This window comes from Pelodiscus sinensis, chromosome 8 (genome assembly GCF_049634645.1).
Source record: "Pelodiscus sinensis isolate JC-2024 chromosome 8, ASM4963464v1, whole genome shotgun sequence".
In the NCBI taxonomy this organism is placed as follows: domain Eukaryota; kingdom Metazoa; phylum Chordata; order Testudines; family Trionychidae; genus Pelodiscus; species Pelodiscus sinensis.
The window spans coordinates 4,567,388-4,686,196 of record NC_134718.1 but is presented as its reverse complement, the minus strand read 5'-3'; the positions used below and the strand labels follow the sequence as shown (position 1 = coordinate 4,686,196).

The 118,809-nt window shown below is 48.1% G+C and overlaps 2 protein-coding genes across 5 annotated transcripts; both read right to left on the bottom strand.

The window, feature by feature from the left end:
- Nucleotides 1–24,766: 24,766 nt before the first annotated feature.
- LOC102454024 (uncharacterized) lies at nucleotides 24,767–113,469 on the bottom strand. 4 transcript variants are annotated; one of them, XM_075935726.1, is made up of 8 exons: nucleotides 110,719–113,469; nucleotides 79,136–79,941; nucleotides 53,685–53,846; nucleotides 48,549–48,702; nucleotides 39,938–40,092; nucleotides 38,763–38,789; nucleotides 35,330–35,448; nucleotides 24,767–32,090 (listed from the first exon to the last, which is right to left on the bottom strand). In XM_075935726.1, the coding sequence occupies exons 1-8, from the start codon at nucleotides 110,765–110,767 to the stop codon at nucleotides 31,994–31,996; spliced, it is 1,569 nt and encodes a 522-aa protein (XP_075791841.1). In that variant the 5' UTR covers nucleotides 110,768–113,469; the 3' UTR covers nucleotides 24,767–31,993. The 4 variants fall into 4 exon arrangements, with proteins under 4 accessions (XP_075791841.1, XP_075791842.1, XP_075791843.1 ...); XM_075935727.1 differs by having other exon boundaries at nucleotides 79,136–79,938; XM_075935728.1 differs by lacking the exon at nucleotides 110,719–113,469 and adding an exon at nucleotides 81,383–85,870.
- LOC142830474 (uncharacterized) lies at nucleotides 43,138–46,156 on the bottom strand. The gene is made up of 2 exons (XM_075935739.1): nucleotides 44,499–46,156; nucleotides 43,138–43,827 (listed from the first exon to the last, which is right to left on the bottom strand). The coding sequence occupies exons 1-2, from the start codon at nucleotides 44,794–44,796 to the stop codon at nucleotides 43,205–43,207; spliced, it is 921 nt and encodes a 306-aa protein (XP_075791854.1). The 5' UTR covers nucleotides 44,797–46,156; the 3' UTR covers nucleotides 43,138–43,204.
- Nucleotides 113,470–118,809: the final 5,340 nt, after the last annotated feature.

The following is a 118,809-nucleotide window of genomic DNA, read 5'->3' as shown; positions in this document are numbered from 1 at the left end:
GAAAAACTTTTCCGTTAAAAGTATTTGCGCAAAAAAAAGGCAGTCTAGACGCAGCCTTTGGGTTGACATCAGCTTATAATAATAAAGCTTTTAAAATCAGATAAATACTTCTGTGTTTGTGTCCATTGTCCATGTCTAAACCCATTGCTCTGAATTTGTTACCCACTTGACTAGAGGGCATGAAAGGCAGCTCTTGACCAGCAAGTTGCCAGAGGGTGACAATGTCAAAATCCTGGCACAGGAATCAGGGCAGACAGATAACAGTTAACACAGAGGGACTGGGGGACCCAGATCCCCCCTCACCAGTCACCACTGCTTAGACAGTACACTTATAAAAGCTGTAAATCAATGGTCTCCAAAGTGGGGTGCGTGAGATGCTCCGAAGGGACGCATGCCACCACGCAACAGCTGAGAGGGGAGACGCCAGGTTCGCAAGACAGCCAAGGGAGTGCATGCGCGGCGTGTTCAAACCCCCGCGCAACAGCTGAGAGGGGAGACACCTGGGCGTGCTGTGACATCACAGCCCAGGACTTTCAAACTGCGCAGCCCAGCTCCAGGCCCGGCACGTGGTCTGGGGCCACAGAAGCAGCTGCGGCCAGGCCCAATCACAGACTCAAACTGGAAGGGAGGGGGTAGGGGTGCAGGAAAAATAGGGGGAAAGGGTGGGAGAGGAAGGGGCTTGTGCTGAGGGGAGGGGGACAGGTCAGGAGAAGAAAGGGGAAGGCACCCAGGGACAGCGTGGAGGAGAGAAATGCCAGGGGGCCAAGTGCAGCCAATGAGGAAAAGCGCAGGAGGGGAGGTGTCAGTAGGAGGAGGGGACAGGGTGATGCTGGGAGAGGAGAGAGAAAGGGCACTGGGGGCTAGAGGCGGGAGGGGCAGGTGCTGGGATAAGGCTTGAAAGAAGGGGTGGGCATGAGGAAGCCGGAGATGGAGCAAGTCATGTGTGAGGGCACAGGGGCATGAGGGGAATAGGGGAAGAGAGAGTGGTGAGGGGGTGGGCATCAGGGAAAAGATGGCAAAGGGGGCAGGGGCAGTGAGGGAAGGGGGAGGCACCAGGAGTGTGCAGGGGTAAGGGAAGGTGCAGGTGCCAGGGGGTGAAGCAGAAGGGCAGACACCTGCAGGGGAGGGACCAGCACCAGAGGAAAGGGGCAGGGCAGGTGTGTAGAGGGAGCTAGCTCACATGATCAGAATGGCTGCACTGGAGGAGAGAAGGGCTGGTGGAGGGGGGCAGGTCGCAGGAGGGCTGAGGGCAGTGAGAAGGGCAGGAGTCAGGACAGCAGAGGAGGGTGAGGGGTTGGGGGCACAGGCATCAGGGGAGCTGATGGAACAAGGGGAGGAGACATGGCAGCAGAGGGGAAAGGGAGAGGTTTATACAATATTTATTAATAGCTTGGGTGCCACAGTGGCACATCCACACAAGCCACATGAACTCAGTACTGGTGCACAACACAAAATTCATTCTGCTCATGGGAGGAAACCAAGGGAACACTTCCCCCAGCCTCTCCGCCCCCGAGTTAATATCACACACATTGGGTTAATGCAATTGCAGGTTAGTTGCATGAGGGGGTTTGGTGGGGGCCAAACTAATCCCTGTTGGTAGGAGGATGGTGGGAAAAGTCATTAGAGAGGAGTCACATGACACCTTTTACTTCTGGTCATGTGTCCATTTTGCCCTGAGTGTGTTACCTCCTGAGGCCTGGCTAATGGGAGTCAGGGGGTGTGGCTAATGGGGGTCAAAGAGTAAATTTAAAAATATATAAATAAATAAATATACATATATTGGGGGTGCATGCTCAAATAGTTTTTACTGATAGGGGTGCGCGATCAAAAAAGTTTGGAGCCCACTGCTGTAAATAACACATTGGGAGGGGTTTGCAAGTGCTTTGGACCACAAGCTAAATACAATTCAACAGCGTAAAGCTCCTACAAAAAAAGCAAACCTCAGTGTTGTAAGCAAGACACAAGAAGTAATTTGTGTGCTGTACTCCATGCTGATTAATCCTCAACTGGCACACTGGGAGAAAAGTCTGAAATATGACCACAATCACTGGGCCTACACAAATTTGCTAGATCTGGTAACAAATTAGTGTTTTACAATAGCAGTTTTTTTACACTTGACTACGTAACTGCTCCCTGTAGAACTGTACTACTTCAGTAGCAATGTCTTAGAATTATGCTGACCACGTGTCCCCTTTTTTCCAGGATTGTCCTGAATTTAAATGCTCTGTACTGGTGTCCCATCAAGTAATGAAATGTCCCAGAAAGCCCTACCAGACATTTCACTACTTGATGGGACACTGGTGCAGTGCAGCAGCCTCTTCCGCCTCCCCTGCACCAGGGCACGTAGGGCAGCTGGATCGGCTTCCACATGGTCCCTTCCTCTCTCTCTCTCCCCTGCCTCCCCTTGTGGGACTGCCTCTGCCATGCAGGGACCTGATCTGGCAGCCCTGCCTCCTTCTCCTCCAGGCCACCTTGGAGTCCAGCGGGAGCCACACGAAGCCTGGCTGGGGCGCTGTGGGGCAAGGCACGCTAAGCTCAGCAGGTGCCAGGACTGGAAGTGGGGCTGCCCAAGGTGCTACAGTCCGGATCCCTGTGGGCAATCCAGACCAAGCTGAAGTTAAGTGGCAGCTGGCAAGAGGCACGTTCCAGTGAGGCTGCCCCAGCTGGAATGCGCCTCGCGCAAATGCTGCGTGACTCCAGCTGGAGTCAGGGCCGCCTGTGGGGACTGGACTGCAGCACTAAAAATAGCACCGCAGGCAGCCCCAGCTCCAGCTGGAGCCAACGGGCAGCCGCACAAAGCATGTTCCAGCCAGGGTAGACTCAGCAGGATGTACCTTGCGTGGCTGCCACTTGACTCCAGCTGGAGCTGGGGCCACCCACAGGGATTGGACTGCGGCACTAAAATAATACTGCGGGAAATATTACCACCCCGGGAACAGCTGGGGCCTTCTGGGGCCAGACCGCAGGCTCCAGCTCCACAACCTGGAAGGCAGAAGGTGAGAGAAGGGGGGCAGGGAGAGGAAGAGGTTTGTGTTGAAGGGAGGGGGGCAAGGCAGGAGAAAAAAGGGGCAGAAACCAAGGGGCAGGGTGGAGGACAGAGAAATGCCAGGGGGCCAAGAGAAGACAATGAGGAAAAGGATGGGAGGGGACAGGGTGAAGCTGGGAGAGGAAAGGGGAAGGACAATGGGGGAAAGAGGGCTGAAGAGGAGAGGGGAGGAGGGGGTGCCTGGAGAAAAAGCATTGAAAGGAGGGGTGGACATGAGGAAGGCAGGGGATGGAGCAAGTCATGTGTGAGGACACAGAGGGACGTGAGGAAAACTGGGGCAAAGGTGGTGAGGGAGTGGGCAAGGAGGGCAGGGGCAGTCAGGGAAGGGGGAGACACCAGGAAGATGCAGGGGTAAGGGAAGGTGCAGGTGCCAGGGGATTCTGGAGGTGAAGCACAAGGGCAGACATGTGGAGGGGAGGGACGGGCACCAGAGGAGAGAGGGAGCAACAGATGCCCAGAGTGGGGCTAGAGGAGTGCGCACTGGGGGAAGAGAAGAGCAGGTTCGGGGGCAGGGGGACAGGTCTCAGGAGGGCTGAGGAGAGTGAGAAGGGCAGGAGTCAGGACAGCAGAGGAGGGTGAGGAGTGGGGACATCAGGCACCAGGGGAGCAGATGGGGATAGAGAAGGGGCATCAAACATGGCATCAAAGGGAAAAGGGAGAGGTTTATAAGATATTTATTAATAACTTGTGTGCCACAGTGGCACACGTCCAAACAAATGAACATGAACTCAATAGTAGTGCACAAGACAAAATTCACTCTGCTCATGGGAGGAAAATTTTAGAGGGAACAAACACTTCCTTTAACCTCTCCCCCCACCTCAAATTAATGCAATGAAAATTGGGTTAATGCAATTGTAGGATGGTTGCATGAGGGATCCTGTAACAGCCAAACCCATCCTTAGTGGTAGGAGGACAGTGGGAAGAATTCTTAGAGGGGTCACAGACACCCTTTACTTCTTGTCATGTGTCCATCTTGACCCCGACAGTACTACCTCAAGGGCTGTGACTTCTTGTGGCAGGGAGTATGGCTAGCACGGTGGTGGTGGTGGTGGTTTCAGGGGGGTCAGAGGCATGGCTAAGGGGGGCCGTGATTAATGTGCCCCTAATTTTGGTTCAAAAAATATGGTCACCATATTTATAACAGCACAGGGAGCAGTTCTACATAAAGAAATGCACGGAAGTGCTATCTGTAGGGTTGTGCTACTTCCCAGAGCAATGTATCTTACAGGAGCAGTTCTACATAACGAAATGCACGGAAGTGCTATCTGTAGGGCTGTGCTACTTCCGAGAGCAATGTATCTCACCGGAGCAGTTCTACATAAAGCAATGCACGGAAGTGCTATCTGTAGGGCTGTGCTACTTCCCAGAGCAATGTATCTTACAGGAGCAGTTCTACGTAACGAAATGCACGGAAGTGCTATCTGTAGGGCTGTGCTACTTCCCAGAGCAATGTATCTCACAGGAGCAGTTCTACATAAAGCAATGCACGGAAGTGCTATCTGTAGGGCTGTGCTACTTCCCAGAGCAATGTATCTCACCGGAGCAGTTCTACATAACGCAATGCACGGAAGCGCTATCTGTAGGGCTGTGCTACTTCCGAGAGCAATGTATCTCACCGGAGCAGTTCTACATAACGAAATGCACGGAAGTGCTATCTGTAGGGCTGTGCTACTTCCCAGAGCAATGTATCTCACCGGAGCAGTTCTACATAAAGCAATGCACGGAAGTGCTATCTGTAGGGCTGTGCTACTTCCCAGAGCAATGTATCTTACCGGAGCAGTTCTACATAACGAAATGCACGGAAGTGCTATCTGTAGGGCTGTGCTACTTCCCAGAGCAATGTATCTCACAGGAGCAGTTCTACATAAAGCAATGCACGGAAGTGCTATCTGTAGGGCTGTGCTACTTCCCAGAGCAATGTATCTCACCGGAGCAGTTCTACATAAAGCAATGCACGGAAGTGCTATCTGTAGGGCTGTGCTACTTCCCAGAGCAATGCATCTCACCGGAGCAGTTCTACATAAGAAATGCACGGAAGTGCTATCTGTAGGACTGTGCTACTTCCCAGAGCAATGTATCTCACAGGAGCAGTTCTACATAAAGCAATGCACGGAAGTGCTATCTGTAGGGCTGTGCTACTTCCCAGAGCAATGTATCTTACCGGAGCAGTTCTACATAACGAAATGCACGGAAGTGCTATCTGTAGGGCTGTGCTACTTCCCAGAGCAATGTATCTCACCGGAGCAGTTCTACATAAAGAAATGCACGGAAGTGCTATCTGTAGGGCTGTGCTACTTCCCAGAGCAATGGATCTCCCAGGAGCAGTTCTACATAAAGAAATGCACGGAAGTGCTATCTGTAGGACTGTGCTACTTCCCAGAGCAATGTATCTCCCAGGAGCAGTTCTACATAAAGAAATGCACGGAAGTGCTATCTGTAGGACTGTGCTACTTCCCAGAGCAATGTATCTTACCGGAGCAGTTCTACATAAAGCAATGCACGGAAGTGCTATCTGTAGGGCTGTGCTACTTCCCAGAGCAATGTATCTCACCGGAGCAGTTCTACATAAAGCAATGCACGGAAGTGCTATCTGTAGGACTGTGCTACTTCCCAGAGCAATGTATCTCACAGGAGCAGTTCTACATAAAGCAATGCACGGAAGTGCTATCTGTAGGACTGTGCTACTTCCCAGAGCAATGTATCTCACAGGAGCAGTTCTACATAAAGCAATGCACGGAAGCGCTATCTGTAGGGCTGTGCTACTTCCCAGAGCAATGCATCTCACAGGAGCAGTTCTACATAAAGCAATGCACGGAAGTGCTATCTGTAGGGCTGTGCTACTTCCCAGAGCAATGCATCTCCCAGGAGCAGTTCTACATAAAGCAATGCACGGAAGTGCTATCTGTAGGGCTGTGCTACTTCCCAGAGCAATGTATCTCACAGGAGCAGTTCTACATAAAGCAATGCACGGAAATGCTATCTGTAGGGCTGTGCTACTTCCCAGAGCAATGCATCTCACAGGAGCAGTTCTACATAACGAAATGCACGGAAGTGCTATCTGTAGGGCTGTGCTACTTCCCAGAGCAATGTATCTCCCAGGAGCAGTTCTACATAAAGCAATGCACGGAAGTGCTATCTGTAGGGCTGTGCTACTTCCCAGAGCAATGTATCTTACCGGAGCAGTTCTACATAAAGCAATGCACGGAAGTGCTATCTGTAGGGCTGTGCTACTTCCCAGAGCAATGCATCTCCCAGGAGCAGTTCTACATAAAGCAATGCACGGAAGTGCTATCTGTAGGGCTGTGCTACTTCCCAGAGCAATGCATCTCCCAGGAGCAGTTCTACATAAAGCAATGCACGGAAGTGCTATCTGTAGGGCTGTGCTACTTCCCAGAGCAATGTATCTTACCGGAGCAGTTCTACATAACGAAATGCACGGAAGTGCTATCTGTAGGGCTGTGCTACTTCCCAGAGCAATGTATCTCACAGGAGCAGTTCTACATAAAGCAATGCACGGAAGTGCTATCTGTAGGGCTGTGCTACTTCCCAGAGCAATGTATCTCACCGGAGCAGTTCTACATAAAGCAATGCACGGAAGTGCTATCTGTAGGGCTGTGCTACTTCCCAGAGCAATGTATCTTACAGGAGCAGTTCTACATAACGAAATGCACGGAAGTGCTATCTGTAGGGCTGTGCTACTTCCCAGAGCAATGTATCTCACAGGAGCAGTTCTACATAAAGCAATGCACGGAAGTGCTATCTGTAGGGCTGTGCTACTTCCCAGAGCAATGCATCTCCCAGGAGCAGTTCTACATAAAGCAATGCACGGAAGTGCTATCTGTAGGGCTGTGCTACTTCCCAGAGCAATGTATCTCACCGGAGCAGTTCTACATAACGCAATGCACGGAAGCGCTATCTGTAGGGCTGTGCTACTTCCCAGAGCAATGTATCTCAGCGGAGCAGTTCTACATAACGAAATGCACGGAAGTGCTATCTGTAGGGCTGTGCTACTTCCCAGAGCAATGCATCTCCCAGGAGCAGTTCTACATAAAGCAATGCACGGAAGTGCTATCTGTAGGGCTGTGCTACTTCCCAGAGCAATGTATCTCCCAGGAGCAGTTCTACATAAAGCAATGCACGGAAGTGCTATCTGTAGGGCTGTGCTACTTCCCAGAGCAATGTATCTCACAGGAGCAGTTCTACATAAAGCAATGCACGGAAGTGCTATCTGTAGGGCTGTGCTACTTCCCAGAGCAATGCATCTCCCAGGAGCAGTTCTACATAAAGCAATGCACGGAAGTGCTATCTGTAGGGCTGTGCTACTTCCCAGAGCAATGCATCTCCCAGGAGCAGTTCTACATAAAGCAATGCACGGAAGTGCTATCTGTAGGGCTGTGCTACTTCCCAGAGCAATGCATCTCACAGGAGCAGTTCTACATAAAGCAATGCACGGAAGTGCTATCTGTAGGGCTGTGCTACTTCCCAGAGCAATGCATCTCCCAGGAGCAGTTCTACATAAAGCAATGCACGGAAGTGCTATCTGTAGGGCTGTGCTACTTCCCAGAGCAATGCATCTCACCGGAGCAGTTCTACATAACGCAATGCACGGAAGCGCTATCTGTAGGGCTGTGCTACTTCCGAGAGCAATGTATCTCACCGGAGCAGTTCTACATAACGAAATGCACGGAAGTGCTATCTGTAGGGCTGTGCTACTTCCCAGAGCAATGCATCTCCCAGGAGCAGTTCTACATAAAGCAATGCACGGAAGTGCTATCTGTAGGGCTGTGCTACTTCCCAGAGCAATGTATCTCCCAGGAGCAGTTCTACATAAAGCAATGCACGGAAGTGCTATCTGTAGGGCTGTGCTACTTCCCAGAGCAATGCATCTCCCAGGAGCAGTTCTACATAAAGCAATGCACGGAAGTGCTATCTGTAGGGCTGTGCTACTTCCCAGAGCAATGCATCTCCCAGGAGCAGTTCTACATAAAGCAATGCACGGAAGTGCTATCTGTAGGGCTGTGCTACTTCCCAGAGCAATGTATCTCACCGGAGCAGTTCTACATAAAGCAATGCACGGAAGTGCTATCTGTAGGGCTGTGCTACTTCCCAGAGCAATGCATCTCACAGGAGCAGTTCTACATAAAGCAATGCACGGAAGTGCTATCTGTAGGGCTGTGCTACTTCCCAGAGCAATGCATCTCACAGGAGCAGTTCTACATAAAGCAATGCACGGAAGTGCTATCTGTAGGGCTGTGCTACTTCCCAGAGCAATGCATCTCACAGGAGCAGTTCTACATAAAGCAATGCACGGAAGTGCTATCTGTAGGGCTGTGCTACTTCCCAGAGCAATGTATCTCCCAGGAGCAGTTCTACATAAAGCAATGCACGGAAGTGCTATCTGTAGGGCTGTGCTACTTCCCAGAGCAATGTATCTCCCAGGAGCAGTTCTACATAAAGCAATGCACGGAAGCGCTATCTGTAGGGCTGTGCTACTTCCCAGAGCAATGCATCTCACAGGAGCAGTTCTACATAAAGCAATGCACGGAAGTGCTATCTGTAGGGCTGTGCTACTTCCCAGAGCAATGTATCTCCCAGGAGCAGTTCTACATAAAGCAATGCACGGAAGTGCTATCTGTAGGGCTGTGCTACTTCCCAGAGCAATGTATCTCACAGGAGCAGTTCTACATAAAGCAATGCACGGAAGTGCTATCTGTAGGGCTGTGCTACTTCCCAGAGCAATGTATCTCACCGGAGCAGTTCTACATAACGCAATGCACGGAAGCGCTATCTGTAGGGCTGTGCTACTTCCGAGAGCAATGTATCTCACCGGAGCAGTTCTACATAACGAAATGCACGGAAGTGCTATCTGTAGGGCTGTGCTACTTCCCAGAGCAATGCATCTCCCAGGAGCAGTTCTACATAAAGCAATGCACGGAAGTGCTATCTGTAGGGCTGTGCTACTTCCCAGAGCAATGTATCTCCCAGGAGCAGTTCTACATAAAGCAATGCACGGAAGTGCTATCTGTAGGGCTGTGCTACTTCCCAGAGCAATGCATCTCCCAGGAGCAGTTCTACATAAAGCAATGCACGGAAGTGCTATCTGTAGGGCTGTGCTACTTCCCAGAGCAATGCATCTCCCAGGAGCAGTTCTACATAAAGCAATGCACGGAAGTGCTATCTGTAGGGCTGTGCTACTTCCCAGAGCAATGTATCTCACCGGAGCAGTTCTACATAAAGCAATGCACGGAAGTGCTATCTGTAGGGCTGTGCTACTTCCCAGAGCAATGCATCTCACAGGAGCAGTTCTACATAAAGCAATGCACGGAAGTGCTATCTGTAGGGCTGTGCTACTTCCCAGAGCAATGCATCTCACAGGAGCAGTTCTACATAAAGCAATGCACGGAAGTGCTATCTGTAGGGCTGTGCTACTTCCCAGAGCAATGCATCTCACAGGAGCAGTTCTACATAAAGCAATGCACGGAAGTGCTATCTGTAGGGCTGTGCTACTTCCCAGAGCAATGCATCTCCCAGGAGCAGTTCTACATAAAGCAATGCACGGAAGTGCTATCTGTAGGGCTGTGCTACTTCCCAGAGCAATGTATCTCCCAGGAGCAGTTCTACATAAAGCAATGCACGGAAGTGCTATCTGTAGGGCTGTGCTACTTCCCAGAGCAATGCATCTCCCAGGAGCAGTTCTACATAAAGCAATGCACGGAAGTGCTATCTGTAGGGCTGTGCTACTTCCCAGAGCAATGCATCTCCCAGGAGCAGTTCTACATAAAGCAATGCACGGAAGTGCTATCTGTAGGGCTGTGCTACTTCCCAGAGCAATGTATCTCACCGGAGCAGTTCTACATAAAGCAATGCACGGAAGTGCTATCTGTAGGGCTGTGCTACTTCCCAGAGCAATGCATCTCACAGGAGCAGTTCTACATAAAGCAATGCACGGAAGTGCTATCTGTAGGGCTGTGCTACTTCCCAGAGCAATGCATCTCACAGGAGCAGTTCTACATAAAGCAATGCACGGAAGTGCTATCTGTAGGGCTGTGCTACTTCCCAGAGCAATGCATCTCACAGGAGCAGTTCTACATAAAGCAATGCACGGAAGTGCTATCTGTAGGGCTGTGCTACTTCCCAGAGCAATGTATCTCCCAGGAGCAGTTCTACATAAAGCAATGCACGGAAGTGCTATCTGTAGGGCTGTGCTACTTCCCAGAGCAATGTATCTCCCAGGAGCAGTTCTACATAAAGCAATGCACGGAAGCGCTATCTGTAGGGCTGTGCTACTTCCCAGAGCAATGCATCTCACAGGAGCAGTTCTACATAAAGCAATGCACGGAAGTGCTATCTGTAGGGCTGTGCTACTTCCCAGAGCAATGTATCTCCCAGGAGCAGTTCTACATAAAGCAATGCACGGAAGTGCTATCTGTAGGGCTGTGCTACTTCCCAGAGCAATGTATCTCACAGGAGCAGTTCTACATAAAGCAATGCACGGAAGTGCTATCTGTAGGGCTGTGCTACTTCCCAGAGCAATGTATCTCACCGGAGCAGTTCTACATAAAGCAATGCACGGAAGTGCTATCTGTAGGGCTGTGCTACTTCCCAGAGCAATGTATCTCACCGGAGCAGTTCTACATAAAGCAATGCACGGAAGTGCTATCTGTAGGGCTGTGCTACTTCCCAGAGCAATGCATCTCCCAGGAGCAGTTCTACATAAAGCAATGCACGGAAGTGCTATCTGTAGGGCTGTGCTACTTCCCAGAGCAATGTATCTCCCAGGAGCAGTTCTACATAAAGCAATGCACGGAAGTGCTATCTGTAGGGCTGTGCTACTTCCCAGAGCAATGCATCTCCCAGGAGCAGTTCTACATAAAGCAATGCACGGAAGTGCTATCTGTAGGGCTGTGCTACTTCCCAGAGCAATGCATCTCCCAGGAGCAGTTCTACATAAAGCAATGCACGGAAGTGCTATCTGTAGGGCTGTGCTACTTCCCAGAGCAATGCATCTCCCAGGAGCAGTTCTACATAAAGCAATGCACGGAAGTGCTATCTGTAGGGCTGTGCTACTTCCCAGAGCAATGCATCTCCCAGGAGCAGTTCTACATAAAGCAATGCACGGAAGTGCTATCTGTAGGGCTGTGCTACTTCCCAGAGCAATGCATCTCCCAGGAGCAGTTCTACATAAAGCAATGCACGGAAGTGCTATCTGTAGGGCTGTGCTACTTCCCAGAGCAATGCATCTCACAGGAGCAGTTCTACATAAAGCAATGCACGGAAGTGCTATCTGTAGGGCTGTGCTACTTCCCAGAGCAATGCATCTCCCAGGAGCAGTTCTACATAAAGCAATGCACGGAAGTGCTATCTGTAGGGCTGTGCTACTTCCCAGAGCAATGTATCTCACAGGAGCAGTTCTACATAAAGCAATGCACGGAAGTGCTATCTGTAGGGCTGTGCTACTTCCCAGAGCAATGTATCTCACCGGAGCAGTTCTACATAAAGCAATGCACGGAAGTGCTATCTGTAGGGCTGTGCTACTTCCCAGAGCAATGCATCTCACCGGAGCAGTTCTACATAAGAAATGCACGGAAGTGCTATCTGTAGGACTGTGCTACTTCCCAGAGCAATGTATCTCACAGGAGCAGTTCTACATAAAGCAATGCACGGAAGTGCTATCTGTAGGGCTGTGCTACTTCCCAGAGCAATGTATCTTACCGGAGCAGTTCTACATAACGAAATGCACGGAAGTGCTATCTGTAGGGCTGTGCTACTTCCCAGAGCAATGTATCTCACCGGAGCAGTTCTACATAAAGAAATGCACGGAAGTGCTATCTGTAGGGCTGTGCTACTTCCCAGAGCAATGGATCTCCCAGGAGCAGTTCTACATAAAGAAATGCACGGAAGTGCTATCTGTAGGACTGTGCTACTTCCCAGAGCAATGTATCTCCCAGGAGCAGTTCTACATAAAGAAATGCACGGAAGTGCTATCTGTAGGACTGTGCTACTTCCCAGAGCAATGTATCTTACCGGAGCAGTTCTACATAAAGCAATGCACGGAAGTGCTATCTGTAGGGCTGTGCTACTTCCCAGAGCAATGTATCTCACCGGAGCAGTTCTACATAAAGCAATGCACGGAAGTGCTATCTGTAGGACTGTGCTACTTCCCAGAGCAATGTATCTCACAGGAGCAGTTCTACATAAAGCAATGCACGGAAGTGCTATCTGTAGGACTGTGCTACTTCCCAGAGCAATGTATCTCACAGGAGCAGTTCTACATAAAGCAATGCACGGAAGCGCTATCTGTAGGGCTGTGCTACTTCCCAGAGCAATGCATCTCACAGGAGCAGTTCTACATAAAGCAATGCACGGAAGTGCTATCTGTAGGGCTGTGCTACTTCCCAGAGCAATGCATCTCCCAGGAGCAGTTCTACATAAAGCAATGCACGGAAGTGCTATCTGTAGGGCTGTGCTACTTCCCAGAGCAATGTATCTCACAGGAGCAGTTCTACATAAAGCAATGCACGGAAATGCTATCTGTAGGGCTGTGCTACTTCCCAGAGCAATGCATCTCACAGGAGCAGTTCTACATAACGAAATGCACGGAAGTGCTATCTGTAGGGCTGTGCTACTTCCCAGAGCAATGTATCTCCCAGGAGCAGTTCTACATAAAGCAATGCACGGAAGTGCTATCTGTAGGGCTGTGCTACTTCCCAGAGCAATGTATCTTACCGGAGCAGTTCTACATAAAGCAATGCACGGAAGTGCTATCTGTAGGGCTGTGCTACTTCCCAGAGCAATGCATCTCCCAGGAGCAGTTCTACATAAAGCAATGCACGGAAGTGCTATCTGTAGGGCTGTGCTACTTCCCAGAGCAATGCATCTCCCAGGAGCAGTTCTACATAAAGCAATGCACGGAAGTGCTATCTGTAGGGCTGTGCTACTTCCCAGAGCAATGTATCTTACCGGAGCAGTTCTACATAACGAAATGCACGGAAGTGCTATCTGTAGGGCTGTGCTACTTCCCAGAGCAATGTATCTCACAGGAGCAGTTCTACATAAAGCAATGCACGGAAGTGCTATCTGTAGGGCTGTGCTACTTCCCAGAGCAATGTATCTCACCGGAGCAGTTCTACATAAAGCAATGCACGGAAGTGCTATCTGTAGGGCTGTGCTACTTCCCAGAGCAATGTATCTTACAGGAGCAGTTCTACATAACGAAATGCACGGAAGTGCTATCTGTAGGGCTGTGCTACTTCCCAGAGCAATGTATCTCACAGGAGCAGTTCTACATAAAGCAATGCACGGAAGTGCTATCTGTAGGGCTGTGCTACTTCCCAGAGCAATGCATCTCCCAGGAGCAGTTCTACATAAAGCAATGCACGGAAGTGCTATCTGTAGGGCTGTGCTACTTCCCAGAGCAATGTATCTCACCGGAGCAGTTCTACATAACGCAATGCACGGAAGCGCTATCTGTAGGGCTGTGCTACTTCCCAGAGCAATGTATCTCAGCGGAGCAGTTCTACATAACGAAATGCACGGAAGTGCTATCTGTAGGGCTGTGCTACTTCCCAGAGCAATGCATCTCCCAGGAGCAGTTCTACATAAAGCAATGCACGGAAGTGCTATCTGTAGGGCTGTGCTACTTCCCAGAGCAATGTATCTCCCAGGAGCAGTTCTACATAAAGCAATGCACGGAAGTGCTATCTGTAGGGCTGTGCTACTTCCCAGAGCAATGTATCTCACAGGAGCAGTTCTACATAAAGCAATGCACGGAAGTGCTATCTGTAGGGCTGTGCTACTTCCCAGAGCAATGCATCTCCCAGGAGCAGTTCTACATAAAGCAATGCACGGAAGTGCTATCTGTAGGGCTGTGCTACTTCCCAGAGCAATGCATCTCCCAGGAGCAGTTCTACATAAAGCAATGCACGGAAGTGCTATCTGTAGGGCTGTGCTACTTCCCAGAGCAATGCATCTCACAGGAGCAGTTCTACATAAAGCAATGCACGGAAGTGCTATCTGTAGGGCTGTGCTACTTCCCAGAGCAATGCATCTCCCAGGAGCAGTTCTACATAAAGCAATGCACGGAAGTGCTATCTGTAGGGCTGTGCTACTTCCCAGAGCAATGCATCTCACCGGAGCAGTTCTACATAACGCAATGCACGGAAGCGCTATCTGTAGGGCTGTGCTACTTCCGAGAGCAATGTATCTCACCGGAGCAGTTCTACATAACGAAATGCACGGAAGTGCTATCTGTAGGGCTGTGCTACTTCCCAGAGCAATGCATCTCCCAGGAGCAGTTCTACATAAAGCAATGCACGGAAGTGCTATCTGTAGGGCTGTGCTACTTCCCAGAGCAATGTATCTCCCAGGAGCAGTTCTACATAAAGCAATGCACGGAAGTGCTATCTGTAGGGCTGTGCTACTTCCCAGAGCAATGCATCTCCCAGGAGCAGTTCTACATAAAGCAATGCACGGAAGTGCTATCTGTAGGGCTGTGCTACTTCCCAGAGCAATGCATCTCCCAGGAGCAGTTCTACATAAAGCAATGCACGGAAGTGCTATCTGTAGGGCTGTGCTACTTCCCAGAGCAATGTATCTCACCGGAGCAGTTCTACATAAAGCAATGCACGGAAGTGCTATCTGTAGGGCTGTGCTACTTCCCAGAGCAATGCATCTCACAGGAGCAGTTCTACATAAAGCAATGCACGGAAGTGCTATCTGTAGGGCTGTGCTACTTCCCAGAGCAATGCATCTCACAGGAGCAGTTCTACATAAAGCAATGCACGGAAGTGCTATCTGTAGGGCTGTGCTACTTCCCAGAGCAATGCATCTCACAGGAGCAGTTCTACATAAAGCAATGCACGGAAGTGCTATCTGTAGGGCTGTGCTACTTCCCAGAGCAATGTATCTCCCAGGAGCAGTTCTACATAAAGCAATGCACGGAAGTGCTATCTGTAGGGCTGTGCTACTTCCCAGAGCAATGTATCTCCCAGGAGCAGTTCTACATAAAGCAATGCACGGAAGCGCTATCTGTAGGGCTGTGCTACTTCCCAGAGCAATGCATCTCACAGGAGCAGTTCTACATAAAGCAATGCACGGAAGTGCTATCTGTAGGGCTGTGCTACTTCCCAGAGCAATGTATCTCCCAGGAGCAGTTCTACATAAAGCAATGCACGGAAGTGCTATCTGTAGGGCTGTGCTACTTCCCAGAGCAATGTATCTCACAGGAGCAGTTCTACATAAAGCAATGCACGGAAGTGCTATCTGTAGGGCTGTGCTACTTCCCAGAGCAATGTATCTCACCGGAGCAGTTCTACATAAAGCAATGCACGGAAGTGCTATCTGTAGGGCTGTGCTACTTCCCAGAGCAATGCATCTCCCAGGAGCAGTTCTACATAAAGCAATGCACGGAAGTGCTATCTGTAGGGCTGTGCTACTTCCCAGAGCAATGTATCTCCCAGGAGCAGTTCTACATAAAGCAATGCACGGAAGTGCTATCTGTAGGGCTGTGCTACTTCCCAGAGCAATGCATCTCCCAGGAGCAGTTCTACATAAAGCAATGCACGGAAGTGCTATCTGTAGGGCTGTGCTACTTCCCAGAGCAATGCATCTCCCAGGAGCAGTTCTACATAAAGCAATGCACGGAAGTGCTATCTGTAGGGCTGTGCTACTTCCCAGAGCAATGCATCTCCCAGGAGCAGTTCTACATAAAGCAATGCACGGAAGTGCTATCTGTAGGGCTGTGCTACTTCCCAGAGCAATGCATCTCCCAGGAGCAGTTCTACATAAAGCAATGCACGGAAGTGCTATCTGTAGGGCTGTGCTACTTCCCAGAGCAATGTATCTCACAGGAGCAGTTCTACATAAAGCAATGCACGGAAGTGCTATCTGTAGGGCTGTGCTACTTCCCAGAGCAATGCATCTCCCAGGAGCAGTTCTACATAAAGCAATGCACGGAAGCGCTATCTGTAGGGCTGTGCTACTTCCCAGAGCAATGTATCTCACAGGAGCAGTTCTACATAAAGCAATGCACGGAAGTGCTATCTGTAGGGCTGTGCTACTTCCCAGAGCAATGCATCTCCCAGGAGCAGTTCTACATAAAGCAATGCACGGAAGCGCTATCTGTAGGGCTGTGCTACTTCCCAGAGCAATGCATCTCCCAGGAGCAGTTCTACATAAAGCAATGCACGGAAGCGCTATCTGTAGGGCTGTGCTACTTCCCAGAGCAATGTATCTCCCAGGAGCAGTTCTACATAAAGCAATGCACGGAAGTGCTATCTGTAGGGCTGTGCTACTTCCCAGAGCAATGCATCTCCCAGGAGCAGTTCTACATAAAGCAATGCACGGAAGTGCTATCTGTAGGGCTGTGCTACTTCCCAGAGCAATGCATCTCCCAGGAGCAGTGCCTTGCACCTGCCAATCAGACGCTGCAGCCCGCAGCGCACTCCTCCAGGCGGCAGCTCTGTGGCCTGCGCTCGTTCCGGGAGCGGGTCTCCCAGCAGGTCCCTACGACGCGAATCAAGGTGCTGCCGAGCACAGTCCGACAGGGGCGCTGCGGGGTCAGGGCGGGGCGCTGCCCCTGTCCCTAGGCTGCTTCCTCCAATCCCCTCCCTGCACAGGGGGCTAAGGCCCAGGCTGCAGGGACGTTGAGGATTGGGCCGGGCGGGTCTCCAGGGGGCCGGGCGGGGCGCTCTAGCCCGGACTTGCCGGTATCAAACCTACCGGAGCAGACAGCACGAAGGAAACTACAACTCCCAGGATACATCGCAGCACAAGCCCAGTTCCCCGGCATGGCAGGTCGGCGTCCAGCCTGCTGATATCACTTCCTCTTTCGTCACTTCCGCTTTGCAAATAGAAGCTTTGAAGAAAACGTCTCCTGCCCAATCAGGAAGCGCCGTGCACGCACTGGCTGCTGGGAGATCTAGTCCAGAGCACGCTGCATTTCCTGTACGTCATTATAGCACCCTTTCCCTCCGCCTTTCAGAAAGCCGCTCCCGCCCCACTGGGCTGCGGGGAACGCCCAGGCCGGAGGCAACATACAGCGGAGGCGGCAGGAATCCGGGCTCCCGGCCGTTTGGGGCCGGACGCCTCTGGGTTGGGAGCCTGTAACCCCGTAGGAGCCGTGGGCAGCAGTGGGAGGGGCTATAAGGGGTGTCAGGCCGCCTGGGTACCCGCGGGGGGAGGGGGGAGCTGAATCCTGGTGACCGGAGGCGGGTGGGATCAGGAGGTGAAGTCAGCAAAGTGACAGCTCATTGGCCGCCAATTTAGGCAACAAAGTGACAGCTGCTGTGGCGCCAGCTCAGTCACCAAAGCGATAGTTCATTGGCTGCCACCTCCGTTAGCAAGGGCATAGCCCATTGGCCACGATCTCAGTGAGTAAATGACAGCTCATTGGCCGCCAGCTCCGTTAGCAAGGGCATAGCCCATTGGCCACGATCTCGGTGAGTAAATGACAGCTCATTGGCCGCCAGCTCCGTTAGCAAGGGCATAGCCCATTGGCCACGATCTCGGTGAGTAAATGACAGCTCATTGGCCGCCAGCTCCGTTAGCAAGGGCATAGCCCATTGGCCACGATCTCGGTGAGTAAATGACAGCTCATTGGCCGCCAGCTCCGTTAGCAAGGGCATAGCCCATTGGCCACGATCTCAGTGAGTAAATGACAGCTCATTGGCCGCCAGCTCCGTTAGCAAGGGCATAGCCCATTGGCCACGATCTCGGTGAGTAAATGACAGCTCATTGGCCGCCAGCTCCGTTAGCAAGGGCATAGCCCATTGGCCACGATCTCAGTGAGTAAATGACAGCTCATTGGCCGCCAGCTCCGTTAGCAAGGGCATAGCCCATTGGCCACGATCTCGGTGAGTAAATGACAGCTCATTGGCTGCCACCTCCGTTAGCAAGGGCATAGCCCATTGGCCACGATCTCGGTGAGTAAATGACAGCTCATTGGCCGCCAGCTCTGCCAGTAAAATGAGTTAATTGGCCATGACCTGGTAAGTAAAGAGAAAGCTCATTGGCCGCCAGCTCAGTCAGCGAAGTGACAGCTCATTGGCCGCCAGCTCTGCCAGTAAACACAAGCAGGCGCCGCATCGTTCCGCGGGGTGGGCTGGCCGCGGTCTCCACTGCTGGGCTCAGACAGCAGGAGGCGGCAGCACGTGGCCTCGCTCTGCTCGCTGGAGGCAGGCCCGGGGCTGTGACCGCACGAGGCAGCCGCTCGCCCCGCGCCCGCACTAGCCGCTTCTCCCTCGGGCACCGGAAATAGCGACGCCGGCTCCAGCCGCCCCTCAGGCTGCGTCCAGGCCGCACGCGGAACTTCGAAAGGGCGTCCAGGCCGCACGCGGAACTTCGAAAGGGCGTCCGGGCCGCACGCGGATCTTCGAAAGGGCGTCCAGGCCGCCCGCGGATCTTCCGAAAGAGCAAGCCGCTTTTTCGACAGAAAGCACCCAGCGAGTCTGGATGCTCTTTCGAGGAAGCCCTATTTACATTCAAGAACGCCTTCTTTCAAAAGAGGCACTTTCGAAAGAAGGCGTTCTTCCTCGTAGAATTAGGTTTACCGCCGTCGAAAGAAAAGCCGCGTTCTTTCGATTTAATTTCGAAAGAACGCGGCTTGAGTCTGGACGCAGGTGAAGTTTTTTCGAAAAAACCCCTGAGTCTGGACACAGCCTTATTGGGAACTGTTTCTCGAAATAAACCACCGGCGATGGCTTGAAAGGGGTGTATTTCGAAACTGGTGCTGTGTAGAGGCGCCATATTTCAAAATAAGCTATTTCTAAATAGATCCAAGATAAGATACACAATTTGCATGGCACAAAGTATGTATCTTATTTCAAGTTTAGAGTGCTGTGTAGACACACCCTCATAACAACTGCCTGCAGAGAGAGCTGGGTGGGGGGAAATCAGCAATATATAGCCCTAAGAACAAGGTTGGTTCCCCTTCGCTTTTCCTAAATGCCACACACTCCTTCCCCACCTTTCAGAGGGGTAGCCGTGTTAGTCTGAATCTGCAAAAGCGACGAGGAGTCCTGTGGCACCTTATAGACTAACTGAAGTGTAGGAGCATAAGCTTTCGTGGGCAAAGACCCAGTTTATGACGAAGTGGGTCTTTGCCCACGAAAGCTTATGCTCCTACACTTCAGTTAGTCTATAAGGTGCCACAGGACTCCTCGTCGCTTCCCCACCTTGTGCAACATACTTTCAAGGTGATCACTCACCCAATACATGCCAGGTTCCCAATATATCCACACTGTTTACACTACAAATGTGGATCCCACTCCCAAAATGTATTCAAGTTTTATGGTACTGCCATGCTAAATCTGCTCCCCTGGCTCTCCCGAGGAAGCCTGCTGTCAAGAGACCAACACTGATTTTTAATTAGTACATCACTTAATGATTCCCTGTGGTTTCCAGCTGATGCCATCCAAGAGCTTGCTCATATTCTGGCATTTGGCTGTTGGGTTGACAATTGCATAAACTGTGGGATTCTAGCAAAAGAATTTTACTTATTTGCTTGGTTTAGGAATCTAGGAATGTGGTGCTGCTCTGAAGGGCTGTATTTTCATACTTGGGATGTTATTGCAAAGATAAAAATTCTGTTAGGCAATTTTAAGGGCAATTTCTATTTGGTAAAAACCTTATTTACTGAAAGAAATGCTGTAGTAGTATGGTTACTGGGACTACAAAACTTCTTTCCTCGTGCATGAAGCAAGAAGTTAAAATTAGAACTTTGCACATTTTGTTCCAATGTTGGTACTGGTTTAATTTCTCTTATGTGGAGGTGAGTTGTTTAAGGCTATTTTGGATTAATTAGTTTTTTAATTAGAAGTGGATTTTTAAATTGAGATTTGCTGGATTGGAATGGTTGATATTTAGTATCAATTCTGATGTATTTCTGTACATTTTTTTACAGTTTTTGCCTGTATTCAAATTGCTTTAAGGCTTTTTACATGGTTTTAATGGTGCAGTTTACTTATGTTATTTTGTCATCCTTCTGTAGACCTTTTTTGATAAAATGTTGAAATAATTGATTTATGGCATTTGTTTTTAGTTAAAAATAATTGTTCTGGATGTTTGGATTTCTAATAAATCATTGTTTGCAGCTTCACATGTTGTTTACATTTCGATTTTTGGTGGGATAGTTAAGAGGACTGTGGACTTAATGCTAAAATCTGGGCAGATTTAGATTATTTAGAAGGACAGAGTAAAACCTGTTTATTATTTCATTTTAACCCCTGGTCTGCTGATAGACAGATGAGCCTGGCCTTTACCTGAGAAGGAACTGAGTCATGGCCTTTTCAAGTGGGCTGCATCTAGACTGTCATGATTTTCCGCAAATGCTTTTAATGGAAAAGTTTTTCCGTTAAAAGCATTTGTGGAAAAGAGTGTCTAGATTGGCACGGACGCTTTTGCGGAAAAGCGTCCGTGCCAATCTAGATGCGGTTTTGCGCAAGAAAGCCCCGATCGCCATTTTTGCCATCGGGGCTTTTTTGCACAAAACGGTTCTCAGCTGTCTACACTGGCCCTCTTGCACAAAAGTATTTGCGCAAGAGGGCTTTTTCCCCGAATGGGAGAGTCATTGTATTTGCGGAAGAACACTGATAATCTTACACTAGATCGTCAGTGTTGTTGCGCAAATTTAAAGTGGCCAGTGTAGACAGCTGGCAAGTTTTTCCGCAAAAGCAGATGATTTTGCAGAAAAACTTGCCAGTCTAGACAAAGCCATGGGGTGTTTGGGGGGGGGGGGTTGAGCTGGGTTGGGGGTGGAGCGTCCCTCTTCCAGGTGGCAGGTTCCTTGAGCACATGCACAGTTTAACTATGCAGCACTAACTCTGCAGCTGCATGGCTGTGCAGCTTACAGGGAACTTGGAACGGAGCAGAAAGAAGGCCTTAAGCCCATTTAAAATCAGGCAATTTATCCAAAATCCTTTTCTTCATCCGTTGGTCCCTGGAGAATCCACTTTGAACTAGTCCATACGAATATCTCTAGGGGGTGGCTTCAAAGGCCAGATAGCCAGAGGCATTGAGTTAGCATACTCACTCCTCTTAGAGAAAGTGACATGTGATCTCACCATATATACTGAAGCACAAACATATTAAACTTAGTTCAGTAAGATGTAAATCCATTCACTAAGGTTTGCCCAGAATATGGTAGCATCTATAACAGTAAACTCTAATGGAGAAGCAGCAGGAGGACAGAGCAAAAGTGATCATCAAGAGTTTTAATCATGGTGTGATGGGATTCCCCTGGGGTGCAGCATGGGATTCTGGGACTGCTGTATCCTCTTAACTCTCCCCAGCCTGGGATCTGTCGCACAATGCTTTGTTGTGGACCAGCCGTAACCCCTACAGGAGCTATTATCACTCAGCACTAGTGCATGTGAAGTCTAACGCCCAGACAGATTGCAGGAATGTCCCCAGAGCCACCCATGAATCACTTGAGTAAGTCACCAGCCAAATCTGCCCTTTGCTCTTAGTACAGCACTTCAGGAATAGACCATCTAATTTATTGAGTCACTACTTTATTGAGTCAATGGAAAGTGGACATCACCTGCTTTTGTTAAATCTGAGGGTACATCTAGACTACATGCCTCTGTCGCCAGAGGCATGTAGATTAGGCTTCCAGACATAGTAAAATGAAGCAGCGATTTAAATAATCGCTGCTTCATTTAAATTTACATGGCTGCCGCGCTGAGCCGACAAACAGCTGATCAGCTGTTTGTTGGCTCAGTGCGATAGTCTGGACACGCGGGTGGCGACATCAAAGGTATTTGTCGACCACCCAGGTAAACCTCATCCCAGGAGGGATGCCACACAGACTTGCCACACAGTTCATACAAACTCACTGGTAAAGGTAAATGCCTACAAGAAGGCTATGTCTACACTCGCGGCTTCTTGCGCAACTATGGCAGTTCTTGCGCAAGAATCCACAGAGTGTCCACATGGCCCATCCGCTCTTGCGCAAGGAAATTTACAGTACGGTGTGGTAAGAGAGGGCTTCTTGCGCAAGAGCAATGCTCTTTTTTAACAGGTGTAAGCCCTTTTGTGCAGGAGCTCTTGCGCAAGAGGTCAGTGTGGACGCTCGGTCGGAGTTTCTTGCGCAAGAAAGTCCTATGGCTAAAATGGCCATCAGAGCTTTCTTGCGCAAGAGAATGTCCACACTGCCATGGATGCTCTTGCGCAAAAGCACAGCTGTTGGATGTGTTCTTGCGCAAGAAGCCGCTAATGTAGACATAGCCGAAGTGTATTGACTGCAAAGATAGAATTTAAGTGAATACAAATGTCAGGCAAAAACAGTAGTTACCAAAAGAAAATCTGCTATATATTTGAGAGAGTTTGTCTGTGTGTGAGCAAGCAAGTCTCTGTCTGTCTGACTGTTCAAGAACTCATCCTAAATGGCTAGAGTTAGGACCACCAAATTTGGGATACAGCTTCTTCTTATCATAGCTTAAAGCTGGGTAAGGTTTTAAGTGCCAGGACAATGGGATGTGCCTGGAATGCTTGCAGGGAGCTGTGAGGATCATGCTGGGTGTAGTATGTGGAGACCCACTGCCCACCTCCTCCCAACATGTGCACAGAGCCACATAGACCTGTCCTTAAACATACACAAAATACACAGTTGCATAGGGGAGAATACGCAGCCTACCGTGACCCAGAAGCACAGGACCCACTGTGTGAAATTAGCTTAATCACAAAATGTACATCTATGATAGATTTGATGCTAATATTAATGCTAACTTTTGTCACTGATGTATTGCTGATACTAAAAACTGTAAAAATGTACTATGTGCATGATATTTTGGAAAAAAACCATGCTCATATTAAAAATGATACATACGGACTTTGTTAAGACCTTGTGATATTGATATTTCAAAGATAGTGTCTGTAACCAGTCTTGTCTTTTCTCCTCTGAAAAATGCCATTACAGACCTAATGTGCTATATGAAAGATGTGATGGGGCATTCCACATGCTTTATGAAAGTATGCTTGATCTGAACAGGTCATAACTGAGATATGCTTTATGCAAGATGATTCATGTAACATAATTGAAAAGGTTATGATCATCCTATTTCTATACACACATAACTTCTGTTTCTGGAGTTAGGAATATGAACTATAGGTTGACATAACACATGTGTTCCTGCTGAGTGAAGCCTATTACCTGCACTTCAGGAACAACAATGAAAAAGCTGGATATAGTCAGATGAGGACCTGAAACAAAAGCTCAGGTAGCATAGGCCTGGTTTGAGGCCTGGCAATCAATGGACAAAATTTGGCTAACAAAGCAAAGCTAAGCTGTGAGCAAGAGCAGGTCCCTGCTCACAGAACTTGGCACAAACAGGGCTGAGTGCGCAAAATACTAATTGTAATAGGCCCACGTGCAGAACAGTAATTGGTACTGGTCATAAGTTGAAAGCACATTCCAAAAGGATGGAACCACCAGCTCATTAAAAAAGACCTTGGTACCCACACTCCCCACAGATATAGACCCCAGTTCAGGAAAGGGTTTAGACCGACTGCATGATGGATAGAGATGTTCTAATGGAACCACAAGATACAGCGTGATGGGTGGTATCTAAGTAGCATCAGCGGGTGACAACCTGACACGTCAGGAGTGATGTGTAACTTGTTTGTACCTATATATAAAGTGGGGTCTTGGAGGGGCAGTCTCTGTCCATTATGGGGGCAGGGAGGTCTCCCACTGACTGAGCGGAGTCCATTGTTATGGATACATATGCGCAGTGGTTCAGTAGAGTCTACTGACAACTCTTACTGTACTTAGCTTAACAAGAAACCTGTCCGAGTGCCTTCAATCCTTATCTGATTTGTGGTCTTTGGGGGCTCTCTTGGGCGTCTGCTGTGTTGACTAATTGCGCAAGTCAACAGCACACATCACTGAGTACACGTGCATGCAGCTTTCAGGTTATCATCACTGCTGGAGCAGGAGACCTGTCAGGACACCATGACAGTAAATTCTGACCTACTCCATCGGTGAACCTACCACACTGGACAGTGCTGAAGGCCCATCAGCAAGAGACAATGAACTGTAAAAGAGCCTAACCTTCCTGGGAACCTGTGGGTCAGAGTAACAGTTTGCACACTCACCGGCGCAGCGCCTCCTGCTAGTCAATCTGGAAGTTAGTTCTGTTCCTCAGCACAGTGTCCTCTTTTGGCCGGTGTTTCGCCCATCGTCGCTCTCTGCTCTGATGTCTCCGGCATCTACAAGCCTGAACCAAGATCTTTGCAATTACTGAGTATATTGGATTCCCAGAATTTTGGCAACAGAATTGCCGGAATCCTGGGCAGGAGGTGGGGGAAGCTACATGCTTCAGAAGGGGCAGGGCCTCAGGCAGAAGGGTGGGGCTGGGGCTAGCTGTAATATATCAGGTCGGGTCTGGGAACCACTGAGGGAGTCCATTCAGGGTGAATTGTTCAAAACCAGGGCTACTTACAGCCCACGACTGGAGTCCTTTCCTATATAGACAACAAACCAGTCATACAGAGCACTTCAGCTGCTAATCTGGCCAACGAGAAGCCTCACAAGCAAAACCTCTGAGACACCCCAGTTTTACCTATGCCGGAACCAGACCTATACCTTACACACAGGTGACAGGTTATAAAACCCAATCTCACCAACTCCGAACAGGTTCTCCCAGTCCCAAAAGACCAGCCTCAATCCTAGGTCAATTTATGCCTCAGGATCTTATCCAAAAGAGCACGCTGGGCCAATCCTTTAGAATTTAAAATCCATAGGTTTATTAATAAAAGAAAGAAAAAGGTTGAGAGTGAGATTGTTAAAGAGAATACATTACATACATCAATCACCAAGTTCTTGATGAAGACTTTTAGCAGAGATGTTGTAAATTGCTTGTTTAAAAGTCTCTAGTGTACATCCTATGTCAGGATAGGTCTGTGAATCCTTCCTGGCTCTCTCTCCATAGCAAGGATGCATCTGGAATCAGGAGCAGGATTGAAGACAAGATGGAAGCAGCTTCATAGCATTTTTATATTCCTTGTGCTTTCCAAACTGGAGCTGATCACATGATGAAGTGACCTGTCTGTGTTTCACATGCAAGTAGCCATGATGCACTGGCTAGTCTGCAGGTTTCCAGATGCATTCGTCTGGTGTGTATTGGCCACTTTGAGAGCCATTGTCCATGAAGCATTGATAGTTAGCACAGCCTTTCACCGAATAAAGACTCCTTTCAATATGCAGTCCAGGCCCATTGCTCCCTCCCAGACAGAGAACATTTAAAATACAAGAACAGAGCCCATATTCATGACTTCACATACAAAAATATACAAAAGTATATGAGTAGCACACAAAGAATCAATAGCGCATAAGCTTTCGTTTGACACTTCACATGGCCTACTTTGTACAGAACTTGGAGACAGCACCACCCATGGATGCAACAGTGACAGCTGCCTGGGAGTCTGGTGGCCATTTAAAGGGCTTGGGGCTCCCGCCACCAGCACTGTCGCAGTAGCTGCCGGGAGCCCCGGGCCCTTTGTAATCACTGGACCCCGGGGCAACTTCCCTCTTTTCCCCTCATTGGCAGACCTGTTGGTTCCTTTAAACTTCTTTCTTTCTTTCTTTCTTTCTTTAGCACTAAGGCTGTGTCTACACTGGCATGAATTTCCGGAAATGCTTAAAACAGAATAGTTTTCCTTATAAGTATTTCTGGAAAAAGAGCGTCTACTTTGGCAGGCTGCTTTTCCAGAAAAGCCCTTTTTCCGGAAAAGCATCTGTGGCCAATGTAGATGCGCTTTTCCGGAAAAGAGCCCCGATCGTCATTTTCGCGATTGGGTCTTTTTTCCGGAAAAGACTACTGGGCTGTCTACACTGGCCCTTTTCCGGAACAGTGTTCCGGAATAAGGACTTATGCCCGAGCGGGAGCAGCGTAGCTTTTCCGGAATAGCGGCTGATTTTGTGCAGTAGAGCGTCGTTGCTTTTCTGGAAATTCAAGGGCCAGTATAGACAGCTCACAGCTTATTCCGGAATAGCGGCTGATTTTGTACAGTAGAGCGTCGTTGCTTTTCTGGAAATTCAAGGGCCAGTATAGACAGCTCACAGCTTATTCCGGAAAAGCGGCTGATTTTCCGGAATAAGTGGCCCAGTGTAGACACAGCCTAAAGGATTAGCAACTTTATGATTTGGGGATAGGATCTGAGTTGTACATTGACCTGGGTCTGTGCCTGGTCCTTTTGGATCAGAAGGTGGTGATGAGTGGTAAAGAACCACTTATCTCTGAATCCAGTGTTTTTGATGGTGATATAAGATTGGAATACCTCAAGAAACTGCACTGATGACTTCTTGTTAGCCACTGTGGTGAGATATAAGTTTATTTTTTTGGCAGGTCTGATATCTCTCACAGGAGAATAATCAATCGCATTTAGGAGTACAGCTTCCTATCTCTCAGCAGTTTATTCTGAATTTTGTATTTTCAGCTATGTCCCATGAAGACACCTTTACAGACCACACCAAGCTGCAAAAGAGACAGACACTGAAATCAGCTCTACGTGGGAAGACTCTGTTTGGGAACTGCCCAGCACTCAAGAACCCACCCAAGTGTAAAGCCCGACACAGTATTGTCTTGCAGTGCACAGATATCTATGCAGCATAAACATGTGAGATCTTCCCCCCTCTCAATGTGAAGGAAGATATGAACAGCTTTCCCTACTCCCCCCCCCCCCCCAGTTATGAATTCCACAGACTGGTTTTTGAATAAACAAAAACACGTCTTAACTACAAAAGGTAGATTTTAAGTGATTATAAGGGATAGCAAAAAGATCAAAGCTGATTACTAAGCAAATAAAATAAATATGCAAACTAAAGTTAATAGACTAAATAAACTGATTACAAGGAGTAATTTCTTACCCTAAATGTTGTTTTAAGGATGTCACAGAGTATCTTGCAGACAAATTGCTCCTGCTTGAAGCTTAAAATTCCAGTCTCTCTCTCAAGGGGCAACCCCGGCTCAGTACTTCCTCCCCCCACCCCTTTTTATTTGTTTCTAGCGTCATCCTAGGTGGATATTTAGTCAAGAAAGACCCTGGATTAATTCACTCCCAGACTCAATAAGATTTACATATGATGGGAATTCTTTGTTTCCCACTTTGATCCCCATCCCTGCTAGTGGAAAACATACTAGCAGTCCAAGATGGAATCCAATCCCATGTGACATGATCACATGGTCCTGCATCCCAGGAAAGTGGGAGAGTAACATCTTCAGAGTCCTATAGTTTGTCCTAATGGCCCATCCAGGCTGATTCTATACTGTCTGGTGCACGTTCCCCAGGTGCAATTACTTTTTGAATTTATACATAGTCAATATTCCTAACTTCAGATACAGGAATGAAACATACATACAAATAGGACATTCACATTCAGTAAATCATAATCTTTCCAAAGATATCTCACCTTGCATAAAATACATCTTAGTAATGCCATATTCATATAATAAGTATATCTCTATGATGAATACAGGGCATAGTGCCATACTTCTCACTGAAATTATAGTGTTACCATATTTTTGGAAATCAGGTCTAAGATGGGTATTTCAGATGAGGCACTCAGAATTTAAAAATTTATCCTGCAGCTTCCCAGTGCTTTCGCCCTGTTCCTATTTGTCTCTCTGGGACAAGAATCTGGACTCAAGCACATTTTTTAATAAAAATATGAAGATCAATTGTAGTCCATAATAGCACTTTTATTAAGCTCTTTACCTTTGTATCAGATTGCATCCTGGGAGGAGAAATACACAGTATGTTACTGGGTATAAATTTATTTATTGCTAGAAATGTAGGAATATACCTCATATAACTTAACAACAAAAGATTGATAATTCATTTTATAAAAGCTATACAAAAATTCATTTAAGTGTAAAATTACCAGTTCATAATACTGTTTATTGTAACACATATGCCCCAATTCTCACTGGGATGTTGATTCACAGCCCATGCAGTCTTCCTGGAGTCAGCGAGATCAGTGTGAATTAATGTAAGGTTTGGCCCACTGCATTTATGAAGACACAATGATTATTCACAGAATAATCAAGATATAAACCTCCCCAGCTCTGGATAAAGCTGGCTAGACATACACTGACTCACTGAAAACCAGAATGGCAGCTACGTTTGTTGCACAGCTGAAAGATCTATCATTGCACCTTCTTTTGGGTGTTTTCATTTCTGAATGCTCAATCTGAAACACTTTGGATCCAATTTTTAGAGGTACTGAGTTTCCATAGCTTTATATGAGTTGTCTTGGAATTGTAGGGGTGCAGCACCTTTGAAGAGCAAAGTGTCTCAAGATGCTGCTCCTCCTTTCCCCCAGATTAGAGAGCACGCTTGGAATTTTTGGCCTGTATGTCCAAAGAAGTTCTGATAAATAATAGCTGTTTCACCTCAGGTCATTGTTATAACAAAATTCTTTATAAAATGTTCTCAAGTGTTTGCATTAGAAATGGGCTAAAACCAGCTGAAAATTGGAATAAGTTTGGATCCAGACCTGTGTTTACTGGGTTCTAAATCCAGATAAGATCCCTGAATTAAAGATCCTCTTCCTCTCCAAGCCTGGATCCTGTCTTGATCTGACTTTTGCAGTTTGGATCCAGTTTTAGCTTGGCTAGGTTGCTTTATTTACACTTTTGGCTCTGCACTGGGGCAGCAATACTGGTAGTATGCTGAGAGATCCTGTCCTCCAGGGTGTTCTAGCCCAGTGTTGTAGAACTAAGAGGTTCCCAATAGCTCAGATGAACAGAAGAAATACACTCAATCTTCTGCAGAATTATTCAAACTCTGACTCTTTTGAAGTTTGTCTAACACTGTAGTTTGTGGAGCTTCAGGGGGTAGCTGAGTTAGAAAGAGTGGGCTGTGCCCACGAAAGGTCATGATACCATCTACGAAGTGCATCTGACGAAGTGGGTCTTTGCCCACGAAAGCTTATGCTCCTACACTTCAGTTAGTCTATAAGGTGCCACAGGACTCCTTGTCGCTTTTGCAAATTCAGACTAACACAGCTACCCCTCTGATACTTGATACCATCTACATGTTTTGTTAATCTATAAGGTGCGACCAGACCATTTGTTTTTTTTACTGTAGTTTCTGAGACTGTCCTAGGGTTCTGGACAGATGTGAAGTTGGAGCTTTAGTTAACAGTAACTTGACTCTGGAAACTTTGTTTGCTAAACAGCTCAGCCAAGGCCATCCTTAGGCATATGCAGCATACATGGCTGCATAAGGCATCACTACATAAGACTGAAGGAATTGGGCTTGTTTAGTTTGGAAAAGAGAAGACTGAGAGGGACATGAGAGCAGTTTTCAGATATCTAAAAGGGTGTCACAGGGAGGAGGGGGAAAATTGTTCTCCTTGGCCTCTGATGATAGGACAAGAAGCAATGGGCTTAAACTGCAGCAAGGCAAGTTTAGGTTAGACATTAGGAAAAAGTTCCTTCCTGTCAGGATGGTTAAACTCTGGAGTAAATTGCCTAGGGAGATTTTTAAGAGCAGGCTGGACAGACATGTCAGGGATGATCTAGACCGTGTTTGGTCCTGCTGTGAGGGCAGGGGACTGGACTTGATGATCTCTTGAGGTCCCTTCCAGTTGTAGAGTTCTATGATTCTATGAGTTGGAGCACCTGTGATGGTGTGTTAGTAGGGCCCTATGCTGCTTATGCCTAAGGCCACCGAAGGATGTGGGCAGAGCCAGTTCCAGTGGCCCCAATTCCCTGACCCCTGACTCCACCTCTCAGCCTGCCACTGTGGCTAGCTGCACCACATGGGCCGCCTGCTCTCTCCCCTGCCAGCCTCTTTGCCCTGCTCCTGCCCCCCCCCCCTGATCCCATCCCCCGCAGCTCTGAGTGCAGCCTCCAGCCCTCTGAGGAATGGCCACCCCCTCCCCCAGCAGAAAATGGAGACTGCAGGTGCTCAGGATGCTTAGGGCACCAAAAATCATAATACCACCCCTGAGCTCAGCTGCCTTACTCCAATTTAGCAGACAGAATTTTCACCTGTTTTGGGTAAGTCCTCATAGCAAAAATGAGGATTTATAGCACATGCATAGAGATACGGCTGTTGTCATGGCTTCAGTGGCCTTTTAAACCATGGTCTGTGTCCTCTGTATCTGTTAAAGGTGGGCAACAGATGGGTGGCAAGAATGCAGCCTCCAAACTGCTGGGCACAGCCTATCCAGGAGATCACAGGCAGAAGACTTACAGGCCTTAACTGAATAAAGAACTACTGTGGCTTGTAATAGAGACTTAAAACTTTCCTTTCCATCCCCAATCTCCCTACTAATCTAACTTTCCCAGGAGTTTCAGAGAAGTAGTCGTGTTAGCCTATAACTGAAAAAACTTTAAAAAGCAGGGAATAGTCCTGCGCTCATGATCCCATCTACATTTTTGTTAGTCTCTAAGGGTGTGTCTAGATACATGACTCCATCGACGGAGCCATGTAAACTAGTTTACCTGACAGTCAATGAAGCGGGGATTTAAATAATCCCCGCTTCATTAAAATAAAAATGGCCGCCACGCTGTGCCGATAATCAGCTGATCCGGCATAGCGTGGCAGTCTAGACGCAGATCGGTCGATAAGGGAAACCTTTGTCTACCGCTCCCTTATGCCTTGTGAAACTGAAGCCCCCATGTCCTGCAATAGTCTCTGCATGGCTGGTACCCATGGCTGTCTGCATGGGGACCCACTGAATAAGTGAAGCTCCAGATGGAGTTAGAGGCTTACCCACACAAGACTGGGACCTAACAAATCCAGCTTTAGAAAATCTTGGCTGGTGGCTTTGATTAACTTGGTCACTGCATGGGAGCTCCGTAAAACTCCCCATGCTAGTCACTGCTGGGTAGTAATACCCAAAAGTAGAGATAGAAAAAATCCCTTGAGTCTTGTACTAGTGCTCATCTCCAGCAATGTTTACTACATGTAGTCCTGTCTTTGTTTTTCCTTGCGGCACTGGTGTTCTATGACAATCTCATCTATTTCTACTGACTGAAGTCCAGGAGCTCAATAATACATCACAAGCAGGAGGACTTAAGATAGTTTGCATATGACGTTGTATTGAATCTGGCTGGTTACTATTGCTGAGATGGTAAATACATTCCTGCTTTCTAGAATTGTTTTAAGTTCACTTTTACATTCATGTCAATAGCAAACTCTTGTACAGCTGAGCACCCTACCTTCAGCAAATCTTTCTCTTACCTCTCCTCCCCCCCTGCTACCTTGACACAGACCCTGCTGTAGAACATAATCTGCACAATGTATTTTCATGGTGTGCAATGTCATGCCCAGCAGCGCCCCAGCTCATTCATTTCCAAAACAAGAATGTAGGCTGTGGAATGGGGGAGATCAGCAAGCGAGGCAGTCTTCTCCCTGACTTTTCCAATTGCTTTTCTATCACAGACCTAGAGGATGGGCTGAACTTGATTCTATTCAGATTTGAATACAGGGATGCTCTCAAATGCTGAGGGATGTGGTGGAGTCTCCATCACTGGGAATCTTTCAAGCAAGATTGGAAATCACTCTAAAATACACACTCTACTTTAGCAGGTTTAATGCAGGGATTACTGGCTGAGTTTCAGGCCTGAGTTGCACAGGAGGGCAGACACTATGATTAGAATGTTCCTTTCTGGACTTTTACTCCCAATTAGTCTTAATTTTGAAACACAAGCACACAGGCCAGATCCTTAGCTCTTGTCAATGAAGGACAGGTATGGGACTAGGGGTCCAGGGGGTGCTACAGCACGCTCACTACTAAAAGTGTTCCAGCACCACTGAATGAAAGTAGTTCCATGGGCATAGTTATTGGGGCTACTTACAGCAAACATAACTTACACCAGGCTTTGCATCTGGAAACAAATCTTGGTAATGGGCACAAAATACTTTCTCTGCTGGGGGAAGGAAAAAGCCTCCTCTCAGATAACTCTTTTACCTAGGTCCATTGAATTCAGGTGCTCAGAAAGGCCAGATCTTTTCATTCCTTGTGCTTTGCCCCAGAATAATCATGGAGTTCCTCTCCATCTTCCTCTGATCTGAAGTCATAACTTCTGGCCTAAACCAATGGAAAAATACTATTAATGCTGATAGGACTCAAAACATGTGGCTGTATTTTTGTATGTTACACCACACACATCTGAGCTGCATCCAGAGCTGTTATTTTTTCCAGCTCCAGCCTAAGTTTCCAGATCACATGCTGTCAAATATACTTGTGGCAGCATCCAAAAATGCAGACTATAAAACATGTTGCCTGGTCAACAGTCACCGAATAACAAACAGGCAAACATAAGTACCATCTGCAGGAAAACAGACAATATGTTCCCCACATGGGGGGTGGGAGTGACAAACAGAAAATATCAAAATAATATAGGCAGTGAGTTATATGGCCCATGGAGCCCAACACCAGGAATATTCCTGGACAGGGGCTAGGTTCCATCAAAACTCACACCTGCCACCCCTTGCATTCCCTGCCCTCTGCATCCTCCACCGCAGTTCCCCTCCCTTCACTGCCCTATGCACTCCCCCTGCTACCCTGGAGTGATTTAAAATGTCCGGGGCTTGTTGGCAGCACAGCAGGGTTAGAGTGGCTTCTGGCCACTTGCTCACCCTGGCTGCAAGCATGTGTGTCCCTGAGACTGGGGGGGGGGGGGGGGATTTGGGGCATTCTGGGCACCACCAAAACTAGCCAAAGAGAAAGGAAGCTCTTAGGGGGGCACCAGGCTCTCCCTGAGTGGATGAATGACTAGGTTATGCCTTCACTGCTTTGCTGAGGGCCAGATCAAGCGTGCACCATCTGAGTTACCTAGTGATGTGCACTAGGCTATGTGCACAGAGATGAATTTCACCATATGTGAGTAAAGAATCAATATGAAAATTGCAAATACAAAAATCTGCCTGTTTTGGACATTGTGAGGCACTCCACCTTCGTAGCGGGCACAAGCTTGCCTTGGCAGGAGCCCAGCTCTTCCTAGGGAAAGCAACAGGTTCCTTTTCTAATAGAAGAATTCTTTTGTGGATGTGAAAACACCTCAGAGCAGATCATTCATCATAACCAGAACGTGCCCATGAAAGGGGATTTGCTTTGACCTAAGTAGAAAAATAAAACCAAAGCAATTTTCCATTTGCCTGAATAACTCAAATGGGACTGCATGTAAAAAACTACCAGACTTCATCTCCCTGAACTACAGATTAGTAGAGGAAATGAAAATCTAGAGTGCTGCAGTTCAGTATCACAGGAGACTTGACTGTACTTCAGATGCTGAGAAAGTTAGGATAAGGAAAGATCAGATCATCACAGATTTACTATGTTTACAAAAGGTACAAAGGTCTAATGCTCCATTGCCCATAGCTGTGGTCCTAGTACAACTGGTGAAACCCCAGGCATCTGTGAAAGAGCCATGGCCCCAGGGTTTAAAAATATAAAAAGATTTGTGTTGTTCATAAATGCTGGTTAGGCACAGACCCTGCACTTCAGCTAGGGGTGCTCTGTTGAAATGCTAGTCATCTCTTCTTGCCGTGCCATGTCTCCACCTCCATCAGTGGCTGCAAGGAGTGCAGGAAAGTTGTGTGAGTATGTGGGATGGTGGGAGGAATGAGAGTGCAGTGGGAGCTGGAGGTGGGAGGAAAGGGGTCGACAGCAGGCTTGAAGTGGGGAGAGGTATTTAGTGGAAGGAAAGAAAGAAGGTTACAATGTTTGAGAACAGAAGTGGAAAATCAACATATTTCTGGTGTATCCCAGTTCCATCAAAATGAGAGGTACGGTTTGTTCTTGAGCTATCCCAGAATTTCTATTGGGTCATAATCTGGGACCAGTAAGTGCAACAACTGTCTAAGGTCTCTGGGGCCCAATCCTCAGCTGCTTCCATTGCCCTCTGTGAAGCAATGCTGATTTAACACCAGCATAATTCTAATTTGTGGTGCAATTATTGGCACTGTATAGAGTAGGGCAAAGACCAGGTAGAATCTTCCAGTCAGAGAGAGAGAGAGAGAAATAGCCAGAACTCTTTGGAACCCCCAACACAATTTTGGTCCAATTTAAGCCAAGAGTGAAGGTTCAGGCTGATTTGTTTCTTCTCCCAGGCTTATTTGCCCATGCCACCTACTTTAGCTGAAGCTGTTTGATTTTTTCTGCTTTGTATTTGTTTTGGTTATCCAAACAATAGCAGGAAGCTTGTCTGTTGCATGGATTTGGTCCAAGATCAAGTTTTTTCCAGCTGGGAAAGCCATTCTGTAAACCATTAGAAGCCTTTCCAGCTGTAACTATATGTATCCTAATTCAAATATGTTTTTGCATTGTAGGTACACCCTACCTCCAGCAACTCTGGAACACTCCTGAATTACACAGCTGCTCTGCCAGCTGAAAATTGAAAATAGCCAACAATCTTTTCAGCAAACTGCTGTCAATACTACTATGTTCCTAGCTGAAAAAACATGGGCGAGTTGCCCAGTCCCATCCCTAATCCTCTTGCTCTTGTGAGCAAGCTATCCAGGCTGTTCCTCTTACTTAGTTATATATGCAAAGCTACAGAGATTCATTGGAACACATGAAAGAGCTTGAAAAGTTAAAGGAATATCTGTGCAGGGATAACAGCAGTGGTGTCATGCCCAAACTGCATGGTGCTATGTAGAGATATGCAATATAAAGTGTGATGTGTTATTAGTGTCTATCTAAGGGATCAGCACAGGTTATCTAGCAGAGGTAGAAAGCTCTGCTTTCTGCTTTCTCTCTCTCTCTCTCTCTCTCTCTCTCTCTCAGATGAAAGAAAACATTTATGACAACTGTGTTTCTTCCACCCTACATCTTCAAACTGGGTTGGGTGCAACATGAGGTTATCAATATCATTCCTTTTGAAGGGAGACACATAGGGGGACTGAAGGCAGCATACAACTCAAAAAGGTTAGAAATAAAAATTGGTGTATGGGCTGGAATTGAATTAGCCATGGCCAGTTTTACACTTTATATCTCATGAGGAACTATCCAAGAGTCTGAAGATTCCTCTGCCATGCTAGGAAAAAGGGTCTTTTTTACCGTTCTTCAGTTGTATCCAATGGCATTCACTCTGCAGGGCAGGACATCTTTACAAGCTAGGTGGATAGGAGAAGAAACAAAAAACTTTCATCTTTGTCAAAAGTAGCAGCAAACAGCGATGGCTAGAGGAAAAAGTTGCTTTGGTTCAGAAAAGAACTCTCCTGAAACAAGTAGTCTTAGATAAATCTTCATTAAGTCTCCTAACTGCACCGTCTTAATTACAAACCAAAGACTCCTATGAACATCCCAGTCCTGACAGGTGTTACCTGTAGAGCTGTGGGCAGGATCTCTTCAGAGCTGCTGATGAGAGTCCCAACTTGCTCTGGTTCCTCAGCTTGGTTCTCTTCATGAGGCCTCTCATTCTGCTCCAAGTGTGGCTTTCATCCTGGGCAGTGCAAACCAAAGTACAACTTAAGCTGATACTTAGAGAAACTTCCCCATCCTGTGGACAGTACTAAAGTCTGTTTCCAGGAGGACTGCTAAGTACAATTGGTTTTTATTTTATAGGGGAGATTTCTGCTTAAAATACAAACTTTGCTAGAACATCAGAGTTCTTGTTCCTTTAGATGCCAATAAAGGGCTGTCAGTCTCCAGTTCTTTTTTTGAAAAGATTAGTTGTCTAGGTTTAGGACAAACATAGAGATTTCAAATCATGTCCCCTCCTTAATACTCACTCTGCAGTTATGTAGTGTGGCTGGAACATGACATGGAAATAGAGATTCCTGCAAAATCCAGTTAGTTTATACTACTGTCCCTTCCCTCAGTTACATTGCTTTATCTATTTGATAAAGGTAATGTTTTAAAGAGTTTAGGATATGTGGTGGGCAGTGGTAGTGCTGAGGAGCTCTCTCAGGCACATTTCACCTAATTATATCAAGGCAAAATAGTTAGACAAATTTGGTTCTTTGTCCACCTACACCTACCTAGGGATGCTTCAGAAAAAAGTAATCCTAAAAATCACAGCCTGACTACTATCTCATTTCCACTAGTGTTGGCTGCACTGGTATAAATCAGCTGGTTTCCGTAGAGCTGCTGTTGGTTCATACTGATGTAAATGAAATGATAACGCTTTTGCTTTCATATCATCAACCAACACCAATTCAAAACTTCCTTTCTAAATGCTAACTACAATTGGTTCTTATTTTTACAAATACACCTGCTTGTTAATAGTTTTCTCATTCTAAGTTCACATAGAGTAACCCTTTTGTTACTCCTGTTTCAAAAGCCTTGATCATAGAATAGAGAATACCAGAACTGGAAGGGACCTCAAGAGATCTTCAAATCCAGTCCCCTGCCCTCTTGGCAGGAACAAGCACCATCTAGATCATCCCTGATTGATGTCCATCCAACCTGCTCTTCAATATCTCCAGTGATGGAGATTCCACAACCTCCCTAGGCAATTTATTCCAGTGTTTAACCACCCTGACAGTTAGGAAGCTTTTTCCCTTGTTGCAATTTCAGCCCATTGCTTCTTGTCCTAACCGCACCTTGATATCCAACTCCCCTTAGTTGTAAAATTCCCAGAGCCATTGCTGGGAAATCTCTGGAACAGAGGAAAATGTTTCCCATGTTAATTGAAAGGTTCCAGATGTAGTAGAACAGAGAAAGCACCGAATGGCAGTCACCCACGAGTGGAATCAGACTAAGGATGTAAGAAACTAATCAACTAGCGATGCGACTAGTCACTCTCTCTATCAGAGACAGGCAGAAAGGTAGGGGAGCAAGAGCCAGTGGGGGGGGCCAGCTTAAAAGCTGGTTCCCCCCCTGCACCGTCTCCATGGGGGCAGGAGTAGAGGCGCAGCAGAAATGCCGCAAGTGGGGAATGAAGCAGTCTCCGCTTCCACTGCAATTCTGCTTTTGAAAGTGCCGCCGGGGCTCCTGTACATTTCAAGGCTAAGGTGCCCTACAGACTGATCGACGTCAATGGAAAGCCCATCGATTGTTTGATTAGTTAATCAAGCTGAAATCAGTCAACTGTTCATCAGCACGTATCAGTGCTGCACAGCAAGTTTAAGTGGGGAGACTTTATAACTATTCATTTTTCTTATTCAGGGTCTACACAATTTCATACAAAAATCTCCATCTATCATAGGCTCAGATGACTGAAATGTTAGTTTCAGTGATACCAAGTTACCTGTCCTTAAATGAGGCCAGGATAATAGCTAAAATAACCAATCAGCATATTTATTATTATTTATGTATTGGATTATAATGTGAATGTACAGATCATTGTTGCAATCACTGTTATATGTTTGCACCAGATCTTGAACAAGTGGGCCAGGTGAGATGTCTATAGAAAGCTTATGATTTGCTGATTATGTTTATACTACTTGTGTGCATATATAATTTTTGCACTTGTAGATATGAACATTAGCTGTGCATCTATATTTCAAATAAAGCCCCTAGAGTAACACAGAACAGTTAGCCAGCATGTCTGGGAAAGGCTATTCAGGTTGATTCTTGGGACATACTTTTACACAGCGAAAACAATGGGAGTCTGTCCACGTGGCCAAGAGTATATAGAAGGCCCCGGGGTTCCTCCATTTTGTCTTTAATTTGGTTCATCACTCTGATGGATCTCTGCTATCAACTGAAGCCTGAAAGAACTGATGACCTATCCTAACAGAGGATGTATTCCAGAGACGTGATCTATGAGAGCAGATCATTCCATCTCTTCTACAAGCCTCCACCAAGAACTTTACAATTGCTGTATGTATTTTTAGTAATAAATCTTTAGATGTTAGATTCTAAAGGATTGGCACAGCATGCTCTTTTGAGTAAGATCCAAGGTATAAATTGACCTGAGAATATGGCTGGTCTTTTGGGATCAGAAGAACCTGTTCTGATTTAGTGAGACTGATTTTCATAACCTCTTATCTATGTAAGGTGTAGTGCTGGTGGTAGCACAGGAAAAGCTGTAGTGTCTAAGTGGATTGCTTATATGACTTCTCGCAAGCCAATGTGGCAAACAGAAGTGCTCTTTGTGACTGGTCTGGAGCCTTATAATGGAGGACTCTCCAGTCTTGGGCCTTTAAGTAGCCCTGTCTCTAAGCAACTTGCCCTGATTTGACCCTCTCAGCAAAGCCCCCAAAGAACCTTCTGTATTATAATATTGTAGTAGGGTCTGAAGGCCTCAGCTAGGTTGGGGTTCCATTGTATCAGATGCTGTACAAACTAGGGATGTAAGCAGCTAGTCAACACACATTTCAAAGGTGGAACGCCATGCTAGTCCTTATCAAATAATTTAATAGTCAATGGAAATCCCATCGACTATTCGATTAGTTATTTAATCGAAATTTAACATCCTTAGTACAAACAAGGAGTACATGGCAGCCACTGCTCAGAAAATGTCTACATTAGAGAAAGCCCCAATAAAAACCTGCTCAATCTCTTTATTTGTGAGGTCTGCATTGAACAGCTATGTTGTAGTGAAGATGGAGGATGGCTGAGGCAACTCCAGTGAAGAACACTCAGAAGGAGTAACAATGAGCAGACAGAATTGTGGCACTATTGGCTCTATTACTAGATTGTAAACTTTTGGATTGTCTTTTTTTGTTCTGTGTGCATGGCACTTACCACCATGGGCTCCTGAGCCACACCTGGGGCTGCTAGGCACTATGATCAATAGCACATATAATAAATACTGATATTGGAAATAGCACGTGGAAGGGAAATGCATGTAGTGATGCCAGTACTTACCGGAATACTCTTAACAAGGTCAGCCCCCTGAAAACAAAAGTAAAAAAATTAGAATTAGCCAGACCAATGGCTTATCCTATAGAAAGGGCACTCACCTGGGCACATTTCCCCAGCTCTGCCACATGCTCCCTGCTTAACCATTGTTAAGTCAATCCATCTTTCTGTCCCCCATCAGTAAAATGGGGATCATACTCTTTCCTTACACCCACCCTTTGTTTGTCATGTCTATTAGGACTGTGATCTCAAGTATACAGCACCTAGCACATCTTGGTTGGCTCCACCAGGCCCTGCTGACATACCTACAGTAACAAAAGTATATCCAAGCTCTGATTTTTTGCTTTACTTTCACTTTGATTGAGGATGGAGTACTTTTGTGTGACTGCCAAAGATCAGCATGCTGCATTTCCCATTCTGATTGCTGGGGAAACCATGGAAAGGTGAAATGTGATGGTGTGGAAAATGCTGATTGTGCTTTAATGGCATCCACATGTCAATAATAGTAGGATCACCAAACAGTTGTTTAAATCGGCACCTAAATTGTGAGAGCTTGATCCTGCAGCCCACTGAAATTACAGGGCTTCCTCATGTGCTTGAAATTAAGCTTGTGCTTAACTACTTTGCTAGGCTGGGCTAGAGCATTGCAGAATCTTTCAGGTTCAAGCCTCTGCAGCTCATGCAAACAATCTGAACCATGTAGCTGTGACCACTGGGCTGGAAGCTTCCTGCGGGCACACTTTCCTGACAGATTCCCACTGCTTCCTCTCCTCTGTGAAGCTGTAACACTGCAATTACAGTCCCTCATGCAATACCCTAGCCCTTCTAATCCCTGCCAGAACCTGAGTGCCAAGATGCCACAAATAATTGAAAAACACTAGAGAAGAAAAACACCCACTCAGAGTTTCATTGAGTTCACAAGGGTTTGCATTTGGGCTGGAGGCTAACCGTTACACCAGCACATTCTTTACCTCACATCAAAGGTACTGATGTCTTTATTGCAGTCCTGGTGCTTAGCACCCACAGCTCTTAGTGACTCTCATTTTTCAGTCCCTAATTTTTTACAGTCTCCAAAACCCCATCTTGATCCCCTAGCATTTGGCTGATGGTTGCTTCCCTTACTGTCTCAGCCCTGTCATCACAGCCTTGTCAATCTCTCTGAGTGTTAGCTTATCAGTCACCTTTTTCATTGTTGTGTCCATTAGCAGGAAAGCTCGACCATCAGTCAGATTATAGGTATCTCTGAAGTCATTCTCATCATTCCTCCTTTTACTCCACATCTTCCTGAGCCCAAGAACCAGCTGGCTATCTCCAGCATCCAGGGATTTGTCACCTCCTGCAATTCAATGATCAGATTCACACAAATGGCCCAGTAGGGTCCTATGGGCAGCTCTATCAGCTGGCTGTAAAGTCCTAGTCTTGGAAATAAATATTCTTTCCCATTTTAAGTGCCTGAGTTGCTTAAGAGACATCCTAGCTCTGCTGAGGCAGCCCCCTAAGGAACGAGGTACTGTTCTAAGTTAGGGTAAACCCAGACAGCTCCTTCTCCTTCCCCTCCCCCGAGATAGTTTTAGAATCCACTTAGATCTATCCTGGCCCTGTTTAAGTCGATGACAAAGCTTCCCTTGACTTCATGGTCAGAAATCACAAATGTGTGTGTGGGAAGGAGGGAGGAAGGGACACACTGGAACATTTCAGAACCTTAACATTGGAGATAAGACTGGACCAATACCTCAGAGAAAACACCCTTTGGATCAGGGCTGCATTCTGACTTTCATGGGCCCTAGGCACTCCTGCCTTCGTGGGCCCCTTTCTCCATTAAAAAAAAAAATATATTAAAAATTATTTTTGATATAACTTCAAATACTTCAACATTTTATTTTTTTCTGTTTTAGGCAAAATTTAATAGATTTTCGTGGGCCCTAAAAGTTCATTTTTTTCTTCTGATTTTAAAAGAAATTAAAACATTTTTGTGGGCCCCTAAAAGTATCGTGAGCCCTAGGCCCTGTGCCTCCTGTGCCGAATGGATAAGTCGCCCTGCTTTGGATAAGAACATAAGAATGGCCATACTGGGGCAGACCAAAGGTCCAGCCAGCCCAGTATAAGCACTCAATGTGTTACTTTTACTTCTGGCTCAAGTCACACCTCGTCTGGGATATCTTAAGGTGCCCGTGAAGAGCAATGCTAACACACTGGCTAAGGGATGTTGGGTTCCTTGAAAGGACAGTTTATTGAGTGTATTTCCCTTAGCTCCTTTCAGCTTGTATAGATGTTAGCTAACCCATATTAAAACCATAGTATAGACAAGGCAGCGATAGATTTAAAACATATCAGCTGGTCAAGGTTACACTCTAGGTCACCCCATTAGATTTGTTCCAACCAACCAATGTGGTAAAACTACCCAGGGCCTTGTGTACACTAAGGCTACGTCTTCACTACAGTGTTGTTCCGCAAGAAGTCTGTAGCACTAGCTTTTTTGTGCAAAGGCTTCTTGTGCAAGAGCTCGTCCACACATCAAAGCACCTCGCTTTTGCGAGGCTCTTTTGTGCAAGAGAGCGTCCACACTACTGGATGCTCTCCCGCATATAAAAGCCACCCGGAAGCACTTGTAGCTGGGCTAGAGGTCATCAGTTGCTCTTGAGTACTGTTGCTGGAGCCCTCCAGAGCCGCATGCTTAAAGGGACCCCCCTGGACAGCCGCTTCTCTGTCTCTGCTGCCTGCTTGCTAGCCCCTTTGGCAAAGCTAAGCCTCAGTAGCGCCTTCTGTGTTTGCCCTTTGCTCTTTGGGGACCACACAGCTTTCCAACAGTCTGCCCTGCTCTATGGAGCCGGAGCTGCCCCTGGACATGCCACGGACCCCTAGGGCCACGCTGCACTCCCTGCAGTGCCTGCTTTAAGCAGGGGCCCTCTTCCTCATGGAGGTGGACCCCGAGATATTCCTCCTTAACCTCTGTCTAGCTGCAGGTGTTCCACTATGGCTGCCCCTGCCCACCATACCCAGAAGAATCTGGAGGCTGGACACCACCTTGGAGTGGTGAGACCAGCTGGTCATGGAGCGGTGGGACGACCAGCAATGAGTGCAGAACTTCTGCATGCAGAAGGCCACCTTCCACGAGCTCTGTGTCTGGCTGGCACCCGCCCTCCAATGACGCGACACCCACCTGAGGCCCACCATCCCACTCCAAAAGTGGGTCACCATCACTCTCTGGAAGCTGGCCATCCTAGACAGCTACTGCTTGGTGGCACACCAGTTTGGGATGGGGAGGTCCACTGTTGGGGGCCATCCTCTTGCAGGTAAGGACATCACAGGATGCAGCCCCTGCACAGGGGGAGGGAGGGTGTTGCATAAGGGGGACCTTCAGGATGGGGGGGGGACAACTGAGCACTGTCTGGGGTAGGGGGGGAAGCCTTGGCCCTGCGGGCTGGTGCTTTCTCACCCTCACAGAGGCCTGGTGTGTGTGGGGGGTGGCCATGGGCTAACGGGGAGGGGGCTCCTGTAGGGTGGGGTGCCAGGAGGGAGGGGCGGCCATATCCCACTGGGAGCACACAGCTCCTCTCTCAATCTCTGTGTATGTGTTCCTGTCTCTCCTTCTGCAGGTCCTCCGGGCTATCAGCTCACTGCTGCTGTGCAGAGTCATCCGGCTCCAGGACCTGGACACCACCATGGGCAGCTCTGCTGTGCTGGGATTTCCCAACTGCGTGGGAGCCATCGACGGCACGCACATCCCCATCCGGGCCCCAGAACATCGTGTGGCCCAGTTTGTCAACCAAAAAGGCTACTTCTACGTAGTCCTGCAGGCCCTGGTGGACCACTGGGGCCTCTTCACAAACATTGGGCAGGGCTCACGACACCCTAGTTTTCCACAACTCCAGCCTGAATGCCCAGCTGGAGGTGGGCACCTTTTTCCCTCTGAGTGACCAGACTGCCAGTGTGCATAGCAGGGGACGTGGCATACCCACTCATGCCTGGCTGCTGTGACCCTACACCGGCCAGCTGGATCACACGAAGGACATTTTCAGTGGCTGCCTGAACAGAGCACGCCTCCAGGTGGAGTACACCTCTGAGCATTTGAAAGGACAGTTCCATTGCCTCCTCACCCATCTGGACATTGGGGAGCAGAATATCCCTGAGGTGGTAGCAACCTGCTGTGTGCTCCACAACTTGGTGGAGTGCAAGGGGGAAGCATTCCTCCCAGCATGGGTGGCAGAGGCCGCCCGTGAGGGCCGGGGCTTTGAACAGCCCCAGACAGCTGAGACCCGCCAGCCTCATGAGGCTGGGGTACATGTCCGGGAGGCCCTGAGGGAGAGGTTCTTTCAGGAACCACTGTAAATCTTCCCAGGGCCTCCACCCTTCCTCCTCTCCCTCCTCTTACCCCCTTCCCTTTCCCCTACTCCAAGCTCCCAATAAACACACCTGCATGGTTTTCAATCAAAAGTAGTGTTGTTTATTTAACAGAAATGAGGGTGATCAGGAGGAGGGGGCTGTGTGAAATGGGAGGGGGGCATCATCACAGATGGGGGGGATGAGGACTGGGAGGAGGACTGGGCCAGAGAGCTGAGCCCCCTCGGGGCGGGCATGTTGTTGGGGTTGAGCAGCTCTGGGGGCCCCAATGTGCTGGGCGGGGGGAGGGGGCGACTAGAGCAGGCTAGGGTCGGCAGGGGAGGAGCCATAGGAGGGGCCATATGCATGACTGGTGGAACAGGCATGGCCATGGGGAAGGGAGGGAGCAGAGGCATGACATGCAGAGGGAGGAGAGGCATGGCAGGGTGGGCAGACGAGTGGGCCATGGAGGGAGGGAAGGTGGGAGCAGTGAGAGCAGGCGTCTGTTCCCCTGGGCGGGACAGGATGTAGACCGGGGTGTTGCAGCGCGCCATCGGATCACTCCACGCCTGCTGCCGCCACTCCAGGTCAGCATTCGGCTGGTGCGACAGGGTGGAGTGTATGTCGCGCATCACCCGGATAGGCTGGTGCATCAGCTCCTCCCCAGGCCTGGCTCGTCGGCAGCTTGTCCATGCTCCGGGTGGTGCTTGCAGCGGTAGTGTGGCTGGGCCCTCCGTCCCGGCTGGTCTCGCTGTGCAGAAGACACAAGGAAGAGGGGCGGTCAGTCTACCTTGCACACACATTCCCTGAAGCTGTGCCCTCCTTTGTGAGCTGCAGGTGCAAGGCCATGTGTGGCCTCCACAGCATGACGTGTCACACAGGCCCCTAGGTGGCCTGAGAACCGGGCTGCCCGCCCCGCCACCCCACCATGGCCAGGCAGGCAGAGGCAGTGTACGGCCACAGTGGATCCCCTGTGGGGGCACAGGAGCTGTGAGCAGCCTGGCCCTCTCTGGGGGGGGTGCACACACAGCTGTGGCTCGCTGGGCTAACAGGTGGGAGTGGCTGCTGCCTCTCACGTGCAGGCATGCCCACGTGCTGTACTCCACAGTGTGTGTGTGTGTGTGGGGGGGGGGTTGTGCCTGTGCCCTTGCGACTAGCCTGCTTGCAGCTGTCCACACTCCCCCTTTCCCCCTGGGGGCAAGACTCATGTGGCCAGGCATGAGGCTGGCAGCAGGCTCCCAGGCACATAGAGGGGCTGGCTGCTGTGGCCATGTGACACACCCTCCCGCTGCATGTGCTTGCACGTGCCCAGATTGCAGCAGCATATGCTAGCCTAGCAGCCGGTGCAACAGTGTGCCCCCACCCCCTTTGCAGCCACCTCCCCCACCGTGTGTGTGTGCACGCACATGTGCGCCAACATACCTGAGGTTCCCTCCCAAGCCTCTTCGGAGGCCTGGGAGACGTCCAGGCTGGCAGGGACTGGCTCCTGGGACAGGGTAACGGTGCCAATGTCCTGCTCATCCTCCTCCTCCTCTGGTGGCTGGACCTGCCCCACCATCTCGGGGACAGGCTCCGGGCACTGAAGGATGGGCTGCTCCAGGCCGGAGTCCACCACAATGGAGGGGGAAGAAGGTTCTCCCCCCAGCAAGCTTGTGGTCGAGCTCCTGGCCTTCATGTATCCCTGACGGAGCTCCTTTACCTTAGCCCAGACTTGCTCCATGGTCTGGGCAGGGTGACCTCACGCCACCAGGGATCCAGCCATGCAGGAGTAGACTGCGGCACTTTGCCCGGGGGTCCTGTAGGGAGTCCTCCTCACTCCACAACTCCGGCAGGGTTTTTTTTTCTGGCCTGCTGCAGGTGGGGGCACGCCTCTTGGTCCCCCTCGCGGGGTCCTGTGACCCCTGTGGCTGGTCCATTGAAGGGCAACGGTGGTCTCGGGGATCTTGCTCTGAGGACATTGGTGGATGCAGCAGAGTGGCATCCTGAAGAATCCTGCTTCCTGCCAGCTTGCAGCTACAAGGCTTGTGCAGGGTGCCAGCAGACAAGAACAACAGGGTTCTGACTGTATTGGCTGGAGTGACCCAGCTGCCACCATTTTTTCCCCCTGGAGGCCAATTGTTGCGCAAACCCCACTCTGGAGCGTCCACACTTGCCTTTTTGCACAATAGCTTAGCGCTAAAAGCAGTTATGCCTCAGAAAAAGAGGTTTACCTATGGCAGAAAAAGCCCTCTGTTCTGCTGTTTAACGGCCCATTTCATTACGCAGGAGATCATTTGAGGTGTGGACACTCCGCAGGTTTTTGCACAAAAACCTTGTAGTGCAGATGTAGACTAAGACAGGGGAGCCCAAACTTTTTGACACGGGGACCAGTAAATCCATTCACGAGCTTTCAGAGGACCGGTAACATTCATTTGCATATTTGCATATTCATTAAGCAAATGACTAATATGCAAATACATTGGTTTTGGTCCTCCCAAAGCCTCCACGGCCAGCTTTAGAAAAGCTTTTCATGTGGCCACCCACAATATTCTTACCAGTTAGTTAAGGGAATATGGATGGGAAAAATGGACTGTGATCCAATAAAACCCTGCACCCCCACATCGTGTAGTAAAAGGGGCTCATTTCTTTTCAGAAAGCCGACCCCATCTTTGGAATCTTTTAATCCATATTCTCCTCCGGATGGTGAACGCCCCAGGCTCTCTCCATTCTGACACAGTGTAGAGCCTGTAAACCTCACTGTCAGCAGAGGGGATATTTAAAAGGCCCTGCTTTTACATTTCTATTCAGGGTCTGCATGCCCCTGAACTGTCCCATTCCCCACTGGCTGAATCTCTCCCCTCTCCCCTCACTTTCCCTCCCTGCCCTGGGCCAGCCCTGCTGTCCCCGCCAGCCGATTCTCACCCGATCTCTCCTGGCAAGCCCTGCTGCCCCCGGCCGGTTCCCCTGCCAGCCCCACAATCTCCCCCAGCCAGCCTCACTGCCCCCGCCAGCCGGTCCCGCCCCCGCGATCTCCCTTGGCCAGCCCCACTGCTCCCGCTGCCCTGGCCAGCCCTGCTTCTGCCAGCCAGTCCCCCCGCCCAGCCAGTCCTGCTTCCACCGGCCGGCTCCCCTCCCTATCTCCTCTGGGCAGCTCCACTGCCCCGACCCTACTTCCCTGCAGCCCATATCCAACCCCTCACCCCCCGCACAGACAGCAATAAGAGATCACCTGGTAACCCTCACTATGCCTCTGCCGGGAGCCTGAAACATACGGCTGCATCCGCCCAGCCCAGCAACCACGCTGGGGCCTGGTATTTTTTCCCCGCGGCCTGATATCGGGCCATGGCCCATAGTTTGGGAAACGCTAGCCTAAGAGAATATGCAAAATGTGGACCTCAGACCACCAGGGGTCATCCCTTCAGCCTGGGCTGGAACAAGTCAGAACAGTGTTCTGCCACTTTTGCCCCATGGAGGTGTCATTTTTTCCTCAAAATGGCATCCTACACTGTAGTATTGTGACTTCGCATGTACTGGTCAAGCTGGCAAGTGTATTCCCACATTGGCGGGGCATTTGGTTAGTATAAGAACTTGCCCATTCAAGACAAAAAACTCTCTGTGAGGGTTTAGAAAGCGCCAAGAGTTACCACACTTCTACAAGACAGGTAAGTAATGCCCCCCTTTAGAGAAAACAGAAATACAGATAAAGTGCCTGATGAATGAATAAGAGTAACCGAAACTTGTGTATAAAAAATGAAGGGAGTCTGGGCCAGTAAGTGAGATGCCAAAGGGGTCCTTGTCAGTACAAAGTTTTAGAAGCTTTGCAATAAGATTTTAATGTGGGCTAATACAGGTAAATATTACATCTTTTTCCTAGTTAATCATAGAATCATAGAATACTAGGACTGGAAGGGACCTCAAGAGGTCATCAAGTCCAGTCCCCTGCCCCCATGGCAGGACCAAATACTGTCTAGACCATCCCTGATAGACATTTATCTAACCTACTCTTAAATATCTCCAGAGATGGGGATTCCACAACCTCCCTGGGCAATTTATTCCAGTGTCTGACTACCCTGACAGTTAGGAACTTTTTCCTAATGTCCAACCTAAACCTCCCTTGCTGCAGTTTAAGCCCATTGTTTCTTGTTCTATCCTCAGAAGCCAAGATGAACAAGTTTTCTCCCTCCTCCTTATGACACCCTTTTAGATACCTGAAAACGGCTATCGTGTCCCCCCTCAGTCTTCTCTTTTCTAAACTAAACAAACCCAATTCTTTCAGCCTTCCTTCATAGGTCATGTTTCCTAGACCTTTAATCATTCTTGTTGCTCTTCTCTGGACCCTCTCCAATTTCTCCACATCTTTCTTGAAATGCGGTGCCCAGAACTGGACACAATACTCCAACTGAGGCCTAACCATCGCAGAGTAGAGCGGAAGAATGACTTCTCGTCTCTTGCTCGCAACACATCCCAGAATCATGTTTGCTTTTTTTGCAACAGCATCACACTGCCGACTCATATTCAGCTTGTGGTCCACTATAGCCCCTAGATCTCTTTCTGCCGTACTCCTTCCTAGACAGTCACTTTCCATTCTGTATGTCTGAATCTGCTTGTTCCTTCCTAAGTGGAGCACTTTACATTTATGTTTATTAAACTTCATCCTGTTTACCTCAGACCATTTCTCCAGTTTGTCCAGATCATTTTGAATTATGACCCTATCCTCCAGAGCAGTCGCAACCCCTCCCAGCTTGGGATCATCTGCAAACTTAATAAGTGTACTTTCTATGCCAGTGGTCCCCAACCTTTCAAGGTTGTCGGGCGCCAGGGGGCGTGGCCGTTCGCCCGCCGGGCGCCAGGGGGCGTCGCCAGGGGGCGGGGACACTTGCTCCCCGGGGGCGGCCCCCCCCCATAGCTGCATGCCTGGGGCCGGCGCTCCCCCCGCCAAGCGCCGCGCGCCCGGGGCTGGCGCTCCCCCCGCCAAGCGCCGCGCGCCCGGGGCCGGCGCTCCCCCCGCCAAGCGCCGCGCGCCCAGGGCCGGCGCTCCCCCCGCCAAGCGCCGCGCGCCCGGGGCCGGCGCTCCCCCCGCCAAGCGCCCGGTGCCAGGCCAGCCCCGAGCACCTGGCGGGCGCATGGAAATGCCCCCGCGGGCACCGTGTTGGGGACCACGGTTCTATGCCAATATCTAAATCGTTGATGAAGATATTGAACAGAGCCGGTCCCAAAACAGACCCCTGTGAATATAAAGCCACAGATTTGAAGGACCTCCAATGTCCATAAACTTCAGATTATCCCACTTGAGCATGAAAGCAGGAGTGAGCCCTTTGGGCCTGACTCATTATTGCCTTGTGCAGGCATTTACACTTGTGCAAAAGCAAAGCAAAGCAAAGCAACATGAAACCCTACCCATCTGGTTTAGTGGCACTGTACCCCCAGTTTGCACAACACAAGTTGCAGAAGAGGAATGAATCAGGGGCACAAGATATCAGTACCAAAACACACCTCTTTCCGGGATGATTGAAAGGTCGGACTGATTTCCACTCTGAACCAAGAGACTATGCGGTCTGCTCCTCCCAGGAAAAAATTTCTTCACCTCCTGGTACGAGTTGAGTAAGATGCTGGCAGCTCCACAAGAACAGTGTTGCAGAAAATACTCCTACACCAGACAAGGAGAAGATATGCAGGCTGTTACATTTCAGTGGCCCAAGGTAACTGGAGCAGGAAGATATCTTGGACAAATTGTAAGCATTCCAAACTAAAGGATGTGCCAGGTTACTGCAAGACCTGTCAGGATCCAGATACATGTGCATAACTCTTTCTAAATGGCCTAGAAGTAAGGAGCCCAGCTGAAGCTAAGTTTCTTTGTAGCATGGAATTCTGTACTACAATGGTTTAGAATAGTTTCAAGAATCAGCCCCCTGTTGACATGCTCCCTAGGAATCCAGCAGAAAAATAAGCTTTAACTAGACTTTTTCACAGTTATTTTAAGCCACTGTAAAGTTTTGGCTCCTTCTAGTTTTCTAGTAACACCATGCAATGCAGTATTCCAGGATATCACAGAGTTCTAGTGAAATATACCAGAGGAGGAATGGTCTCAGCACATCCCAAAATGCTGCATTCTGATTAAAAATGAATCAGAATCAACCCTCCTGATCAAAAACAGCCCTAAACCTTAGAAAGTTTTTAATCCAATTTTGATTGTGAGCAAAATGGGTCAAATCAAATACAAACAATCCAATATTCTGGATCCCCCAAGTTTTGTGGTTTAATCCAATCTGTAGCTGTGGAGAAAATCTCTTTAGTAACCTCAAAAAAAAACACAGAATTTAGATTTTGTGAAGGCCAAAATGAATTTTAAAACAGCTTAGATAAAAGTTACTCATGCTGTCTCCCAACATTTCTGGGTATCACTGTATTCCTAGCTTGGTTTTGTAGTTCATTTTGAAGTTGGATGTCTGTTTTTGACTTGTGATAAATTCCAAAGTGTTTTTAGAAAGTAAAGATGTTATTTTCTAAAGTGTCTTTTGTTTATGGTGGCTCTGGTTTTAGATGCCCAAACTGATGCATTTAAATTCATTAGGCCACATCTTCAGTTGGTGCATTTTTTGGGGTATCTCTTCCAAAAAAGGAGTTGAAGTCACATTTCCAAATTCGTGCATGCTCAGGTAAAACACTTTGTGCGTAAATAAACATAACCCACTATAACGGTGGCTCACAATTAAAGATAACATTATTTCTGTATGAACATGCACAAACAATATTATCTTGTATTTTTATAGAACAGCTGCCACAGGCAGATTAAGTGTTGCTAAATAAATATGCTGTATGTGATATTCAGTTACTTGCCAAACAAATGCCATCTTGATTTCTTGTAACTGATTCTATGAAGTTTCATGTATCAGTTCACCTCAGCAGCATGTGCTATGGATAGTCCTTGGACATATCTACCCTAAGCACTACTTGTAGCTGCTCAGGTGATGAGATCTGCTAAGAGTATAGGAGAACATGGTGAGGTAACATTCTGACTGCCCTTTGAGACTGCAATGGGAGATATAGCTCTTTTTCTTCAAGAGCCCATGTTTCTTCTAACTAGTCTGTTGCTTTTTAATCTCTTGGTACTTTCCAAAGGGTTAAAAAGACTCTCTGGGAAGGAAGAGCTTAGAAGCCTTATGATAAACAGGGGACTTTCCTATCAGATTGCTTGTGCACTTAGGGCCCAATCCTGTGAGCTGCTGAGCACCCTCAACTCCCAGCAGAACCTCCACTAAAATAAATCAGCAGAGTTCTGCTGACTTCAATAGGCTATCGGTCCCTACGTCAGTGGGGTGCTTTAGAAAATGCTACCATTAATCTGGTCCAGATCCTCCAAGGGTTTTGTGTTAGTTGCCTGAATAGCTTTGAGGATCTGGACCTTTTGCAGTTGGGGATAATAATATTTCATACCTCACAGAGGGGTTGTGAAGATTAAACATTGAGGATGGTGAGATGATATGGAGGTGGGCCTTAAATACCAAGGGCAGGTAATTAGTTAATTTTTGTGAAGTGCTTTGAAAATGCACAAAGTTCAATATTACTGTTGTGAGCTAGATACCCCCGTGGTGGATGCATTACGTTTGCAGACAGGGATATTCTGTCAAGGGATCTTTGTAATACCAAATGCATCCAGATTAAAAAGGTAGGGCCAGCTCCTCAGCTAGTATAAATCAGGGTAGCTCTCTTAATGTCCATGTAGAGCCTATGCTGGAGATTTGGTCCCGGTTATGCAAATGGTAAGGGTTGCTACAAACAATGACTCACAATTTAAAGCTTTCCGGAAATGTGCTAACAATTCCCAGGCCCTGTGTAGGAGGAAACGTTGCTCAGAGAAGGAGAGTCAGGCACAAGGAGATTACTTGATGTACCATTTTGCTGCCTAACTTGCAATTCCACATTGGCTTTGTTTCTGAATGGGGGTGAACCACTTATTCCAGATGCAATGGGAGAGGAGCACGTGCAGGGGTGGAAAAATGTAGTCAGCAGAACAAAGGAATTTCCCCCCATGAAAACAAATTGCTGAGTGCTGAGTCTGACAACTCTGATATTGTGTTGATGGTGACAGGTTAAAAAAAATGGTGGAAGGATTATTGTATGGTTAAAGCATGGGACTGGACGTCAGAAGACCTGGGTGGCTCTGTTCCCAGGTCTCTCTGCCTTCCTTCTCTCTGCCTCTGTTTTCTCTTTTTAAAGTGGGGAAGATAAAGCTAACCTGCCTCTCAGAGGAGCTGTGAAGCTTAAGAGCATAAGAATATAAGAATGGCTATACTGTGTAAAACCAAAGGTTCATCTAGCACAGTGCCGTCTTTCAACAGTGCACAAAGTTTAATGTATTTATCATCATCAGAGAGCAGTAGCCAGCAATACAGCTGGTTGAAAAATAAAGTTAAAGAAATATGTCTTGGGTGAATGGACCATTAGCTGGCTAGATCATCAGGCATAATGAGTGGCAATGTCTAATTGGCAGCCAATATCAAGTGGAATACCAAAGGGGTCAGTCTCTGGGCTTGTTTTGTTCAGCATCTTCATTAATGATCTGGATGATGCGATCCTGGAGGATAAGGATAGGGTCCACAGTGACTGAGAAAAATTGCAGGATTGGGACAAAAGAAATCAGATGAAGTTCAACAAAGACAAGAATCCCAAGCATTGCTACAGACTGGGGACCAACTGGCTAAGCAGCAATTCTGCAGAAAAGGACCTGAGAATTACAGTGAACGAGAAGCTAGATATGAGTCAACTGTGTGCCCTTGTTGCCAAAGCTAATAGCATATTGGGTTGCATTACAGGAACACTGCCGGCAGATTGAGGGAAGTGATTATTCCTCTCTATTCAGCAACTGGTGAGGTCACATCTGAAGTACTGCATCCAGTTTTGGGGCCCCCACTATAGAAAAGATGCGGATAAATTGGATAGAGACCAGCAGAGGGCAATGAACATGATCAGGGGACTGGGGCACATGACATAAGAAAAGGGCAAGAGAACTGGACTTACTTCATCTGCAGAAGGGAAGAGTGACGGGGGAAGTGAGAGCAGCCTTCAACTACCTGAAGGGGGGGTTCAAAGAGAATGAAGCCACGCTGTTCTCAGTGATGGCAGATGATAGAACGAGGAGCAATGGTTTCAAGTTGCAGTAGGAGAGGTCTAGGTTGGATATTAGGAAAAATTATTTTGCGGGGAAGATGGTGAAGCCTTGGAATGGATTACCATCGGAGCTTTTTACGGCCAGGCTTGACAAAGCCTTGGCTGGGGTGATTTATTTGCGGTTGAGCCTGCTTTGAGCAAAGAGCTGGGCTAGATGAGCTCCTGAGATCTCTTCCTACCCTAATCTTATATGACTATGAAATGATGTCCCCCCACCAGGCCTAAAAAAAGAACATATTTCATTTTTGTTTAGCATCCAGAACACCAAAAATATCTTATTTATAGCAGCCAAAAACCAAAATGTTTGGGTTTAAACCCAAACATTTGGGAGTAGGTTGTTTGGAGATGGGGAGTTAGATGACAGCCCAAACATTTTTGACAAAAAAAAAAAATCTCTGTTTAGTCAAAAAGCCATTTGCCCCCCACCCCCCAAAATAGAAGTTTGAACAAAGCTTTTTCAATTAGCTTTTATCATCATCATCAACAACCATGGGCTCAACACCCGTTGGTGTCCAATGCTTCCCTCACTATTTCCTTCCATCTTTCCCTGTCCAATGCGGAGTGGCTTAGTTTCTGTAGACTAGCTCCGCACCAATCTACTATATCAATCAGATTTCATTCATATTCTTGTTTTACGATCAGCACATCAACACTCATCTGACCAACCCACCTCCTTTATCCAGGGTCGGGACTGGCATAAAGCTTTGCCAAAGTAGTATTATCCTTAAGTCAATAATGGAAAACCCCAATAACTGCAATTGGATGCAGGGGGCTAGACATCTATGGATTCTGGAGGTTCAGTCTATATAAATGTCCCAAAGCTAGGATGTTTCTGCAAAACTGAGCTGAAGTCTCATGAGAATGTAGGAACACTTGAGAAAGATTTCTACTACCTCTTGCTAAGAATGGGGCTGCAGACTGCTTCTCCCTTGGTATCTGTGGTATTTCTGGTGTTGGTCCAGATGCCTTTAATCATAATATGATCATGGAACAGCATCAAAATAATAGATTGGTTTCATTATCTGGAAGGCAGCCATGTATTCAATTATCCCTAAACAAGAGTTCCAGGAAAATGCCAATGCTATTGCCCCTACCTCACCCCTGCTCAATGAAAGAAATCAAATCCAAGCCACAAAACAGTGAGGTGCAAGGGGAAGCAGGGGGCAAATCGAGAACAAAATGAGAACAAAAGACAACAAATAAAAGCATCGAAGGATGAGCTGAATTCTGGACAAGGTACAGTGCTGGTGCAAAGGCTCTGGCAGCTGGTCCTCTCCATCACCCATATTCTCCCTTTAGGACTGGCACCCAATTACTGCCACCATCCCCCAATATTAAACCAGCTTTGGGTGAAACTTAGTGAGCTGCATCCCCTGCTTTGGGATTTTGTACCCTTGTGCTAAGGATGAGGTTGAGAGCATTTTCACTTAGCCCAGACAGCACCTGACCACCTCTTCTTACCTGCTTTATCTGGCTCATCTTCTGCTCCTTCTGCAAACTGCACACTTGCTTTTGGAGTCGCAGGTTATGTTCTTGCAGTTGCCCGATTTTCTCTATCAGCTGACAGATGTGTTCTAGATACCCCAGGCCAGAGCTGAGAGCCTTGGTGTTCCCTTGGTTCACCTGCAATGACAATACCATTTGGAGCACAGATAAACCATGGCAAAAGCATTCAGAGCAGCTGGTGCCATCCATCCCTTATTACTAATTTACAAGGCACCAAAAATAAACTGGGCAGTGTGGTTAGAATGAGAACTAGCCCAGGCCTTTATTCCAACTCTAAACCTTATATTTGAGATTAGAAAAAAATCTGTTTGGTTCACTTATTTTAATCCATGCTGTACCCCCATCTAAATCCAGTCAGAACCAGCAGCATTAAGGTTTTCATAGCTCCTTACAAAATCTCTGTAAAATTAAATATCACCCTATGGTAGCCCCAAGATGTTGTGTCTTACGGCATTTCTAACATAGACCCCATCATTTGATATGTAGAATTAAGTTTATGTTTTCCAAGTGTGAGTAGGGAGGTCTGTTTGTGGGGTGCTATGGCATAGGGGTAAACAAGGACACAAGGTTAAAGGTGACAGAGAACCAGGCTCTGAGGCTTCATCTCCACTGCAGGGTTTTTGTGCAAGAAGCCTTTTGTGGAAGAGATCTTCCACAAAAACATCTTGTGCAAAAGCGTGTCCAGACCTCAAAGCGCATTGCAAAAGCGATGTGCTTTTGTACAAGACAGTGTCTACACTGCATGGACATTCTTGGACAAGAAAGCTCTGATGGCCATTCACAGAATGGCCATCAGAGCACCTGTGCTTTTGCCAATAGGGGTTTCTTGCACAAAAACCCCTCTGGAGTGTCCACACCTGCCTTTTTGCGCAAGAGCTGTAGCACAAAAAGGAGTTATTCCTCGTGGGGAGAGGAATAACTCTACTGGCAAAAGCCGTCTGTTCTGCCGATTTACTTGCACAAAAATGCACTTGAAATATGGACGCTCTGCCGGTTTTTGCGCAAAACCAGCCTCTTTTGCGCAAAAACCGTTTAGTGTAGACATAGCCTCATGAAGGGAAAGAGCAGCTGTGGGAGTTGCTGAGGAGGGCTTCTGAATGAGAGTCAAGAAACACTGGCCCCAGAAGTCCTGTGCACCACCCAGACTGCAAAGAGGAGAGGTACAGGCTAGGAATGGACGCATCTAGGATGCATCATATGCGTACGTCTAGACTACAGGCTTTTGTCGACAGACTACATCCAGTTCTGTAGACAAAGCAAGCCGCTTTGTCAACATGACAGTGTAAACGCAAAGGACAGTGTAGATGCAATAATGCCTTCTGTCGACAGAACTCTGTCGAGAAAAGGCATTACTGTATTCCTCATAGAATGAGGTTTACAGCCGTCGACAAAACTGCTGAGTTCTGTCGACATTATGTTGACAGAACTCAGCAGCAGTGTAGATGCAGGTATAGTTTTGTCGAAAAAAGTCCACTTTTGTCGACAAAACCCTGTAGTCTAGACACACCCTAGTAGAGGTGTGGCGCCAGCCAGGCCTCAGGGAGGAGAAGGGTCTGTGCCCAGTGGGAGACCATGAAGGAAGAGATAGAAGAGACTTTGCTTAGGATTTGACTTTGCTTTAGCTTTCACACAATCATAAATCATAGAACACTAGAATTGGAAGGGATCTTGAGAGGTCATCTTGTCCAGTTGCCTGCCCTCACGACAGATCCAAGAACAGTCTTGATCATCCCTGAGGGTGTGTCTAGACTACATCCCTCTACTTCCCTCTTTTGACCGAGGGATGTAAATTAGGAACTTCAAAATTGCAAATGAAGCCAGGATTTGAATTTCCTGTGCTTCATTTGCATAAGCATGTCATGGTGCTCTTTCAAAAAAGCGCTATTTCGAAAGTAAAACCACAATCTAAACGCGGTTCTTTCAAAAATAGAAGCCTCAAAAAATGAGGTTTACAGGATTTTTCGAAAAAGCCTTCCCTTTTGGAAAGAACCGCATCTAGACTGAGGTTTTACTTTCGAAATAGCGCTTTTTCAAAAGAGCGCCACAACATGCTTATACAAATGAAGCACAGGAAATTCATATCCCGACTTCATTTGCAATTTCGAAGTGCCTAATTTACATCCCTCTGTCAAAAGAGGGATTTAGTCTAAACACACAGGTGTCTGTCCAACCTGCTCTTAAATATCTCCAGTGATGGAGATTCCAACAACCCCCCCCCCCCCCCAGGCAATTTATTCCAGTGTTTAACCACCCTGACAGGCAGGAAGTTTTTCCTGGTGTCCAACCTAAGCCTCCCTTGCTGCAATTTGAGCCCATTGCTTCTTGTCCCATCCTCAGAGGCCAAGGGGAACAATTTTTCTCCCTTCTCCTTATAATTCCTTTTAGATACTTGAAAACTGCTATCATGTCCCCTCTCAGACTTCTACTTTCCAAACTAAACAAGCCCAGTTCTTTCCGTCTTCCCTCGTAGCTCATGTTTTCTAGACCTTTAATAATTCGTGTTGCTCTTCTCTGGACCTTCTCCAATCTCTCCACATCTTTCTTGAAATGTGGTGTCCAGAACTGGACACAATACTCCAATTGAGGCCTAATCAGCACAGAGAAGAGTGGAAGAATGACTCCTCATGTCTTGTTCACTACACTCCTATTAATGCATCCCAGAATCAGGTTTGCTTTTTTTGCAGCAGTGTCACACTGTTGACTCAAGTTTAACTTGCCGTCCACTATAACCCCTAAATCCTTTTCAGCAGTACTCCTTCCTAGACAATTACTTCCCAATCTGCACGTGTGAAACTGATTGTTCCTTCCTAAGTGGAGCACTTTGCACTTGTCCTTATTAAACTTCATCCTGTTTACCTCAGACCATTTCTCTAGTTTGTCCAGATCATTTTGAATTATGACCTTATCCTCCAAAACACTTGCAACCCCTCCCAGCTTGGTACCATCTGCAAACTTAATAAGTGTATTCTCTATGCTATCATCTAAATAAGCACCCCCGGTACCTACCGTTTTCAGACACAACATTTTTTTCTACCATTGCAACACATTTGTTTAAACAACTTATTTATAGCCAGGCAGACAATAAAATTTTGGGGTGTAAAAAGTACAAAAATAATAAAACATTGTAACAAAACAAAATTTCAGTTTCTCCAAATTTCAGTTGTGTTGATGTACCCCTGACTTTTCTAGAGTACCCCAAGGGTACTCGTACCACTGGTTGAACCTGTGGAACCCCACTTGTTATGCCCTTCCAGCATGACTGTGAACCGTTAATAACTACTCTCTGAGAACAGTTATCCAGCCAGTTTATGCACCCACCTTATAGTAGCCCCATCTAGGTTGTATTTCCCTAGTTTATGGATAAGATCATGCAAGCCCGTGTCAAATGCCTTACCAAAGTCTAAGTATACCATGTCCACCACTTATCCCGTATTCACAAGATTTGTTATCCTATCAAGACTTATTACTCTTTATTTTATATTAACAAAAGAGGCCACCAAGAATGAGGTTTGTTATTATTCAGAATCAGAGGCAGCAGCACAGGGCAAAAGGCAGCCGGTCCGCAAAGGGAGCTGGTTTTTAAACTGGCTCTCCTCATGGACCAGCTCCCACCTGGCATCCCACGCTGCTGTCTCGGATACAGAGGCAGCAGCGCTGAGTGGCAGGGGGCTTCTCAGGAGTGGGGCCTGAGCTCACTGGCTGCTGGACTGCCCCTGGGTACTATAGAATAGTCGAGTAACTAATATGAATTCATGAGGTTAATCAACTATTCAATTAACCAATATTTAACATCCCTAGCATGCAATCTCCATTAGCAAAATAAACCCAGATTTTAACAAAAGCTCTGCTCTGAAGTTTCTCTTACATCAGAACATTAGTTGCCTCTGCAAAACTGGGAAGCTCACTCTGTGTCCTTTCTCACAGCAGTTCACATTGATGGGGGAAATACCAACTGCAGGTCTCTTCCTGTCTTTCCATTATGCCAAAACGTTCTTGGTGGGTTCAAAAAGTAATCAGCCTCGGGGTTATTTTTTAAATAAACAATGATGCAATGTTATTTATAAAACTTGCTCTTATGTTAATATAGTTTTAGGTCTGAGCCCATGACTAAATCCTATGAAATCATATTAAATTACATGATACTGAATAAATCAGGAATATTAGTTCACTTTCCTTATGAGTCAGGATGCATCTTTAAAAACATTTGTGTAACAGGAGGTAGACAGGGATCCAGGAGTATTCAGAGAATACAGAATCAGTGTGTTTCTTTCCAAAACAAAAGAAAACCCCCAGCGTTCTATGGACACTAGCCACAATTTTCAAAAACAACTAGTGATTTTTGAGTGCCCAACTTGAAATGCTCAATTTTCAGAAAGTGCTGAGCACCCATCCCATGAAATTAGGCCTCTTTAAGGGTCCTCAGAATGGGTTCCTCAAAATTGCTTGACAATTTTTTGCACTTTGCAGACTTTTTTTATTTTATTTGTTAGGAGCATTCCCTGTTTTTACATTTATTTCCTACAATATCTGCAATAATACATAATATGGCAATTGAATGATTCTACTATTTTTTGTTCTATAAAACCACCAAGGGTAAAAGAAGAAGGAGAACCCCAATGCTCATAAACTGTGTGCTTGGGATCCGGAGCCACTGGGCTTAGTTTTTCAAGTGGTATAAACTTCCCTATCTCCATTGACCAACAGAGGTGTGGCTAGAGCACACTGTGCTACAGCTATTCTCGACTTCCTAGGGCTCATGGGGAGCAACGTATTTGTGCTTCTTGTGCTATGGGTCACTCAGGGGCCTACCCAGCCCTCAGTGCAAATTGGAGCAACTGTACCAGGGTGATTGCACCGCTTTACAAGAAAGAATCTCAGTCCTCCTGTGTCTGAGCAAATGTGCCCTGGCTAGGCCCAACCAGGCTAGGCGGGGGCGGGGCAGCCAGCAGGAAGCAGAGCTGGCGGGGGCAGGAGGGGTGTCAGATCAGCCGGAGGGGGGTGGGGGAAATGACCCAGGCACATGCAGATTCCAGGGTGCTGCCCGTCCCATGAATGGTCCCAGCGAAGCAAGTCTGACTACGGCTCCACAACACAACACTGGACCAGCACTCAGGAGCAGGGACAGGGCTTCCCCTCCTTCTCAGGCGCAACCAGAGGCTCCCAGCGCCAATCGTGCCCCGCCTCCCAGCCACTCCCCCTGCCTCCACCAGGCTTCCGTCCAGCACCCCGCCGGAAAACCAGAAAATACCAGACATGGCATATATCCGGTATTTTCTAAATTTTTTTTAACCGGACAGAGGTCCCAAAAGCCAGACCGTCTGGTAGAAAACCGGACACCTGGCAATCCTATTGGTATGTTGGTCACTCAGGTTCCCAAACAATTCTTTAGAGCAGGGGTTCCCAAGCTGGGGTACGCGTACCCCCAGGGGGTATGAGAAGCTTGTCAAGGGGGTACGGGGAATATTTGGTAAATAACTAGATTATCCTAATTGAAATATTCCAAAAGTAGTAGTGTTAGTGAAAAAAGTTGTGGATTCTAGAGTCTAGAATTGATTTCCTTTCCTATTGAATAGGGGGTACGGGAAGGGTTACTAAAAGCAAAAGGAGTACGGGGACTGAAAAAGGTTGGGAACCCCTGCTTTAGAGTGAGGTAATCTGACTTATCCTCTTGGGTAATCTTCCATTTACGTGATTAGCATCATTCCAGTAAATGCAAATGAAGAAAAAATGATGTCTCTAATATCCCACTATCAAACCCAGTACATAGGGCCTGCTACTCCTCCCAGCAAAAATTAAATATTCTGCTTTTATAGGTATCCTCAGAAGGGTTTCTTTAAAGGGGCTTTGAAGAGTCCTTTAGTTTTCAATGCCTTTTACTAATAGCTTCTAATGATCCCAAAACATATGTTCATTGTACAAGAAGAGAAAATGAGGACTGGAGGATTTTAAGCATCAGATAAGCCCTAAAATGTACTGCAACTGCCCTGCTGCCGCACAGCAGCACTGCCACTTTGAAACCCCAAGGCAGCAGCTGCACAGCTGATCCTGGGGATCAGCTGTGTGGCACGGTGCCCCTTTAAAACACCGCCTCTCCGGGGATTCAAAGGAGCAGCCCTGGAGCCCAGGGTCAGCTGGGGATTCCGGTCTCCCTGAAGCATTTCCCCAGAACCCAGGATCAGCTGGGGACTCCCCAGCTGATCCTGAGTCCTGGGGAAATGCCGTGGGGAGCCCGGGGTCAGATGGAGTCCCCAGATGACCCTGGGTTCCCCTCCTGACCCTTTGAGTCGCAAGGAGGTGGCAGTTTCAAAGGGGCAGCCACCGCACAGCTGATCAAAGGGGCAGCAGCCACACAGATGAACCTGGGGAAATGCCACCCGGAGTCAACTGGGGATCCCGGGTTTGCGGGACACCCCAGCTGAGCCCAGGTCCCCTGCCTCTCCTCTGATTCAGGCGGAAGCGGCAGTTTCAAAGGGGCAGGGCCAGATAAGGTTGAAGGTGCCTGGCCAGAGTTATTGTTAAGCCAAGAACAGTAACAGTTGTCAGCAGACTCTACTGAACCACTACGCACATGGAATTGCCACAATGGACTAAGAATCGGTGGGAAATTTCCACTAGCTCCTGGTCATACAAGGACTGTCCCCCCAAGACACCACTTTATATACAGGTACAAACAATCACACCTCACTGCTGACATATCACGTTGCACCCTCTGACGTTGTCAGGTTACCACCCATCACCTTGTACCTCGTGGTTTGATTAGATTATTTCTACCCATCCATGTTTCATTTTAGACCCTTTCCTGATAGGGTTGCCAGGTGTCCCGTATTCTCCCGGACAGGCCGGTATTTTTGCCTCCTGTCCAGTAAAAAAATTCAAAGATACCGGATACCTGAGATGTCCGGTATTCTCTGAATTTTTCCCTGGCCAGGGTGTGAAAATGCCGGGCACCTGGCAACCCTACAAACACTCAGCACCCGGCCTCCACCGCTCCCTCCTCCCAGCCCCCAACACCCTCAGCCCCCATGCTTACCTTGTTCTCCAAGGCTGCCAGCCAAAAGACCTAGGAGAAACAATGCTTCCCCTGGGTCTTAGTGCTCAACTTCTCTGCTCTTCCTATCCCTGCACTCACTCTTAAAGGCGACATGCTGTTTTAATGCTGTTTTATTTTAATTTGGGGGGGCGGGGCTTAAGTCCTTGGAGTCCTTTTTTTTTTTTTCCTCTCTCCACCTCCTCTTCCCCGCCCTCAACAGAATTTTTTCCTGTTTTTGGGGGGGGAGGGGGAGTGGCAGTGTTTTGGTATTTTTGTTTCAACCAGCTGGCAATCCTATTTCCTGAATCTGGGTCTCTATCCGTGGGGAGTGCGTACCAACATCTTTTTAATGAGCTAGTGGTACCACGTGATTTCAACTTCTGACCAGTACCAATTATTGTTCTGCAGTCAGTACCTGGCACCAATTAGTGTTTTGCACTCTCAGCCCTGTTCGTGCCAAGCTCTGTGAGATGAGGCCTGCCTCTTGCTCACAGCTTAGCTTTGCTTTCTGTTAGCCATGTTTTGTCCATTGTTAGCTAGGCCTCAGACCAGGCCTGTGCTGCACTGGCTTATGTTTTAGGCCTTCATCTTACTACATGGATGTGTCTGATTATAGTAAAATCAAAGTGTCTATAGCCCTTTGGAAAACAGGGAGGGGCAGCAGATAGAGCACTGAACTGCACAGGGAGTCAGGAAACTTGAATTCTAATCCTGACTGCCACCCATTGCTGTTCTTGTCCCTTGGGACTATAAATTCTTCGGGCAGGGAACGTCCATCATTGGGTTTATACAGAGGCCAGTACAATAGGGTCCCAGTCAAGTTTGGAGTTATGAGGTACTAATCTAATCATCATGTGATTCCTCTTGTGTTATCCATTTCCAGACAAACTGAGGTTAGGGCAGGGGTGGGCAATAATTTTTAGTGGGGGGGGGGCACTCCTACATTTTAGAACAGGGCTACTCAACACACGTCTCATTTGTTTGCTGCCCACTGTGTGGTTTGGATTTATGTGAGGCTCAACACGTGGCCCGCGGGCGGGACTCAAAACAAAAAAGTAGTCTATATAATGGTCTGTTGATATGCATTTTAGTAGTTAAATTCCTGGACTGTCATTGCTCATTAAAAATGCTGTCATATGGGTGGAAGTCGGGTAAATGTTGCATTTTATTAATATCAGCAGAACTGACTTACATGGGGCCTGCGTGTTGTGTCGTCTTGCCTTAATCTTTGTATTCATGGCCGTCAATATGAAAGAAGCTATTTGCATGTACATGCAACCACACTTAAGTTGCAGCCCTCAGCATGTGCTGTGAGTGTCATTGTGGCCCCCAGGGCTGCCGAAGTTAAATAGCCCTGTTTTGGCAAGTGGTCAAGGGCTGCACTTTTCTGTAGCGGAGGTGCAGGGGCGAGGATGGAGGCTCGGTACAGAAGGGCATACAGACTTGGGGTGCAGGGTCTGGGAGGGTGTTTGGGTGCAGGAGAGGATTCTGGCCTGGGGGAGGGGTGTAGAGAGGGTACAGAGCCTGGGAGGGAGTTGTGACCTAGGAAAGGGGAGTGCAGAGAGTTTTGACGGTTACCCGGAGGAGGGATTTGGGGTGTAAGAGGGGAAGGAGTGCTAGAGGCAGGTTCTGGCTGGGAGGCGGTTACCTGTCTCCTGGCCAGCATACCCAAAGCAGGCTGGGCTCCCTACCTGCTGTAGCCCCAAATCACTTAGAGCTGCAGGCTATTCCCTCCATGTGACTCTCAGCTCTGGGAGAGGGAAAGGGGCTTGCGCTGTCCCCATACCTCGGGCCAAACTCCCAGCCCCTTTTGGCTGGTTGTTTCCAGCCAATAGGAGCTGAGAGATTGGCTGGAGTCAATGTCTATTGGCAGATTGTTTCTTCACTTTAAACCCATGGCAGCTATGTGCCTGAGGGTCCCGGCAGGGTGGTCTGTGGGTGGGACCCAGTGGCTTCACAGGCCAGATCCAGCCCCTGGGCAGTATTTTGCCCAGCTTTGGGCTAAGGCAGTATTTCCCAAGTGGTGTTCCATGGAACCCCGGGGTTCTGTGAAGTGAAAATAGGGGTTCCACAAGAAAATCCCATTATAACCTGAATTATTGTAATGGAATGGAATTTTCATTCATTTATGAATTGTATTGAAAACAATTTGTATTTGTGTTTGCCACAATAAGTGTCCCTGTGTAATGCCAGCTTAGCCAGAGAGTGGGGACAATGATGTCACTCCTCAGCATTATGCGCAGTGTCAGTCAGGAGTTCCACAAAAAATTTTCAAGTTCAGAAGGGTTCAGTGGCCAAATAAAATTGGGAAACACTGGGCTAGGGGTACAATTCCTACCCATCCTGGTTAATAGCCTTTGATGGACAGTCTCCATGAACCTATCTAGCTGTTTATTGTATAGCCGTTCCCCGACTTATGAACAGGTTACGTTCCGAATAGCTGGTCGTAACTCAATTTGTTCATAAGTCGGAAATGCCCCACACGAAGAGTAACCAAGCACCAACAATACAGCAATCAACAACGAAAAATGGAAACACGAAAAAAACACTACTGCAGCAACAGCAAACTTTATTTAACAAACATGAACATGAAATACAAAACAATGCAGTAATTTAAATACAGTAATGTGAATTGAATTAATTGGATGAGGAATTGAAGGAGTAAAAAATTACGGTAAGAACATCAACATCAACAGATTGTATTTCAGCAGTTCCTTTGCATGTAGAAGGCATTGGTTCAGTATGGGAGGCAGCATTGCTGGGAGCTTTCTTTAAAAAAATATCCATTTTGGGCTGGACAATTTGTTTTTTCTTCTCGTTATAAATTTCCTTATAGCAAGCCAGGGCGTCCTGAATTAAACAATCCACCTTTGAGAATCTTGCAACATTAGGGTCCATTTTTTTTCCAGACATTGGCATTCCTTCATTTATTTTGCTGAAAGCTGCAGCCATTTCTTTCATCACAAAGTTTTTGGGGGCAGCTGCTGCTTCTCCTTGGGCTGTTTGTCTCTCTTCCTCTGCTACCCTCTCCGCCTTGAGCTGCATTAAATCTTCATTGCTCAGCTCCTCCCCAACATTCTCAACCAGTTGGTGTATGTCTTCATTATCCATTTCCAGATCCACTTCTTTCACCAGCTGTACAATGTTATTAGAAATGTTTTCCAGTGCCTTTTCTTTTTCAAAGCCTTTGAAACAGTTCACAAATCTTTTTAGGATTTTCTTCCATATGCCATTCATACATTGTGGAGTGACTTCTTCCCACCCTGCAGCAATGTTCCTTATGCAATGCAGAATGTTGTAGTCTTTCCAAAATTCAAGTAATGTTTTGCCATTTTCGCATTCTGTGGCAGCTACTGCCTTTGCAAATGTGTTGTGAAGATAATATGCTTTGAAAGCAGCTATGGCCCCCCTGGACCACGGGTTGGAGAATAGATGTGGTGTTGGGAGGCAGAAATGCCACTTTAATGTCAGAATGTAAGTCATTTAGGTATTGAGGCTGACCTGGAGCATTATCCAAAATAAGCAAAATTTGGAAAGGAATTCCTTTCTCCAGAAAATATGACTTGACTTCAGGGATGAAGCAGTTCATGAACCAGTCTTCAGAAAGCCTGGATGACGCTTGCGCTTTCTTATTAGCACGTTAATGGACTGGTAAAGTAGCCTTGCTGATATTCTTGAAGGCTCAAGGGTTTTCAGAGCAATAAATCAAGAGGGGTTTCAATTTATACCCAGAAACATTGCCTCCTAACAAGACTGCTAGACAATCTTTGAAAGCCTTATAACCAGGCATAGTTTTTACTTCTTTATGTAGGTATGTTCGGGCATTTTCTTCCAAAAGAGACCTGTCGCATCAATATTAAAGATCTGTTCTGGAAAATAATTTCCTTCTTTTATCAGTTTATCCAATTCTTCTGTGAAAGGTTCTGCTGTTTTCGAATCAGCACTGGCTGCCTCCCCACTTAATGTCACATTATGAAGGTTTGCACGCATCTTGGAATGGTTGAACCAACCATGACTGGCAGTGAAAGTTTGGTCATAGTCATACCCCTCCTTTTTCTTTAAGTCTTCAAAGACTATGAGCCTTAGGTTGTATCGTCATGAGACGCAATGGCGTGTGTTTTTCAATTTGGTCTTCCATCCAAAGCACTAAGAGTTTTTCCATTTCCAGGATGGGACCTGCTCTTTGCTTTGTTAGAATTTTTGATTTCATAGGAGCAGACCCTTTCACTGCTTCACCAATGCAATCACTATCCTTTATAATGGTGCGGATAGCAGATTTCGATAGCCCTAACTTACGCGACATGAAGGACACTGTTTGACCCTCTTCATATTGTCTCACTATTGCTATTTTCTGTTCCAAATCAATAGTTTTCTTTTTCTTTTCTCACCACCCTTATCACTAGCCCTTTTTCTTTTACTTGACATGATGGCCACAAGCAAACACCGAAAACACTGTGAGGGAATGAAACGTAAACACACTGCCTGACCACAGACACGCAAACACAACGTGCTGCCGTGAGGTTGGTCGTAAATGCGAATGATCGTAAGTCGAGGTGGTCGTAAGTCAGGGAACGGCTGTACACTGTTGAAGTGCTAGACTTGACAACATTCTCTGGCAAGGAGTTCCACAGGTTGACTGTACGCTGAGTGAAGAAAAACTTCCTTTTGTTTGTTTTAAACTTTTTGCCTATTAGTTTCATTTGGTGACCTCTAGTTCTTATATTGTGGGAATAAGTAAATAATTTTTCCTAATTCATGTTTTTCATAACAGTCATGATTTTATAGACCTCTATTATATCGCCCTTAGTCTCCTCTTTTCTAAGCTGAAAAGAACCTGTCTTTTTAATCTTTCTTCCAATGGGACCCGTTCCAAACTCCTAATCATTTTGTTGCCATTTTCTGATTTTTTTCCAATGCCAAGATATCATTTTTGAGAGGAGGTGACCACATCTGTACACAGTATTCAAGATGGGGGTGTACCATGGATTTAGAGAGAGGAAATAAGATCGTCTCTGTTTTATTCTCTATCCCTTTTTTAGTGATTCCTAACATTCTGTTCGCTTTTTTTGACTGCTGCTGCATATTGAGTGGCTGTTTTCAGAGAACTATCCACAATGAGTCCAAGATTTCTCTCGAGTAGTTGTAGCCAACTTACTCTCCATCATATTTTATGTATAGTTGGGATTATTTTTTCCAATGTGCATTACTTTATGTTTAACATTAAATTTCATTTGCCATTTTGTTGCCCAACTACTTATTTTGGTGAGATCTTTTTGAAGATCTTCATAGTCTGCTTCAGTCTTAACTATCTTGAGCAGTTGAGTATCATCTGCACATTTTGCCACCTCACTTTTTACCCCTTTCTCTAGATCATTTATAAATACATTGAATAGGATTGATCCCAGCACAGACCTTTGGGGGAACCCAGTAATTGCCTCTCTCCATTCTCAAAACTTATCCTTTATTCCTACCCTTTGTTTCCAGTCTTTTAACCAGTTATCAATCCATGAAAGGGATGTTAGACTTACCAGTCTGTAATTGCCAGGATCACCTCTAGAGCCCTTTTTAAATATTGGTGTCATGTTAACTATCTTCCACTCATTAGGTACAGAAGCTGATTTAAAGGATAGGTTACAAACCAGAGTTAATAGTTCCACAGTTTCCCATTTGAAGTCTTTCAGAACTCTTGGGTGAATGCCGTCTTGTCCCAAAAAACAGGACTGTGTAGCACTTTAAAGACTAACAAGATGGTTTAATAGGTGATGAGCTTTCGTGGGCAAGACCCACTTCCTCAGATCAAATAGTGGAAGAAAATAGCACAACCATATATACCAAAGGACACAATTAAAAAAATGAACACACATGAAAAGGACAAATCAAATTTCAGAACAGAAGGGGGATGGAGGGAGGGGGGAAGGAGGGGAGGTAAATGTCTGTGAGCTAATGATATTAGAGGTGATAATTGGGGAAGCTATCTTGGTAATGGGTAAGATAATTAGCGTCTTTATTCAAATTTGAGTGTAAAGTGTCAAATTGAAGTATGAATGACAGTTCAGAGGATTCTCTTTGAAGTGAAGTCTTAAAAGGTCTTTGAAGCAGGATGCAGGGAATCAAGTCATTGAGACAATGTCCTTTCTGGTTGAAACGGCAAGAAACTGTTTTTTCTTTGTGATCCTGTCTAATATCTGTTTTGTGGGCATTGATCCTTTGGTGAAGTGTCTGAGACGTTTGTCCAATGTACATAGCAGACGGACACTTTCGGCACATGATAGCATAAATTATATGTATTCGTCTGGCTCTTTCAATTTGCTTTTTTATTTCTCTGGGTGGGTAGTTGAGGTTTATAAATGCTTGGTAGAGATCCTGAGGTTTCTGGTCTCTGTCAGTGGGATTAGAGCAGATGCAGTTGTATCGAAGGGCTTGGCTATAGATGATGGATCATATGGTGTGTTCTGGATGGGAGCTGGAAGCATGTAAGTAACTGTATGAGTCAGTGGGTTTTCTGTAGAGAGTGGTGTCTAATTTTCCATTGCTGATTTGTCCTGTCGTGTCCAGGAAATAGATCTCTTGTGTAGAATGGTCCAGGCTGAGGTTAATGGTGGGGTGTAGGTTGTTGAAATCTCTGTGGAATATCTCCAGTGTTTCTTGGCCATGTGTCTAGATCATAAAGATGTCGATGTACCATAAGTAGAGAAGGGGTAAAAGAGGACGGGAGTTGAGGAAACGTTGTTCTAGGTCAGCCATAAAGATATTAGCATACTGTGGGGCCATGCGTGTACCCATGGCTGTGCCGCTGATCTGGAGGTATAAGTTGTTCTCAAACTGGAAATAATTGTGGGTGAGAACAAAGTTACATAGGTCTGCTATCAGATTGGCAGTGGTGTCCTCTGGGATAGTGTTTCTAATTGCTTGTAATCCATCTTCATGCGGGATGTTGGTGTATAGAGCTTCTACATCCATGGTGGCAAGGATGGTGTTATAGGGGAGGTTATCAACGTTTTGTAGTTTCTTTAGGAAGTCAGTATCTCGGAGATAGCGGGGGGTGTTGGTTGCGTAGGGGGAGAAGAGTGGGGAACTTCAAAGTGGCAGCGCCGCAGGAAGCCCTGGCTCCATGCAGTTTTGAAATGCCGCCGCAGAATTTCAAAGGGGCAACGCCACACAGAGCCCGGGGTCAGCTGGAGTCCCCAGGCTGCATGATGGCATTTCAAAGGGGCAGTGCCGGCTTATCAACTATTTGATTAGTGAAATAACTGATACTTAACATCCTTACTTTGAGTGCTTCTTTAGCATCTTGACCATCCAAGAGCCCCACTGGTTATTTAACAGGCTTCCTACTTCTCATGTACTTAAACATTTTGCTATTACTTTTTGAGTTTTTGGCTAACTGTTCTTCAAACGCCTTTTTGGCTTTTTTATTATATTTTTACACTTAATTTGCCAAAGTTCATGCTCCTTTCTATTTTCCTCACTAGGATTTGACTTAGACATCTTTTAAAAAGATGTCTATTTTTATCTCACTCTCCTTCTTTTACTTGGTTGTTAAGCCACTATTGCACTTTTTTGGTTCTCTTACTGTGTTTTTTAATTTGGGATATACATTTAAGCTAGGCCTCTATTATGGTGTCTTTGAAAGTTTTCCATGCAGCTTGCAGAGATTTTACTTTTGTCACTGTACCTTTTAATTTCTGTTTAACTAATCTCCTTATTTTTGTGTAGTTCCCCTTTCTAAAACTAAATGCCAGTGTTGGGTTGCTTAGGTGTTTTTCCCACCATAGGGATGAAAAGGTTACTTATCTTGTAACTGTTATTCTTCGAGATGTGTTGTGGCCCCTTGTCCCTGACCAATCGCCGGAGGCCTAGTCAAGGCCGTAGTGAGTTGGCTCTCTTCTGGTGGTGGGGCCCGTAAGGGAGTGACAGATAGGACACTGCTCTTATGGGATGACCCCACACTGACCCGGATGGGGAGCCGGGGTTCCCTGGGCCTGGTGGTAGGCCCACGGACCAGGGACAGAGACTTTTGGGGTGTCAAACTCTTTGGACTTCGGGTGATTCTTGGCTAGGGTGGCGGGGGGGGGGCTCGGCTCATGTTTGGGTTATGAACTCTGTTTGTGGTGTTTTCCCCAAGTTAATGCAGTATGACTTCTCTCTGTTTCATTAAATGTTTCTTTCCTACACTCAGACACAGTGCTTGTGAGTGGGGAAGCATTGCCTCTCAGAGGCACCCAAGGGTGTGTGAATTTCCCAGATTACTGTGTGGGGGCTCGGGCCAGTTCTATGTGAGATGGACCCCAAGATATTGAACCCAGCCCTGGTTACTGCCAGGCCTACCCGGCAGAAGGGTTACACTTTAACAACCTTACTCTCATGCTGTTCTCTCTCTTAGTAATAAACCTTTAGATTTTAGACTCTAAAGGGTTGGCTCAACATGATTTGTGGGTAAGATCCAGAGTGTAAATTGACCTGGGATCTGTGGCTGGTTTCTTGGGACCAGAGAACCCGTTCGGGGTAGGTGAGATTGGGTCCTATAACCCCTGACCTGTGTGCAGGCCTGGGGCTGTTTGGGACATGGATATAGCTGGGGTGTCAGAAGGGTTTTGCTCGTGAGGCTTCTGGCTGGTCAGACAGGCAGCTGAAGTGCTCTAGGGAACTGGTTTGTGGCCTAGTTGGGAAGGTCTCCAGTCTGGGGCTATAAGGAGCCCCAAGTTTGAGCAATTCACCCTGAGTGGACCCCCTCAGTGGTGCCCAGATCTGGCCCGGCTCATCACACATCTGCACCGGTGTTGCCTGGGGCCGCACCATCTGCCCTGGTGCCGACTGAACCGATGGCAGAAGAGTCCTTGCCAGCCCCAATACCAGTGCCAAGGCCGGTAAGAGGCTGGGAGTCGGTGCCAGTACCTGAGTCAGCGTCTGGGCTGGAGACTGTGCAGTGGTCTGCAGGGCCCATGATACCAAGGATAGTGCCATGGGAAAACTACCCGTCTCGTGTGACGCCGTGGCCTGCACTTGCGGCACCGAGTCATCCCCCTCGGTCGAGGTCAGTTCGATGAGCTCACGCGCCGCATCGAACATCTCCAGGGTGGAGGGACACCAAATAGCCCCCATCCCATTTGCCTGACCTGGGCTCCAAGCTGGGCTGCGCCTGCTTTTAAGCACCTTCGAGGCCAAGTTCCCCTCCTTAGGGCGCACTTTGTGGCCATGCCTTTCCATCGACCACCCTCTGGAGTCTTTGGAGACCCCCGATACCGGTGACTGCGACCTGTGCCAGGGCGCCTTTGACATGGCAGTGTGATGTCTGACCAGTGCCACAGATGTAGCAGACGGTGTGCTGTGTACCGAGTGGGGACGCTTCTCACTCTGAGGCTGCAGCGCTGACTCCATTAGCAAAAGTTTTAGCCGAGAGTCCCTTTCTCTCTTAGTTCTTGGCTTGGATCCTTTGCAGAGAGCAATTCTCTGCTCGATGGGCCTCCCCTAGGCACTTCAAGTAGGAAGAGTGCGGCTCGCCACAGGGCATAGGTTTGGAGCAAGACCCACACGGCGTAAAGCCCTGGGGCCCTGGCATCCCCTCCCCGATGGGGAGAGTCCGCTGAGCTCTTCTCCTGTGACTAATCACCCTATTTACACAAACTAACCACTAATTATCAACAGATTTTAACTATAATACAAGATGAGAGAAGATCACAGTCTGCTAAGGGAAAGGCTGAGAGCCTGAACACACGCTCCAGCTACCGTCACAGGAGGTAAGAAGGAACTGAGGGGGTGGAGGGCCAGCAGGGGTACATATGCACTGGTATACCAGCACCACTCCAGGGGGCTCCCTGCCTGGCCCTACGGATACTGCTAGGGGAAAAAGCTCTGGAATCCGTGCACACAGCACACATACACCTAATCAGAATAGACATGAGTACTCAAAGAAGTAGTTCAATTTTATTACATTATGGTCACCATTTCCAAGCGGTCCAGTTATATTTACCTCTTGAAACAGATCCTGCGCTCCACTTAGAACTAAATCAAGAACTGCCTCTCCCCTTGTGGGTTCTAGAAAAAGCTGCTCCAAGAAGCAGTCATGTAAGGTATCAAGAAATTTTCTCTCTGCATCCCATCCTGAGGTGACATGTACCCAGTCAATATGGGGATATTTGAAATCCCCCACTATTATTGAGTTTTTTATGTTGATAGCCTCTCTAATATCCCTTAGCAGTTCACAGTCACTATCACAGTCCTGATCTGGTACTCAATAACATATCCCCACTGCTATATTCTTATTACTGGAGCATGGAATTACTATCCATAGAGATTTTTAAGGAACATTTTGGTTCATTTAAGATTTTTACTTCAGTTGATTCTACATTTTCTCTCACATATAGTGCCACTCCCCCCACCAGCATGACCTGTTCTGCCCTTCCAATACACTTCTTCTCGCCTGCACCTTGCGCAGCTCACTCCTTTCTATAGCATGTGGCTCTTATCCACAATGCTCCAGGATCCCAAATAATGTGCAAGGAAATATTTCAACATCAGCCCCGGAATGTTATTGCAAACAGCACAGCCTGGGCTTGGAGTAGTCGACTAGCAATGTCATAGGCTGAGTGGAAATATTTGTTAGTGGAGGCTGACGGCTTTTGTTAAGATTCCTGAATAAACAGGAAACAGAGGATCACTCTGTACTTTTCTAATCTTCCCCACCCTGTATTTTATGTTGCTTTCCAAGAACAGCCTACAGCTTCCTCTGTGTGGCACACCCACGCTATGGAAATGGTACTGGACTGTGATAGCCTCTTTCTATGGCTCTCCTTTAGTGCAATACAAGGCCAGTGTCCAAAGAGAAATTGTCCAAGGGACAGGACTGACTTGACGGATTGGTAACAATGTAACAGCTTGAGTTTATTACCATCTGATATGGGTGTTTGTTAGCTTGCAGCTCACTTTTCAGCGGACAAGTGTGCACGTCACAAATACTAACCCTATGGCTACTTTTCAGACCGTTAATGTGGCTGTCAGATAGGGTCGCCACCAGCCCCCGTTTTTGCAGCACAATCCTGCTCTTGTAGCCACCCTTCAGGGCCTTGCCCTCAAGGTGGCCTATGCTAGCCCCTTTTGAGACACACCCCTAACCTGCCCCAACTAGTAGGTCTCTTTAGAGTTTACTGCAATGTACTTTTATATTGGTGCCTTGTGAGTGAAGGCAGTTAGGACTGCTGGAATTGCAAGTTATCACTAAGATTGGGCAGAGGTGCAGGGCTGTTTTCTTGTCTACCTGCAGATTAGAGAGCTGAAGCAAGGAGGCAGGCAGGCAAGAACCAGCCTAGTATAAGGTTTGTGTGTCTCTGCTTTTGGTTACGGTGGTGTTAGTCTGGATTCCAAAAAATAAAGTAGTGTTCTGCTGGAAGGTTGCAGTGTGAGTATTTCATGTTTTTGTTTTCATGACTTCTCTGCAAGTATGTCATGAATATATCTGGACCTGCAGGTCAGTGTGCTATGAATGTCATCAGTGGAACAGGGGATAGTAAAGAGGTTTGAATTAGGGATGTTAAATATCGGTTAATTGAATAGTCAAGTAACCTTCTGAATTTTTATCAGTCGACTATTCTATAGTCCCCAGGGGTGGGAAAGGCAGCCATTGTATCAGAGGCAGTGTGCAGTGCGCAGTGCCAGGCAGGAGCCAGTCCACAAGGGGAACCAATTTAAAAACCAGTTCTCCTTGTGGACTGGCTCCCTGTCACCCAGTGCTGCTTTCTCTGATACAGAGGCAACAGAGGGGAGCGATAGCAGCCCCTGTCTAAGGGGGAGTCTGAGCTCCTGGACCCAGTGCAAGCCGGAATTGAGTCAGACTACCTGCCCATCTGGCTCCTAATACACTTTAAATGCAGAGTGGCAGCGAGGATAGAGCTGGCATGAGCCAGAACTGAGTTGGGCTGCTGGCCAGCCTGTTAAAAAATTTAATGGCAAGGGTGGGAGGAGAGAAATGCATATAGTCTATAGTATTAACCGTTAAGCTTTTGCTTATTGGTTAACCAGTTAATCGACTACACTATTACATCCCTAGTTTGAATTCAGATCTTAGCTGTCAACTGATAAAATCTTTAAAAGGGTTAACATAAAAATGGCCATACTGGGTCAGGCAGAAGGTCCAGCTAGCCCAGTATGCTTCTTTCCAGCTTCTTACAAACAGAGGCTAGGAACACCATTCCTACCCATCCTGATTAATAGCCTTTGATGGACTTAGCCTCCATGAATCTATCTAGCTCATTATTGAACACTGTTAAAGTACTAGTGCAAGGAGTTCTACAGGTTGACTGTGCGCTGAGTGAAGAAAAACTTCCTTTTATTTGTTTTAAACCTGCTACCTACTAATTTCGTTTGGTGACTCCTAGTTCCTACGTTATGGGAACAAGTAAATAACTTTTCCTTATTCACTTTCTCCTTAACTGTCACGATTTTATAGACCTCTATCATATTGCCCTTAGTCTCCTCTTTTCTAAGATGAAAAGACCCTGTCTTTTTGATCTCGCTTCATATGGCACCTACTCCAAATCCCTAATCATTTTTGTTGCCATTTTCTGAACTTTTTCCAATGCCAAGATATCTTTTTTGAGATGAGGTGACCACATCTGTGTGCAGAATTCAAGATGTGGGCGTACCATGGATTTAGAGAGAGAAAATAAAATATTCTGTCTATCTTTTTTAATGATTCCTAACGTTTGGTTTGCTTTTTTGACTGCTGCTGCACATTGAGTGGATGTTTCCAGAGAATTATACAAAATGACTCCAAGATTTCTTGAGTGGTTATAGCTACATTAGTCCTCATCATTTTGTATATACTCAGGTTTATATTTTCTCATGTGCATTACTTTGCATTTATTAACATTAAATTTCATTTCTAATTTTGTTGCCCAATAGCCTAGTTTTGTGAAATTTTTTGAAGCTCTTCACAGTCTGCTTTGGTCTTAACTATCCTGAGCAGTTTAGTATCTTCTGCAAATTTTCCCACCTCGCTATTTACCCCTTTTTCCAGATCATTTATAAATAGGTTGAATAGGACTGGTCCCAGTACGGACCCTTGGGGGACACCACTGGTTACCTCTCTCCCTTCTCAAAACTGCCCCTTTACTCCTACCCTTTGTTTCCAGTCTTAGCTAACCAGTCTTGGATAACCAGGTATCAATCCATGAGAGGACCTTCCCTCTTATCCTATGACTACTTACTTTACTGAAGAGCCTTTGGTGAGAGACCTTGTCAAAGGCTTTCTGGAAATCTAAGTACACTATATCAACTGGACCCCCCTAGTCCACATTCTTTAGCAAGGCAGGATTTCCCTTTACAGAAACCATGTTAACTCTCCCACAACAAATTCTGTTCATCTGTGTGTCTGGCAATTGTATTCTTTACTTAGGGTTGCCATATTTGAGCTTTCAAAAAAGAGGACAGCTGGTACCTGCCAGTGCTGCTGCGGCGGCGGCAGCTGCTCCACCCGCACAGGAGGCCAGGCTCAGGAGCTGGCAAACTTGTCCCCATGCATGCCAAGCTCGGGGCTCTGGCTGCTGCCTTGCTGTTGCTGGGGCTGCCGCTGCCTCCCGCTGGCTCTCATGGTGAGAGGGAATGCTGCATTCTGGACTCCTGCTTCCCCACCATGCCTCCCCGAGAAGCGTGGCAGCGTGGGCAACAGCAGCGCTGCCAACCAGCCAGAAGCCCAGGAGGAGAGAGTGGGGGGTCAGGGAAGCTGCTGGCTGGGGCCCATTGCGGGGCATGAAGTTAAAGACACTGAGGGGAGAAGTGGCATGACTAGAAAAGGAACCCAGGAATCCTGCTTCCCAGAATCCCTTCCTTTCCCCTGCCCGCCCCACCAAGCACCAGATCCCATAATCCTCAAAGCTGAGACTGGAACCCCCAAATCTAATCAACAGACACTGCCCTGCTGCAGGAAAGGTAAAAAGCAAGAAGTTCTAACACCCAGTTCCCTGCTCTAACCAAACACAGTAATTCCTCATTTAACACTACAGATGTTTCAGAAAATGATCGTGTTAAGCGAGAACGTGTTATGCGGGGTCAGTTTTCCCATTGAAAATAATGGAAAAGGTGGGGGTTGCGTTTCAAGTGGTGGTGACTGTTGGGACCGGGACATAAGGTGGGGGGAGAAAGGGGGCTGGGTTACAGCAGGGAGGGGAGGGGTTTGGCTCTGGGGAAGGGAAGGGGAGGAGAATGGAGGGGGATTGGGGTGGGAGTATGCCCCTGTGATGAGTCTGCCGGGGGAGGTCACCAGGGAAGGGCGCAGTGAGCGGCGAACCCTCCATCGCTTTGCAGGGAGGCGGGGAAAGCCCCGTGCAGCTGCTGGCAACAGGCCAGCTGGGGAAACCCTGCAAGTGGGGGCAGAGGAGAGTGGGCAAGGCGGCCGGCGAGGGGGCGTCAGCAGGGAACAGCGCAGCAAGCGGGGAACCCCCCGCCGCTTTGCAGGGAGGCCAGGGAAGCCCCACGCAGCCGCCGGCAACGGGACAGCTGGGGAAATTGTGTTATTCCGGGGACAGTCATGTAATTCAAAAAACGTTCCCTAAAAAAAATCATGCTATCGTGAAAACATGTTAAGTAGGCACGTGTTAAAGGAAGAATTATTGTACACCCACCCCTCCCCCAGAGCCAGGCACCCCCAGCCCCTCTGCTCTAACCCACCCCGCCCCCAGAGCCAGGCACCCCCAGCCCCTCTGCTCTAACCCACCCCGCCCCCGAAGCCAGGCACCCCCAGCCCCTCTGCTCTAACCCACCCCGCCCCCAGAGCCAGGCACCCCCAGCCCCTCTGCTCTAACCCACCCCGCCCCCAGAGCCAGGCACCCCCAGCCCCTCTGCTCTAACCCACCCCTCCCCCGAAGCCAGGCACCCCCAGCCCCTCTGCTCTAACCCACCCCTCCCCCAGAGCCAGGCACCCCCAGCCCCTCTGCTCTAACCCACCCCGCCCCCAGAGCCAGGCACCCCCAGCCCCTCTGCTCTAACCCACCCCGCCCCCAGAGCCAGGCACCCCCAGCCCCTCTGCTCTAACCCACCCCGCCCCCGAAGCCAGGCACCCCCAGCCCCTCTGCTCTAACCCACCCCGCCCCCAGAGCCAGGCACCCCCAGCCCCTCTGCTCTAACCCACCCCGCCCCCAGAGCCAGGCACCCCCAGCCCCTCTGCTCTAACCCACCCCGCCCCCAGAGCCAGGCACCCCCAGCCCCTCTGCTCTAACCCACCCCGCCCCCAGAGCCAGGCACCCCCAGCCCCTCTGCTCTAACCCACCCCGCCCCCAGAGCCAGGCACCCCCAGCCCCTCTGCTCTAACCCACCCCGCCCCCAGAGCCAGGCACCCCCAGCCCCTCTGCTCTAACCCACCCCGCCCCCAGAGCCAGGCACCCCCAGCCCCTCTGCTCTAACCCACCCCGCCCCCAGAGCCAGGCACCCCCAGCCCCTCTGCTCTAACCCACCCCGCCCCCAGAGCCAGGCACCCCCAGCCCCTCTGCTCTAACCCACCCCGCCCCCAGAGCCAGGCACCCCCAGCCCCTCTGCTCTAACCCACCCCGCCCCCAGAGCCAGGCACCCCCAGCCCCTCTGCTCTAACCCACCCCGCCCCCAGAGCCAGGCACCCCCAGCCCCTCTGCTCTAACCCACCCCGCCCCCAGAGCCAGGCACCCCCAGCCCCTCTGCTCTAACCCACCCCGCCCCCGAAGCCAGGCACCCCCAGCCCCTCTGCTCTAACCCACCCCGCCCCCAGAGCCAGGCACCCCCAGCCCCTCTGCTCTAACCCACCCCGCCCCCGAAGCCAGGCACCCCCAGCCCCTCTGCTCTAACCCACCCCGCCCCCAGAGCCAGGCACCCCCAGCCCCTCTGCTCTAACCCACCCCGCCCCCGAAGCCAGGCACCCCCAGCCCCTCTGCTCTAACCCACCCCGCCCCCAGAGCCAGGCACCCCCAGCCCCTCTGCTCTAACCCACCCCGCCCCCAGAGCCAGGCACCCCCAGCCCCTCTGCTCTAACCTAACGACCCTCCCCTCCTACAGAGTCAGGGTCATAAATCCAGCGGGACAGAAGGTAACACCCTGGGTCTCACCAGAACCGCTGCCACTCACTTTTGCCAGTTGGTGCTGGGGCGCATGTGCAGAGCGGCTGTTCGCGTCCAGCCGAATGGCTCCGAATGTTCCATTTGACAAGCACATGCCCCGGCCCCTCTCCGATCCCCTTTGCAGGGCAAAATCCCCGACATTTTTTGACATTTTTAAAAGCCAGCCAGCCAGCGATATAACGTGAAAACAAGGTCACGTCCAGGAAAAACTGGATATATGGTGACCCTACTTTATTATACTTTCAACTAATTTGCCTGGGACGGACAAGGATCATGTATTGACAGGATCATCTCTAGAGCCCTTTTTAAATATTGGTGTCACATTAGCTACCTTCCAGTCATTAGATTCCAAATAAAGTATGTTTACTATACATATGTACATCACTTAAGTGGTGGGCACTGTCTGGGGTATAGGCTAAAGCACTATCTAACACTATTTCATTTTAAATGCAATCTGTTTGTTGGTGGTCCCCTCGTGCTAGGTTCTGTACACACACCCCATGAGAAGATTGCCCCATGAACCTTACAATTTAAATGGAAAGACTAAGATTGCCCAAAATTGATTAATAATTTACGTGAGACTCAGCTAGTGAGGGGTGGGTCTGTAAAGCTAAATGCAACGCATCTTGGGGACAGATTTGGAAGCGTGAATGCACAGCTTTCATAAATCTCAGGTCTCTTTAGTGTCTTATGTTGCACGCATCCCAAGCCACTAGTGATACTTGAAAATCACGGCTTGGGAGCTTACACCCACATCTCAAAAGGATTGAGACACCCCCACCCTCCACTGAATTCAATGAGAATTAGGCAAGTGTCAGGGCTCAGCACTACTGTGTTGCTAGTCTAAGGTGAGGTCTACACTACAAAACTGTCTACCTAACTTACGGTGACTGGCAGCCACTGCAGTTACAAAGTCACTGGTGCGTGTGCACACTTTGGTTTCTTGTGTTGATTATATTGTCAATATGGGGCTCTGTGGGACAGCGCCTGAAGGCCAGAAACAGTCAACATAAAAAATTTAGGGTCTATACTGACACTGTATTGACCCAGCTATATCAACAATGACTCTAGGCTTCTTGGAGAGCTGGTGTTACTAAATGCGTGTAGAGAAGCACTTAAATCAGCAGGAGCCAAATTTAAGCAAAGACACTTCCACAGTTAGATTGGTGCAAGGCAGTTACATTAGTCTAACCACATAGTATAGACCAGGCATAATAGTCAAGCTGCTGGCGGGAGGGGAGAGAAGGACACAAGTAGAAGAGTTTCCGCATTGTGCATCTTTCACCATACTCAGTATGTTTGCAGGATTATTGAGTTTGACAAGGCCTTATAGCTACTTCCTTTTGATCGTGGTACACTTTGGTCTCCCTCTCTCAAGAATTAATTACTTGATTATGTTTTATTATTGCTAGATCTTGAAAGCAGAAGCACAAGACAGCAAATCAGCAGTCTGTCAGCACATGAAACAAAGCACTAGAGCAACTCTTGCCAAGACAGAGCAGCTGCACAACAAGTCATCTTATTCTCCTTCTCCAGCCTGTGACAAACACTTTTCTAGCTGCATTTCAGACTAAGCAGGTGCACATTCTACTCTATGATGGAGAAGCAAATAAGTCTATGAAACTGGCCAAGCTATTGAGGAAGAGGCAGCTCTGTGCTTATGCTCCACCTTTCACCTGCTGATCTCAAAGCACTGAGGTTTTTGCTGCTCTGGTGTGATAGACATTAAAGAAAGTATGAATACAAGCAGTTCTGCAGTGTTCCTCTGTGCATTTAATTCACTCGCTACACAAAGGAGCCACCACTTCCAGTAACAAGGATGACTTCGCCCTGACGTTACACGTATTATCAAATTTCTAGGCCTGTGACAGCACCTTCTGGGATACTGTGAGGTGGCAATCTCATGAGATGAATAGCATGCTCACTACTCCACCACCCCTTCAAAACATGTGTGCATTTAATAGCAGCAGCACCTCTGCCATTCAGTGCATGACTGAATCAGAGCCTCGGTTGGTGTAAATTGTCCTAGAACTAGTCACTTAGTTTTGATCTTCGATAGCTGAGGCTCTGGCTCTTGGGCTCATAAGTTCCTCAACAATGTCATTTCATATAAATTACAGTTGCTTAAAATAAACAGCAATTCTCCACAGACCTTAATACTTTGAGTGCTTTAGAAACCCGCACTCTAAAGTTGGCCTAACTCTGCTCCCATTGAAATCAATGGGATTTTTACCTGTGCAACTTAGACTGACTTGAAAATTCCATCTGTAGTATTTCAGTTTGCATGTCTGGTTTCTTACCTCACTTAATCGACAACACTCATCCATGTATTCATCTAAGCTGTCGCTTGTGGGATATTTTGTGAGCTGGTGTCCATGGAGCTGAAGATCTTGCATACTCCCAAAGGTATCTTTGTAATGGTTGATGATTGGCCTTTGCTTTTCTTTGGGGTAAACAGCTAGAGGATTGTCTTTAATAGAAAGGTCTTTCTCTTTGCTGGGATTCTCTTCCAAATATTGTCCTTCACTTTGGCCAAAAAATTGATCAGGACTTTGTTCCTCCTGACAATCACTGAAATGTTCTAAGGAAGCTGTAGGGATCTGCACCGTATCTGCTGCCTGGCTGTAATATTCAACTTGCTTTTCACTTTCTGTGGCACGCTGGCTGGCCTCTCTGATGTCTTTACCCTGTCTTATGATATGGTCAATTTCTGGAGAAGAAGAGGTGCTGAGCACTCCAGAGTCAGAAGATAAGTCTCCGGTGTGAAGCACAAAGCTCTTCTCTGAGCCCTTTGGTGTAGATGGAGAATTAGCTCCACTTGGCAGTTCAACCCCAGAATCCTCCGATTCAAATTTGGACAATCTATGAAGCTGGCACTTGGACTGTAAGGTGTTGAGGTAAGTCAGAGTGGCCACATTGTCTCGTTTTGCAGAGGAGTCTCCTGTGCCCGGATTTCCCAAGCATTCTAGTGGGATGTTGACTTTGGGAAGCTTGGATTCCTCTGCATGGTCTATGGCTGTAGGTGGCAACACTGTCAACCCATTGCTCAGTATCCGCATGTTGGTCAGCACTACCTTGCCCTTGGATGATGGGTTCTTCTTGCCTGCTAAAACACAAGTCAGCTGACAGGTCACAAAGAATTGCAAAGTGCAGTCTGCTCCTTCCACTGTGAGAAAGCAATGGCAAATCATCTCCCTGCCCTCTTTCAAAAACAACTCAATAGTGATCAATACTTATTCTGAAAGTTACAGCTTCTGATCACTTGTTACATTCATGGCTTGTGCAGGCATTAGACAAACTTCAGATGCCTGACAGTAATTTCCAATAATGTGTGTGAGGGAGACTTTTCCCAGCAAATTCTATAATATCCATAGAGAAAATGTCACACACATAGAATCATAGAGCTGGAAGAGACCTCAGGAGGTCATCAACTCCAGCCCCCTGCCCAAGGCAGGACAAACCCCAACTAAATCACCCAAGCCAGGGCTTTGTCAAGCCGAGACTTAAAAACCTCTAGGGATGGAGATTCCACCACCTCCTTACGTAAGCCATTCCAATGCTTCACCACCCTCTTACTGAAATAGTTTTTCCTAATATCCAACCTAGACCTCTTCCACTGTAACTTGAGCCCATTGCTCCTTGTTCTGCCATCCGTCACTACTGAGAACAGCCTCTCTCCATCCTCTTTGGAACCTCCCTTCAGGATGTTGAAGGCTGCTCTCAAATCCCCCCTCACTCTTCTCTTCTGCAGACTAAACAAACCCAAATCCTTCAGTCTCTCCTCATGCGTTCTAGCCCCCTAATCATTTTGGTCACCTCTGCTGGACCCTCTCCAATGTGTCCACATACTTTCTATATTGGGGGGCCCAGAACTGGACACAATACTCCGAATAAAGGGGAATAATCACTTCTCTAGATCTGCTGGCAATGCTCCTCCGAATGCGCCCTAATATGCCATTAGCCTTCTTGGCTACAAGGGCACACTGTTGACTCATATCCAGCTTCTCATCCACTGTAACCCCCAGATCCTTTTCTGCAGAACTGCTACTTAGCCAATCAGTCCCTAGCCTGTAACTATGCTTGGGATTCTTCTGTCCCAAGTGCGGGACTCTACACTTGTCCTTGTTGAACCTCATCAGATTTCTTTTGGCCCAATCCTCTAATCTGTCTAGGTTACTCTGGACCCTATGCCTACCCTCCAGTGTATCTACCTCACCCACTAACTTAGTGTCATCCGCACACTTGCTGAGGGTGCAATCCATCCCCTCATTCAGGTTATTAATAAAGATGTTGAACAAAACCAGTCCTAGAACAGATCCTTGGGACACACTGCTAGAAACCGACCGCCAACCTGACATCAATCCGTTGATCACTGTCCGTTGGGCCCAACAATCTGGCCAGCTTCCTATCCATCTTACAGTCCATTTATCCAATCCATATTCCCTTAACTTGCTGGCAAGAATATTGTGGGAGACCGTATCAAAAGCTTTGCTAAAGTCAAGGTATATCACATCCACTGACTTTCCCATATCCACAGAGCCAGTTACCTCATCATTAGAAGCTAATCAGATTGGTCAGATGATTTGCCTTTCATGAATCCATGTTGACTATTCCTGATCACTTTCCCCTCTTCCAACTGCTCCAAAATAGATTCGAGGATCCCCTCCATGATTTTTCCAGGGAGTGAGATAAGGCTGACTGGTCTGTAGTTCCCTGGATCGTCCTTCTTCCCTTCTTTAAAGATGGGCACTACATTTTCCTTTTTCCAATCACTCGGGATCTCTCCTGATCTCCACGAGTTTTCAAAGATAATGGCCAAAGCCTCCGCAATGACATTACATCAGATGCATTACATCCGGACCCATAGATTTGTGTATGTTTAGCTTTTCTAAATAGTTCCTAACTTGTTCTTTCCCCACCAAGGGCTGTCCACTTCCTTCCCATACTGCGTTGCCTAGTGCATTTGTCTGGGAGCTGACCTTGTCCGTGAAGACAGAGGCAAAGAAAGCATTGAGTACGTCAGCTTTTCCCACATCATCCATCACTAGGTTAGCTCCCTTATCCAGTAAGGGCCCCACACCCTCTCTAATCACCCTCTTATTGCTAACATGCCTGTAGAAACCTTTGTTACCCTTCACATCCCTTGCTAGCTGCAATTCCAATTGCATTTTGCCTTCCTGATAACTCCTCTGCATTCCCGAGCAACGTATTTATACTCTTCCCTAGTCATCTGTCCAAGTTTCCACTTCTTGTAAACTTCCTTTTTGTGTTTAAGCTCACCAATGATTTCCCCGGTAAGCCAATCTGGTCGCCTACCATATTTGCTTCTCTTGCTGCGAATTGGGATGGTTTCTTCCTGTGCCTTTAATAAGTCTTCTTTTAAATGCTGCCAGCTCTCCTGGATTCCTTTCCCTTTCATATAAGCATCCCAGGGAATCCTGTCCATCAGTTCTCTGAGGGAGTCAAAGACTGCTTTTCTGAAGTCCAGGGTGTATATTTTGGTCAGGATCCTGAAATCTACCATCTCATGATCACTACTTCCCAGGTTGTCACCCACCTCTAATTCCCCCACTAGCTCCTAAACTGTACCACAAATACAGTTTATCAGTATGCAATGCAAAGGCTCTCTACTGCAATGCAGTATTAGGGGAAGAATTGGTCTGTGTATCTAGAATTTATAAGCAGTCTTTTATATCCCCGCTGCATCCACAGTGTTGTACTTTATGGACACAGCATCCTTCAGGGAGAATCATAATTGTACATAATATTCCCAAATGCTGAATTTTTCATGTGGGTATAGGACTTAGCCGACCAGTTGTGAAAAAACACATGTAGCCAGCCCACCATTCAGTGATCACACACACACAGATGATGAAGAGTTCAAGTGATTTAAGTTAAGATCAGCATTAATTCATCTCAGAATTTTCTCTCCTGTTTGTCATGCCATAAAAGCAGAAATGAGCACAACCAAATCTGTTTTTTCTGGCTATTTCCATGTATTTTGAGTTTAAACGAATAATTTGCAAGGCATTTGTGTGGCAGCATTGATAGCCATAGTAACAGTCAGTGACTTGGGAAAATGAACTATGCACTTTGGCTGCTTGCTACTCTCTGTATGGTTTAAGCATGAAGTTCTTCACAAGGGCAAGAGTAGTTCATTTACAGAGAAGTGACATGGGAGCAGTTATGATTGTCAGTTTGCATATGCATGAAGCTTTGCTTTTATGGAGAATGTTTCATAGAGTGAGAACATTTCAGCAGCAGCATTTGTTGGACTGTGTAGTTGTCTCCTCGGGGCCATCTCAGGGTTTCTTTCAAAACAGACTGGGCCAAATGCTAGGAAATATATTAAAGCATGAACAAGTGACTGCCAGCTATGCCTAGTCCAGTTTTCCAACCACTACAATGACAGAGAGCAGTACTGTGTGCGGTTCTGATTGCCCCCATCAGAAAACAACAACCCTGCATCTGGAAAAAGTACAGAGAAGAACACCACCTAGTTAGGGGTATGGAACAGCTTCCATAAGAGGAGATTAGAAAGCCTACAACTTTTCCGCCAAAGAGGAATACGACAGAGGTCTATGAAATCACGAGTGATGTGGAGAAAGTAAATATGGACATGTCACTGAGCCCTTCCCACAACACAAGAATCAGCGGCCACCCACTGACATTGGTAGGGCAGTAGGTGCAAAGTTGCCCTACCAATGTCACACAGGAAACAGTCAGCCCCAGGAACACTTTGCCAGGGGTTGTGGTGAAAGCTAAAAGTACTAGTGGGTAAAAATAATTAGCTGATGTCAATGTGGACAGGTCCATCAATGGCTATAGCCCAGGTGATCAGGGACACAGCCCCATGCTCGGGGTGTCCCTAAACCTGACTGCCAGAAGCTGGGCCTGGAAGACCCATGGCTGGATCACTTAACTGCCCTATTCCATTCATTCCCTCGGAGGCATCTGGCACCAGCCACTGTCAAAAGACAGGAGAGTGGAACAGATCAGTGGTCTGATCCGGTCTGGCTAGTCTTATGTTCAAGGACCTAAAAGGGTATTTGTTATAAGGAGGAGGGAGAAAAATTCTTGTCCTATCCTTGGCCTCTAAGGATGGGACAAGAAGCAATGTTTAGTTTAGAAAAGAGAAAAGATTGAGGGGGGACATGAGAGCAGTTTTCAGGTATCTAAAAGGGTGTCATAAGAAAGAGAGAGAAAACTTGTTCATCTTGGCCTCTGAGGATAGAACAAGAAGCAATGGGCTTAAACTGCAGCAAGGGAGGTTAAGGCTGGACATTAGGAAAAAGTTCAGTAGGGATTATTAGAAATTAAAATAAAAAGAAATTAAAAGAAATTAGCAGTAGGGATACATTATCGACCACCTGACCAGGACAGCGATACTGACATTGAAATGCTGAGGGAGATTAGAGAGGCTACCAAAATAGAGAACTCTATAATAATGGGGGATTTTAATTACCCCCATATTGACTGGATACATGTCACCTCAGGAAGAGAAGCGGAGATAAAATTTCTCAATGGCTTAAATGACTGCTTCTTGGAGCAGCTGGTGCAGGAACCCACAAGGGGAGAGGCAATTCTCGATTTAGTCCTGAGTGGAGTGCAGGATCAGGTCCAGGATATAACCGTTACAGGACCGCTTGGGAATAGTGACCATAATATAACAACATTCAACATTCCTGTGGTGGGAAGAACACCTCAGCAGTCCAGCACCCTGGCATTTAATTTCAAAAAGGGGAATTACACAAAAATAAGGAGGTTAGTTAAACAGAATTAAAAGGCACAGTGACTAGAGCCACATCCCTGAAAGCTGCATGGAAACTTTTTAAAGACACCATAATAGAGGCCCAACTTAAATGTATACCCCAAATTAAAAAACATAGCAAGAGACCTGAAACAGTGTCACCGTGGCTTAACCACCATGTAAAAGAAGCAATGAGGGACAAAAAGGTATCTTTTAAGAAGTGGAAGTCCAATCCTAGTGAGATAAATAGAAAAGAACATAAACACTGTCAAATCAAGTGTAAAAAATGTAATAAGAAAATCAAAAAAAGATTGAGGAACAGCTAGCCAAAAACTCAAATAGAAATAACAAAATGTTTAAGTACATTAGAAGCAGGAAGCCTGCTAAAAAACCTGTGGGTCCCCTAGATGATCAAGCTATAAAAGGAGCAATCAAGGACGATAAAGCCATTGCGGAGAAACTAAATGATTTCTTTGCTTCAGTCTTCACGGCTGAGGATGTTGGGGAGATTCCCGAATCTGCACCGTCCTTTGTGGGTGGTGAATCTGAGGAACTGTCCTGGATTGAAGTGTCATTAGAGGAGGTTTTGGAACAAATAGAAAAACTTAATGTTAACAAATCTCCGGGACCGGATGGCATTCATCCAAGGTCCCTCAACAAAGGCTCTTGTGTAAATTACATGGCCATGGGATAAGAGGGAAGGTCCTTTCTTGGATTGAGAACTGGTTAAACGACAGGAAACAACGGGTAGGAATAAATGGTAAATTTTCAGATTGGAGAGGGGTAACTAGTGGTGTCCCCCAAGGGTCAGTCCTGGGACCAATCCTTTTCAACTTATTCATAAATGATCTGGAGAAAGGGGTAAGCAGTGAGGTAGTAAAGTTTGCAGATGATACAAAACTGTTTAGGAAAGTCAAGACAGAAGCAGACTGTGAGGGACTCCAAGAAGATCTCACCAAACTGAGTGATTGGGCAACAAAATGGCAAATGAAATTTAACGTGGATAAGTGCAAAGTAATGCACATCGGGAAAAATAACCCCAACTATACGTACAGTATGATGGGGGCTAATTTGGCTACAACAAATCAGGAAAGATCTTGGAGTTATCATGGACAGTTCTCTGAAAACTTCCACACAGTGTGCAGCGACGGTCAAAAAGTCAAATAGGATGCTAGGAATTATTAGGAAAGGGATAGAAAATAAGACACAGAATCTCTTACTGCCCCTGTATAAAAACTATGGTACGCCCACATCTTGAATACTATGTACAGATGTGGTCTCCTCACCTCAAAAAAGATATTTTGGCCTTGGAAAGGGTTCAGAAAAGGGCAACTAAAATGATTAGGGGTTTGGAACGGGTCCCATATGAGGAGAGGTTAAAGCGACTGGGACTTTTCAGTTTAGAAAAGAGGAGACTGAGGGGGGATATGATAGAGGTCTATAAAATCATGAGTGGTGTGGAGAGGGCCGATAAAGAAAAGTTATTTATTAGTTCCCTAAATAGAAGAACTAGAGGTGACCAAATGAAATTAATGGGTAGCAGGTTTAAAACTAATTAAAGAAAGTTCTTCTTCACACAGCGTGTAGTCAACCTGTGGAACTCCTTGCCAGAGGAGGCTGTGAAGGCTAGGACTATAATAGAGTTTAAAGAGAAGCTAGATAAATTCATGGAGGTTAGGTCCATAAAAGGCTATTAGCCAGGGGATAAAATGGTGTCCTTGGCCTCTGTTTGTCAGAGGCTGGAGAGAGATGGCAGGAGACAAGTCGATTGATCATTGTCTTTGGTCCACCCTCTCTGGGGCACCTGGTGCTGGCCACTGTCGGTAGACAGGATACTGGGCTAGATGGACCTTTGGTCTGACCCAGTACGGCCGTTCTTATGTTCCTAACTATCAGGGTAGTTAAACACTGGAATAAATTGCCCAGGGAGGTTGTGAAATCCCCATCACTGGAAATATTTAAGATCAGGGTGGATAGACATCTATCAGGGATGATCTAGATCCGTGGTCACCAACCAGTCGATCGCGAGGCATCCAGGCCTCCCCCCTCCCATTCTCTCCCCACCCCCGAGAAGCCCCACTACCTACCTCCAGCAAAAATGGAGGTAGTGCCGGCTTCCTGGGGGTAGATGGAAGTCCTGCAACTTAGCACCACTTCCAGGGGTTCTGGAAGTGCGCTGGCTGCTCTGCCAGGCCCACTGCGGGAGGGAGCGTCAGCCCCGGAGGAGGAGCACGGCGACTTCCCTGCACCAGCACAGGATGGGTGAGTCGGCCCCGAGGCAGGCGCACGCAGGGGTTTCGACCCTGGGGCAGGCGTGCGCAGGGCAGGGTTCCCCTGCACCGTGGGGCGGAGGGGCAGGTGGGTGTTTCCGCACTGGGGCAGGCACGCACAGGGTTTCCCTGTGCCACAGGGGGGCAGGCGCACGCACAGGGGTTTTGGCCCCGGGGCAGGCGCATGTGGGGTTTCCCTGCGCTGGGGGGGGGGGGGGAGGGGAGTCGGGCCTGGAGGAAGCATGCACTGGCTTCCCTCTGGTGGGCGGGGGGGGGGGGGAGAAATCCTGGGAGGAGTCAGATGCAGGGGACTCTGCCTCCACTGGCCCCCTGCCCCCACTTCCCAGTTCCCTCTCCCCAGCCACAGAACTCTGTCCCCACTCTCCTGTCCTGAGCCACAGAACTGTCCCCACTAGCACCCTGTCCCCTGCTGCAGAACCCTGTCCTCTACCCTCCCAGCACCCTGTTCCCTCTCCCCTGCCTCCAGCCGCAGAACTGCCCCCACTGACACCCTGTCCCCTGCTGCAGAACCCTGTCCTCTACCCTCCCAGCACCCTGTTCCCTCTCCCCTGCCTCCAGCCGCAGAACTGCCCCCACTGACACCCTGTCCCCTACTGCAGAACCCTGTCCTCTACCCTCCCAGCACCCTGTTCCCTCTCCCCTGCCTCCAGCCGCAGAACTGCCCCCACTGACACCCTGTCCCCTGCTGCAGAACCCTGTCCTCTACCCTCCCAGCACCCTGTTCCCTCTCCCCTGCCTCCAGCCGCAGAACTGCCCCCACTGACACCCTGTCCCCTGCTGCAGAACCCTGTCCTCTACCCTCCCAGCACCCTGTTCCCTCTCCCCTGCCTCCAGCCGCAGAACTGCCCCCACTGACACCCTGTCCCCTGCTGCAGAACCCTGTCCTCTACCCTCCCAGCACCCTGTTCCCTCTCCCCTGCCTCCAGCCGCAGAACTGCCCCCACTGACACCCTGTCCCCTGCTGCAGAACCCTGTCCTCTACCCTCCCAGCACCCTGTTCCCTCTCCCCTGCCTCCAGCCGCAGAACTGCCCCCACTGACACCCTGTCCCCTGCTGCAGAACCCTGTCCTCTACCCTCCCAGCACCCTGTTCCCTCTCCCCTGCCTCCAGCCGCAGAACTGCCCCCACTGACACCCTGTCCCCTGACAAAACACCCACGGGCACCCTTCCCCAGTACTATGTCCCTCTGTTCCCACCAATGCAGTTGGAGCCACATTAGTGAATCTTGGAGAGGGGGGTTGGAGGTTGTTTTTCTTTTTTTGCATCTCACTTGTGTGGCCCCAACTGACTTTTCTTGGGTCAGTGACCCTTGACTCAAAACAGGTTCCCTGCCCTTCTCAGAAATAAAGACAATGCAGAAACTTTGTTTGACACAGTATTTTATTAAAAAAAATGAAGCCTGGCCAATCAACCCCCAACTGGAGCCAAGCCCCCATCTGCCCACAGCATCATAATACTCCTGCACTCCCCTTTCCCCCAGACCCTACATCTGAGCCTATCATACACTGGAACCCCCTGCCCTGAGCCCCTCACATACCCCAACCCAAATTCCTGCACCCTCACATCCAGAAGTCTGTGGCTTGCTTTGTACCCTAACCCTCCATCTGACCCCAACACTGCCTGGCCTGGAACTCCCTCCCCGAGCCAGCGTCCCCTTATCCACCTCCTCCTGCATCCAGATTTCCTCCCAGAGCTTGCACCTCTCACCCCTTCCCACACCCAAATCCCTCATTCCCACCGCAGAGACTACACATCCTGTCTCAACCCAGCGGGGGTCCGGCTAGACTGCAGGAGTTTTTCAGGATTCGAGATATCCCAGAAAAACCCTTCTGCATCCAGGGATGCATTTATTCTTCTGCTTTTTTTAGTGGAAGAGCAAACATGATCCTTCCGTCACCCCTATATTCCTCTCTCCACAAGGAATAAGGTGGCTTCCAGAAGAAGGGTTTTTCTTCTGACATTTGGTCCAGTCTAGACAGGCCAAATGTTGGAAAAACCTCATTCTACAGAAGAATTGGGGAAAAAAAACAGTAGTATAAGGGTTGGGGATAGCAAGTGATGGAGAGGAGGAGAACAGAGAGGGCGGGGCTTCAAGGAAGGGGCAGGGCAGTAGAGCTTGGCTTGTTCTGTCATTTAAAAAGTGATCTTGGGTGTAAAAAGATTGGAGACCACTGCTCTAGATGGTGCTTGGTCCTGCCGCGAGGGCAGGGAATTGGACTTGATGACCTTTTGAGGTCAGCTTCCGGTTCTAATGTTCTATGATTCTATTAGACTTTGAAGAAAACTCAGAAGGATCCAGCTACAGATACCAGAAAGGATCTTTGAACAATTGGAAATACGTCACTGCCTCAGGGCAATTTTCAGTCTGTGGAGTAGAGGTGGAATTTCCTCCCACATGTGGGAACAGGGAAAGCCAGAAAACCGATGGCTCAGGTATCCAGTGTCACAGGAAGAGCATCTTCAGATCAGAGCCCCACCACATTGCCCTGAAAAGGAGGGATGTTTTTCCCAGACATGGGGACAGATGGTGATACTTGCATGTAGACTGCATAGGACCACGTATCTCAGATACACAGACACTGAATAGGGAAGTTATTACAGTGAATGACAACTGGCAAGCTCCATTGCTCTCCATTTGCCTTTGAAACTAGTCATTGTTTTACCTAAATTGACACAGCTGTCATGGGAGCCAGGGTGACTTGCATCAACTATCTGAATCCTGCCTTCTTTTTGGTCTTTCCAGCTAACATTGCACAACCTAAAATGCCTGTTTCAGTCCAAGATGGATACTAACTAAAGCCCAGGGCCAACACTTGGTGAACTCTGCAAAAGCCCAGATCTGCATGTCACTGAACTTTGCCTCCTGGATGTTCAAAAGCTTCAGAGGGGTAACCGAGTTAGTCTGTAACTGGAAAAACAACGAACAGTCTAGCAGCACCTTAAAGGCAAACAAAACATGTAGATGGTATCATGAGCTTTCTAGACTATTTGTTGTTTAAGTTTTGCCTCTTGGGACCATCACTTGTTGAAATATAACGTTGGGTCACTGACACAGCAGAGAGGGGCTACGATACTTAGGCCACACACAATTATTCACCTGACATTTTACATCCTGTTTCATTTCCTGCCATTTTCCCATCTCTCCTCCTTCCTGTTTTCATAAGCCATGAGCCCCTTCAGATGGATTTCCTGATGATGTGATGGTTCTTCAATAGGAAGGAAGGGGAAAAAAAAACCTACAGCTAGAATGCGGAGAGTTCAGTAGTTCAGGCAGCATGACCCCGCGACCCTTCTAGCAGCACTATCCCTTCTTCATTCCTCCTCCTGTTTTGTTCCACCACTCCAGCCTTTCTTGCTAACAGTGTAACTGGACCTCTGATGGTGCTGTGGTCATCATGAACAGAACAGATTATGAACAGGAGGTGGCCCGACAACTCACCAACACCAGATTCTATAGGCTTCTCTCCTCTGATCCCACTAAAGAATACCAAAAAAACCCTAAACCATCTGCTCAGGAAACTTCCTGCTACAACTCAGGACCAAATCTACACTAACACACCCCCAAATCTGCTACCCAAGATCCACAAACCTGGAAATCCCGGATGACCCATTATCTCAGGCATTGGCACACTTACAGCAGGATTATCTCGCTATATTCTCTCCCTCCTCAGATCCGATATTACAAACACTCTTAGCTATCTTCAAGACACTACCGACTTCCCGAGGAAACTACAGAACATCGGTAATCTTCCTTAAAACACCATCCTGGCCACCATGGAGGTAGAAGCTCTTTACACCAACATTCCACCCCAAGATGGATTACTGGTGGTCAGGAACACCATCCTGATGATGCCCCTGCACACAGAGCTACAGAGCTCTGCAACTTTGTCTTCACCCACAGCTATTTCAAATTTGGGGACAATTTGTATCTTCAAGTCAGGGGCTCAGCTATGGGCACCTGCATGGCCCCACGATATGCCAATGTCTTTATGGCAGACCTTGAACAACATTTCCTCAGCTCTAGCTCTAGCACACTTACTCTACATTGATGACATTTTCATCATATGGACCCACAGGAAAGAGACACTAGAAGAATTTTAAAGGGATTTCAACAACTTCCACCCTACCATCAATCTTTGGCTGGATCAGTCCACACAAGAGATCCACTTCTTTGAAACTACAGTACAAATACGCAACAGCCACATTTCCACCACCTTATACTGGAAACCTACCGACCATTACACTCACCTACATGCCTCTAGCATCCATCTTAGACGGATTTTCCAATTATTTGTTTACAGCCAGGCCCTAAGATACAATCGGATTTGTTCCAATCCCACAGACAGAGACAAACACCTACAAAAATCTATATCAGACATTCTGAAAACTAAAACACTCACCCGGAGAAGTGAAAAAACAGATTGACAGAGCTAGATGAGTACCCAGAAGTCAGCTTCTTCAAGATAGGCTCTACAAAGAAAACAAAAGAACTCCACTTGTCATCACCTACAGTCCCCAACTTAAACCCCTCCAAAGCATTATCAACCATCTACAACCTGTCCTGGAAAATGATCCCTCACTCACGCAGGCTTTGGGGGACAGGCCAGTCCTTGCCTACAGACAACCCCCTAACTTCAAACAAATTCTTTCCAGCAACCACGCAACATACCTCCATCATGGTCACCCTGGAAGCCACCCCTGCAATCAACCCCTGTGCCATCTCTGTCCACACATCTATACAAGCAACTTCATCACAGGACCAAACCACAAACTACCACATCAGAGGCTCATATAACTTCACATCCACCAATGTGATCTATGCCATCAAGAGCCAGCAATGCCCCTCTGCCATGTATATTGGCCAAACTGGACAGTCTCTACGACAAAGGATGATTAATGGACACAAATCAGATATTCAAGAAGGTAATACACATAAACCTGTTGGGGAACATTTTAACTTCCCCGGGCACTCATTAACGAATCTCAAACTTTCCATATATTACAAGCCAATTTCAAAAACCAGCTTGAAAGGCAAGTTGCAGAGCTTAATTTAATTTACAAGTTTGTACTGTAAATTACTACAACAGAAGTTTAAATAAAGACCTTAACTGGATTACCCGCTACATTCCACAGCCTAATGATATAAAAAGCCAAACACAGGTACTTGAGTACTTAGAATCCTCTTTATCAGCTTCATTTAGCATAGAAACTAATGACTATTCTTTTCCAATTTTTTCTCCTTTCCTTTCCCTCCCCATCCCCTCTCTTTCTCTCCTATGTATTTGGAACTTGGACCTCTTAAACTACATTCATCTGAAGAAGTGGTTGTGTCCACGAAACCTCATGATACCATCTACATTTTTTGTTAATCTCTAAAAAATAAGGAAATAGGAAGGAAGATCAGTGTAGATGGGATCAAACTAGAGAACATAGAGAAGTTCACATATTTGGGGAGCACCATGACATATGATCTAGACTGTAAGAAGGAAATAGCGACTAGAATAGCGAAAGCAAGAGTGAGTTTGAAGGCAATGGATAAGATCTGGAAAAGTAAAGCGATTAGCTTAGAAATTAAGCTGAGTGTCTTGAAAACGTGTATTTAGCAGAATGGATGTGAAACATGGCTGATAATGAAAGATTTGAAGAGAAGGATATTGGTGTTCGAGAGGAGTTGTTATAGAAAGACCCTGAGAATAGGATGGATGCAGAAGGTCACCAACTAGGAATTATTGGGAAGATACAGCCGAAAGAGAACCTATTGCAGAAGGTTATACAAGGGAAGTTACAGCTATTCGGGCATATCTGCAGAATGAATAACAAGCGAAAAATTAAGACCCTGGTATTCAGCATAACGGATGGTCCGAATAGGAGAGGCAGACCCCACAGAGAATGGGTAGATGATATAGTAGACTGGAGCGGAGCTGGCCTACAGAAACTAAGCCACTTTTCACTGGACAAGGAAAGATGGAAGGAAACAGTGAGGGAGGCATTGGACACCAACAGGCGTTGAGCCCATGGTTATTGGTGATGATGCATCTTTTAAGTTGGACCTCAATAAGGCTAAGCTGGATATTACAAGAAGGTTTTTCAGTTTTCCTGATGTGCTTTCCGTTTGCTGTAAAGTACCCAGAACTTGAGATTATCTATGTTGCAGTAGTTTCAGTCACTTCAAACTGATATTTTCAAAAGTGTTTAAGATCATATGCAGTCCAAATCCCATTGGGCACTTAACTCTAATCCTCTTTGAAGATGCTGGTACTTTCCAACTAAGAACTGAACCTATACCCATTGAAGACAATGGAGGTTTTGGCACTTGTCCCTGTATTTACAGGAATTTCTCTCACTTGGCACTGAAATGCAGCTTGCCCTGGGGTGGAGCCTGGAACTTATACAGCAACGTACAGTAACACTACATAGTGATTTAGGAATGCTGTATCCTATTGAAACTCCAGGAGAAACTTAGTCAGGGAGCTATCTGATTTGAGCTAACAGCCTTTTTCACCACCTCTGTTAGAAGGAATATTTCCAAACACACCGCTGAACATTGAACTGATCTTCGGGATCCCCCCTACCAGCCCCACAAGAGAAGGCCTCTATGTGGACCCCTCTTGAGGGTCGTAACGGGAGTCTGGACTTCTACATTGATTGCTTCCGCAAACGTGCACAGGCTGCCAGGGTGAACAACCAACATCATGTGACACATACCTCAGCCATGCAGAATGCAATGCTATCCACAGCCTCAAAAAAACTGGACAGATTATGAACAGAAGGCTGCCAGACAACTCACCAACACCACATTCTACAGGCTTCTTTCCTCAGATCCCACTGAGGAATACCAAAAGAAACTACACCATCTGCTCATGAAACTCCATGCGACAACCCAGGACCCAAATCTATCTGAACACACCCCGAAATCCCAAAGCAGGAGTGTATCAATGCCACACTGAAGCTGATAAGAGTTACACTGGCCCAGCTGGCAGAGTCTCCCATCCCCAAGCCCCACTGGGCATTCTCCAACTTGAGACAGATTATAAAAGCTTCTGGAGCAGCTCAATCAGGGCTGACTGCTGAAAGGGAAGGAGGCGCGGATAAATCTCCAGCTCAGGAAACACAAAGAGCGGCAGCCGAGCCAAGAGCAGCTACCAGAGAAGCTGCAGAATGAGAACGAGCACGAGCACATGGAGAAGACATCAGTCAGGTACTGGTAGGAAGTAGCCCAGGACTGGCAATTGCCCCCCGAGTGTGCAGTATGTTGCAGCAGGATTCCCTGCTGAGTGAGCAGCGGCACAGTCCACTGCTCATACAAGGCTCCGGGATGGGACCGGGTGGAGAGAGGGGGCCCGAATCCTCCTACCTCTCTTTACATAACCCCATGTTGGGGTGGGGGGAGAGCTTTACTATTATTCCATTAACTAAGGCTGCAGAGCCGTAGTTCTCAAATTAAAGGGACTACTATATGGACCTAAGCAGCAGGGCCGTATTACCCTGACTAGAGAGGCTTCTACACAGACCAGCCGTGGCCAACCCATGGCTCATGAGCCGCATGCAGCTCTTCCCGCCCCCCCCCTCCGGGTGCGGCTTGCAAAGCCCCCCAATCCCCATGGCTCAAAAGCTACCCCCACGCCTCCAAAAACAGCCCTCTCCTCCCAGCTTCCTGTGCTGACGTGGGCAGAGGAGCCATCGAACACGGCCATAAACGCTGCAGAATAAAGACGGCAGCAGGAGCCTGCTGTGGCCAAAAAGCCTCAAAATGCATTTAAATGAGGTTTCTTAAAGGGGCAGAGCCCTTTTAAGGAAAAAAGAGGGGGTTGTTTGGGTTTTTTGCTTGACAACATTGCCCCGGCTCTTTGCGCTGGATCCACTGCTATCTTGGCTCTTTGCCCAGAATGGGCAGAAGTGGTCTCCCTGATGGAAGACTACCTAGCATCAGAGCGACCTGAGGTGCATGGCCGGAGAGCTGAAGAGAGTCTTGATCTGGAACCCCAGGTAAGGAGAGGCATCCATCAACGAGAGCCCAGGAGCTTGAGGTGCCCTGTCAACCCCCAGAAGCCTGTCGGAAGGCCAATTAGACAGCAATCAGTCAGCCTACCAATGGACTGGGGGAGGAGTAGTAGGTCAGTAGGACCTGAGGATGGAACACAAAGAGCCAGAAGGGACAAACCGAGGCAAATGTTATATTTGCAGGCAAGAGGGGCACTTCTGGAAGGATTGCCCATCCATAGCTACAATCCTTGTACAAGTGCTGACGGCAAGTCATAAGACCAGGGATCAAGGCCCTGCCAAGCTGTTAGCCTGAAAGAGGATGGGACCCCAGGAACCCTCCAGTCGACTCAGATTGCATCCAGACGTTGGTGCGAGCTGACCTGATGGAGTCCTCTGAGCCACTGGAGCACCAGAATAGGAGCAATGTGTCCACAGGGACATGCAGCCATACCCAACTGCATGGGTGCTGCTGTCAGACAAACATGAGGAAGGAGTCTGTCGGGTTCGTCTGGCCCCAGATTGCCTTGCCCCGTGATTTTACACCGGGTCTGGTGGGGGTTCCACCAGATTGGTAAGGACTGGAGCCAGAAAAGGACCAAGGCGGTCAGGGCACACCCAGGAAGGTGAGGGCTGATGACCCACTGGGTCCCCGGGAACTGCCCTTCTAGCCAGCCCCAGAGACTGGGCTGATGAGGGAGATGGAAGCCAATTGACTAGATACCAGCAGTGACTTCATCTGAGGCCAGGGAGAAGACCCACCACTGAGTCAGGCCTGGATTTGCTGATTGCCCCATATCTACCTACACTGGAGTTGGGGCTGTTGGTGACAAACTCCATGGCCCCAACACCTGTCATGATCTGAGAAGAACTGGACCCTAAACAACTGGAAAAGCTACACCAGCTAGTCCAGGCCTTCCCCTCAGTGTCGTCCACCTACCCCAGATGGACCAACTTGGTCCACCGCCATATAGCCACTCTGCCAGGCCAAAGGTACATGATCAGCACTGACCCCTGCCCTAATTAGAGGGACTGCTGTATGGACCTAGGCAGGAGGGCCACAGTACCCTGAACAAGAGGGGCTTTATACAGGGACTAATGCCACTGGGCCATATTACCCTGAAGAGGGAGGACTGGACTATATGGATTGAGGCCACTGGGCCATATTACCTCAGATACCGAGGCACGTATAATGACTGAGGCCACAAGGCCGTAATACCCTGAATACAGGGGCACTTATTGTGACTGATCACTGGGCTGTAATACCATGAATACAGGAGCATGTATATTGACTGAGGCCAATGGGACATGCTATAAACAGTCTCAGTGATTGTGAGTTCACTCAACCAAGGAAAAATGTTGAGGGGCCCCCGAGGGCTTGGCACCCCTCAACAAGGAGTTTTCTATCTGGAAATCCTGGACATCCCATCTTCTCAGGCATCCATACACTTACAGCAGGATTGTCCAGTTATGTTTACTCTCTCCTCAGATCCTGTGCTACCAGCACTCCTAGCTACTTTTGAAACAACCCTGACATCCTGAGGAAACTACAGAGCATCGATAATCTTCCTAAAAACACAGTCCTAGCCACCATGGATGTAGAAGTTCTTTACACCAACATTCCCAATGAGGATGGATTACTAGCTGTGAGGAACACTATCCCTGATGATGCCACAGCACAACTGGTGGCTGAGCTATGTAGCTTTGTCCTTATCCACAACTATTTTCAATTTGGGGACAATTTAGACCTTCAAATCAGTGGCACTGGGATGGGCACCTACATGGCCCCACAATATGCCAACATCTTTATGGCTGACCTCAGACAATGTTTCATCAGCTCTGGTCCTCAGCACCTTTCTCCACTTATGCTTCATTGATGGCATCTTCATCATATGGACCCACAAGAAAGAGACCCTTGAAGAATTCCACAAGGATTTCATCAACTTCCACCCTACTATCAGTCTTAGCCTGGACCAGTCCACACAAGAAAACCACTTCCTTGATACTTCAGTACAATTAAATGATGACCACATTACCACCACTTTGTACCAGAAACCTACTGACTGATAGTCTTACCTACATGCCTCTAGCATCCATCCAGGACACATCACATGATCAATTGTTTACAGCCAGGTCCTAAGATACAACTGGATTTGCTTCATCCTACAGACAAACACCTACAGGGCTGGCCCACAACATTGTCACCTCAGGCGGGGAGCTCAAATGACGGCCCCCATGTCCCCTCACTTGGGCCAAAACTTTGAAAGGTCTCAGTTCTGCCTTCTTCCTGTTCTACTCCTCTCATGGTACTGCAGAGAGAATACAGATGCACCAGCAGCAGACAATTTTCTACACTCTTGGTCCTAGTGGCACCCCTCTGCCAGTTTGTCAGAGGGTGGAGATGGATGGCAGGAGAGAGATCGCTTGATCACTACCGGTTTGGTTCACTCTCTCTGGGGCACCTGGCATTGGCCACTGTCAGCAGACAGGATGGACCTTTGGTCTGACCCACTGTGGCCATTCTTATGTTACTCTAAGCACTGCTTGCCCAAGAGGAAGGAGCTAGAGATTATGCATGCTCCCCCCTGCTCCCAGGCTCTTATTGGCCTAGAGTGAAGGGAGCATGCGAAGTCTCCTCCCACCCTGCAAGAGGTGCAGCACTTTTAAGTACCGTGTGCTTCTTGCAGGATGGGGACACAGTGGGAGGACACTTTGCATGCTCCACACTGCCCCAAGCCCTGATTGGCCTGAGGACACAGGGTGGTGGGGAACATATGAAGTCTCCTCCCCAGGAGGGATCGCGCATTCCGCCTGGGGCGCCAGCTGTCACAGCCCACCTCAGGCCGCTCCTGCTCCTCCCATCACCAGAGGCCCAGGCACCTAGAGGGAACCACCAGGTGGTTCTCTTGGGGGGGGGGGGGGGAGAGAAAGACTTCATGCACTCCCCCACCCCCAGAGAAATCAGGATCTGAGGGCAGGGAAACACAGATATGTCCTGGCCCCACCCCTTCCACATGAGGCCCTGCCCCTTCCGGGGCAGCCCAGGGCCATTTCAAAAATTTCTAAATTGGCCCCCATCAAAAATTATTGCCCACCCCTGCTCTAATGCGATATATGCCATCAAGTGCCAGCAATGTCCCCCTGGCATGTATATTGGCCAAAGTGGACAGCTGTGATGAACTGGCAGGGGAGGGAGGGGAGGAGGCGGCTTCAGGGCCAGTCTGTATTTACATGAACATACCTGTTCTACCTAGGTATCCAGTGTTGCCCAAGTGATCAATTTTGGCTAACGCTGGATTACAAATCACTTTGGTATTGAATGCAGGGGTAAAGAAATGCTATTGTAGAAATAAAGGGCAGCAGCAGTGTTCCCTCTAAACTGTGTGCTTGTGCAACTGCTCAGGAGAAATTCAAATGCTGCCCAGCTGATTAGAAGAGCACCCACATCTAGGTTTGTATTTCTACTGGGAGCGCACATTAAACATGCCTCCACGCACATAAAATTATTCTGCACATGGATGGAAAATATTAGCAGGAATGTTAGGTAGCAGAACTGAATTTAACCGGTTCTGATTGGGGGGGGGGGGGGGTTGTCTCTCCCTCAGTACTTAATTTATGCCAAGACTGAGCCCCAGCACTTCTAGGCTTGAGCATATGAGCTGCCAGGACCTCTGAGCTTCCCACATCAGTGATGAAAGTGAAAACTTGCTTGTACCCTGGCACCTCTTTCATTACAAATTAAGCATGAATCACCCTCAACTGAACTGCACTCACTAAGCAGGAGATTTGGATGCCATATCCTAATGAAAATTGGCATTGACAAAAAAAGCGATTGGAAAAATATGCAAATTTGTGCCGAATTTGCATATCTTCTTTCGAAAGTGAAAGAAAGTCTAGATGTGCTCTATGTTAGAGAAGAAACAGGTGACCCAGGAGCGGATGGGGTAAATGGAACTGCTTTATTGCCTATGCACATTTACCTTGCACATTCAACACAACATCCGAGTGGCAACAAATTGGCAGTCAGAACCTTTTATCTATTTTAGTATGTTAATTCACACATCTATCACTACTTTTCCTAAAACCTTTAGTAACATTAACTCCCATAAAATGAATATTAACAAATAATGAATACAATTATACCCATCCCTAATTATTATTTATATAATTTCTAATTGAATCACTTTCCTATACTACCTAAACTAACAAGTTACAGAGATTACAAGGAATTTGACTCTGCAGATGTGTTATGCAGAGCCAATGAGGATAAGGAAGAGACATAACAAAATAGAGCAACTCCATACTTATCTAGTTTCCTAGGCTACAAGAACAGAGAGAGAGAACATGTTTATACATCAGAAAGGATAATACTAGTTTTGACTGGACCCTTAATCTATCTTCCCAAATTACAAAAACAAAAGGAAAAAGCACATTTTACAGGGTAATGCTGTGGCTGACCCCTGAACCACTAATGCAGAGCCATTTCAAACCTATTAATTTTTACATACCCCAACACACTGGTTCTGACCAAGACTGCCAAATGCTCGCTATCTTTCTGCAAGAAACTCAGCTGATTGGTTAGAACCATGCATGCAACAGGAGCTGAAAAAACAAAGAACTTTCACTGAAGTCAGAAAACGTGCTGATAAATGTACCAATGCAAATGGGCATAAAGTATTAAGACACTGCATATGCCATCATGATGTCAGTGGTCGGCCAGGCCAGTAGATGCATTTCTTGATATTCAGGCTATAGGAGACGTATCGGCTGTATCTGAGACAAGCCACATCTTAGAAGAATTAAATGATGTCATCTGAACCCCAAAGAGATGGCTACTTGTGTATTTGATGGAGCCCCAAACGTCTCTGGAAGTTCTAGTGAAATACAACTATTGCTCAGAGAAAAGCATAACCCTAATCTCGCCTATACAGGGATATCTATTCTAACCAGCACTATTATGGGCTGTAGAATTTTAAAAAGACATTCAAAAGCCATAAATGTAATGTCTTTGTTATACTCTTTTCAGCAAGAGTCCAAAAATACTGAACGTAATGGAAAAAAAGAGAGGATATACCGGGGCTAAAGTGCAAATATGAGTCCAACCTGGGAAAACCCATTAGCTTTCCTCAAACAGTCCTTGGATGTTGTCTTAAAATTACTGCAACCATTTGGAAAAGTATCTATCAAGATGGGACAGATCAAAGTTGTGAGGCTGGTGGACTACTTTTGCTACTAAATTCAGAGATGACTTTTGCTATTCTATCTCGTTAAGTCTACTATTGAAACCACTTTTGGGTCATTAAAACAGTGCCATCCAAGAATCTGTTACAACAGATGCAAGTCTTTGTCCAGCAACGGAAACTATACTTGATCAAAGAAACAGCAAGAAGCAGCAGCAAAGACTTTACTCAATTTTTGCACTAATGAAGGCACTTCAATTGACTCCTTAAATGAAGAGGACAAGAAGTGTTTGTTAAACTGGCTGAAAAAAAGATACAGACTTGATTCTTACAAATCTACAAAAGCAACTTTTGTATTCTATTCAGCCTTTATGTAACTTTTACGGATGCCTGTCTTATAAAATACTAACAGTTGAGTGGAGTGAGGGGCTACCAGCAGGTAATCAGGGCAGAATAGAGAATTTGAACACAGAGTGGAATATCATTTGATGAAAGGATAAGATTTGACTTCAATTTTTTTATCATCACTAGTGGTTCAACCCAAACTGTGTGCCAATTCCTGGGGTGAAAAAAATGAGGGAATTTGTGTCTCGCTACTCCACGTCACAACAACTACAGCGGAGCATTTTTATGCCCATCAAATAGAATTGTGCATTCTAAAAGGCTTCACCTTCCAATTTCTGCCTAATCATGAGCATATCATGAAGGATTAGAATACATGAGAATTTACCAAAGATGAATGCACCACATTCAAGAAGTACATTAAAAGAGTTGTGCAAACTTTCAAGAAAAAAAACAAGAAGGATGTAAATGTTGTGCTTCATAGGAGGCTTGAATAGCCAGCTTTAATTTGTGTGATGATTTTAAAACATGAACTACATCTAGTAAAATGGTTGTAACACACTTTTCAGTTTTTACTACCATTCCATACAACCCACCTTCACCCTCATTCCTCATCAGCTGTCACCCTTCCTGTAAATTTGAGCACTCCCACTCACTTCAATTCCTGGGGAAAACATTGCAGAGGATGGAAATTAGTGAAGGAAGACAAAAATAAGAGGATTTGACATGTGAGGAATTAAGTTAACATTACAGCTTAATAAGAAACAGAGTGGAGACTGTATACCAACACTTGAGAGGCAGTGACAGGGGAAAGAGTGATGAGAAGTTTAAAGGCATGAAATAAAAGAGGAGATGGCTTCCCTAGTGGAAAACCCACTTAAGATTTTTCAGCTGGCCAAATAGTTTCTTGGAGTAGGGCAATGGGTCTGTTGAGTTACTGTCCCGCTAGCCCAGTGGTCACCAACCAGTAGATCGGGATCTATTCGTAGATCTTGGAGACTTCGACAGGTGATCCTGTCAGGTTTGGCTGGGAGGCTGTCAAGTGCCAGCACTTCATCTGCCCCTCTCAGCACTGCCCTGTTGCTCCTGTGGAGCTGTCTCCCACCCCCGGGAGCCTTTTGCTTGCTGTGCAGGGCACTGATGTCAGGCTGCACCTCCACCCACCCTGTACCCAGTGGTCTCCAACCTTTTTACACCCAAGAACACTTTGTAAATCTCAGAACAAGTGAAGATCTACAACCTCACCCCTTCCTTGAAGCCACGCCCTCTGGGCTGAACACCATTGCTAGCTGGCCAGGCAGCTTCCCCTTTGCACCAGCCCACGTGGAACATGGGGCACCCTGGCTGAGCGCCATGGCCGGCTGGCCGGGCAGCCACTTCTCTTCGCTCTAGCCCTGCTGCCCTGCGCTCAGCCCAGGGAGACTGTGCCTAGCTCTAACTGTGCTGGAGCAAGCTTCCCGGGGCTACGCGCAGGGCAGCCGGGCACTCAGCCAGGGTGCCCCACGCGGGCAGGCACAGAGGAGAAGCCGCCCGATCAGCTGGAACATGGGCCAGCCTCTTTCAGCTGAAAGCCACAGCCAGCTGTGTTGTTGCTCGGTGAGTAGCTGCTCCTCAAATGAGGAAATCAAATGTAAATGTACTGTGCAGGCATGCAGTTCAGAGAGGGCTCAAGATCGACTCTTAGGGCCCCTGAGACCGACCGGTAGATCACAATCTACTGGTTGGTGACCACGGCTGTACCCTAGCTCCGCAGAGTGCATGGATGGAGAGAGTTTGCTGGCTGCTTTCGGGAGTGGTGTAGGGCCAGAGTAGGGGTAAGCCTGCCTTAGTCTCCTGCACTACCACTCAAACCACCTGTGGGAAGTAGTGCCTACCTGGAGGCTGCCTTCCAAACTCCTGCCCTAGTCCTGAGTTCCCCTGCACCCAAACTTCCTCCCAGAGACTGCACCCTGAACCCCCTCCTGCACCTCAACTCCCTACCCCAGGCTCAGCTCCCCCCCTTCATGTTACCGAATTTGAGGGTAGCAGCCAGCTCACTGCTGCACCCATAGGTGAGGGTGTTTGCCCCAAAAATGGTATAAAAGGGGCCATGTGGGGTGTTGAATAGAAGCTCACTGTCTGCTAATCCTATGTACGCTGTTCATGTGTTTGTATAATGTCTGTGTGTGAAATTATAAGCATGTACTTTGTACAGATACTGAATATTTCCCTGCGTGTGGTTGAGCACTGGGTAGAGCCCGGCCTATGGACATGCTAATTAGCGAGGCCCTGTGGGACAATGGCTCTCAATGGGCTAAGGACACGTCTAAAGAACAAGGGCTGCCAGCAGGGAGCACAGGGATAGGCCGCTGGCCAGGTGACCTGCTGCAGCCAAGAAGAGACCAGGAAGGAGGGATAAAGATGCCATGTGGCTGACTCCATCTTGGTACTCAGCTCAGCTCTTCATCGCAGAGGCAGCAGTGCAGGGATCGAAGAGCCGGGAAGAACTGTGAACCCATCCTGATTCTAGGATGTGCAACAAGGACTCTTAAGCCAGCAGCTGTAACATCTCTGCCAGAGCCTGCATCGAGAACGGGGAGATTCGATGCACGTAATGTATGATACTTCAGCAACCTCACTCTCAGGCTTTTCTTTGTGGTAATAAACCTTTAGATCAGTGCTACCCAACGTTTTGGGGCTGCCAGGCACCTGGGGGCGGGGCCACTCACGCGCCAAGTGTCCAGAGGCGGGGTTGCTCACAGGCCACGTGCCCGGGGGAAGGGCCAAGCATGCACTGCGCGCTCGGGGCCAACACCGGCACGTGCCGCAACCCCAGGCAGGGGCCGCCCAGGCGCCGTGCGCCCGGGGCCAGCACCAGCATGTGCCGTGACCGCGGGGCAGGGGCCGCCCATGCACCCGGGGCTGGCACCTGCCGCACGCCCGGGGGCACGCCAGCCCAGAGTGCTCCGTGGGCACACACAAATGGCCCTGCAGGCACCATGGCACCCGCAGGCACCGTGTTGGGGACGACTGCTTTAGATGGTAGATGCTAAAGGATTGGCCCAGCGTGATTTGTGGGTAAGGTCCAGAGGGTGAATTGACCAGGGATCTGTGGCTGGTTTCTTGGAACCGGACAGAACTTGTTCGGGGTAGGTGGGATTGGGTGCTAGGACCCCCCACCCGTGTATAGGCCCGGGGCCATCTGGGGCACGGATATTGCTGGGGTGTCGGAGGGGTTTTGCTCGGGAGGCTTCAGGCAGGTTGCTGAAGTGCTCTGTGGGGCTGGTTTGTGGCCTGTTTGGAGAGGTCACCAGTCTGGGGGCTGTAAGGAGCCCCCAAGTTGAGCAATTCGCCCTGAGCGGACGCCCTCAGCTGTGCCCAGACCGGCCCGGTCCGTGTCACCCCCACACTCCAAATCCTTTAGCCCAAGATCAGAGTCTGCATCCCCTTGCCCCGCACCCCAGCCTGATGAAAGTGAATGAGGATGGAGGAGGAATGGAGAGGGGGCCCCAGAGAAGGGGCAGGAAGGAGGTGGGGCAAGGTGTTTGGATTGCAGGCAGATCTTGGTTTGCATTTAAATTCAAGAAGTGATCTTATGCTTAAAAAGGTTGGATCCCACTGCTCTAGCCAAAGCCTCTCGGGCTCAATGTGGCGTTTCAGTGGAGCCCAGGATCAGCTGGGGAGCGCTGCCTCAGTTTCAAAGGGGCAGTGCCACATAGCTGAGCTGGGCTCAGCTGCGCAGTGCTACCCTTTGAAGTAGCCACTTCCCCCCCCTTTGCTGCCTCTATCTGATAGAGGCACGGGGGGGAGGGGGGGGGAGAGGAATCGACAAGTCTTTAACATCCTTACTTTACTCATGGCAGGAGTGGGGAGCCTCTGAGTCGGCGGACACTGACCCACAGAAAAACCAGTTAGGGGTCACACAAGTGAGAAGCAAAAAAACCCTCCAAACCCCCAACCCTACCTGATGTGACCCTCAACTGGCACCTCACTACCCTGGGGCTCAGCCCCATAGTGGGGGAGGGGCAAGGAGGGCTGAGGTTGAAACCCTCAGCCAGATGGACTCTTCTGGGATCCAAGGTTAGTGGATTTTGTGCCCCCCTCTCCTCCGGGTTGGGGACAAAAGTGAGGCATTAAGTGTGCAGGACAGGGCTGCCACTGAGTGGGTTAAGGATGGGAGTGCAGGGTCTGAGTGGGAGCTTGGCTGTAGGAGGTCTGGCCAGAGGACAAGCTGCCTGGTCAGGGGGCAGAAGGCAGGGAACGTCTGGCCAGGCAGAGAGCAGGTGGGATGTTGGCCGGGGGGCAGATGGTGTCTGGCAAGGGAGAAGCCAGCCAGGGAGCAGAGGGGATTTTGGACAGTGGGCAGGCTGACTGGCTGGCTAAGGGCAGGGCATATTTTGGCCAGGGGGCAGAGGGAATGATGGCCAGGGGGCACAGGGCAAAGGGTGTCATAAGAACATAAGAACCACCAGACTGGGTCAGACCAAGGGTCCATCTAGCCTAGTACCCTGTCTGACAACAGTGCTCAAAACAGAAGCCCCAGAGGGAGGGATCACAGTAGGTAATCATCATGTAACCCATCTCCTGTCATCCCTTTCTAGACAAACAGAGGCTAGGGACACCATTCCTACCCATCCTGGCTAATAGCGGTTGAAGGACCTAACCTCCATGAAGCTATTTAGCTCTTTTATGAAGCGCGTTAAAGTCCTAGACTTCACAACATCCTCCGGCAAGGAGTTCCACAGCTTGACCGTGTGCTGAGTGAAGAAAAACTTCCTTGTGTTTTTTTAAACCTGCTACCTATTAATTTCATTTGGTGACCCCCTAGTTTTTACACTGTGGGAATAAGTAAATAACTTTTCCTTATTCAATTTTTGCCACACCAGTAATGATTTTATAGACCTCTATCGTATCCTCCCCTCAGTCTCCTCTTTTCTAAGCTGAAAAGTCCCAGTCTCTTTAATCTCTCTTCATATGGGACCTGTTCCAAACCCCTAATCATTTTTGTTGCCCTTTTCTGAATCTTTTCCAATGCCAATATAACTTTGAGATGAGGCAACCACATCTGTGTACAGTGTCTGGCCAGGGGACAGGGAGCAAGGGGTGTCTGACCAGGTTGCTGGGGGGGGATGTTGGGCTCAGGATGGGGGGGATTTTGGCCAGGGGACAGAACAGAGGTTGTCTGACCAGGGGCTGAGGGAAGGGGGGGATGTTGGCCAGAGGCTAAGGAGGTGTCTGGCCAGGGGACTGGAAGAAGGGGGGATTTTGGCCAGGGGCCTGAAGGCAAGGGGCGTCTGGCAAGGGGAACTGGGCAGCCTGGGCATGAAGGGGTGGGGGTAGGGTTACCAAGTAGTCTCAAAAAAATACCGGACACACTTGATCGGGGGTGGGCGGAGGGACCGTCTGGGAGGGGAGCAGGGCTAGCCGGGAGGAAGCAGGGGGGACGGGAAGCAGAGCTGGCGGCAGGGGCGGGGGTTCGGGGGGAGCAGGGCTGGCTGGGGGAGATCAGAGGAGGGGCAGCCAGCGGGAAGCACAACTGGTCGGGAGGGGTCGGGGCAGCGGGGCTGGCCAGGGGAGATTGGGGGAGGGGCGACCGGCAGGAAGCAGAGCTGGCAGGGGCAGGGCGGAGTCAGAGTGGGGCTGGCGGGGGTGGGGGCAAATCGTGGGGAGAGGGACTGACCCACATGCATACAGATTCCAGGGCGCTCCCCATCCCGTGCAGTCCCGGTGAAGCTTCCCCTCCTCCTCAGACGCAACCAGAAGCTCCCAGCACCGATCACGCCCTGCCTCCCAACCATTCTCTCCACCCCCACCCCCACCAGGCTTCCGTCCGGCACCCCTCCGGAAAACCAGAAAATACTGGACATTGCACATCTCCCTTATTTTCTACATTTTTTTTTTTTAAACCAGACACCTGGCAATTCTAGATGAGGGGCACTTACTTGTTTTTGTGCCATATGGGAGGCGCTGTGTAACACGCCTCCCCCTGCTCCCATTCCCCAGGAAGGACGCAGGAAAGGTGTCCCGGGGGAGGCGCCGTGTAACACGCCTCCCCCTGCTCCCATTCCCCAGGAAGGAGGAAGGAAAGGTGTCCCGGGGGAGGTGCCGTGTAACACGCCTCCCCCTGCTCCCATTCCCCAGGAAGGACGCAGGAAAGGTGTCCCGGGGGAGGCGCCGTGTAACACGCCTCCCCCTGCTCCCATTCCCCAGGAAGGATGCAGGAAAGGTGTCCTGGGGGAACAAGTTAGCAGTGTGGGGAGCCATCTTTGGTTCCTGGTTTCCTGTGCACAAAGCCATGTTTAGTTCTGCATGTTCCCCGCACGCCGGATCCAGCAGGGAGGGGACTTTCTCCCTGCTCCTCCCCGCAGGAAGCTGCACTGGCGTTCGAGTCTAGCGGGCCCATAAAGCTGGCTTTCTGCTGTGGGGGGAGGGCTGAGTCAGGGCTCCCAAAGAGCCATGGGTTGCAGACCCCTGCACTAGAGTTTGAAAAAAGAAAATCTGTTGTGTGGCTAAATTACTGCCAGTCAAAAACGTACAATTCACACAACATTAAAAAGGCTTAAAATGAGTAGTCCTGGAGCACCTTCGAGTAACACACAGATCGGATCATGCGCTTGTGGGCACAAGCCACTTCAGATCACTCATTCAGTTGATAGAGCATCCCACTCTTAATCTGAGGGTTCAAGTGCCTCCCCCCTTCTCTGCTGTGCGCCCTGGTGCCTTCCCAAACACACAACATTGTCAATGGAAACAATTCACACGTTTGTCACATTTCTGGGTGGGCCTGCGGCCCTTCTCCCAACAGCAACAGTCGTTGCTCTTCTAGAAGCTCTGCAACAGCTCTCTGTACCCCTGGGTAAACACATCCCAATTTAACCTGGCCTGGCAACGTGCTCCAGGGATCCCAGCTAGCGGAATTGCTCTAGGGAGCTTCTTAGAGCAGCAGCGCTGCCACATTTGTGTACCCCTTTAGGACCAGTTTGGACTTTTGCAGCAGCCAGGATGGGAGAGCACAGAAAGTTTAGCCCAGCAATCAAGCCACAAGCAAGTGAGCAGCTACATTTTACATCGGCTGAAACTAAGTCACTCATTGTGGAGCCCAGTAGAGTAATCCAAAGTCCCAGATGTTTGGCTCACTGTCCATGTAAGAGGCGAACATAGCCAGCTTCCAGGGAGTAGAAATCCTTTGTTTTGTGAAAGTGACAGAGCAGTATCACTGACATACTCTAGTACCGTGGTCACCAACCAGTAGATCGTGAGCTACCAGTAGATGTCAGGGGCTCTAAGAGTAGCTCTTGAGCCCTCTCTGAACTGCGCACCTGTGCAGTACATTTACATTAGATTTCCTCATTTGAGGAGCAGCTACTCACTGAGCAACAACACAGGTGAGTAGCTGCAAGAAATGATGGGAGCTGGGAGGTCGGGAGGGCTGAAACAACCCAGCCAGCTGACTGTGACTTTCACAGCTGGAGCTAAGCGCAGCCTCCCTGGGCTGAGCACAGGGCAGCCGGGCTGGAGGGAAGAGAAGCAGCTGCCCGGCCAGCTGGCCATGGCGCTCAGCCAGAGTGCACCACGCTCCATGTGGGCCAAGACAGAGGAGAAGCTGCCTGGCCTGCTGGCTGTGGCGTTCAGCCCAGAGGAGGCTGAACCACGCTCCAGCTGATTGGGCGGCTTCCCCTCTGCGCCTACCCACGTGGAGCTTGGTGGCACCCTGGCTGAGTACCATGGCCAGCTGGCCAGGCAGCTGCTTCTCTTCCCGCCAGCCCGGCTGCCCTGTGGTCAGTCCGGAGGGAGCGCGGGTCGGAGGCTTCCCTCTGTGGCTGGTGTAGGGAACTCCCTGCCCCCAACCTTGTTCCCTCTCCTCTGCCCCAAACTTATCCCCCACCCTCCTGGCCCCCATTCCCTCCCCTCTCCCTTGCCTCCCCAACCCTGCTGCAGAAACCTGCCCCCCCCCCCGAAGAAACCAGTTCCTTCTGGCACCCTGTCTCCTACTACAGAAACCTGTCCCCCCGCTCCCCTCTGCAGAAACCTGTGCCCCCCAGCACCCTGACCCCTGCTGCAGAAACCTGTCCTGGCACCCTGCCCCCTCTCCCCTGCCCCCACTGGCACCCTGTTCCCTGTCCCAGAACCCACTAGCACCCCTCCCCAGTATTGTGTCCCCTGCTCCCAAATGACTTCTCTATGGGTCAGTGACCCCTGACTCAAGGCAGGTTCCCTGCCATTCTCATAAATAAAGACAATGCAGAAACTTTTTGTGCTTAACATAGTATTGTATTGAAAAATGAAGCCTGGCCAACAAACCCCCAATTGGGGCCAAGCCCCCATCTGGCCACAACCACTCCTGCACTCCCCCTTCCCCAGGCCCTAGATCTGAGCCTATCAAACACTGGAACCCCCTGCCCTGAGCCCCTCACATACCCCAACCCAAATTCCTGCACCCTCACATCCACAAGCCTGTGACTTGCTTAGTATCCCAACACCGCCCAGCCTGGAGCCCCCTCCCCGAGCCAGTGTCCCCTTCTCCACCTCCTCCTCCATCCAGATTTCCTCCCAGAGCTTGCACCTCTCACCCCTTCCCACACCCAAATCCCTCATTCCCACCCCAGAGCCTACACATCCTGTCTCAACCCAGCGGGGGTCCGGCTAGACTGCAGGAGTTTTTCAGGATTCTGGAGATATCTCAGAAAAACTCTTCTGCATCCAGGGTTGCGTTTGTTCTTCTACTTTTTTAGTGGAAGAACAATCTGGCTCTTTCGGTCACCCCTATATTCCTCTTTCCCCAAGGAATAAGGTGGCTTCCAGAAGAAGGGTTGTTTTTTTCCTGACATTTGGTCCAGTGTAGACAGGCCAAATGTTGGAAAAACCTCATTCTACAGAAGAATAAAAAAATAAGCAGCAGTATAAGGACTGGGGATAGCAAGTGATGGAGAGGAGGAGAATAGAGAGGGCCGGGCTTCAAGGAAGGGGCAGGGCAGTAAATCTTGGCTTGGTCTGTCATTTAAAAAGTGATCTTGGGTGTAAAAAGGTTGGAGACCACTGGTCTAGTATCACAGGCAGCTCCCCCAGTGTTTGCCTGAGGCTCACTGAAAGAGGAAGGGAGAGAATGGACTCTTGGAATTCCCTACAATCATGCTCGTCTAGTGCCACTGTGGAGAAAGAGTGGATGTTAGTGTCCAGCAAAACAATTTGGTCCAGATTCTGATTTGAGTTAATTGCCACAAAATTGGTTCTAAGTCAGCACTGGGACATCGTCTAAACTCAGAGGAAGATGGTTTGAAATTTAGTCCCTTATTTTTATCCCCTGGTTTACTGTTTGTCTAGTGATCTGGAGTGATAAGCACGGTAACCAGTACTGCATTGCAGGGTTATCACCGCTTACGAACCCTGCTACCCTTATTTCAGTCTGAGCTGCAACACATCTGAACTCAACCACTGGCCTTTTTATTTCTCCCCTGCTCTCTTGCAGTCCTAAAACCGCCAAAACATTGGGGTTTGTTCCCTGAGAGATGAGAAGGGATTTTGTTGAGCAAACCTGCCCTCCAAAAGGGTGTCACCGGGCAGTCAGAGCAGCCGGCCCACGCTTCACCTAGTCACAGGTGCGGCATGCAGTGAGGAACTCGACCGACAGCCGGCAGCTAGCCCCAGGCTTTGCAGAAATGGCCTGACCTAAAGCATGGCAGTGAATGGCCAGGCCCGGCCAAGAGAGTCTGGACTGCGATACCGGCTGCTCCAAGTACAGTGGGACTTGGCTTCTTTGCGGCCCCAGCCGGCGCTGAGCACAACCGCGCAGTACTGCTCGCAGGCGTTCAGAACCGCGCTCCAGTCGGAGGTTCAGCCGAGCAGCATCGCACCCCTACCCAGGCAGCATCCAGACCCCAGAACGCACCCCGCAGGGCGCTCACCCCGACCCCAGAACGCACCCCGCAGGGCGCTCGCCCCGAGCCCAGAACGCACCCCGACCCCAGAACGCACCCCGACCCCAGAACGCACCCCGCAGGGCGCACGCCCCGAGCCCAGAACGCACCCCGACCCCAGAACGCACCCCGCAGGGCGCACGCCCCGAGCCCAGAACGCACCCCGCAGGGCGCTCACCCCGAGCCCAGAACGCACCCCGCAGGGCGCACGCCCCGAGCCCAGAACGCACCCCGCAGGGCGCTCACCCCGAGCCCAGAACGCACCCCGCAGGGCGCACGCCCCGAGCCCAGAACGCACCCCGCAGGGCGCACGCCCCGAGCCCAGAACGCACCCCGAGCCCGGCGCTCACCCCGACCCCAGAACGCCCCCCGCAGGGCGCTCACCCCGAGCCCGGCGCTCACCCCGCAGGGCGCCAGTCCGCGTTGCCGAGTCTCCCCGGGACTCACCTTTCCTCCAAGGAGCTGTCAGGGAGCGGGTTTGGTGCCAGCGGAACATGCCGGCCGCGGGCAGCTCCGCTCCTCAGCGAGAGCGAGCCCAGGGCATGTGGCCAGCGCCTTGCGCCTTGCGCCCTGCTTCCAGTTCCCCGGCCTGGCTTGGGCTGGGGGGGCGGCGGCGAAACCCCTCCCCTTTGCGAGCTCTGCCGAGGAAGTGACTCGGGGGAGCCGGGCGGGCGCGCAGACAGCAGCCTCCTTCTCTGCCCACCTCGTGCCAGAAGCGCTGAGCTCCCGGGCCGGCTCGGAAGCGCTGATCACCTGCCCACGGCAACAAGCAATTCGGCAAGGCCAGGAGGCGGGCCGCGGGGCGTCTCCACGGGAGTGTGGCCCCCTGCCTTGGTGTGACATGGCCTCAGAGCTCCATTCATTCCCGGTCCTGGAACCGGCCGTGGCCCGGGGCTGGGCAGCGATTAGAGCAATCCACGCCGAGCCGAGGTTGTACTCGGTGCTGATTAGTAGCTCGCCTGGAGAACCGGCACCTGGGAGCGGCTAGTGCCTGCCTTGTTCTTTGCCAGCGCAAAACAAAAACCAAACCACAACGACAGGAGCCCACCCCAAAGCCAAACAGCCTCTCCCATCCATTTGCTAAGAGGCTGCCCCGACCCACATCTCGGCAACCAAACTCCCGTTGCCTTCAAAGCCACCGGGCAGTGTATTCTGCCCTGACATCAGCGTCAGACTAGTCCCTCTACCGCCTTCCATGGGTGCTGTGCCTGAATGAAAACGAGCAGGGCCAAGCCCACAGAGATCTCTTGCTAAGTGGTGAATTTTTCCAGCTGCTGAATTAGGGAGGGGGGGGGGGGGAGAGGCTCAGATGAATTAGTAGTTGCGGGGAGGGGGGGAATCATGGAGGCTGGGAGGTGTCAGAATTCAAAAGATCCAGCCCAGCTGCCTCCTCCTTCCCACCTGCCAGATTAGTCCAGCTGCCTTCCTCACTCCCTGCTCTCATGCCCTTCTCCCCCAGATGCCTGTCTTCATCACTTTCCTTTGAAGTAAACATTATGGGCCAGAGCTTCTGCTGGTGGAAACCAGTTTATCTCCATTGAAGTAATTGGAGCTGTGTGGATTACACCAACTACATTTGTAAAGAGAGCATTACATGAAACCAAGTCTTCTTGTGAGTTGCATGGACCAGAGTATTGGTTTCATGTTAGCATTGCTCCCAAACCAATGCCAGAGTTCCTTAATCAGTACCATGCCCTTCTTCCCCGTCACCAGGTTATTTTAACCGTTCAGATCCAACTGCAGGAGTTCACCGAGAGCACTGGGCTAAAACCCAGCCCTTTAAAACCCTGTAGTAACAAGATCTCTGCTCCAGGTGCTGGGAGGCAAGTGGTGTAGATGCACCCAGCAAGGATTTCCCTAGACCAGGGCTACTCAACACATGGTCCACAGCCTGTTTGTTTTGGCCTGTGGTGCAGTTTGGGTTTATGCAAGGCTCAACACATGGCCCACGGGTGGGAGCCAAAACAGTGTTGAAGGCAGCAGAAGTGTAGTCATGCATGGTAGACTATGGAGTTGAGGCTGCCATATGGCTTTTTGCCTTGCTCATGGCATGTGATTATTGAAACTGAGGCTGTAGTAACTCCCATGACAAGGAACCTCTGGATAAATAAGTATGCTTGTGCTGTGGTGGAGTTGAGGTGAACACCCATGAACTCCAAGGTTTGGGAAGGCTTGAGCATGGATTTCTGGTTGTTGATGATCAGACCAAGAGAATCAAAAGTCTGGCAGGCTACAAATTTGTTTGATGGTTGATTAGAGGCACGGTTGGTCTGATTACACCTCCTTTGGGCTCTCTGCCTTGCTTATGGCTGATAGAAACCACGTTGTTGTTATCTGCCATAGGAATAGTCGTGGTGTCTCTGATAAGACATGTACCATTTGTGCTGGTATGGAGGTGTGTACACACCGAGGGTATGAAGAGTGGTACGGGAATCCTTACTCGAATGGAGGACCTCATCCGTCTTTTCAGCGAAGAGCTTCTGTTTATCAAATGGGAGATCTTCAACTTTGTTTTGCAGCTCCCATGGGTCTCCAGCAGTTTGTAGCCACTAAGCTCTTTGCATGACTATTGCAGTACCCATTGAATGAGCTGCTGTGTCCACCATGTCCAACAATATTTGGAGGCCTGTCCTAGGAGACGCGTAGTCTTCCTGAACTATGGAATTCAGGATTGGTCTCTGAGTCCAAAGTGCTCCATGAGCGCTGTGAGCTTCGTGTAATTGTCAAAGTCATGGTTTGACAAGAGTGCAGCATAGTTAGCAATGTGGAGTAGCAGTGTTGCAGAGTACACTTTTTTCCTGAACAGGTCCATACATTTGGGCTATGTCTAGACTGGCCAGTTTTTCCAGAAAATCAGCTGCTTTTCCGGAAAAACTTGCCAGCTGTCTACACTGGCCGCTTGAATTTCCGCAAAAGCACTGACTTCCTACTGTAAGAAATCAGTGCTTCTTGCAGAAATACTATGCTGCTCCCATGTAGCACTTTAAAGACCAACTAACCCACTTCCTCAGTGGGGTCTGGCCCACGAAAGCTCATCATCTAATAAACCATCCTGTTAGTCTTTCAAGTGCTACATTGTCCTGCATTTTGCTTCAAATACCCCAGACTAACACGGCTACATTTCTATCACTATGCTGCTCCCCTTCGGGCAAAAGTCCCTTTTGCACAAAAATTTTGCGCAAAAGAGCCAGTGTAGACAGCTGAGATTTGTTTTCCACAAAAAGCCCTGATCGCAAAAATGGCGATCGAGGCTTTTTTTGCGGAAAAGCGCATTTAGATTGGCCACGGACGCTTTTCTGCAAAAAGTGCTTTTGCGGAAAAGTGTCCGTGCCAATCTAGACACTCTGTTCCGAAAATGCTTTTAACGGAAAACTTTTCTGTTAAAAGCATTTGCGGGAAATCATGCCAGTCTAGACGTAGCCCTGCTCTCCTTCTCAGATGCTGCGTTATTATACTGGGGAGCCTTGGACCCGTGATGCATCACATCTATGACCAGAGAGTTGGGCTGGGGATGAGAAAATAAAAATTCCATTCCCTTGGCTGGGACAAAATACTTTTTGTCTTCTCTCTTATTGGTCAGTGGGGCAGAAGTTGCAGTCTGCCAGATCTCCTCAGCAGCTTCCATAATCACCTCATCTATTGGCAACACTATCTTAGCTTGGCACTGTATGTGAAAGATAATGTAGAATCAAATGAAATAAAAATATTAAGTGAATCAACATGTTCCATAGAATCGCTATGGATAGAAATTCCATGCTCCAATAATAAGAAATTAGCAGTAGGGATATATTACCTACCGCCTGACCAGGACAGTGATACTGACATTGAAATGCTGAGGGAGATTAGAGAGGCTACCAAAATAGAGAACTCTATAATAATGGGGGATTTTAATTACCCCCATATTGACTGGATACATGTCACCTCAGGAAGAGAAGCGGAGATAAAATTTCTCAATGGCTTAAATGACTGCTTCTTGGAGCAGCTGGTGCAGGAACCCACAAGGGGAGAGACAATTCTCGATTTAGTCCTGAGTGGAGTGCAGGATCAGGTCCAGGATATAACCGTTACAGGACCGCTTGGGAATAGTGACCATAATATAACAACATTCAACATTCCTGTGGTAGGAAGAACACCTCAGCAGTCCAGCACCCTGGCATTTAATTTCAAGAGGTATTACACAAAAATGAGGAGGTTAGTTAAACAGAATTAAAAGGCACAGTGACTAGAGCCACATCCCTGAAAGCTGCATGGAAACTTTTTAAAGACACCATAATAGAGGCCCAATTTAAATGTATATCCCACATTTAAAAACATAGCAAGAGACCTGAAACAGTGTCACCGTGGCTTAACCACCATGTAAAAGAAGCAGTGAGGGACAAAAAGGTATCTTTTAAGAAGTGGAAGTCCAATCCTAGTGAGATAAATAGAAAGGAACATAAACACTGTCAAATCAAGTGTAAACATGTAATAAGAAAAGCAAAAAAAGATTTTGAGGAACAGCTAGCCAAAAACTCAAAAAGAAATAACAATGTTTTTTAAGTACATTAGAAGCAGGAAGCCTGCTAAAAAACCTGCGGGTCCCCTAGATGATCAAGCTATAAAAGGAGCAATCAAGGACGATAAAGCCATAGTGGAGAAACTAAATGATTTCTTTGCTTCAGTCTTCACGGCTGAGGACGTTGGGGAGATTCCCGAATCTGCACCGTCCTTTGTGGGTGGTGAATCTGAGGAACTGTCCCGGATTGAAGTGTCATTAGAGGAGGTTTTGGAACAAATAGAAAAACTTAATGTTAACAAATCTCCGGGACCGGATGGCATTCATCCAAGGGTTCTAAAAGAACTCAAATGGGAAATTGCTGAGCTATTATCTGTGGTTTGTAACCTATCCTTTAAATTGGCTTCCGTACCTAATGACTGGAAGGTAGCCAACGTGACACCAATATTTAAAAAGGGCTGTAGAGGCGATCCTGGTAATTACAGACCGGTAAGTCTAACTTCAGTACCGGGCAAATTAGTCGAAACAATAGTAAAGAATAAAATTGTGAAGCATGTAGAAGAACATGGAAGAACCGGTTTCTGTAAAGGGAAATCCTGTCTTACTAATCTATTAGAGTTCTTTGAAGGTGTTAACAAGCATGTGGATAAGGGGGATCCAGTAGATATAGTATACTTGGATTTTCAGAAAGCCTTTGACAAGGTCCCTCACCAAAGGCTCTTGTGTAAATTACATGGCCATGGGATAAGAGGGAAGGTCCTTTCTTGGATTGAGAACTGGTTAAAAGGCAGGAAACAAAGGGTAGGAATAAATGGTAAATTTTCAGATTGGAGAGGGGTAACTAGTGGTGTCCCCCAAGGGTCAGTCCTGGGACCAATCCTTTTCAATTTATTCATAAATGATCTGGAGAAAGGGGTAAACAGTGAGGTAGTAAAGTTTGCAGATGATACAAAACTGTTTAGGATAGTCAAGACAGAAGCAGACTGAGGGACTCCAAGAAGATCTCACCAAACTGAGTGATTGGGCAACAAAATGGCAAATGAAATTTAATGTGGATAAGTGTAAAGTAATGCACATCGGGAAAAATAACCCCAACTATACGTACAGTATGATGGGGGCTAATTTGGCTACAACAAATCAGGAAAGAGATCTTGGAGTTATCGTGGACAGTTCTCTGAAAACTTCCACACAGTGTGCAGCGGCGGTCAAAAAGGCAAATAGGATGCTAGGAATTATTAGGAAAGGGATAGAAAATAAGACCCAGAACATCTTACTGCCCCTGTATAAAACTATGGTACGCCCACATCTTGAATACTGTGTACAGATGTGGTCTCCTCACCTCAAAAAAGATATTTTGGCCTTGGAAAGGGTTCAGAAAAGGGCAACTAAAATGATTAGGGGTTTGGAACGGGTCCCATATGAGGAGAGGCTAAAGAGACTGGGACTTTTCAGTTTAGAAAAGAGGAGACTGAGGGGGGATATGATAGAGGTCTATAAAATCCATGAGTGGTGTGGAGAGGGCTGATAAAGAAAAGTTATTTATTAGTTCCCATAATAGAAGAACTAGAGGACACCAAATGAAATTAATGGGTAGCAGGTTTAAAACTAATGAAAGAAAGTTCTTCACACAGCGTGTAGTCAACCTGTGGAACTCCTTGCCAGAGGAGGCGGTGAAGGCTAGGACTATAATAGAGTTTAAAGAGAAGCTAGATAATTTCATGGAGGTTAGGTCCATAAAAGGCTATTAGCCAGGGGATAAAATGGTGTCCTTGGCCTCTGTTTGTCAGAGGCTGGAGAGGGATGGCAGGAGACAAATCTCTTGATCATTGTCTTCGGTCCACCCTCTCTGGGGTATCTGGTGCTGGCCACTGTCGGTAGACAGGATACTGGGCTAGATGGACCTTTGGTCTGACCCAGTACGGCCGTTCTTATGTTCTAACTTGCTCTTAAATATCTCCAGAGCAACTTATTCCAGCATTTCACCACCCACACAGACATTTTTCCTAATATCCAACCTAAACCTCCCTTGCTGCAGGGTAAGTCCATTTCTTCTTGTCTTAGCCTCAGAGGCCAAGGAGAACAATTTGTTTCCCTCCTCTTTGTGACACCTTTTAGATACCTGAAAAGCGCTATTATGTCCCTTCTCAGTTGTCTCCTTTCCAGACTAAACAAGCCCAATTCTTTCAGTCTTCCCGCATAGCTTATGTTCTCTAGACCAGGGGATCCCAAACTTTTTGACACGGGGACCAGTAAATCCATTCATGAGCTTTTGGAGGACTGGTAACATTCATTTGCATATTCATTAAGCAAATGATGAATATTCAAATAAGTTGTTTCTGGTCCTCCCAAAGCCCCCAGTGCCAGCTTTAACAAAGCTTTTGATAGTCACCCACAATATTCTTGCCAGCAAGTTAAGGGAATATGGATTGGATAAATGGACTGTAAGATGGATAGAAAGCTGGCTAGATCAGGGTTTCCTAAACTTTTTACTTTAGATGGAACCAGTTTTTTTCCTGTAGTGTTTTTTGCAGCCCAAAAATATAAACGCATATAAAAAAATGAAAAATGAATAAATTTTCAGTTTTTCACCTGGCTGCATCCTCCACCCAGCCTGGTCCAGGGCTTGGGGGTCCTGGCGCTGCATGAGCACTACAGGAGATGGGAGCAGGAGCAGATTGTGGGTAGAGTATCTGGCTAGGAGGGAGGGTACAAGGAAGGGTAGGGTTGCCAGGTGTCCAGTTTTGTACCAGACAGTCCAGTATTCAAAGGTTTTGTCCAGGAAAGAAATTGAGAAATTACCACATATAAAATGCCTGGTATTTTCTAATTAGGTAAGTTTTATTATAATTAGGTGTATCAGTCCTTAGTTGCCAACTGCCTGGCTGGTAGATGTGCTCACACTGCCCGTGTGTATCTACCTGCCAGGCAGTTCACAACTACTCGAGGGAGGGTAAGTGGCAAGTGGGGGGGTGAGACGTGACAAAATGGAATCCCTGGCCAGACTTGTCTGCCAGGGTCTGCATGTGCCCAGGTCAGTCCTGCTCCCCACCCTATCTTCCCAGTCCAGCTCTGCTGCCCCCTAACAGTGGCTGGTTTCCCCCCCCCCCCCGATGACCCAACCCCCCACCAGTCCTGCTTCCAGCAGCTGGTTCCTCCTATCCTTCACCAGAGCCCCCCAGACAGCCCTGGTTCTGCCGCCTGCCCTCCCCAATCTCCGCTGGACAGCCCCACTACCCCCAACCCTACTTCTGTCGCCTGCCCAACCCCCCCATCTCCATGGGCAGCCCTGCTACCTCCAACCCTGCTTCCACCAGCTGCCTGCCTGACCCAACCCTGTTTCTGGGCAGCCAGTTCCCCCCCTCCTCCTCCCAGCCCACCCTGCTCTGCTCCCCTCCTGGCAACCACGCAGCCCAGTACCAGGCCACAGCCCATAGTTTGGAAAATGCTGCTCTAGACCTTTAATCATTCGTGTTGTCCTTCTCTGGACCTTCTCCAAATCCGCCACATTTTTCTTGAATTGTGGTGCCCACCTAGAACTGGACATGACACTCCAACTAAGGCCTAATGAGGGTAGAGTAGAGCAGAAGAATGACTCTTATGTTCTACAATACTAGTTCTAATGTTCTACGGCTTGCTTACAACACTCCTGTAATGTGTCCTAGAATCATGTTTGGGTTTTTTTTTTTTTTTTGGCAATAGCATCACACAGTTGCCTGGTCCACTCTGACCCCCCCGGATCACTTTCTGCAGTATTCCTTCTTAGACTGGCACTTGCTAGTGTGTACGCGTGAAACTGATTGTACCTTGCTAAATGGAATACTTTCTGACTAAACAATGAGACCTCACTACATAAAGGAGTTGCTGAATATTCAACCACAATGTGAAGTGGTAAATTAATAAAATGTTTGTAAATAATGTCCAAGAACTCACTGATGACTCTGTGTAATGAATGATGCAGGCACATATGGTCAATAGCAAAAAATGTTAACCCATTAAACTACCTGTTTAACCAGTTAAGCAGCCTACCAGGGCCCTACTTAAAT

Excerpts from the sequence above, each read along its gene's own strand:
- LOC142830474 (XM_075935739.1), bottom strand. The coding sequence starts at position 44,796 with ATGGAGCAAGTCTGGGCTAAGGTAAAGGAGCTCCGTCAGGGATACATG. Across the intron at positions 43,828-44,498 it reads GGCTTGGGAGGGAACCTCAG|CGAGACCAGCCGGGACGGAG; the intron begins GTATGTTGGCGC and ends TCTTCTGCACAG.
- LOC102454024 (XM_075935726.1), bottom strand. The coding sequence starts at position 110,767 with ATGTTCCGCTGGCACCAAACCCGCTCCCTGACAGCTCCTTGGAGGAAA. Across the intron at positions 79,942-110,718 it reads GACAGCTCCTTGGAGGAAAG|CAGGCAAGAAGAACCCATCA; the intron begins GTGAGTCCCGGG and ends CTTGTGTTTTAG. Across the intron at positions 53,847-79,135 it reads AGTGTTGTCGATTAAGTGAG|GTGAACCAAGGGAACACCAA; the intron begins GTAAGAAACCAG and ends TTGTCATTGCAG.